We start from the raw sequence: 135,302 nt of genomic DNA, 5'->3' as shown, positions 1-135,302 counted from the left end.
GGCCTAGCCTAAGCTATTGTGGGCCTTTGGGGATTGACTCAGTTCTCTTTCTCTGCCCCTCAAATAATTTTTTTTAAAAAAAAAAGATTTTTCAGTGGAAGATGGCTCAAGTCCATGGGCCCCTGCACCTACGTGGGAGACCTGGAGGAAGCTCTTGACTCCTGGATTCAGAACGGCTCGGGCCATTGCAACCATCTGGGGAGTGAACCAGCAGATGGAAGACCTCTCTTTCTCTGCCTCTCTGTAACTCTGTCTTTCAGATAAATAAATCTTTTAAAAAGCCTTTTGATTCTGGCTTTTCTCACTTATAACAAATTTGAGATTTATTCATGTCGTTGGATGTATCAATAGCTTGTTCCTTTACTTTGCTAATTAGCATTCCTCTGCATAAATGTACATCTGTTTATCCACTCACCAGTTGAAAAACATTGAGGTTTCAATTTTTTGGCAATTATACATAAAACTACTAGAAACATTTATCATACAGGCTTTTTTATGCAGAAAAGTTATCATTCTTCTTGGATAAAAAATTCTGAGAGGACCTCAGGGCACCCTTACATTTTAGTATGCTCAAAGTTTAATATATTTATTCATCTTCTGAACAAAGACTTTAATATATTTAATCCCCAAACTCTTCCTTTCATCTCCCATAATATTAGCTTGTATATTTCAGTGCTACTCTTATTTTCACCTCTCTCTACAAAATTAGTCATTTTTAGTCAGTTTTTATTTTATAGTATGTACCTCATGAGCACATTTTTGCCATTAGTATGCAGATACTTTTTTATTTATTTATTTGACAGAGTTAGACAGTGAGAGAGATAGAAAGGTCTTCCTTCCGTTGGTTGACCCCTCCAAATGGCCACCACGGTCAGAGCTATGCTGATCTGAAGCAAGGGGCCAGGTGCTTCCTCCTGGTCTGCCATGTGGGTGCAGACACCCAAGCACTTGGGCCATCCTCCACTGTCCTCCCGGGCCACAGCAGAGAGCTGGACCAGAAGAGGAGCAACCAGGACTAGAACCCAACACCCATATGGGATGCCGGCACCGCAGGCAGAGGATTAGCCATGAGAGCCACGGTGTCAGCCCCCTTAATGTTAATGTTTATTTATATGAACATGTTTCATCAATTATTTGGCCACCATGGCTTCTTGTATCTCTTTTCTTCTAAATAGAAAATTTTAATTATCTGCTTTTGAACAACAAATTAGAAATTTAATGAACAGAATGTTCTAGTATTATAATCTGATAGACCCCAAAATATCCATTCTTGGATGTTATAGCCTATTCTGGATAGGAACTGTCAACTTTTCTAGTTGTCATCAGTTGTGAAGAAGTGACCCTTTGTTTATTCTTCTATAACAGTAGGGCAAAAAGGCTAATAAAGCCTTAAGGCTTTCATGTTTTAAAAAATGATTTATTGGCCGGCGCCATGGCTCAACAGGCTAATCCTCCACCTTGCGGCGCTGGCACACCGGGTTCTAGTTCCGGTCGGGGCGCCGGATTCTATCCCGGTTGCCCCTCTTCCAGGCCAGCTCTCTGCTATGGCCCAGGAAGGCAGTGGAGGATGGCCCAAGTCCTTGGGCCCTGCACCCGCATGGGAGACCAGGAGAAGCACCTGGCTCCTGGCTTTGGATCAGCACGATGCGCCGGCCGTGGCGGCCATTGGAGGGTGAACCAACGGCGAAAAGGAAGACCTTTCTCTCTGTCTCTCTCTCACTATCCACTCTGCCTGTCAAAAAAAATGATTTATTTATTTAAGAGAGGGAAAGATCTTCCATCTGCTGGTTCACTACCCAAATGGCCACAATGACTAGGGCTGGGGCCAGGTCAAAGCCAGGAACCAGGAGTTTCATCCAGGTCTCCTGCATGAGTTCAGGGATTCAAGTCCTTTGGCTTCTTCACTCCTTTACCAGGCACGTTAGTGGGGAGCTGGATTGGAAATGAAGCAACTGGGACACAAACTGGTACCTACATGGGATGCCAGCATCGCACATGGTTTAACCCACTGTGCTACAAATGTAGCCCCTCATGCTACTCGTCCTAAAAATATCTGACCTACTTATATAGAATTTCCTCTTAAAATCATCAAATGCAAAATCATATCAGTTATTTCTGAGATTCCTAAATATCATGAATTTTTAAGTATACTAATAATTTAATATTTTTAAAAAGGGGGGGGTGTTCACACAGTACCTTTCTACCTCATAATTTCAAGTTATTAGCTGAAAGAGGAACTATAAACCAACCTCAGAAAGATGCCAACCCACAACTTGTTTTAGGACAGAAGCCTCATTTAGGTCTGATTCTCAGAAAATTTCCCTTTGCTTCTCTCTTGTGTATTATTTAATCCAATTCTATTTGAAAGATGGACAGAGATCTTCCATCCACTGGTTCACTCCTAAAATGTCTGCAATAGCCAAGGCTGGACCAGACCAAAGCCAAGAACCTGGAATTCAACCCTGATCTCTCACATGGGTAGCAGGGACCCAAGCACTTGATACATCATTTGCTGCCACCCAAGGTGTGTATTAGCAGGAAGCTGCATTGGAAGAGCAGCAAGGACTTGAACCCGGCATTCCATATGTGGGCATCCCAAGTGGTGACAACCATTGCACCACACATTGGTTCCTGGTATTCTTTTAAAAATCAAGCCAATTTTATACTACCCTTTTAGGTATAATGCCAAGCATTATTAAGGATTTTCTGGTACTAATCATCTTTTTAAAATGCTTTTATGTGTGGAAATTTGGACTAGCAGTTAAGATGTCCATATCCCATATTGAAGTACCTGGGTCTGAGTCCTGGCTCTGCTCCTGATTGCAACTTCCTGCCAATGTGCACCATGGGAGGCAGTAAGTGATGGTTCAGGCTCATTTGGTTCACACTGGTTCCTACCACTTACATGGGAGACCTGGATTGAGTTCCAAGATCCTTGTTTTACCCACCCCTCCAACCCAACCATGCAGGGAGTGAATGAGCATATGGGAAGTCTCTGTCTCTAAACATATACACACATAAATATGCTTTCACAGATACTCATGCAGGGGCCAGCAACGCTGGCATCCCATATGCACACTGGTTCATGTCCCAGCTGCTCCACTTCAAATCCAGCTCCCTGATAATGGCCTGGGTAAAAGCTAAAGATGGCCCAAGTGTTTGGACCCCTGCCACCCATGTGGGAGATCCAGAAGTTCCTGGATCCTGGCTCCTGTCTGATCCAGCACTTGCTATTGTGGCCATCTGGGGAGTGAATCAGCAGACGGATGATCTCTCTCTCCCTCCTTTTCTGTGTAACTCTTTCAAATAAAAAATAAAATAAAAATATATTCATTCAATAGTGATTTAAATGCCAGTTTAAAAATTGAATACCATAGGAATTGATGTCTTTGTAATTAACAAATTTTTTTCTGTCAAATGTTGAAAAAAAAAATAGAACACAGAGCAATGAACAAGGAAATATATTTATGTACAGAAGGGATTTTTAATCAGCAGAGTTGAATACCTGAAAACAAATAGCCATGATATTTACATTACTTTCAACTTAAGAATGCCTAATTGGCTATTTGAGTTTGGATTATAAAGACATAAATAAGGAGGGATGGAACTGTCAGTAGCAATATTTCATAAACTATTTAAGCTAAGTTGCTATTATTTCACACTGGTTTGTTGTTAATTTGTCACTAGTAATCCCCAAGGGAACCACTAAGAAATAACTAAATGATGTATAGAAAAAAAAAAGGGAACAAAAATGGTATATACAAAAAAAAATAATTAAACACAGAAGGGGATATTTACTCATCTTTCTCTGAGTTATTGGTCAAATATACATGAGCTATACATGCTACTAAACTTACGTTTTTCTTGTTAATCTGCCTTTTGTTACAAATGGCCCACTATAAGTAACTATGAAGGAGAGCCGGCTATTTCTGTGTTATGTACAAATAAAACCTTTTCCCCTATTGAAAAAAAGAAACTATGAAGGGTAGAGAAAAAATGAGTTTTCCTCCTCTATGGTTCCTGGTGACAAGGATGGGCTCTCTGGGACATCTCATTCAATCAGGAGCATACTGGTGGGATCCTGGGAAAACCAGTGGTTGGAGGTAGGTATGAATTCTTAGCAAAGTCAGAGTTCCTGGATCTAGATGTATAGTGTCTGGTCAAGAGAGGAAAGCAAATCTGTCATGCCTTTCCTTTCCAGCTTTAGATTAGCAGGGAAAATAAATTGTAGAAATCAATTATTTGGGGGTCAGTGCTGTGGGTAGCGGGTTAAGCCGCCTCCTGCAGTGCCAACATCCAGTATGGGCACTGCTTTGAGTCCTGGCCGCTCTACTTCTGATTCAGCTCTCTGCTATGGCCTGGGAAAGCAATGGAAGATGGCCCAAGTCCTTGGGCCCCTGCACCTGAGTGGGAGACCTGAACACAGCTCCTGGCTTTGGATCGGCAGATGGAAAACCTCTCTCTCTCTGTCTCTCCTTCTCTATGTAACTCCTTCAAATAAATAAATCTTTAGAAAAAAATCAATTATTTGGATTGTGAGTCTAGTTTGGGAGTACTCACTTGGATTGAACCTTTCCCTCCCAGAAATGGATACTGCTTTCCTGTTTGTCTCATTTTGTGTCCTCAGAGCTTAGTTTGCCTTTCTGCTTGTATGGGTATGCAGGTTATCAGGCCTACATGTGTAGACAGGCAACAGTTAAGTCATAAAGTTTTGGTCCAGTCACTTAGTATAAGTTCCATACAGCCAGAAACATTGTTCTTTTTTTTATTTCCCTCTTCCCATGGGGGTGGGGGAGTGGTCTCTTTAGTTAACTTGTCTTCTCTCAAACCTCTAGACTATATGCTCTGCCAACTCTAGGCACTTCCTTGTTGTTGGCACAATTTTGTTGATTTAATAATTCAAAATTTCATTAGCTTTTTAAAAAGAAACTAGCTTCTCTAAAACCTCCTTCTTTTTTGCTATTTTCAACCTTCAAGTCAGTTCCTTTGAACCTTTGGTATGTTTCCTTATATTTTTACATCCTCCATCCCTCTGTCCATCCCTGCCACTTTTCTCTTTCCATTTCAGGCCTTCAGCTCTCTGTAGTTTAATATTATGTCTTTGCCTCTATTGGGGATCCTCAAGGAATCTAGAGTCCTTCAAAAGCAACTACTAGGCTGAAAAGAAAAGAAAGAAAAAGGATAGTTGGAGATAAACTGGGTATTTCATCCACTCATGGACTTTGGAGACATTCTGACAATGTCTAAATTCTAGTCACTCTCCTAGAATTTAGCTCACAGCCTTTTTAAGACTGACCCTTGGACAACAGGCAAATATGCCATAAAACTATCAAGAGAGAACTTTCACCATCTCTTTGTGCCTTAGAGATGTAAATTTTCTACCCTGAGGTCTATAGGGCCTGAAGTCTCTCTGTCTTTTAAAATTCAAATCACAGGGTTTAAAAGACTCACCAGAAGGGAAAAACAGAAATATTTGAAAACTGGCCAAGTGAAAAATCTTGAGTCTTCCACAAATATTGGTCAAAAGCTTTAGCCATCTGAGGGAAACTTTTATTGTATTTGCCAGAAACACAATTTAGATCTAGCTATTTTCTTACAAAGCAGTGAATTTTTATTATTGTATCTGACCCATGGCTAAATTCTTTTTACATATAAGCTTTAAAATCTGTTTGCATCTATATGGTTATATATGATGTGTGTGTGATATTTTTTCTACCTCTGCGTGATATGATCAAAATTAACTTGTAAACAAGCTCTATTTAATTGGCTTAATCCAAAACATATTGTCTCAGAAAACATTAAGAACTAACCCAAATGCTTTTCAAGTTCATAGGATTTTGCTAATCTTTGGAAAATAAGAGTATTGTTGGTTTAGTAATACAGAAACTTAAAGAAATTCAGTCAGAATTGTCAGTACTAAATATACAGAGTCTTACCACTTTCGTTCACTTGGGTTTACTAGCCAAATAAGCTTATGTCATTATGATTCGACCTAAGAACAAATGTAAAAGTAAAAATGCAGTACTTCATGTGTATCAAACACAGCAGTATAAACAAAAAACTCATATTTTAAAACATACAAAAGGCAATGGTAAAGTTACTGAAGAACACAAAGATACGCACTGGGAACAAATAGCAAAATGGCAGAAATCCTTCCTTTTCAGTAAGAGGATTAAACGGTCCAGTTTCAAAAGATAGACTGGCAGAATGGATTAAAACATGATCTAACCATAGAGTGTCCACAAGAGATTCACTTTACATCCTAAGACACAAATAGGTTGAAAGACTAAGGATGGGGGCTGGCACTGTGGCATAGCAGGTAAAGCCACCGCCTGCAGTGCTGGCATCCCGTATGGGCGCCGGTTTGAGTCCTAGCTGCTCCACTTCCTATCCAGCTCTCTGCTGTGGCCTGGGAAAGCAGCAGAAGATGGCCCAAGTCCTTGGGCCCCTGCACCTGAGTGGGAGATCTGGATGAAGCCCCTGACTCCTGAGTGGTGCAGCTTCAGCCCTTGTGGCCTGTTGGGGAGTCAACCAGTGGACAGAAAATCCCTTTCTCTCTGCCTCTCCTTCTCTCACTGTGTATCTCTGATTTTAAAATAAATAAATCTTTTTTTTTTTTAAAAGAAAGACTAACTAAGGATGGAAAAAAACTGCACAAAAATAGTATCCAAAATACACCTGGGGTGGCTCTACTAATATCAAATAAAAGGCTTTTAAGGGGGCAGGAGTCTGGTAGAGAGGTTAAGAAGCTACTTGGGATGCCCCATCCCATACTGGAGTACCTTGGGTTCAAGTCCCAGCTCTATTTGACTCCTGTTTCCTGCTAATGTGGACCCTGGAAGGCAGCTAATGATGGCTCAAGTAGTTTGATCCATCACCCACATAGGAGACCTGGATTGGGTTCTCAGCTGTTGGCTTCAGCTTGGCTCTAGCTGTTGTGGGTACTTGGGGAGTGAACCAGCAGATGACAGATTTTTGTCTTTCAAACTAATAATTATTTATAATATGAACTTCTAAAAAATAGACTTCTAAGTGGAAAAAAAACTATTACAAGAGACAATAATATACTGATATAAAGATCAGTTCACTGAGAAGGTACAATAATCATAAACATACACATAATAAGAGTCCCAAAATGCATGAAGCAAAAATTGATAGAATTAAAGGGAGAAATGTGAGGGTGTTTCCAAAAGTTGGCAGAAAATTAACAGTATGGAATGTTTAACATTATGTTAAATTTTTGTTTAAAATAATGGCCGCTACAGCCGGCGCTGTGCTGATCTGAAGCCAGGAGCTAGGTGCTTCCTCCTGGTCTCCCACACAGGTGCAGGGGCCCAAGCACCCGGGCCATCCTCCACTGACCTCCCGGGCCACAGCAGAGAGCTGGACTTGAAGAGGAGCAACCGGGACTAGAACCTGGTGCCCATATGGGATGCCAGCGCCGCAGGCAGAGGATTAACCAAGTGAGCCATGGCGCCGGCCCCCACAATATTTTTAAAAAAGAAAATATCAGGCTGGCGCTGTGGCATGGCTGGTAAAGCTGCCGCCTTCAGTGCCGGCATTCCATGTGGGCGCTGGTTCAAGTCCCGGCTGCTTCACTTCCAGTCCGATTTTCTGCTATGGCCTGGGAAAGCAGAAGATGGTCCAAGTCCTTGAACCCCTGCACCTGTGTAGGAGACTAGGAGGAAGCTCCTGGCTCCTGTCTTCGGACTGGCACAGCTCAGTCCGTTGCAGTCAATTGGGGTGTGGACCAGCAATGGAAAACCTCTCTCTCTCTCTCTGCCTCTACTTCTCTCTGTGTAACTCTGACTTTCAAGTAAATAAATAAATCTTTAAAAAAAAAAGGAGGGGGGGAGGGGTGGCACTGTGGCACAGCAGGTTAACGGCCTGGCCTGAAGTGCCAGCATCCAATATGGGTACTGGTTCAAGACCCAGCTGCTCCGCTTCTAATCCAGCTCTCTGCTATGGCCTGGCAAAGCAATAGAAGATGGCCCAAGTCCTTGGGCCCCTGCACCCATATGGGAGACCTGGAAGAAGCTCCTGGCTCCTGGCTTTGGATCAGCACAGCTCCTGCCATTGCAGCCAACTGCAGAGTGAACCAGTGGATGGAAGATCTTTCTCTCTCTGCCTCTCCTTCTCTCTGTATTAACTCTGTCAAATAAAAATAAATCTTTAAAATACTATATGCTGGAACACCCAAGTCCTAATACATTTAAAAAGAATGAAATCATATACAGTAGCTTCTCTGACTACAATGGAACTAAATTAGAAATCAGTAAAAAGTCAGAAAATGTGGAAATTAAACACATTCTTAACGAAAAGGAAAGAAAAATTACAATGGAAATTAGAAAATATTTTGAAATGAATGAAAACCACATGCCAAAACTTAGGAGAAAAAGGAAAAATAGTGGTCAGAGTGATATTAATAGCTATGAATGCTTATACTAAAAATAATATAAGAATAAAAACAAAAAGAACAAACTAAATCCAAAACTAGAAGGAAATAAAAAATAAACATTACAGCAGAAACAAATGAAATAGAAAAAAGAGAAAATCAGCAAACATCAGTTCTTTGAAAAAAATAAAAATTGATAAACTTTTAGCTAGACTAAGAAAAGAGAATACACTCAAATTACTAAAATCTGAAAGTGGGAATTTATTAATGATCTTACAGAAGTGAAAAGGATTATAAAAGATTGCTACGAACAACTATGTACCAACAAATTAGATAGCCAAGATGAAATAAGAAATTCCTAAAAAACGCACAAACTACCAAAACTGACAAGAAGAAATCTGGGGTCCAATATTATGGCTCAGTGAGTTAAGCTGCTGCCTTTGATGCTGGCATACCATTTCAGAGTGCTTTGAGTTCCAGTTCTTCCACTTCTGATCCAGCTCCTTTTATATATATATGTATATATATTTATTTGAAAGGCAGAGTTACAGAGAGGCCAGAGGCAGAGAGAGAGAGAGGTCTTCCATCTGCTTGTTTACTCCCCGCATGGCCACAATGGCCGGAGCTGCTTCTGGGTCTCCCACATGGGTGCAGGGGCCAAGGACTTGGGCCATCTTTTACTGTTTTCCCAGGTCATAGCAGACAGTTGGATCAGAAGTGGAGCAGCCAGGACTTGAACCGGTGCCCACATGGGATACCAGCACTGCAGGCAGCAGCTTTACCTGCTATGCCTCAGTGCCTGCCCAGATCCAGCTCCCTTCTAATGTGCTTGGGAAAGCAGGAGATGGCCCGTGTACTTGGGTCCCTTCCATTCATGTGGGACACCAGAATGGAGTTCCAGGTTCCTGGCTTCTACCTGGCCCAACCCTAGCCTTTGTGGCTATTTGGGGAGTGAACCAGAGGTTTCTCTGTTTTACCCTTTCTGTCACCTTTTCAAATAAATAAAACAAATCTTTAAAAATAAATAGAAATCTGAACAGATCTATAAGAGATTGAATCAATAATAAAAAACCTCCCTCAAAAGAAATGCACGCACTTGATGGCTTCACTGGTGCATTCTATTAATATTTAAAGCCTCATTTTATGAGGCTACCATCACACTGATATCAAAGCTGAATAGAGAGAGTAAGAATGCTAAAGACCAGTATTCCTTATGATTTTATACACACACACACACACACACATATATATTAATGTTAAAATGTATTTGAGAGGCAGAGAAACAAAGAACGTGCTTCCATCTACTGGCTCATTCCCCACCAGCCTACAATGGCTGGTGCTGAACTGTTAACTGACCTGGGGCTGGAGCCAGGAGCCAGGAGCCAGGAACATAATCCAGGTCTCCCATGTGGATGGCAGAAACCCGATTACTTGAGTCATCACTGCTGCCTCCCAGAGTCCACATTAACAGGAAGCTGGAGTCAGGTATTCAATCCAGGCACTACGATTATGAGATGCAGGCATCTCAATTGGTCACTTAACCTTTAGGCCAAACACCTCCTCTTTTTTTTTTTTCTTTTGACAGACAGAGAGAGAGAGAGAGGAAGAGAAAAAAGTCTTCCTTCCGTTGGTTCATCCCCAAAATGGTCGCTACGGCCAGCGCGCTGCACCAATCTGAAGCCAGGAGCCAGGTGCTTCCTCCTGGTCTCATGCGGGTGCAGGGCCCAAGCACTTGGGCCATCCTCCACTGCACTCCCAGACCACATTAGAGAGCTGGACTGAAGAGGAGCAACCGGGACAGAATCCGGGACCCCCGAATGGGACTAGAACCCGGGATGCCGGCGCCACAGGTGGAGGATCAGCCTAGTGAGCCGCGGCGGTAGCCAAACACCTCCTCTTAAGATTATAGATGAAAAAATTTTCAACAAAATACCAGCCAATCATAGCCACACTATGAGCAACGGGACTTATGCCAAGAATGGAAGAGTATTCAACATATAAAAACAAATCAATGCAATGTACTACAATAATAGAATGAGAAAACTGCATGATTATCTCAATTGACACGGAAAAAGCATATGACAATTGTTAAATCAACAACAGGAGTCACTGTGTACTTGTTCCCCATGTAGGACCTCTGTCCTTAATGTGTTGTACTATGAGAATTAATGGTAAAACTAGCTTTCAACAGTACTTTATACTTTGTGTGTCTGTGTAGGTGCAAACTGTTGAAATCTTTACTTAGTATAGAGTTGATCTTCTGTATATAAATATAATTAAAAATGAAGCTTAATAAGAATGGGATGGGAGAGGGAGTAGGAGGTGAGATGGTTTGGGGGCAGGAGGGCAGGTATGGGGGAAAGAACCGCTATAATCCAAAAGTTGTACTTATGAAATTCATATTTATTAAATAAAAACTTTCTATTTAAAAAGCATATGACAAAAATTAACACACTCTAATGATGAAACACTCTGAAAACTAGGAATAAAAGGAAACTTCCTTAACACAGAAAGGATCATATATGAAACAGCCACAATTAACATATTCAGTGGTAAAAATCCGAAAGCTTTCCCCTATAGATCAAGAACATTACAAGACGACCTACTTCAGCTACTTCTATAACACTGCATTAGAAGCTCTAGCCAGAGAAATTAGGGAAGAAAAATAGAAGGCACACAAATTGCAAAGGAAGGAGTAAATTGCCTCTGTTCATAGATGGCAAAGATGCTATACCCAAGTACAAAAAAATCCTTAAAAATCCATAAAAGTATACTAGAGTTCAAAACCAAATTAGCAAAAATTCAGGATACCATAGAAAAGCGCAAAAATCTATTGTTTACATTGGCAATGAACAACAAAAGCAACTTTAGAAAACAATTTCATTTATAATAGCATCGAAGAGAAAAATATTTAATATAGTTAACCAGGGACATAAAGACTTGTAGACTGAAAAGTATAAAACTTTACTGACAGGCATTTTAGAAGACCTAAAAATAGGGGTTGGCACTATGGTGAAGCGGGTTAAGCCACTGTCTGCAGTGCTGGCATCTCTTATGGGTACTGCTTCAAGTCTCAGCTGCTCCATTTCCAATCCAGCTCCCAGCTAATGTACCTGGGAAAGCAGCGGAAGACAGCCTAAGTTCTTGGGCCCATGCACCCACATAGGAGACAGAGATGACTCTGCTGGCTCCTTGCTTCATCCTGGCCTAGCCCTGGCTGTTACACTCATTTGGGGATTGAACCAGTAGAAGACTTCTTTCTCTGTCTCTGCCTCTCTATAACTTCACCTTTCAAATAAATAAATAAAATCTTAAAATTAAACCTAAAAATATAGGCATTTTGTGTTCATGGATTAGAAGACTTAATATAGTTAATATGACAATATTCTTCAGTGATCTATAGGTTTCAATGCAATGTCTATAAAATCCCACTGGCCTTTTTTTTTTTCAGAAATGGAAAAGCTGATCCTAAAATTCATATGGAATTGTTAAGGACTCAAATAGTTAAAACAATATTGACAAAGAACAAAGTTGAAAGATTCACACTTTTGATTTTTAACTTATTAATCAACCAAAATAATGGAGTGTTAGCATAACAATCAACATACAGGTGCATGGAATAGAACTGAGTCCAGAAATAAACTCACATACCTACAGTCAATTGATTTTCAACAAGGGTGATATTCAATGGAGGAAATAGTCTCTTCCACGAATGGTGCCAGGACAACTGGTTATCCACGTACAAGAGAATGAAGTCTGATCCTTACCTTCTATCATACACAAAAACTGATTCAAATGAGATTAAAGATCCAAATGTAAGGAATAAAATTATAAAATTCTTGTAAGACATAGGGTAGATCTAATTAGCTTAGATTTGACAATAGTTTCTTAAATATGCCACCAAAAGTATAAGCACATAGACACACAGATTAGCTTAACTTCATTAAGATAGAAAACTTTTGTGCAAAGGACAGCATCAAGGGACAGACAATTCACAGAAATCAGAGATGTCATCAACAAATCATTACATCTGATAAAGGTGACGTATCCCATATAAAGACAGAATTCTTGTAACTCAATAAAAAGACCAAAAAACCTCCACTATTTAAAAAATGGCCAATGGATGTGAACAGACATTTCTCTAAAGAAAATGTACAAATGGCCAATAAGTACATGGAAAAGATGTTCAATATCAGTCATTAAGGAAACGAAATTCAAAACCACAAGCATTCACTGGGTTAGTCCATCACCTGGGATGCCAGTTTGAGGCTGGGCTGTTCCACTTCAGATCCAGCTGATAATGCATTAGGAAAAGCAGTGGATGATGGCTCAAGTGCATGGGCCCCTGTACCCATGTGGGAGACCTGGATGAAACTCTCCTGGCTCCTTTCAGCCTGGCCCAGTCCCGGCTTTTGCAGCATTTGGGGAGTGAAACAATGGATGGAAGAACTTTCTTTCTGTCTCTCTCTCTCTTGCTGTAACTCTGCCTTTCAAATAAAATAAATCTTACAAAAAATCACAATGAACTATCATTTCTCATATACTAGGATGTCTATAATAAAAAAAAACTAGAAAATATCAAGTGTTGATGAGGGTGTGGGAAAACCAGAATTTTTGTATATGAAGGTACTTCAAAATGTTTGTGGAAAACCAAATTAAAGGTAAGTTTAATTTGGTGCAAAAAACTTTTTGTGAATTTTGAAATCTATGTCTATGAAGGACTTTCAAAAAGTTTGTGGAACATGCATATTATAACACTGCAAATCTGATTTTCCATAATTTTTGTGTTAAAATAAACTTACATTTTAATTTAATTTCCATGAACTTTTTAGAAGGATCCTTGTATTAATAGTGGACATGTAAAATGGTGCAGCTGCTATGAAAAAGTTTGGTTATTCCTTGTTAAGCACAGAATTACTGTTTCCGAGCATTCTCAAAAGGTTTAAAAACAGGGACCTGAACAGATATTTATACACAAATCTTTACAGCATTATTCAGAAAGGCCAAAAGATGGGAATAACCCAAATGTCCAACAAGTAATTAACAGGTAAGCAAAATATGGTATATATGCCCATAAAAAGGAATGAAATACTCATACGTACTACAACATGGATGAACTCTGACAAAATCATGATAGATGTTAAGAAACCAGACACAAAAAAGTCACAATGAGTCCACGGATAAGAAATGTACATTATGGGGAAATCCATACAGACAGAAAGCAGATTAGTGGTTTCCAGAGGGTAAGTGAAGAAGGAATGACGACAGACTGCTAAATGAGTAATTGCTTTCCTTTTGGGTTGATGAAAATGTTCTGTAACTACATAATGATGATGGTTGTACAATACTGTAAATGTACTGAGTTATATACTGTAAAATGGTAAGTTTTAAAAAAATTAATACCTAAGAATGGTAAATTTTGTATTTTATCACAATAAATTTTTTAATCAAAGATTTTTAAAGATTTTATTAAAAGAATTAGAGAATGAGAAAGATCTCGTTTATGTAGCTTGCAGAACTATTAAGTTCTTTAAAAAGATTTATTTGAAAGTTAGAGTTACAGAAACAGGAGAGGTAGAGGTAGAGGTAGAGGTAGAGGTAGAGAGAGAGAGAGAGAGAGAGAGAGAGAGAGGTCTTCCATCCACTGGTTCACTCCCCAACAGGCCACAATGGCCAGAGCTGTGCTAATCCGAAGCCAGGAGCCAGGAGCTTCTCCCAGGTTTCCCATGTGGGTGCAGGGGCCCAAGGACTTGGGCCATCTTCCACTGCTTTCTCAAGTCATAGCAGAGAGCTGGATCGGAAGTGAAGCAGCCAGGACTTGAACATGCACCCATATGGGATGCTGCCGGCACTGCAGGCAGTGGCTTTACCCACTACGCCACAGCACCGGCCCCACTAAGTTCTAATGTGCCAATGTAGTACATTCTTATATTCTACATCAAATATAAGACTCTAGAAAAGAGTTTTTGGAGAGCCAGCATTGTGAACAGCAGGTTAAGTTGCCACTATCTAAATTGCTGGCTTGAGTCCCAGCTACTCCGCTTCCAATCCGGCTCCTTAATTTACCTCAGAAAGCAGTGGAAGATGGCCAAGTGCTTGGGCTCCTGCCACCTATGTGGGACACCAGAATGGAGTTTCTGGCAGCTGGTTTCAGCCTGGCCTACACCTCACTGTTGTAGCCAAGCAGCAGATGGAAGATCTCTATTTCCCCCTCTAAGTCACTTTGCCTTTCGAATACATTTTTTTTTTAAAGACAAGTTTTTTTCTAAGCTAGACATAATTCCTAAGGATTGTTAAATATAAGCATATTTATTGTGTCCGTTCAAAAGAATACTCTTTTTTCTAACAGCAAAGGAAAAAGGGAAAATAACTGAACAATGTGTTAGATTTGAACCATGTGTTTCCAGGTGAACAGATCTATTCACTATTCAAATGTAAAGCAGGTGAGTTTTTTGGTAGGGAACTGTAAAGTATTCATTAACAACACATTAATAGGGATACCATTTTATGAAGGATAATTATGCAACTTACCATTAGCACTGATGTTTTCCTCTTTAATAAACAATTTGTTTTGGCAATTTATGTAAATTAAAGACAACAGAATAATACTCTTGCAATTCAAAGCATTAAACAGTGGTTGTTAAACCAAAGGAAAAAAGCAAATTTAAAAAGAATTACAGACACTAAAGTCAACAACTTCTCAAACCTTTAGACACAGATGCCAAAACAAACTGATTTCTGGAACTGTATACCGATGTACAAGGTTAAGAATTTTCAAGTATGTTTAGACATCATGTTAAGGCCATTCAGGTGATGCAAGAATTGGGTTAAAAAAACTTTGAGGAGTATTATGCTGTGAAGAGTATCTGGACCAGAACACAAATTATTAACAGAAAAAGCAGATTAAGTGCTTTAACTAAAGAAAGAGCAGCTACACTTTATTCCCCCCTCAACTCAAATATAAAACAGTTTCATGCCTACTTTATGAAACTATTTGACTTTCAGGATTTAAATAAAATGCTTAGGAGCCAATGTTATGGCACACTGGGTTAAGTTACTGCTTGCAATGCCAGCATCCTATACCAGAGTGCCAGTTCAAGTGCCAGCTGTTCCATTTCTGATCCAGCTCCCTATTAATGCACCTGGGAAAGCAGCAGCAGATGGCCCAAGCATTTGGGCTCCTGCCACCCATGTGGGAACCCAAAATGGATTTCCTAGTTGTTGGCTTTGGCCTGGCCCAGACCTGGCTGTTTGAACTATTTGGGGGAATGAAGCAGCAGATGGAAGATCTCACTGTCTCTCCCTCTCTCTCTATTGTCCTTTCAAATAAATAATCTTTTTTAAAAAGAGAAAAAAAATTGTATATGTATGTTTTCTAAAATGACATTTAAGAATAAATGAGAATTTCTGGAACTTTACTTACCCTTTTTACCAAACCTTCCCCCATACTTCTTCTACAGCATCATTATCATGAAAGCATCACAAAAATAAAAATCAAATTTAAAAAACAACAAAATTAGATAAATGTGAATATGTCAAAGGAAATCATTTGGAAGATTTTAAGTCTTGATCATTTCCTTACAATTCTTGAATTTTAAAGATCTTCTCCACAAACTTTTTTTAAATAAAAGTTTTATTGGAGAAAAATAGAACCACCACGTACACAGGGAAAAGAGCACAAAAATTCAACTCATACAAAACTGAAAGTCACAATTATCCAATGTAGTTTGCAACTGCTTTTCAGTTTCTTAAACAGCTCCCCTCAACTTGTTTAATAGTCTTGCTAATTTTTCAGCTAAAACAGCATCAAGTTTTCAAAAAATTAAGAACATCAGGGAAGGGACCTGCTTTCAAGGTAACAAAGGTGACATCAACAATCTCCTCCTAACAGGACCAACTCTACCTAAAAATTGCATAAGAGTACCTATTGAGTCTGGTTATTAGTCTACATATTTGAGAGACCACCTGGGATGAGTCAGAACACTGATGTAGATGGTCCAGTATGAAGAGAGGGCAAACAAATTGGCCACACTTCGTTGTCAGATGCACTATTGTAAGAAGATCAGGGAGGGGTAGAGAAAATACAGGTGATGGCTGCTCAGAAAGAATTTAGGAAGGAATTCTAAACACTATAGTTAGACAACAGTGTGCAATCTGATGCAGTCAAAGAGAAAACAGGCAATTTTTTTAAATATATAGCTGGCCACAGGTCTTTGAGAATTCAAGAAAACAATTAATAGTAGACATAAGATCCAAAGGTCTCCTCAGTTGAAGTTTAGGACCTAGGCATTCTTCCTAACGGCTCTGAATAGGCAAGGAAATATGCTGTTGCAATAAGTATTAAAGTAGTTCTGATTTTTAAAAAAAGAATAAGATTTTTTTGCTTCTCCATATCCATTACTTTCAAAGCTTCAATGAAAAATAAAGAAGCAAAACAAAAATAAACGGATGTTAAAGAGAAGCCTTTTACTCACATTATGAATTTGAAAAACAATACTTTTGTCATTTTTCCTTGTATAAACAATCTTGGGACATTCCTCTGAGAAGCAGGGGTCCAGTGGCTATGAGAACTCTTAACTTCAAGCAATGTTCAAAGGGGAACTACAGAATTTGAAATTCCCAAATAGGGAGTATGTGAGGAAAATGAGGGAGGACTTTTATACCTAGGGTTTTAGGAAGTTAGAACATGGATGATAGTAAAGGCTCATTTATCAACAAAGAGTTGGGATGCTTCCAAAAAAAAAAAAAAAAACCACGCTGGTACAGAAAGCAGGAATGGTAAATCCTAGGAAGCCTGTAATAATTGATAATTGGTCCAAGTTAAAAACAAAACTGTCTAAACAACATTTAAAGCCTATAAGTATGTTGAAAATCAGTTGATGCATTTTTTGCTCCTGTAAAATTTTATGAAATGTTGATTTTGGTCACTTTTGTAATTTTCATATTGTATTCATTTTTAACATGAAGAAAGTATTGGAGTTTTCTCTCCAATGATGTTCTTCTAGTACAACAGATCAGCAGTGTTCTATTTTAGCTATTTTTAGAAGTACCTGTTAATCAGCATGGTAAACCTGGGGCTAAGCCACATACATACATCCCATACTCATAAATGGAAAATTTTAGGATGTGAATATATGATACTATATAAGCAACTGTTCCCCTACCTGAAAACTTGTTTCCAAGTAAGTTCTTTTTCAAATATTCCTTTCAGTGTAACAGAACATTACCTAGTAAAATATCAATAGTTATGACAACTTATTTTTCTTTTCAAGGAAAATCACAAAACAGGTGAATAACCAAGTCCAGGGTGGTTTTTCTATTTGATAAATACATCCAGACCTCTGTACAGTAAATAAATTTTGCATGCAGCTTAATTATCTTTAAATGACATTTTAAGCAAATAAACCTTTTGCCTCATCATTAATGGTGTATAAGAACCCCCCTCCCTTTTTTTTAATAGTCATAGGGACCTCTTCCCTTGTTCTAAAGAGGATTCATGAAGACCAGGTACTTTCTTAAAAGTTTTCTGCACATCATACTGAATAACATGCAAAAGAGTTCAACAGCATTCTTCTTAAAGTAAGTATTACTCTTAAAAATGGGCATGTTAACCACTGAAAAAAATGTTCACTCGACTATTTCCATTACACCGCTTCGTTTGGTCATTGGTAATAAAAAACAGAGTCAGATAATATAGGATCAACAGGTTAGTTTATCACTGGCTACTGCATAGGACCCCAAGTGTGCCAAGGTCAACATCTATGCAATATAGTTGTACTGGTTTGGATTTTCTTTATCTCTTTCCATGTAGTCCCGGTCAATTAAGGATTCTATTCTCTTCTTAAGATCAGCAGGCTGTTAAGAGAAGGCAAATTTTCAATGCAAAGTTTATGATCATTGGCTCAAACTCACCAACATGCCCCACCAAAAAAAGAAAATTTTGGTTTATTGACTTAATATATGTAATCTTACCTGTTCGTATTATTTAAATCTCTATTTTAGAGAAAAATATAATAAAAATCAGGTTAAGTATTTTATGTGATAGATTATACATATACTACAATGCTATACTTTTGCAATATTTTCTATTTTATTTTAGAGAAATCTTCCCAGAACCAGATACTCCCTGCACAGTTAAATACAAAAGACTAAACATAACAGAATTTCACATGAGGAATACATTATAGCTTGAGAAATCAGAAATTTAGTTTTGCTGAGACAGTTTGAGAGGACAATACACTTTTTTTTTTTTTTTTGACAGGCAGAGTGGACAGTGAGAGAGAGAGACAGAGAGAAAGGTCTTCCTTTTGCCGTTGGTTCACCCTCCAATGGCCGCCGCGGTAGCGCGCTGCGGCCGGCGCACCGCGCTGTTCCGATGGCAGGAGCCAGGTGCTTCTCCTGGTCTCCCATGGGGTGCAGGACCCAAGGACTTGGGCCATCCTCCACTGCACTCCCTAGCCACAGCAGAGAGCTGGCCTGGAAGAGGGGCAACCGGGACAGGATCGGTGCCCCGACCGGGACTAGAACCCAGTGTGCCGGCGCTGCAAGGCGGAGGATTAGCCTAGTGAGCCGCGGCACCGGCCGACAATACACTTTTACTTTGGGCAAAAGCTAATTTTGCAAGTTAGGTTTAATTTTTATAAATTAACTTAAAATATGGGGGCCAGTGTTATGGTATGAGTTAAGCCACCATCAGCATCATATATGAGCACCAGTTTGAGGCAGCTGCAGCCATTTAGGGAGTGACTCAATGGATGGAGGATCTCTAAATCTCTCTAACTCTTTCAAATAAATAAAAATAAATCTTGATAGCTTGCCTTCATGACTGTATTCTTAGCTCTCAGATGACAAAATTCAACTATACACTTGAGTGTATGTCTAGACTATAAAAAGTACAGGCATCCCTTGGTATCTGCAGACGTTGCTTCTAGGATCCTCCCTTGCCCTCATGCCAAAATCCAAGGATGCTCAAGCCCCTTATACAAAATGGTGTAATATATGCAAATAACCCATGTACATCCTTCCACATACTTTAAAATCAACTCTAAATTAATTATTATACCTATTACAGTATAAATCCTAAGTAAATAACTGCTATTTTGCATTTTTTAGGGAATAATGACAAGAAATAAAGTCTGTACGTGTTCAGTACAGCCCCACTGCTTTCAAATTTTTTTTTATTTATAGTTGGTTGAATCTGCACGTGTGAAATCCATAGATATGGAGGGGCCAACTGTATCATCTTGCCTACTAAATTTTTCATAATATGTAAAATGAAAGGGAAAGGAATCTGATGGGGCAGTCAAAACTTTAGTCATAATTTTTATCCAGTAATCTTAAAGTTCAATAAAATGATTTTCTCTTCATTATAATAAAAGACCTAGAATACCAGAACAATCTTTATGAAAGCAATCCCTTAACTTCCCTAGCATCAGTGATCTCTATGGCTAGAGGTGCAGTAATTGTTAGGCAGAGCATGAAGGTGACAGGGCTGTAATGAGGTGGCAGTATCAGGCTTGGAAGAGAGAAAAAACCTCTTAATTAAAATAGCTACTGAGGGCTGATTATATGCTAGGTCCAGTTCTGAAATTTTCACATTCAAGATCTCATGAAAACCTCATAATTATATAGAGTAAGTACTACTATTAGCAACATTTTACAAAAGAGGAAAGAAGCTCAGGTGAAGTGATATATCAAAGTCCAAAGCTTATAGAAATCCTAATAGCCAGGAGTCTATCAAAACTCTTATTAAGAGTTTATCAACACAAGGGTTTGGGAATATTCTGGAACTTACACAATATTCCAGTACAATATCACCCTATGTGTCTTCATTACTGGGCATTTACCTCGGAATATGTCCATTAACCAACCAATTTCAGTTGACCAGAACTGAAATTAAAATTTTCAAAACGATACCAGTCTGTACACAGTTCAGACACTTAATGTAACCTAACCAACAGATTTGACTCTATCTAAAATAATGACATCTGGCAAATATCAAGGTATTTCAAGGAGAAAATAAGAAAGAAGTTCAAATGAAAATAGTGAATGAAAAAAGTTTAAACTTACAAGTTTGAGAGTTTTACTAAATTGTTATCCCCTTTTTTCACAGTTGCCCCTATGCCAACAAATTTTTTCCTGAATCATATGCATCAGCATGGGAAATATTTTTGTTTCGCCAAATGCTCTTGAGGCTTTCATCTATGTTTACAGGATTTGTGCCTGAAAATTTAATGTATCCTTTTATAAGAAGCTCAATATGAAAACACAGAATACCTACCTTTACTGGGAATTTCAATTGGTTGTACACTTCTGAAACAAGCAAATTGTGACTAAGTGTCTTTCTCATCTTCATAATTCGAACAATTGCAGCATCAATTTGATATTGTCTGTCTTGAAATACTCTTTCTGTAGTACTTGCCTGTTCCTCAACCTAACAAGAGGGGTTTAAACTTAAGAATTATACCTGAAGTGAAACATGATTACTTACACAAATTTGTACATTTTACTGACATACCACTCACTGCTTTAAATATACTGAACTATCTAAATGGGACCTTACAGATGATGACAGAAAAAACCCTGTAAACATAGCTCCTTTCTAATTATATTGCCCTGTATCAATGAAGTAATGCCAACATTACTTAGTAGAAAATACTATCTTTGAACTGCTTTTCTGGAAGTAAGGATGTTTGAGACAGAATTTACCATTTTCTTTTGACTCTTCTAAATATATCAGTTACAAGGGGTTGCTGACCAGATTTCTGTGTAACAATATCTCATCTATAAACTGACTGACTTCTGTCTCAAATCATGGTATTGAGTAGCTAAGCAAACTGGTTGGCGTCAAGTTCTTTGACAATTACTTTTATTTTGTAATATATAAACCAGAAATGCATGCCATTAATGCTTACATTCCTTTAAGACTAATAGAGATTTAAGTGTTTAGCAGTTTATCACACTTGATGCAAAATTTAAAATGACAACCTTTAGTAACTGAACCAAAAGTTTAGATTTTGTTGCAGCAGTTTCTTTCTGATACAGCTTAATTTTTTTCATTCAAATTCAATCTAGGTCTCCTACATGGGTGGCAGGGACCTAACTCCCTGAACCATCACCTGCTGCCTTCCACAGTGTGCATTAATAGGACACTGGAATCAGGAGCCAGGACCCAAACCCAGACACTCCCATATGGACTGTAGGTGTTCAAAGAAATGTTAACCACTGCACCAAATGCCAACTCCATAGCATAAATGTCTTAAAAGTAAGGTTATGATAATCCTTTAAGGGAGTATCATTCCTCTGATGCCTATGTAAACATAACAGGAACTTTTTTGAAGATACCTATCCTTGTCCCACATTAAAATTGTTTCTCAAATATTGCATTACACATTGTTGGAACTGAATAACTGGTTTCAGAATGCTACACTTGGTTTCCTTAATAAAAATCTCATGCAAATTCAAATGCCCAAAACAAAATATTCACCTCTACTGTCAATAAAAGAAATACTAACTAAATCATTCAGATTTACCAAGCAAATTGACAAATCTAAAGAAGAAAATTTAATCTTTAGTGTTGGGGAGGGCATAACAAGATAGACACTCATATGTTGCTGGTCCAAGTATAAATTGGTTTGGCCTTTCTGGAACACAATATGACCTTATGCACTAAGACTCTTAAAATATTCACACCCTTTGATCCAAAGAAATTGACTTCCATGGATTTATCATAAGGAAAGGATCAGAGAGATTAAGATTTAGGTACAAAGATGTTTCTTACAGTATTATTCATTCGTACTGCTAAAAAGTGATGAATATAAATGCCAAATAGTGAGCAGTGGCCAGCCATGTCAAAGAGTATTTATTATAAAGCCAGTTGTGATTTCTTAAGGAATTTAATGGCACAGAAAAATTCTAAACAGGATATAAAACTGTGCTGAAAATCTGAACCAATCATGTGTAGCCTCCAACAACAAAAAACCCAAAATTAAATACTGAAACATATTCAGCTAGATACAGGCACAGAAATTGTTAATGGTACTGCTAGTTTTACTGGTATAAAATACTTTTTAGAGGTGGGCATTTATGCAGCAGTTAAGTCAGTCACTACTTGGAACACCTGCACCCCATATAGGAGTGTCTGATTTGAGTACCGATTCCTCCACTTTTGGATCCAGCCTCCTGCTATGTACCCTGAGAGGCAGCAGATGATGGCTCAAGTACTTGGGTACCTGCCAACCATATGGGAGATCCAGATTGGGTCCAGGCACTTGGCTTTGGCTTGGGATTACCCTGGCTGTTGCAGGCATTTTAAGAGTGAACCAGCATTCCTCTGTCTCTCTACCTTTCAAATAAAATGAAAAAAAAAATAAGTACAAGAAAAATTACATTTTAAAAAGAAAATATTCTTTATACATTTCCATCATGAACATGTGTAATTCCACTGAGTTTAGACTAAAAGAAAGTGAAAAATACCGTCTCTTTCATCTGGATTTGATTGATCTTTATCCTGAAAAGTTTGTGTTTGAAATCATCATTACAAATGAACTTGTCACCATCTTCTATATCTTTGCCCTTTGGATTTTTCGCCAGAACTCTAGCTTTTCCACAGGCTAATGACTGCAATGTTCTCCTTAACTCTCCATCCTCTGAAGAAGAAACAGCAGCTTAGTTATTTGTTACTACCTCATCAGCACGAACAGCTACATTCAACCTCAATCTAGCTTCTATTCCCATCCCTCTATTAAAACTTCCACCCACCACTTTACACCATGCTCATCTCCAATGACTTCCTCTATGTCCTATCTGATGGCTTATTTTCTTAGTCTTCTTTTAAGGGTATTAATAACGATTCCATGTGGGTAACTACCAAGTTTGAAATGACATTTCACTTCTGTCCAGTCCCACATTTAATGGGCACATCCACCCAGCTGTACTAGCATCAACTGCAGTACGTCCAAATTTTCATTTATCATCTTTTCTATAAAATGGCACCCTCTTTCTAACTGTTAATGATGATACTATGCATCTACTCTGGTGAGAAACCTTAGAAACATTTTTTAACTCTTCCTTCTTCTTTATGCTCCACATATCTAGTGGTTGTTTTCTTAACGATGTCTCTTCTCAATTGTATTGGCTTCACTCTATTCTAAGCCCCTTACACTTTATGCCTGAATTACTCCAAAAGCTTCTAGATTGGAATCTGCTCATTCTCTAAGATGTTCTGTATACTGATTCCAGCCAAGTTGTTTAAGTAAGTTATTTCCATTATGTCACACATTTGAGAGCTTACAATGTATATTTTATTTGCCAGATTTATCAAGCTCTCCATAATCAGGCCCTATCCAGTTTAATTATTTAATTCTGTACCTCATTTTTCTGTGCTACAACTAAGCTCTTCTGCCCAAGTTGTGCCCATTCCTACCTCAAAGCCTTTTCCACAAATATTTTCCTTGCTGCATATGCCTTCTCCCTGACCAAAACCTGAAAATTGGGCTCAATTCCCACTTCTGTCATGAGGGTTTTCTCAATCGTGTTTCATTAAACTTCTAACATACTTCTAGTCAGCAACAGACCAATACTTACTTGGTTTTGAGATTATTTCAAGTGCCATTTCCCCTTTCCTCATGGTTATATTAAGAATACTGAGGAGTAGGATTATTCCTTTGTTATCCCCCAGAGCTCTTAACATAGTGGTATACACATAGCAGATACTTAATAATGCTTGCTAATCAACTGATTCAACACAAACCGATTCCAGTAGCCTGTTTGATCTCTTCTAAACTGAACTCCTCTCCCTCATTAAACATTAGCAGCACCAGTGTTTGAAAAAGAGAGACCTGGAGTTCTTTTTTGCCCTGTTGAAGAAATAGCAGTGTTTAGCCATTTTTTAAAAAAAAAACACATGAAAAATTCATCAAATAAGTAATCTCTTATAGAAAAAGCATTTTTCAATTAGTGGATTTAGAAACATGGATTAACATTACCCAGAAAAGCCACTTGAGGTGGTAACACAGTATATTCAATGTACGGTTTAGGTATGATCCTACCTAAAATAGTGGGAAGGATTAGTTGACCTTTTAACAGGTCTTAAAGCTTTTTAATTAAAACAGAACAAAGTAATTAAAATTAATAACTCAGCCCTATGTGTCATTACAGATTTTCATCACGAGTGGCAACAAATCAGTATTTCAAATGCATTTTCAACTTGTTGGATTCAGATTAGTCATGAAAAGCTAAAAGGGTTTTTTGAAATTAGATATGGGCACTGTTCCCCATAACTCCCACTCTGTTCTGCAGCTCCCAGCAACAAGATTTCTGTGAAAAAGTGGCAGCATGGATTGTGCATCCACAGGTGGGGAAAGGATGAGTGGGAGAGGCTTAGTTTTTGTTTTTTGTGGAAGGGCCAAATCACTTGTGGAAAAGATCACATCCTTAAAAATATACACAAATCTGTGCAAACTATCATTGTCTTCATTTAGCTATCTAGAATACATTTATTAGACAGCAGCTTAAACCATCCAGTTAAGAGAGATGACCTTAATATTAAAGACGAAGAAGAGGAAAACTAAGTTCTGGGAACACCCACTTACCTCTTTAAACTCTGCTTTTAGCACACAGTGTCCTAGGGTTGACTGCCACTGAAGTTTCCTGCCACTGTGTTTACCTAGGTAAAATGTCTTAAAAATCTCCTGAAGCTTTACCATCTAAAATAAATAAAATAAGGCTTTATTTAAACTCCACATCCAGTACCACATTCACCACTCTTTATACCTACCTCATGTGTAATAACTTCTGGAAATCTCAAAGACTATACTCTTACTATGTAATACTACTATTACCACTTATTTTATATGGATTTATCAACATCTCTCTATACCATTTAATCATCCCTTCTTTAGAAACACTACACCATGCACTATACTGGTTCCTTTACCTCACTGCTGCTTCTTGGTTTTCTTCACAGGTTCCTCTTCCTACCACCAGCTGAATGTGAGCCTTTTCCAAAGTTTTGCCTCTGCCACGTTTTCCATATTCTCCCCCATACTGAGAGAGATCTACTTCCTGGACTTCCATGATCATCTCCAAAGAGAATTTTCATTATCTTTTTCTCTAGCATTTACCTCTTTTCTAGGCTTAAGTCCTGAGCAAGATATTTTCCCAGGAGTTTGGATGCAATCAGTAAGCACTCATCATTTAACAGTCCTGCCAACAGATGAAATATGGGCAAAAAATATTTGCTAGCTAGGCAGAATGAGGGATATAATCTGCAGAGATGTAAGAGTTGGGGAAACTGGCTCTGAACCCAGAAACTTGGCATCATTAGCTGTGTGCTAAACTGGACCTGGGAATATAAATATAAGAGTAAAATATTACAGGAAACACATGAAACTTGTATAACAAATAAAATTTTAAAGAGCAAAATACTAAAACAGCTGAAATTTGGTATTACTACCTTCACCGAAATTAGCTTGATATAAGGTTTTGAATTATGATTTCTATGCCTGTAACTGAGGTCCTAAATAGTAACTCTTACCTCTGGTGGTAAATGGACTTCCATAGGTACATATGTTGGCCAATAACCCATTGTCAGGATATTCACAGTTAATTCAATATTTCCAGGTACATTCTGGTTCTGCATATACTATAAGAAGATCAACATGTACACTGAGATCTTAAACGTATGTACATTTCATGTCCTACTACCGATCCATTTATGAGAAGTTCCCCACTATAAAATTATAAGGATACTGACCATCTTTAAAATAAAAGTCAATTATTAAAAGGACTTTAAATAAAGCCTTCAAGCCTTCACAAAATGTACTACATAAAGACATCAGGCACCATTTTGATACAATGGCATACAAGGATCACATGACTTCATGATAAGCATTATCAGCTTAAATACTTTCTCACATACAGCTGGGCTATTATAGTATCTCTTCTCCATTATTTTCCCCAGTACCACCTGCAGTCCCCACTTTTGCAGGGAACTTGGAGCACCAGAACCAAACCCTACTCTTCCTCACCCCACCAGCTAGCCCAAGTCTCCAGTTTTTCATTTGCTCCAATGCCTGCTTTGCAAGGGGTAACCTAAAATGGGGGGAGGAAGAACAGGGAGAAAGGGCAAAGCAAATAAATACTATATCTACTACTGCATGATCCATGATCCTACTGACCCTGATCTTTCTCTTGAGTCTTTCATTTTCCTCTTTAGAAATCTAATGGTAACCAACAACAGATGCTGGAGAGGATGTGGGGAAAAAGGGACACTAACCCACTGTTGGCGGGAATGCAAACTGGTTAAGCCACTATGGAAGTCAGTCTGGAGATTCCTCAGAGACCTGAATATAACCCTACCATACAACCCAGCCATCCCACTCCTTGGAATTTACCCAAAGGATATTAAATTGGCAAACAAAAAAGCCGTCTGCACTTCAATGTTTATTGCAGCTCAATTCACAATAGTTAAGACCTGGAACCAACCCAAATGCCCATCAACAGTAGACTGGATAAAGAAATTATGGGACATGTACTCTATAGAATACTATACAGCAGTCAAAAACAATGAAACCCGGTCATCTGCAACAAGATGGAGGAATCTGGAAAACATCATGCTGAGTGAATTAAACCAGTCCCAAAGGGACAAATATCATATGTTCTCCCTGAGAGGTGACAACTAACCAACCACAAAAAGAAACCTGTTGAAGTGAAATGGACACTATGAGAAACAGTGACTTGATCAGCCCTTGTCCTGACTGTTGATGTACAATGTAATACTTTATCCCTTTTAGTATTTTTTTTGTTCTAGTTAATACTGTTGGTTGAACTCTGTAATCAACACACATTTATTCTTAGGTGTTGAAATTTAACTGAAAAGTGATCCCTGTTAAATATAAGAGTGGGAATAAGAGAGGGAGGAGATGTACAATTTGGGACATGCTCAATCGGACTTGCCCCAAATGGTGGAGTTAGAAATATGCCAGGGGATTCCAATACAATTCTATCAAGATTGCATGTACCAATGCCATCTCACTAGTCCAAGTGATCAATTTCAATTCACAGATGTGGGAGACCCAGGTACATTATGGTTCTGCATATACTATCAGAAGATCAACACGTACACTGAGATGTATTGGGTTAAACCACCATCTGCAGCGCCAGCATGCCACGTGGGTGCTGGTTCGAATCCTGACTGCTCACTTCTGATCCAGCTCCCTGATAAAGCAGCAGAAGATGGCCCAAGACCCGGTTGTTGTAACTACTTTGGGGAGTGAATCAACAGATGGGAGATCGCTCTCTTTCTCCCTCTCTCTCTGTAATTCTTTCAAATAAATAAATAATTTTTAAAGAGTTATTTTATTTATTTGAAAGACAGAGTTACAGAGAGAGGTAGAGACAGAGAGAGAGGTCTTCCATTCGCTGGTTCACTCCCCAGATGGCCACAATGGCTGGAGCTGCGGCGATCTGAAGCCAGGAGCCAGGAGCTTCCTCTGGGTCTCCCATGCGTGTGCAGGGGCCCAAGGACTTGGGCCATCTTCTACTGCTTTCCCAGGCCATAGCAGAGAGCTGGATGGGAAGAGGAGCAGCCCATAGGGGATGCCGGCGTTTCACGCCAGGGCTTTAACCTGCTGTGCCACAGCGCTGGCCCCAAATAAATTTTTAAAAAAGAATAAACTCTAAACTAGGTCAAATATATTTCACTGGTCATTTTTTTAACTGTTGCATCTAAGTTGTTATGGCATATTTACAACAAATATGTTCTATTTTTCTCTTCAATATAAATCACCTCAAGGACACAACTAAATATATTTAAGTTCAAAGAATTAAGTAAGAGTTTAATTCACTTTTACCTGTTTGAACTGAATCATGATGTCTTTAGAAAGCTCCATGTCTTTAAACATCCCTTCAAGCTTGCTGGTGAAAGCAGCTCCACATTCTATAAAAGATATTTGTATATTTATAATATTTTAAAGGGGTAACAACAAAGAACTTAAGAAGCATGAAATGTAAAATTTACTTTAGCGTGAAATATGATCCATAACTGTTCATAAGAATAAAAAGAAATCCTTAACCCAAAGTGTATGCACCCTAATTCAGAGTCAAACCCTTTAATCCTACAATAATCTTATCTAAATTTAGGTATAAGAGAAATGTGAAATTTTTATACAAATAATGAAAATAAGAATGCCTTATTTTAAATAACCAAATAGCTCTAGATATGTGTAATAGGTTAGAAACCTCATGGGCTTGCACAATTTATGTTTTCATCACATATACATACAGTGACTGACCAAAGAGGTAATCAATTGAAAGAATAAAAATTAAACTAACATTTTCCCTCAGAAATCAAAAGAAACAAAGAATGGCAAACATACCATGTTTGAGTTTGGACAGCATTGATTTTTCAGCATCTACAGATGCACTCTTCCCAACTAACAGACGCTTGGCTAAATCTTTCTTATAGAAGGCCTCAAAAACATCCTTGCCTGTGTTAAAAACAAATACAAGACTCCTAATATTCCAACAAAAAGTTCTGACAAAACTGCTTTAAAGTTCTTAATCAATCACATCATTACTCTAAATTATTTTACTACATACAGTTTATTCACGTTTGTTAAATGCAAGATACATTAAAGATCCATTTTTGTCCCAGACATTTCAAAAGTTCTTTATTGTAAAGAATTAAGACTGTATTAGCTTTTCTTCAGAAATGCTATTAGTTTACTGGTAGCTTTAGTACCAATATCTGAGAGATTAAAAAACAGCAAAAATCCAGGCTCTCAAGAATAGAAAAGTCAAAGCACAAGGCAATTAAGAAACATTCCTGAAATATCCCCAAAGAATTAAATGCAAGAAATAAAATACAATTTTAAATTTCTAATTCTCAAATAAATATTCCCTCCAAAATGATTACACTTTGTAGTTTCTGTTCAGTGCTTTAAAAGAAAAATATTAAAATAGTATTAAAAACTTACCATAGATAAATCTAAATATGATCATAATTTTATCCAACATTTTCTCAAGTTCTTCATCTGTAGCTTCTTTGTTGCCTGCACGAAGCTTTGAATCTACATACTTGGCTGAAATGTGGGAAAAGTTTGTTATTTAATGATCATGAGTATCCAAAAGGTACTAGGCACTATTACATACCTAAACAGAGTACAATATACTTAGTTTTTTCAATGCTTCAGAGTTACAAGTGGGTACCGCAAAAAGTTCATGTGAAAACAAAATTAAAACAAATTTTTTTGGGTGCAAAGAATCTTTGAAATGCAGTTTTGTAATACACACTTTCCATGAATGTTTTGAAGTAATTGCGTACACCAGCAGAAACGCATTTTTTAAAAGTATCCAAAGTTGGGGAGACCAAGTGACTTGCTCAATGTCACAGAGCTAATACACACCAGATTGTGAACTTAAACCCAATTCTTCTGAATCCAAATGCGAGGTATTGCCCCACTATACCATGAGTGTATCCATGTTTATTAAAATGGGGTACAGATAATCTGTGGGAGAGGCTGCATTGTAGCCCTGTGTGGGGGTAATCAAAGACAACTGAAAAACATGGGACATCTTCTGGAGTGTCATTGTGACACTGAACATAAGCAAGTCTAAACAATACTTTCCTATTAAAATAAACCATACACATTAAAGAGCAGAAGGCAAACTTCCTAAAACTTCTAAGGATAAATTGTGGACAGAGAACCCCAGATCTCAAGGTACTCCTTCTCAGACATTATGGTGTATTTCAGTGGAAAAACTCAAGAAACATTGCAGTATATACCACAACCTTAACCAAAAGGGCCCAGATTATTAGGTTTATTTTCATTCTGGACTTTCTCCTTTACCCACTGGCAACTGTAATTTCACACTGCCATTTTTTGGAGCCCTAACGGTGAGCTTCTAGAAATAGCAACCTGCTCGATTTCTAAATCACTGTAGGCTTGGAAAATAATTAAGCTAATTATTAATAATAATAGGTTCAATATACTGTCATAAAGAAAGCACATCATGTTTGACATGTAAGCTTTCAGACATTTTTTGGCTTAAAGGACATAGTCCTTGTATCTGTGCTCTGAGAAACACTTTTCAGATTTGATATTTACAGCTAAGCAATCCCAAATAAATAAGGTGCTAGTATACTACAACTCTATCAAAATTTCAGATGGAGTTTTTATGAAATAAAAGAAACATAATTGGAAAAATACCTATAAGTTCAGCAGGTTTATTTGGTCTCTTGTTTATGAATGTTTCAAATGCTTCTTTCATGGCATTGATAAACTTTTCATTCTTCAGAAAGCAGATATCGATTATATGATCAACCTTATCTTTAAAATCTAGCAATTCTTGAACCATGGTTTTATCTTTTTCAGGATTAATTACAATAGTGCTGCCAAATGCCTAAAAACAAAAATTAACACTTTTTAACTGGAATTACCTACAATGAAAACAATCTCTAAATTATATTCTAAATCAGCATGTGTATATACAGGTCAAAAATCTAAAAATGTTCTTTTTGAAAACGAGGAAAAGAAAACATTAAAGTGATAAAATATCCAGACCAACACATTAATCTATAAACAAAAAAATAACAAAGAATGACCACTGACTCTATAATATTATAACATGATATTATTAGAAGCCTCTGGGATCTCTTCCGTATTTTTAAAGAGGTCAACTGAATTTTTTAAAAATAATGATGTGTGTGTGTGTGTGGGGGGTGGCACTGTGGTGCAGCAGGTTAAAGCTCTGGTCTCCTGTGCCGCCATCCCATATGGGTGCTGGTTCGTGTCCTGGCTGCTCCACTTCTGATCCAGCTCTCTGCTATGGCCTGGGAAAGCAGTGGGAGATGGTTTAAGTCCTTGGGCCCCTGCACCTGCATGCGAGACCAGGAAGAAGCTCCTAGCTTCTGGCTTTGGATTGGCACAGCTCTGACCATTACAGCCATCTGGAGAGTGAACCAGTGGATGGCAGACTTTCTTTCTCTGTCTCTGCTTCTCTGTAACTCTGCCTTTCAAATAAATAAATAAATCTTAAAAAAAAATGATGTGGGGCCAGTGTTGTGGCACAGCAGGTAACTTAAGACACCACCTTCCCATGTAGGTATTGGTTCAAATCCCGGCTGCTCACTTCCTATCCAGCTCCCTGATAATGCACCTGGGGAAGCAGCAACAGATGGCCCAAATGCTTTGACCCGTGCACCCACATGGGAAACTGGGAAGGCGCTCTGGGCTCCTGGCTTCAGTCTGGCCCAGCCCTGGCCATTGCAGCCATTTAGGGAGTTAACCATTAGACTGAATATCTCTCTCTCTCCTTCTCTCTTTCCCACCCTGTAGCTCTGCTTTTCAAATAAATATTTAACAAAATAAAAAAATAATGATCAGGCTTCAGTGTGAGATTAAAGGAGAGAAATTTGGGGGTTGAAACAAAGTCCTTTCTTTTTCCACAATCATTGTGGAATTAAGTGTTGATGCTAGAAATCACATCAGACTTCAATCAGGTTTTATTGCTGATTGGCCACACTATCATTTTCAGGCTGACAGTTCTCAACATTTCCATGACTTTTTAATTAAAAATCAAAACTCCATTACTTAAAATAGTTGCAGCTAATACTTGCTAACACATGCCCTGGGGGTATATAGATTATAAGCCATTAGAAAGGAAAACCACAGGTAGATTGTTAATACCTTGATGTACTCAATCCACTGTTGCAAGAGAACCTGAACGCCACCTCGAACTCTACTGAAGAGCTGATACAGCAGAGACAAATCTTGAATTCGGTTTTCATCAAGGAGGTTATTTAAACCTGAATGTTTACACAGATTTTGGCATTAAAATATAGCAAACAAGGATGTGAACAAAATTGTCAGATATCTTATTGCCATTTAAGTTAAAATTACTGTGATAGTGGTCTTAACTATGACTAGTCTGTATGTGAGTTGCAGAGATTTTCTTTGAATTAAACCCAAATAGACAATCATCTTTCTAGGTGAAATGTAAATACAGCTACTTTAGTCACTATAAAAATAAAAATAGTTGATTTCATAATGGTTTGGGCCATTTAGCATGACAGATCAAATGTATAAACAAATTTATTTAAAGTGCTTCCATAAATTATAAATACCTCATATATGGTGTTACATATTACCTCTGACATTACTCTAAATAATATATTTGAGTACTGAGTATGGCCTTTGATATATCAAAAGATATATCATATACATATCATGCATAGAGAGTTTAAATGATGCTTCATATTTGATTTTTAGAATGCACTAATAGTGGGACTGCATTAAATTTCTAAATATACCCATTTTATACAAAAAGTAAGATCAAGAAAAAGGTACACTTTTTCTATTTGTTAGACTGGCAAAATAAACTCAAAGTATACTCTAAGATCACTCAAGGTTAAAAGTGCTTAGTTTTATTGCCATGAACAAAAAAATTCAGTGCAAAAAGGAATGTCTTTACTGTAGTCTTACATATTAAGTCAAGTTCTTAAATTCTCAGTGTTTTTTTTTTTTCAAATCAATTATTTTTTTGAAGGGCAGAGAAACAGAGAGGAGAAAGAGAGACTCCTCTCCATCTCTCTCTCATATCTTCCTATTTGCGGGTTCCCCAAATGGCAGCAATGGCTGGATCTCCCACATGGGTGGCAGGAACCCAATTACTTGAGTCATCACCACTGCCTTCACTCCCAGGGTATGTATTAATAGGAAACTGGAATCAGAATCAATTCCAGGTACTCTGACATGGGAGGTGCACACTTGGCCAAAAACTTGCTCCCCATGTTGTTTCTTTTGTGTTAGTGGACACGCTCTTCTCAGTCCCTGTAGTTTTCAAATACAGAAATTGACACTTCAGAAAGTTGACTGCAATGAATAGGGAGAAAGGGTTATGTCTATCCTCACAAATACTGACACCTGCCATTAAATGGGAAATAGGTGGGCATTGTGGTACAGAGGGTTAAACCATGGCTTGGGAATCCTACATTCCACATAAGAATGTCTGGTTAGTCACGGCTACTCCACACTTCAGATCCAGCTTCCTGCTATTGTGCCTGGTAGGCAGCAGGTGATGGCCCAAGCACTTGGGCTCCTGTCACCCATGTAAGAGATCTGGATAGAGTTTCTGGCACCCGGCTTCATCCTGGCCAGACCTGGCTGTTGTGGCTATTTGGGGAGTGAACCAGTGGATAGAAGATCTATCAATATGTGTGTACATGCACATTCTCTCTTCATCACTATCTTTCAAATAAATCTTTTTTTTTAATTAAAAGGACATTTTTTAATTCCCTACTTGTTTGTCACTAGTATTTAAAAAGTAACCTCTTATTTACAAATTGTCAATTACCTTTCTGAAGAATTGCTGTTAAGTGTTCCCCTAGAAGTTGTTTCTCTACAGTAGCAATTAATGATTTCCTAAAAGGAAAAAAAAGTTTAGAATTATTGACAGTTGACTTTCTTGAAAATGTAAAGCTTTTCCTGGTGAAGTTATTTGACCTGGTGGGTCAAATAACTCATTTTATGTTAATTTCAACATTCCTATCCTAGGTATAAATTAATAAGCACTCAGAGTTACTCTACTGCATGCCTAGAAGGAAAACTGCATTATTTCAGAATTTCGTTTACATAATGAAATAAATATCTCCATGGGATTGCCATGGCTGGCTTTTTCCAAGTTTCTCTGCTTTTGGTAGGAAGCAAAGTTATCTATGCTGTTTACAGGAATTCCTTGGTTGTTAACAGTTAAGAAAGCACAGAGGGGTTGGCATTGTAGCACAGTGGGTTAAGCTGCAGCCTGTAATACCAGCATTCCCATTCGGGCACTGGTTCATGTCCCAGCTGCTCCACTTCCAATACAGCTCTCTGCTGGTGGCCTGGGAAAAGCAGTGGAAGATGGCCCAAGCGTTTGGGTCTCTGCCACCCAACTGGAAGACCCGGAGGAAGCTCCATGCTCTTGGCTTTGGCCTGGCTCAGCCCCAGCTGTTGCAGCCATCTGGGGCGAGAACCAGCAGATGGAAGGTCTCTTTCTCTGACTCTTCTTCTAACTCTGCCTTTTAAATAAATAAATCTTTAAAAAGAGCAAGCACAGAAATAGCCTATTCTATGAACACCCATTGAATTTTATTTGGCCTAAAGATTTTAAAGATCACATTAGTTTCTAATAATATTTTTAAGTTACATTTTAAAAACACAGACAATAATGAAACCCTTGATTAAATCTAATTAGCTACAGAAAATCTAGCCTTAAGTTTGCATTATGAAAACAATAGTTAAAAAATCTTAAAATAGTTACTAACGTGTCTAAGGTTTCTAAAATGCCTCAAGTAACTGAAGAACAGTTTAAAACTATTAAGCTGAATATGTATACTTACTGTGTAGTCTGATCTAAGTACGTAATAAGTCTGTCTGCTTCTTCTTCTAGACGTTTGTTAACATGATGAAGATATTCAGGAACCTACAAAGATAGTTTTTTATATTATTGTTCTCCTCCTCATAAATCATTCAGAAAATTTCAAGTCCAAAAGATCCTGGTAGCAGCCCTATCAAATGTGACATGGTTGAATCATATGTAAAATTATAGGTAGAGTTTATAATCCAGAATTCTGGCCTTTAAGAAAAGAAAGGAGCACCCAAGTGAGGGAAGACCAACAGAATGTTGGGAAGATAAATGCAAATAGAAGCTTATATACTACAAAACAAGGTCTACTGAAGAGATAATGGATTTATTAATCATGATTTTTAAATACCTCTCTTTCTTGCATTAATTTTTGGCCTTCAGCTGCATAGAGTCGGTTAGTTTCTTCCAAAAATCGTTGTTCAAAAGAATCTTGATAAATCTGGAAGGGGGAGAACAAAATAATATTTATTCAATAATTATTTATTGAATGCCCTATATGTGAACAACTCTACGAATTCGGTTTTTAGATATCAAACCAGGGACAGAATTCAAATGTGTAGTAAGTGAAGTGGTTAACTTACTTGTAAATCAGAGAGCATACTTAAAAGGCTTCGGAGTAAACTTCTATCAATTGCTTCACCATTCCTTTCCCTCTCAATCAAGAGAAGAATGCCATCAATTGTCTTATTCTGGACTTTCTGATCACTTATAATATGTGCCCTAAATAACTCCAGTCCCATGTCCCTAAAACAAAAACCAAATATAATTTAAATTAATTTACAACACCACCACTCCTAAAGAATCTTGCTGAAGTTCTTACAACATGTTAATTATGGTTCCAGGATTTATAGCAACAATTGAAAAAGGATAAAATCTATACATTTAATTTTGAATAACATTATGAGATTAAACCATATAGGAAGCTCATTTTGCCTTTAATGAGAACCGAAATTAAATTCCTGTCTTCATCTATAACTAAGTTTTGTTATATTATTTCCTCTGGTAGATTTCTTCCTCGGTAAAATAAAAGAATAATTTTCACTGTATTAGTACTGAAAGGTTATTTGGTCATTTATTAACTGGCTTCCAAACTCAAAAGTATCAATGAACTCTGATCACTGCTGTAGGTCTATATTAGGCATGTGGTAAGGGAAGAGTTCATTATACTACTCTTACTTTCGTGTATACATGGACTTTTCCATAATAATGTTAAAAGAAAATGAGTAAACTCCTGCCAACCAACAGCAAAATGATTCATATTCACAGATATTCCAGAGGAAACTTGAATCCTCTTGGTTAACAAAAATTCCATAAATGTTAGGAAATGTTAGCTATCTTCAATATCAGAACAGGCAAATAGCATTAAGAAAATAAAACTATAAATAAAAGGCTAGAAACCAAATATGAATTTTCAAGAGAATATTCACAGCACCGGTTTGTTCACTCTCTTTGTGTAATTAAGATTTGACCATTATTTGTGACACATCTTTTCATAACATTTTTCTGGCATCCTTACCAAATGGAGGGCAGCATTGAATTCTGAAGAACGTAAGTTCTATCCAGAAACAAAAAGATGCTCCTGATCATGATCTGTCAATGGGAAAAAAAATCAAGTTTTATGTACTTTTTTCAATTTAAAATATTTAAATAATAAACTGAAGCATTCATTCATATATAACTGAACTACTAAGATGAACCATAAAGACAAATACATCTACCTGAGAATATGCCCATACCATTTTCTTTAAACTGTTGTCTTTTTAAAAAAGATAGATTCATTCAACAGGCAGAGTGACAGCAAGAGAGGGAGTGAGGCAGTAAATGAGGGAGAGACTCTTTCAGAGAGATCTTCCATCTGCTGGTTTACTCCCCAAGTGGCTGCAAAGGATGGGGTTGGACCATGCTGAAGTCAAGAGGCTAGAAGTTCATCTGAGTGTCCCACGTGGGTGCAGTAGCCCAAGGGCGCCATCTTCTGCTGCTTTCCCAAGTGTATTAGCAGGGAGATGGATGGGAAATGGAGCAGCCAGGGCTCGAACTCCAATACAAGAAGCTGGCATCATCACAGACACTCAGTCCACACTGCCACAATGCCAGCACCTGCCCTGTTTTAATCCTTGTTGGGGTTTCTAAAATAGAAACACTTAAAAAATGGCCCTCTGGCCTTTTTGCTACTTGTGAAATAATCGAAAATAAAAATGTAATCAAGGGGAGATTCATACAATTCTTCCTTCACAATAGTAACAAAGGTGACACTGATTTAAATTGCACATCTGGTATTTTGGGGGGGAGGGAATAGGTGACTTTAAGATTTTAATTTGCAGAATATAAGGTATAAACTACTATCAGACTAGGGAGAAGCGAAAACATTGTGACCTGAATAAACCAAAACACCATCCGGCACTTTCCCAGGTAATCAAATAGCAGACAGGATACTTGGCAATAGTCACAAACAAAATGTAATCTTTTAATGAAATAAATACTTTTTTGTTCAAGTGTGTCACAAATGAAAATGATCCTAAGGTACAAGTCATTCTGAAGTGCTACTATACCTGTTAACTTGTAGTTTTAAAATACAAAAACACAACAAAATTGGTTTCCAATTCAGAAAAAGAGCAGGTATTAAGGCAGTCTCTCTACTGCAAGCTTTTAAAATTAATATTCCTGTATCTGAAGAAGTTTGGGTGTTTTTTAACTGCAGTGTTTGACTTCAATGTAACTTTTCCAGCTTACCATTTGTCTGCAATGGTTCTGCCAGCATCTATCAATCTTCTTTAGGAAAAGAACACTATCCAATGAATCCATGAGATATATGTTAAGGATACTTTAAAGTGCTTAGTACAAGTAATCTACACAATGTAAAAGCACAAAGCTAAACATCAATTACAGAACAAAATGCTGTTTTTCTTATACTGTAAAAAAAAATTTAGATTCCACTAAAAGAGCACCTTAAACATAAGTCTCAAGTGTAACTAAGCATTATGTTCTTACTTTACAATTTCCCTTTGAAATGGATATCTGTTAGGGCAAAACAGTAAAGACATATGGACATCTTATTAACACAAATACCACATGTAGATTTGGATTCTAAAACTGAGAAAGTCAAAAACTGTTTTTTTTTTTCTGAGAAACACAAAGAACAAAAATATACAAAGTGCAGAAAATCTACTTCAAGCTGGGTTAAGTAGTGAAGGACAGGGAGGAAGAAGATAATAGAAGATTTTATTGTTTTTAAAAGGATATTCTCTGAACTGATGAATTTGTGCTTTGATGTGATCTTCACAAATCTGTCTCAGCTGTTTGTACAAGTTTGCAGAAATCTTGTAAGAACAGAGATTTTCTACAGCCTGCAATATTAAACAGACATTTTCTCAAGGAAAGAACAGTGAACAGGACTCAATTATTTACATTAAGTTCCTAATTGCTTTGATATTTCTATCACATCTGCTTGTTAAAAGGGGTTATTCACCCATTTAAGACACAGGGTAAAAGCAACAAAATATATCCATGTTGGTGGGCAACTTCTTCGTCACCAATAACATACTACAGCTGTATAGGTTAAAGATGGATGGAATCAAGCCAAGTTCTCCCCTGTGAAGACATTCAATTACAGCAATTGCTACCTATGAAAGTTATCTTGTTATTAAAAATGTTAATTATTTTCACAATTAACTTGAATCTCCAATTTTATTTTTAAAATAATGCCACCAATTGTTATATTTTACTATAATTGTAATTTTTTAAGATTTACTTTATTTATTTGAAAGACAGAGTTAGAGAGGTGAGACAGAGAGAGAGGTCTTCTATCAGCTGGTTCACTCCCCAGATGGCCGCCAACGACCAGAGCTGTGCCGATCCGAAACCAGGAGCCAGGAGCTTCTTCCGGGTCTCCAATGTGGGTTCAGGGGCCCAAGGATTTGGGCCATCTTCTACTGCTTTCCCACGCCATAGCAGAGCTGGATGGGAAGTGGAGCTGCCGGGTCTCGAACTGGTGCCCATATGGGGTGCCGGCACCGCAGGCCAGGGCTTTAACCCGCTGCGCCACAGCACTGGCCCCTATAATTGTATTAAAGATTATACTTTCTTGGGTTTTCCTGAATAGAACAAAGCAGACATTATTGCTAGCAGTATTATGAGTATGAAACAATGAAATACTAAGGAATTTTCTCCAACTTTTCAGTCTAAAGACAGATAAATAAATACAGAAGTATACAACTAACTAAACATTAATTATGAAAGAAATGACTATTTTTCACTTCTTTTGAATTGGTCTTCTTTTATACTCAGATCACAAAAGGACAAGCTTCAGATTTCACTGAGTTTTCTGTTATGTGTTATCAAAAGATTTTCAAATTTAAAACAATAGGCTTGGTAAAACTCTCTGGGTGAACTCTGATATAATCTATATTTCCAACTGGTAATAATTTTGTATAACACTAGGATTCCTTTCTCACCATAACAGAAGGCACAAATTCCATTAAAATGGACTCGGGGGGGGGGGGTATCCAAGTTCTGTTGGTTAGAGTGGAATTTTGTAAATATGTAGTTGGAAGTTGAATTCCAGTATGCAGGTCCAATAAATAAATTAGCTCATGAAAAGAAAGCTTGAAAGAAATGGCTCACACCATTGGAGGGAAGAAGCCACACCTCAACAGGAAACAGTAAGCCAATTAGATTCAGCAGCTGACTGTAGGCTGAGTCTCCTCCAGTCACTTTCCACAGGACTTGGATCTGGGCCACAAATGCCTAAGGGTGTATTTATTTCATGTGCCTCTACGTTCACACTGGTCTTCTATGAAATGCCCTCCTTCCTCTCACTGTATCTAGGTGTTTCTTTTGAATGATCTATTTTTCTCAGCATTTTTCACTTCCTTGCTTAGAATGTCATGTGACTTAGTGCATACTTCATCTTCTCCACATTTCCTATTTCCAGTATTTCTTAAAGTTCTATTTATCCCATTTCCTTCTGCTGTGTTCCCCTTTCAACCATGAAACAGTTCTCAAAATATTTATCTTGTCACACAAGATACCATATTCTCTTACTATTCAACTAGGTCTCACATCTTCCAATAAGTTGTTCTTAACTACTTCAGCAATCAGTGACTCACATGGTATGCACAGCAATCATTATCACACACTGGTTTGTAACTAAGTCAATACTATTTATCTTTTTACATGTATATCCTGTCTCCCTGACTTCTCTTATGATAGAAAGAGATCTGGCTATCTATAAGTTCTCTAGTAGTTTTTGGGCTCTCAACCAGGAGAACATATTAAATATTCAAAAAGTGAATGTATCTACCACAATCAGCAATGTGGGCTTACAGTGTGGCCAGAAAACAGGTAATTACAATAGTGTGTGCTAAGTGCTAAGATGGGAATAAGCAGACAGATAAAGCCCCTAATCAGCCCTTAGGGAAGGAGAAGTCAGGAAAACCTTTCAGGGCAAAGGTAAAGAGGTGATCTCAAAGATCCACAGGGAAATGGATAAAGCGCTAAGGGTAATCATGAGAAACAGAGGAGTAAGCTGGGCTTTATTTGCATACAGCTTCACCTGTATTTAGTTGGAGGATGATTTATGAAGCTCAAGACAAGAAAGGCAGGGACATCTAAGGTGAGTTTTGAAGATCAGTTTGGAAGGGAGCACGCTTCTTCATCTGAGCCTCAATTGCTTTTTTAACATGTGGACCAGAGCTAATAATTTTCCTTCCTCAGCAGCCTTTCTTCAAACTCTCGTGTAGTACTGTAAAGAAATTCCCTAACAGGTATAAAAAAAGGCAAAGGATAGAAGTGTTTGGCGCATGGTCTGTGATCATTTATTTTAAAGGGGGAAATGAATGAAAACATACGGCATTGTTTTTACATACATAAAATATCTCTGGAAAGCAATCCAAAAAAATAATAATATCTGATAAAAGGGGAACTAGCTGGGGTGTTAGAAGATGAGATGGAAGTAGTTTTCATTTCATGCTCAGTAACACACAAATACAGACACAGTACATTTTGGGCTTTGAAACAAATACATTAAGTATTTTAAAAGCTTAAATACTTGCCTCCCCTAATAAAACTCTATCTTCCCCACCACACTTCTTTGCATGGTATTCAAGGCTCAGTCTTATAATTTTAGTGTTTACATCTAATTATAATCTTCCACATAACGTAGAGCTGAAGCACTCTGCATCTCTCACTTTTGAGCAAGGATTGTTTGGAGTAGTCATGTGTACTTAAAATAGTTGACTTCCAAAACTTTTTCACCCAAGCTACAGTAAAGAATACATTTTACGTCACAATCCATTGTACACAAAATGCATATAACTGGAACAGTATCTTCATGAACTAAAAAGCAGTACTATGTGTCATATACTCTGATAGCTTCTATTTTTGAAAAGTATTGGTTACAAATGACCATCAGGAAACCACTAATGTATTTTCTGTATTATTTTCCTAGAATCATTTACTTTTATTTAAGTCATTTAAATTCCAGCAAAAAGCACATTGCAAAAATTACCATGCTGACCAAGTGCCTAGGTCATGCTGAGTGAAATAAGCCAGTCCCAAAGGGACAAATATCATATGTTCTCCCCGATAGGTGACAACTAACCAATCACAAAAAAGGAAACCTGTTGAAGTGAAATGGACACTATGAGAAACAGTGACTTGATCAGCCTTTGTCATCACTGTTGATGATCAACTTAATGCCTTACCCCTTTTAGTATTTTTTTGTTCTAGTTAATACTATTGGTTGAACTTTTTAACACACAATTATTCTTAGGTGTTTAAATTTAACTAAAAGTGATCCCTGTTAAATATAAGAGTGGGAATAAGAGAGGGAGGAGATGTACAGTTTGGGACATGCTCAATCAGACTTGCCCCAAATGGTAGTTAGAAATGTGCCTGGGAATTCCAATTCAATCCCATCAAGGTGGCATGTACCAATGCCATCTCACTAGTCAAAGTGATCAGTTTCAGTTCATAACTGATCATAATGATAGGATTAAGTGTCAAAGGGATCACATAAACAAGACTAGTGTCTGTTAATACTAACTGATGGAATGAAAAAGTAGAGAATGATCCAACATGGGAAGCAAGATATGCAGCAGACTCATAGAATGGCAGATGTCCTAAACAGCACCTTGGCCTCAGAATCAGCCCTTAAGGCATTTGGATCTGGCTGAAAAGCCCATGAGAGTATTTCAGGCATGGAAAGCCAAGACACTCTGGCCAAAAAGAAAAAAAAAATGACCTAAATGAAAGATCTCCATGAGTGAGATCCCAGTGGAAAGAACAGGTCATCAAAGAAGGAGGTACCTTTCTCTGAAGGGAGGAGAGAACTTCCACTTTGACTAGGACCTTCTCTAAATATGATCAGAGTTGGTGAACTCAAAAGGCTTCCATAGCCTTGGCAACTCATGATAAGAGCCTAGGGTGATTACTGATGCCATAAACAAGAGTGTCAATTTGTTAAGTCAACAACAGGAGTCACTGTGCACTTACTCCTCATGTAGGATCTCTGTCCTTAATGTGCTGTACATTGTGATTTAATGCTATAACTAATACTCAAACAGTATTTTTCACTTTGTTTCCTATGTGGGTGCAAACTGTTGAAATCTTTACTTAATATATGCTAAACTGATCTTCTGTATATAAAGAGAATTGAAAATGAATCTTGATGTGAATGGAAGGGGAGAGGGAGTGGGAGAGGGGAGGGTTGTGGGTGGGAGGGAAGTTATGGGGGGAAGCCATTGTAATCCATAAGCTGTACTTTGGAAATTTATATTCATTAAATAAAAGTTTTTAAAAAAGTTTAAAAAAAAGAAATGTATTGGTCACAAATAACCAACTGTATGAAACTACTAAAATATAAACACCTTAGGAGCTAGGACTAAGTGTATCTATGCAAGGTGCCTATCTAGCTCTGCGCATAGCAAACAACTGATTCAACAAATAGTAAGTATTTGTTATGTACTCTGCATCTTGTTAGGTACTGGGATAGAAAAACTAATAGGAAGTGTTAAATCACCACTTAGGAGTGTGAGATAAGCTCTATTTTACTCTAGATCTTTGAATTGTCCTTTTAAAAATATACTATATTACATTTCGCTAAATAAACACTTTGGAAATCTATGGAGTTTGGTCTAGTGTAATTATTACTAAAATAACCTCCTGACTCACAGGCACCTATTTGTATTACATACATTCTAGATAGTTTTCAAAGTCCTTCAAATAAAACTATCTTTTTAAAGATCCTCCAAATCCCAATTCTTCTCCTCCAATAAGACTGAAAATTATCAAGAACTAAGAATCTGGGGCTGGCGCTGTGGCACAGCAAGTTAACGCCCTGGCTTGAAGCACCGGCATCCCATATGGGCGCTGGTTTGAGACCTGGCTGCTCCACTTCCAATCCAGCTCGCTGCTATGGCCTGGGAAAGCAGTAGAAGATGGCTCAAGTATTTGGGCCCCTGAACCCATGTGGGAGACCTGGAGGAGGCTCCTGGCTCCTGGCTCCTGGTTTAGGATCAGTGCAGCTGGGGAGTGAACCAGAAGATGGAGGACCTCCCCACTCTACCACTCCTCTCTCTGTGTAACTCTTTCAAATAAATAAATAAATCTTTAAAAAAAAAAGAACTAAGAATCTGTAATTGTATATTTTTAAAATAGCAGTGATAGTACTGATTAACAATTCAGTAAAAAGAGCAGAAATAAATAACATGTACCAGACTAAGCTTGATACATCAACAGGGTGACAACAGGCAAACTTACAGAGAACCCAATAGCTAGTCTTCAACAGTACTAAGATTTTTAACTGCTGTCCTATATCCACCAACTGCTTAAACAACCAGATTTTTAGTCTTCCATTGCTGGTTCACTCTCCAAATGGCTGTAACGACTGGGGCTGGGCCGGTCTGAAGCCAGGAGCCAGGAGCTTCTTCTGGGTCTCCCACATGGGTGTAGAGGGTCCAAGGACCTGGGCCATCCTCTACTGCTTTCCTAAGCCATAGCAGAGAGGTGGATCAGAAGTGGAACAGCTGGGACTCGAACCGGTGCCCATATGGGATGTCAGCACCGCAGAGGGGGTGGGCTTTGCCCACTACACCACAGCACTGACCCCTACACTTTCTAACTGACATGTCTAAAGCTGTGGTAGAAGCCTTCTCAAGGTCAGAAAAAGAAAAACGGAGTCATCTGTCCTGGGAATGAAATGTAGTTGTTATCTGCTTGACTATGAATGCTTCAACTGTACTTACTATCTGCTTATAAAAATAAATAAATAAATAAATCTCGGGACTGGTGCTGTGGTGCAGTGGGTAAAGCCAGGAAGAAGCTCCTGGCTCCTGGCTTCAGATCGGCACAGCTCTGGCCGTTGCGGCCATCTGGAGAGTGAACCAGCGGATGGAAGACCTCTCTCTCTGCCACTACTTCTCTGTAACTCAAATAAATAAAATAAATCTTAAAAAAACCCATATTTTTACAATGGGCAGATGCACTAGTGGCTTCATCTTGTGGTCATTTATAAATGAATTATTAATAGAAAAGATTATTTAAGGTTTATTTCACAAAAAGCCTATCAGAATTCCCATTATTGATAAACTCACCAACACCAAAATTCCAAACGTAAGACACCGTATGTAAAAACAGGACACATTTTGAAAAAGAACTGCAGAGGAACACTGTTCCTAGAGAGTTCTATTTTTTTTTTCCAATTCCACTAATGGTGTCTACTGAAGCATATTTGCAATGTAATCTGTTCATCAGCAAGCTGTTCTGGTCTAGTGTGAACTTAGAATTTGAAAATATGGGGGAGTGGGCATTTGCTGCAACAGTTAGGACCCTGCTTAGGACACCTGTCTCCTATCAGAGCACCCAGCTCCACTCTCAATTTTAGCTTTTTGCTAATGCACACCCTGTGAGGGACAGTGTTGATGGCTCAAACAGTTGCATCCCTGTCATCCACATGGGAAATCCATGTTGAGTTCCAGACTCCTAGCTTTGGCCTGGTCCAGCCCTGGCTGTTGCAGGCATGTGCGGGGTAAATTAATGGAAGATACACCTACCTACCCTCCCCCTCATAATAAATTAAAAATCTAAGAATTTAAAAGCATGCGGTATTTGGGTTCTAAAATAATACATAATTTTAAAATATAAAGATTTCTTTCTTCAAAATTTTATTTATTTACTTGAGAAATAGAGTTACAGAGGGAGAGACAGACAGAAAGGTCTTCCATCTGCTGGTTCACTCCCCAAACGGCCAGAGATGGGCCAATCTGAAGCCAGGAGCCAGGAGCTTCCTCTGGGTCTCCCATGTGGGTACAGGGGCTCAAGCACTTAGGCCATCCTCTACTGTTTTTCCCAGGCCATAGCAGAGAGCTGGATCAGAAGAGGAGCAGCCGGGATTAGAACTGGTGCCCATATGGGTTACCAGCTCCACATGTGGAGGCTTAACCTACTATGCCACAGCTCCAAGATTTCTCTTTTTAAAAATATTTTTTATTTGAAAGTCAGAGTGACAGAGAGGAGAGACAGTGAGAATTCTCCATCTGCTGGTTTACTTCCCAAATAGCAGCAACAGCCCGGTCTGGGCCAGGCCAAAGCCAGGAGCCAAGAACTCCATCCAGGTCTCCCACACAGGTGGCAGTGGCCCAAGTACTTGAGCCATTATCTGCTGCCTTCCCAGGTGAACTAGCAGGAAGCCTGATCAAAAGCAGAGCAGCTGGAAATGAAACCAGTACCCCAATATGGGATGCTGGTGTTGCAGGCAGTGGCTTAAATTGGCTGTGTCACAATGCTGGCCCCAGGATTTCTTTTTTTAAAGCCCATATATATTTATTAGCATTGATAACACCAGTTTTTAAAAGGGGCTATAAGTACTTTTTTTTTTTCAAAATTTATTTACAATGAAACAACCCTGAGATATAGTTCTATTAGTGTACCCATTTTGCAAATGAGGAAACTAAGTTTAGAGAATTAACTTTCCCCAAGTTATCTGAGTGGCAAATCTCCATTCTAAGCAGGACGATCAACTCAAAAGTCAGTGCATTTAACCACAGTCCTATCATAGTGGTCAATCATAAATAAACAAAAATCCCAAACCATTATCAACCACTGTCTCACTCATAAGACTTCAAAGTTGCAACCCCATACTTGGGACTACCATACCTAAGCTTTACTTTTTTAAGATATATTTATTTATTTGAAAGGCAGAGTTAAGAGAAAGAGAAGGAGAGACAGAGAGAGATAATGGCTATAACGGCCAGGGCTGGGCCAGGCACCTCCTCTGTGTCTTCCATGTGGGTGGCAGAAGCCCAAAAGCTCGGGCCATCTTCCGCTCTTTTCCCAGGCCACCAGCAGGCAGCTGGAACAGAAGTGGAGCAGTTGGGACAGGAGGTGCTCATACGAGATGCCAGTGTCCCAGGTGGCGGCTTAACCTGCTACACCACAAAGATGGCTCCCCCATACTTAAGATATAAAGGAAGATGATTATTCATACTGAAGAATGTTCTGGATAGAGATATGCCAACAAGTTTTACATCTGGGAAAGAGGGTTGGGTAGGTGTTTGGAGAACTTTGTTTTATATACGTACCTATTACTATATTATTTCAATTTCAGGAGAGTACTTTTTAATTGTGTTTCAGTAAGTTGAAATCAAACAACTGAAGTTTAGATAGTATAAAATAACTTTACCTCCTTTTGGAACTTCAACATCTCAAAATTATATTTCTGAGACTAATCCAATCCAATCCATCCAAAGGAGCATTTATAAAATTAAGATCAAAAACCATAAAAGAGCTAGAAACAAGTGTTTTTGAATTTATTATAGCAAAAGGAGTAAAGTCCTATGAAAAATGCAGACAGTCAAGTTTTTTAACACTCATGATTTTAAGCTAAAGAAATGCAACTGAACCACAGCAGTAAAACTTCTGACATAAAAGAAAGCAAAATCACAAAAATGTAAGCTATAATCTCTTGAAACCCAAAAAATTTCATCAGTATATCATGGAAAGTATTTTCAATCAAAACTTCTTGAAAAACACTCAAGGAAAAATAAATAAAGTTAATACCTACGATCAAGATGTTATAAACATGAAATATGAGTATATAAAGTTACACATCATTGAAATTATATACTATATACCAGCAGATCCAAGTAAGTATCACATACATGAACATGTAAAAAATGTACTATTTTGATAATAGCTTTTTCCTAAAGTAAGGTAATTTAATTGCTTCAAACATTGTTCTACAATATAGTCAAAGTGATGTGGCATAGTAGTGAGGCAGTGGGGTAGAGAAGGTATACTGGAATAGGAACAGAGCATCACAGTTTGAATCTTTTTTTCTACCAATATATGACTCTGGACAGGATACTCAACTTCTCTGAGATTACTATTCTTACCAATAACATGGGCATAATATCTACTACCTTATCTATTTTAGAAAGAGATTCTGTAATGCTTAAATGAAATAATATAAGATGAACATGTCACACACACACTACACAAAGACACAGGATGATATGATCTCTGAAGAACTTTCCAACTAACTCTGATTCTATAAATTATACTTTTACTATTATGTGACACCAAAACACACATATGTAATACACCACAAGAGCCAAATGAGGTGGGCTTATCCCTAAGTAATACCTTAGTACTACTACTACTACCAGCTGACATTTACTTAGCATCACAATACCTACAACATTACATCATTACTGTGGTTGAGCATTATTCTGGGTGTTTTGTATATATCGACTCACTTAATTTTAACATCAACAGAACCTCAATTTGACATATTACAAGTGAAAAAGCCATATTGTAGCTTATGAGAAAGTCTGACTAGTGATAACAACATCTTATACAACAGTGCTTCAAAAAGTTCATAGAAAATAGATTAAAGGGAACAAGTATTGTGGTGCAGCTCAGCCTCCAATGTGGGATGCATGCATCCCATTGAGGAGTGCCTGGTTTGAGTCCTGGCTACTTGGCTTCCCATCCAGCTTCTTGATGATGCCTCTGGGAGGAAATTAGATGATGGCTCAAGTACTTGAGTCTCTGCTACCCATGTGGCAGACCTGGATTGAGTTCCAGAATCCTGGCTTCAGTTTATGGCAAAATGTGTATTATAAGAAAACTATGTGTGGATTTCAATTTTTTTGCACCAAAATAAACTCTTATTTCCATTTTCCATGAACTTTTTGAAGTACCTTCATATTTATATATCATAGTGTTCTTCAAGGTGTTTTTTACAAATGTCTTACTTGGTTATTATAAGCAACTCTGAGATGTAGAAAAGGCAGGTAGGTATTCTTTCTCCTGTGAGGAGTTTATTACCTTGCCCAAGATCACAAGGGCAACAGCAGAGAAAACCAGATCCCAAAACTTTTTTGACTTCTCATCCAGGATTCAACTATCACCCTTTTACCCCTCCAACTAAAATGTGAATATTACAAATACTGATAAATTGTACCAATATAATTTTTACATGATACTCATTAACTTAAGCAATTGAACTGAGAAGTATTTTTTAATATCAAACTGCTGACACTATAAATGGAAAATTCTTGAATTGGTTGTATGTGTCAAAACACAGTAGGCAAAAAATCTCTGTGTAGCAAGAAGTCTAAATCAAGAGCTGCCCTTGGTATTACATTTAAACATTTCAAATTTAAAGACTTATTTGTAAGCAAAAAAATCTCCAAATCTGAGCCTCAGACTATATTGCTAGGCTACAACCTGCTGCTCCTATCTGGGCACAGGAGATAAGACAAACATGCAGAGCAAAAAAAAAAAAAAAAAAAAAAAAGTGGCAAAATGCTACAAATAAAGAGGTAGACTAAAGGATGTGAAGGACATCTGCATGTCTTGAGGCTTTTCCTAAAAACAACTAAGCAAGAATTATCATAACAGAAGAGTGACATGTCACCATAAATCACTTTGGGATCTACCCTACAAAATTCCATTATGGGTAAAAATCTCAATTATATCAACGTGTACCAAACTGAAACTTATTTAGGAGAGTCCAGGTCATACTGGTATAAGTTCAATTTATACCACTGATACTATAGGGTGGGCTTATAACCAATATGACTGTACTCAGTTTATGAGTATAAGGTCTGATTGTAAAAAGGAGTGCATCAAGAAATTGTAATTAGGAAAGAGGCAAAAGTGTATTTGAGGCACTATTTCAGAAAGTAAATCCAAATTATCTCACCTCAATTTATGTTAATGAAACCTAGTTATCACATTAATGCATACCTGGTAGAGTTCTTCTAAATTGTACTTAATTGAAGTACTATTCTGAATAGCTTCCACTGCTTCTTTCAGTTTCTGCCAAGTTTCATCTGTGTAGTTTTCTGGTAATTTAGGCTTATCTAGATGATATATAAAAGGCTGGCATTAAAACAACATATAGGATATAGCAACTGAAGGTCCATAAAATACAATTACATTACTGTTTTTAAAGTAAACTGTGATCTTTATAACTATTACACTTAAATGTTAAAGCAACCACTGCATTAAAGCTCAGTATAAAGAAACAGTATTCTGATATTTCAAATTTTATTAGTCACTTTAACTCACCTATTAAAACTGAAGGTGAGGGTTTTTTCTCCTACTGAACGTATTGCTTCAAAAAATAAAAATTCAAGAATGACAGATAAAAACTAACAATCCTGACCTTATTTCATCATGTGTAAAACCTAAGTCAACATGAATTTTGTACCTGAGATTTAAAATATTGTATGTCTACTATGTGCAAGGAATTTTATAAACCTCTTTACCGTCCTAACAATGCCCTAGGCTAAGTATCAAAACTGAGGAATCCGAGGATGGAAAGCATTTGCTAAGTTTGCCCAAGGTCACTGTAACTAGTCAACAGCAAGTCTGGCATTCTAATCCTGGTCTTTTTGATCCCCAAATTTATGCAGAAACTACAGAAACGGAGAAAAACATTTTAACTCAGGTTTTAAACTACATTTATGAGTAGAATGAAATTTTAAAAGAAATTCAAACATCCAAATGACTCCACAAACTATGCAGCATTTTCTGAATAGAAACAAACATTGAAATGCTAGGCTTTTACACTTCTCTGGCCATCAGTGAGTGGAAAAAACTTTTATTTAAAGCATCAAAATGCCTTAATAATGTGTTTTAATTTTTTTGGAGGAAGAAAAAACCAAAATTTCTTAAATCAATTTTCAGAAGCAATTAGGATCACAGCTCACTTCTTATAAAAATCTTGGCTATTAAGTCAAATATTTAAGCTAAATAATGAACACATTAGTCAATTGCAATTCATATTCACTTCAGAAAGCAGAAAGCTCTACTCTTAAGTCAGAAAGAACACTCTTGAAGAGTCTGCAAATGGGAGAAGTGATATAAAAAGGGTTAAAAATAAACAACACCATATCTCTCTGCTTGAAATAAAAAGTATATTCTTTATTTTTAAAGTTGAAAATACAGATATTGAACACCTAATTTTTCCGATACTAGTATTAAGTTCCAAGGCACTTATGCAGTAAATATTACTTAAGTTCATTCATTTACTTCTCCATTTAAAAATCATTTTTGCACTTATTACCTGCCAGTTAAAGGTGAATATGTGAGCCAGAAAAATAGAACACATTCAACAGATACAAATTAATTCAGCTGAATACATTTTTTAAAACTTGATTTTATATTAGCATCAATGCGTTCATAATACTTTCAATCACCTATCAAATACAATATTAACAAATTTTCCTAAAAGCTTCAGGGCAATACTTTAAAACTCGTTTTAGTGATAAAAAAAATAGATGTAGTAATTGTACCTATCTTTAGACTAATGGTACACAGAGTTACAACTTCTGTGTATACCCAGTATTTTCCAATTCTAACCCCTATCTTTGGTAAGAAATGTAGAGACCATAAATATTTTCTCTGAATACTGCTTCTGCAATGAGTTTCATAAAAACAGTATTCAATAATCTAAGTCCTCTTTGAGCATGGAAAGATCACCATTGCTACCTGCATTTCTGGGGACTGGATAAGGTGGCCTACTGAAGCACAAAAATAAAAATCCCAGCAGTGCCAAGGCTCACTATGCACCTGAAATAAACAAACCTCTTTAGAACATAAATTTCTCACCCGTAAAATCCGGATCAATCATACTGTAGATACCAAATGTTATAAGGGACAACAAATTAAATATAATAGGTTGAGGAAAACCTCAAAATACTGCACAGAAACACGGAGTGTATGGCTCAGCACAAGGTTCCTAACCACCCCCTGGCAAATGAACCCTCCACCAAAAAAAGGACCTCCCCTCCACCTCATTAATTACGCATAAAACATTAGGCTACCTCTATGCTCTTTAATATATTAACATAAATAGAGCACGTGACCGCTGAAGTGTCAAATCTTTAGTAGGTGATTATGAATTTTGGCTTTGGTTACCTTTAAAGTTCTTGATCACTAACTTCTTAGCAGAGCCAGGCTTGCTGTTAGCAAAGCTAGAGACGGTGGTAGATTTGGCTAGGCCGTTTGCATGATGCACCGAAGCCACAGAAGAGATTAATATACTCTTATTTTTAAGTTGCTGCTGCTGAGATGTTGCAGCAGTTGGTGAAGATGAGGAGGAGGAGGAGGAGGATTCCTCAGCCATCTTCGCATCAAACCCTACAAACTCCAGGGTGTCTTCAAAACGCAGCTTCTTCTGTATCGGTACGTGGCTGGTAGCAGCCACCGAAACCCCCAGGCAGAAGGACGAGGTTGACGGGGATGCCGAATCCCTGGGTTGTAAAGGAGGAGTGGAAGAGGAGGAAGAGGTGGAATCAAAGTCTTCTCTCTCGTTACTACTGTTACTGCCGCTACTGCTGCTGCTGTTTAACTTTCTCTTCTTGGCAGAGGTGGGCGGAGTGGTGCTGGTATTACCATCAGTGGCAGATCTGACCTCCTGAGCAGCAGCAGCAGCTGAGGGATTGGGGGAAGAAAAACCTGTTGGAAACATGAAAATAGCGGGGTCAACAGGCAGAGGAGCATCAAAAACCTACAGTTTATATGCCTGCGTGCGTGTAGGAGAAGGTGGCAATGCTAGAGGGGGAAGGGAAGAGAGGAGAAACACAGAGGACGAGAAGGAAAGTGAAGGGGGGGACTACACCGGGGGAATGGGAGGGTTTGGGAAGGCGGATAGGCTGACACCAGGAGTGAGCAGAACGAGGGGGGAGAGAGAATGAAGCGGCAGACAGGTAAACGGCCGTGCCGTCCCCCTCCCCTGCTTTTCGAGCTCTCTCCCCCCGTTTCTGCAGGAGCGAATCTGAGTCTGAGGCCGTAGCTCCTCCTCCTTTTCTCCCTCTCTCTGGGAGGGGAGACGCTGTGGTGGGGGGGAGGGGGAGAAGAGACCCAGGGCTTGTTATTGTCAATAGCACAAGAGGCTAAAGATGGCGCCACTTCCGGTCACGCGGCGCCGAAGGAGGGGCGGCGTCTGTCCCCGGAGTGGGGGTTGGAGAAGAGCACCACAGCCGCCCGGGGGGGCAGGGGAGCTGGCGCACAGCGGGATGGCGGGACAGGGGCGGCTGAAGCGCCTCAGACGCTCGCACTACTCTGCTCCGGCTCTCGCTCCCTCTTCCCTTCCCCGGCAGTACCTCCCTCCTCCGGCCCATCGGTAACTCCCATCCGTCCGTAACGGTCCCGCAGGAAGCTTTGCGCCGCGGCGCTCTTACCGGAAGTGACTGGGCAGACACTTTTCATAGCGCCCAGCTCCCGAAGCCCCCGAGTCCGCAGGACTTGAGTGGGGGGTGGGGGAGGGATAAAAGGGGGGGGGGAGAAGAGAAGTGGAAAGGGAGGAGGGGGCGGGCCTTCGAAACACCTTCGGGGCTTCTGATTGGCGCTTTATGAACGCGAGGCAGGCGGCCACGGTGGGGGGTGACGGGAGAAGGAGCGGGAAGGATCCTGAAGGGGAGGGAAGGTGGTGACGGTGAGGGGCGGGGTAAGCTAGCTGGGAAAAAGGGGGAGGCGGAAGAGGAAGGGAAGGAGTAAAAAGTAAGGGAAGGAGAGAATGTAAACTTTGAAAGAGATAAAGGAATTAGGAGGGGTTGCCAGGCGAGGAGACTAACCCGAAATGGAAGAAAATATAATCTTGTCATTATGCCTACTGATGTTACAATATTAAGATAGAAAAAAAGGAGCTTACATAGAAAAAGAATTTGATTCAGTGTAGCTATAAATTATTTCTTTTATGTCAAGGAAACCACAGAGCCAAAATTTGAGTTTTGATACTTTTCTCAATGACGTATGTGTAAGTTCTTATTACCAGGAGCATTTTCTAAGATGGCTGGCCAGAGCCAAGGGTGTATTCTAAGGCAAAGAAATAGGAAGGTAGCTAAGACCTGACCCAGTGCAATTCTTGGAACCATATGCTATCCCGACTTCATCAGCCATGAATTCAGTAATTTATAGACCGAAGAAAAAGCTAAGACCTACTTCCTTCTTTTATGAAGTCTCAGCTTCTACAGTGTTTCAAAGGAGACATTTTAGGAGAACAATATTGGCAAAAGTCATGTTTTTCTACTAATGTATTCCAGGAGCAAAAACTTTACATTTGATCACCGATCAAACAAAACTTGATGTTTGGTTAAATTAACAATAACAAACCCTGTAAGTTCCCTAAGGTAGTTTTTAACCATAGAACACTCTCAGGGGGAGAAAAAATAATTTTTTCAACCTGTTGATCTAACTACAGAAACCTTTAATGAACATGTATCCAAAGACTTTATGTGCCAGACACTATGCCAAGTCCCTGCCATTGAGAAGCCAGTGGGGGAAGACAGAAGGGTACTTCACAAAGCTCATAAAAAAAATGGGATTAAAACACAAATTTATTTGGGCAAACAGAAAAACTTCAAAATTCATGAGTGGTTTCCGCATAGTATGCATTTTCCATAAAATTTTTAAGTACTCTTCTAGTTTCAAAATTAATGTACATAAAAGTACTTTTAACAAATGTACAAAGTGCTGTGGCAAGAGGCAAAACAAGAAATTTGAAGGAAATCTGGAAAAATCAGGGAGTTTGAGAGACACATTTGTGCTGAGTCTCAAAGTGGGAGCTGCCAATAAGACAAGGAAGAGAGTGAAAGGCATTCTGGGCAATGGAAACATGCACAAAGCAGGGAGTTGGGAAAGGGCCTGGCATGTTTATGGAAACATGACAACTGCAGTGAGACTGGAAAACAGGATGTCTGGTTGGGACTAATTAAGATGAGGCTCAAAAGTGCCTAGCAAACCAAGCCAAGAATTTTGGAATCTATCCTATAGGTTAAGATAGATAGCATGAGACAAGCAAACTGGGCTTTTATAAGCAAGGGAGTGGCAAGATTATAGGAGTAGTAAAAGCAGATTGTGTGGTATGGCCTGATTGGTGAATCAGTACCTTGCAAATAAATCAACTTTTCTAACTTTCTTTAAACAACCCCCCCCCCCCCCGCCCCTTTTTGGTCTTGAAAAGTCCTTGTAGATTCTCCTGGAAAGGGAGTTCCTTGAGCATTATCAGCCATTATCTTTCTACTGTTCCAAGATAACTTGCTGAAAACAGGCTCTAAAGGAATTTTGGCCCCAGGGCCTTGGAAGGGAGGAAAAAAAGCCTGAAAGGGAACAGATGGAAGCACTTTCAAATACACCATACTGTTTTGCTGCCCAAAATGAGAAGGTAAGCTTTAAAGGCCAGGGAAGGTGTCCTAAAACATTAAGTCTTTGCTGTGTCTCACATTTCAAACAATGCTGAATAACCTTGTAAATGAAAAATAGAAACTTACTGAATTGACTGTTTCACTGAATGAGGATAAAATAATGCTGTGTCTAAGGGACAAGGTTATTCTAATTTATGTAAATTCCTTAGGTCTAGAGAAATGCTAGGTATTTTAAAATTATGAGTATCACTGCTGAAAGGGAATGGACATAAAGATAAGAGAAAGCTGCTTTTGTCATACAAAGATAAACTTTTATACTAACTTGAGGGATATTTGAGGTCTATTTATATTCAACTACATTCTAGTAATAATGGCTCCCAATCTCACATGGTTATCTAAGCCTTCAGTCTTCTGAGTTACATCTTAGTTTTACGAGCACAAATCCTTGGCTCTTGAGCTCTGGCTCACTTGAATGGCCCAGTGGTCTAACCTACTATTTAAGTTCTCCATAAAACAGCATTGGATTTTGTGGAAAAAGTAATTTTTCTTTTTTTCCTAAATGATTAATAATAATCTCCCTTTGTCACTTTACAAACTCATTTTATTTTGAGCCAGGTCAATCCTGAGGTAATTTTAATAATACTTTTACATTTTATGACACAGACCATCTTAGATTATTTCTATGCAATTTGTGAGAACTGAAATTTTGCTTTTTCTTGGGCCCTCGGGCCAATTTCTAAAGGACAAAAAAAAAAACCTCCCATGTTACTTTGTGAATATCTTGTACATCAAGAATCAACTATTTGTAGCTAGTTATAACATAAGCTTATATTCTGTACACCCAAACATTGCCAAACAATGTTAAACACATTCTCAATATTAAAATACATTTTTCAAGGTTGAACTCACTATAATCAAGATGTATAATGTGGGACACCATACAGTTATAGCCATTATCAGACTAAATCAGATTGGGCACTTAACACATATTCCATATATAGAATCTTCCATCTTGTGAGTTCAACTCATACCTTAGAAACATTAATTAAACTTTATAATACCACCAGATGAGGTGTAGTTATTATTGGCTTCTTTTAACTTCTTTTTATGAAGGTAAATATATGCATAAAAGAAAAAAATAATGAAAACAGAGGACTAGTTTATCTAAATACTCAGTCCTGTATTCCTATAGGAATATTCCTAAAAAGGCAGTGTATATAACCTGTTTCCCACTTCTGATCACAGAGTTCTCTCAGGGTGCTTGCTTTTAGGTCCCCTCCAGACATCTCATAGCAGGGGAGTCATTGGATCTTGGAAGCCTTATCCAATGAGTGGGATTTTCCTTCAAAAGAGGTGAGACTGCTTGCTAAGGAGAATACTAAAAATGTTGGTAAAGCAAGCAATATTTAAGAATGTGTTGAGAAAAGAAAACTAATGGATAAAAGGTATCCATTTTCTCTATATAGTTTTATGAAAATTATCACTGAAACATGGAAAAACAGAGAAGCCAAACCACGCAATGTTGAGAAAGGGAAGATTATGACATAGTAAGAGCTTTGTTTTGCTGCTCTGGGATAACTGAGGAGGCTGAAGCTCAAGCAAAGATTATCCAAGTACACAATGAATTAATCCTTTTCCTATCCTAGGGTTACTTTGTAAAATCAACGAATTTAATTATAAGAAATGCTGAACTTAAGGTACTGAGTCAAATGTAGATAATATAGATCTCAGATTTTTAATAAGACCTTTTATCTTGTGTGTAAAATTACCTCATCAACCAAAGACTTGCTGACTTGGTACATCATCCATTTGAATACTTAGCCCATTAGCTCACAGATTTTATCTGCTATACCTGTGAAAACATCTGGAAAAGGGCTGGTGCCACGGCTCAATAGGCTAATCCTTCGCCTGCGGCGCCGGCACACCGGGTTCTAGTCCTGGTCGGGGTGTCAGATTCTGTCCCGGTTGCCCCTCTTCCAGGCCAGCTCTCTGTTGTGGCCAGGGAGTGCAGAGGAGAATGGCCCAAGTGCTTGGGCCCTGCACCCCATGGGAGACCAGGATAAGCACCTGGCTCCTGCCTTCGGATCAGCACGGTGCACGGGCCGCAGCGGCCATTGGAGGGTGAACCAACGGTAAAGGAAGACCTTTCTCTCTCTCTCTCTCTCTCACTCTCTCACTGTCCACTCTGCCTGTCAAAAAAATAAATAAATAAAAGGAAACATCTGGAAAAAAGCTTTAAGGGCTAAAACTTAGGGACAGTCCACCTTTTTGGGAGGAGGGGATCATACTGGGCCTTGATTACATCTTTTGGTGCTATCAGGTGCTTATTATGGAGTCCCTGGGCCTATTTTTAATGTTCTATTCACTGTATTAATGATCCTCACAATTTCTCTGTCCAACCCTGCATTAATGTTTGGTTTTCTAATGGCATTTAGCTTTTCTTTTTCTCACAAACAAGGCCATTTTAGGTTTAAGTCAGCGGTTCCCAAGTCGGACTGCACAATACAGTTGCCTAGGGAGTTTTTTAAAAGCATCTTTGTCCAGATCCAAACCTACTCCAATTCAATCAGAATCTCTACAAGGAGGGCCTCAATTATCCATATATTTTAAGAAGCTGTCCTTCTAATGTTTCCAAAGTTGAGAGACTATAGTTGTAGGTAAAGTAAGTGTGCTGTGTGATTTGAACGGGACTGATAAGTTTTTACACTCCTTTTAATGCCTAAAATTTCACAATTATTTATTCACTCCTCTGAACAAAATTTGCTCTCTTTCTCTATGCTTTTTTCAAATGCAAATTAGCCATGGAGACTTAGTTCCTAACATTTTTTTAAAAAAGATATATTTATTTGAAAAGCAGAGGGAGAGGGAGAGGGAGAGGGAGAGACAGAGATCTTCTATCCACTGGTTTACTTCCAGAGTGGACGCAATGACCCAGGACTGGGCCAGACCGAAGACAGGAGCCAGGAGCTTCTTCCAGGTCTCCCATATGGGTATAGGGGCCCAAGGAATTGGGCCATCCTCTGCTGCTTTCCCAAGCATATTAGCAGGGAACTAGATTGGAAGTATAGTAGCTGGGACTTGAACAAGCACCCATGTGGGATGCTGGCGCTGTAGGCAGTGGCTTAACTCTGTAGGCTGCAACGCCGGCCCTAATTCCTAGCCTTTTAAGGTGAATGCCTCAGGGCCACCGCTGTGGTTTAGTGGGTAAAACTGCTGCCTGCAGTGCCAGGATACCATGTAGGCGCCAGTTTGAATCTGGCTGCTCCACTCCCAATCCAGCTCTCTGCTATGGCTTGGGAAAGCAGTAGAAGATGGCCCAAGTCCTTGGGCCCCTGCACCCGTGTGGGAGACCCAGAAGAAGCTCCTGGCTTCTGTCTTCAGATTGGCCCAGTTCTGGCTGTTGCGGCCATCTGGAGAGTGATGCAGTGGATGGAAGATCTCTCTCTCTTTCTCTCTCTGCCTTTCAAATAAAATAAATAAATCTTTAAAAAAATTAGCAAACCAATTAAAAAAAAAAGATGTATGCCTCCTTGGGAAAAAAGGCTAATGCAAAAGCCTTAAGTATCAGGAGGTAAATAGAACTAGGAGAAGACACTGCAATGGAATATGGGGAGAGGTAAGGTTACCAACAAGAGAAGATATGTGATAGTTCATTTTGCTGCCCTCACAGTACTGCCTAGGTCAATCTTGCTTTGTAATAACAGCATATGTAAGATCTAGTCAAATTTTGACAGCTTATCTCTGTGGCCAAAATCATGTGAAAAGAAAATTTAATCTTTTTATAATAAGCAAAGCAAACACAGATATTCAGAGTATAGGTTTAGAGCTATCCATAAATGCCCAACTTTTGAATTATCACTCATTGTATTGAAGTTTCTATTACCAAGTCATCTATTTTTCCTGATCTCATTACATGGCCTTTATTCCTACCAACAGCCTTATTTCTTTTTCCAGGTCATTTAGTCATTCAAAAAAAAACTGTATTGAGCAACTACTCTTGGCCAGGCTTGGTGCTAGGTGCCATGAGGGAATACAGAACTAATACAAAATTCCATTTGTACTTGATTTTAGAATTTTTCAAAGAACTTTCATATACAATCTTATTTTATACTCATAACCACACTGATAGGTTAGAGAACATCCTCATTTTACAAATGGGAAACATGTTCAGCAAAGGAGGTTAAGATTACTTGCCAAAGTTTCAAAGTATAAGGACTTAAACCTAGTTCTTCGTTGATTTCAAACATGGTACCTTCCATAGTTTACAATTTTTTAAGGAGACATGCCATAAAATAATCTTTTTTAAGATTTATTTATTTTATTTGAAAGTCAGAGTTACACAGAAAAGGAGAGGCAGAGAGGGAGAGAGAAAGAGAGAGAGATAGATGGAGAGAGAGAGAGGTCCTCCATCCACTGGTTCACCCCCCAAATGGCCACAACCATCGGAGCTCTGCTGATCTGAAGCCGGAAAGCAGGAGCTTCCTCCATGTCTCCCACATGGGTGTAGGGGCCCAAGGATTTGGGCCATCTTTTACTGCTTTCCCAGGCCATAACAGAGAGCTGGATCAGAAGTGGAGCAGCCGAGACTCAAACCGATGCCCAAATGGGATCCTAGCACTGCAAGCAGTGGCTTTACCCTCTATGACACAGCACCAGTCCTCATAAAATAGTCTTAAGTAATAGAAAACACATTCAGAGCCCCACTCACTAGGAGGAAAAAAATGAGGTGTAACAAAACACCTCCTTCATTGGGATGAGCCAAATCCCAGTGCCCAAATGGATTTTCAAGTCTGGATGCAGTTCAGACCGTTATCAAGCAGATAGGACAAAGTAGCAAGCAATGCTCATTTCCAGAGACAGTGGCAATCTGGTTCTAGACAATCAGTCTATTCTCTCGATGGACCCTCAGCCAGTGCTTGATGTTCACAAAAAGTAGAAAGCAGCTCCTTCTCCTGGTCAAATCCAGGCAAACACTAAACAAACCTTGCCTGAGAACCATTATGATCTGGTCAGTGGGTATAAAGAGACAACTTTTGCCCTTAGTACTCAATTGGCCTAGTGGGTGAGGCAGATGATTACAGCACAGAGTGATAAACGCTGCTCTGGGAACACGGGAGGGACACCTGACCCAGCCTAATAGAGTGAAGAATAGAGTAAGTGTGTGTGTGTGTGGGGGGGGTGGGGGTGGTGGTGGTGGTGGTGGTGGTGGTGGAAGGAGATTAAGAATAGCTTCCACAAAAACAAATTAAATTTAAATCCCTGAGGGTGAGTGACAGCCAGGCAAGAGGGAAAATGAGTAGGGGGCACAGGAAGGACAATAAGGAGCATATTTAAATCCTGAAGGTGAAATAAGTAAAGCATATTTAAGAAATTGCAAGGAGTCTAGTTATTAGGGCATAGCTTCAGTCCTAACCAGAAACTCTGAAGAGCTAAGAAGAGAAATCAAGGCAGCATTCTAGTCTCCTATCTGATACAACAGTTCCTAGGGTACTTGCTGTTTGAGCTATGGCTACTGATAACACTTCCAGCCTTGAGCCACACCAGTTCAGGAACTGGACTTATAGGTTGGGCTCTTCCTTGGATATTTACAAGCTAAAAATCACAAAGGGATGGGGTGTGAAACATGGGAACTAAGATAAGAGCAGACTTGATAGTAAGACCACAACACTGGGCAATACTACAACAATGTAGATATGTAGAGCAGGGTTTTGGGATATTACAGCCTGTGGACCAAATCCAGCTGTTTGCCCGTTTTGGTAAATAAAAGTTAATTGGAACACTGCCATACTTATTCCTGTTTATTAATCTGCATATATTCTTCTGTAGCTGCTTTTGTGCTAAACAACAGAGTTCAGAGTTGTGACAGACTATATGGCCCACACAACCTAAATTATTTACTATCTAGTTCTTTACAGAAAAAAAAAAAATGCTGATCTTTGCACTTGAATATACTAAATCCTAAAAACAGATTTAGAGAATGTTTAGTTGTAGCACAAAGAATAAAGTGATTCAAAATATGCTAAGAATTTTCTATGCCTAGTGTGCATCACCTATGACATAAACTTGAAGATGGCAAGAGAATATTCTTTGGTAGCTGAATGGCTAAACAAATTGTGTTATATTTATAAGGGAATACCATATAGCATTGAAACATGAATGAATTGCAGTTATATAAGCCTCATAATGTTACATGAAAATAGCAAATCGCAGAAGAATACATATGATTTTATTATAACATTTTGTATAAAGCTCCAAAGTATGAAAAGCTTCTGGAAACATAACATGGTAAAATTATTTAAATATAGGAGGGAAAAATAGACAAGATCTAGATGGGAGAACACTCTAGGAAAAATGGGGGTGTGATTTAGGTAGACCCCAAAGCATTGGTAATGTTCTATTTTTTTTAAGATTTATTTATTTGAAAGTAAGAGTTACAGAGAAAGGGCGAGACAGAGTTCTTCCCTTGGCTGGTTCACTCCCCAGATGGCTGCAATGGCCAGGGCTGGGCCAGACTGAAGACAGGAGCCAGAAGCCAGGAACCAGGAGCTTCCTTCAGGCCTCTCATGAGGGCAGCAGGGGACCAAGTACTGGGGCCATCCTCTGCTGCTTTTCCCAGACCATAACCAGGAAGCTGAATTGGAAGTGAGCTGCCGGGACATAAGCTGGCACCCATATGGGATGCCTGCATCACAGGCGGCAGTTTAACAGCTATGCCACAAAGCCAGCCACAGTGTTTTAAGTCTTAACCATTATATCCCATGGTCCTGTATAAAGACTTAAAGTGAGCAGTAAGTATATACTTAATGATAATCTTGAAATAAATATTATATCACTGAATATTTGCAGAATTAAAAACTTGGGACTGAGTTAAGCCAAATTATGGGTTTATGAATATTTTATTATGCTCCATAAATTACACATTACATATATTTTTGTATGAAATTACATAACAAAAGTCTAAAAGAGTTTAAAGACAGCTAGTGGTAACCTGTTGAACGTTAGAACATATCAGTTTGGAAAAAGTAGCTGGCAGAAATGGCAAATGACAACTAGGGCTGATAATCTAAACATACAGGGACTTCATGGAAAATGAAATTAAAAGAATTCTATTTTGGTACAAAAATATGTTTATTAGAGGTCTTCAAAAAGTTTGTGAAAAATGCATATTATAAAAAACTATGTATGGAGTAACCACTAAAGGGCTTCAAACAGGAAAGGGAGGAACTTGATCATACCAACATTTAGCAATGTTCAGGTCTCAACAATGTTTTACTCCAAAGGTGCTATTTCCCCTCGCTGCCCCCCAGCTAAACTCATTTCCCAAAGGTAACCTCAGTTAATTGATGATTCTTTTTCTATACATTTACCAACATACAGAGTTTTTCCTTTTAAGAAAAAATGGAGCATACTCTATGAATTGGACTGTACTTTTTGCTTAATTTTATCCCATGGACAGCCTCCTTTTTCAGTATACACAGATCTACCTCACTAGCTTTAAAGGCAGCGCAGTTTACTGTATATGGATGTACATATTCCTAACACTTCAAAAAATGTCATCACTGTTGTTTCTTTTTGTCCTTTTCCTTACTTTTTCCAGACTGACTGAATTTGTTTTGTTCTTTTTTTCAATTATTAGTGTTTGGGAAATTTGGCACACTATTTCTATTCTATACCTTTCAGTTTTGTTTATATATACATATGATATATGAACACATTATTTTTGTAAGAAATAAATCAAGTGGTATGTAAAAATATAGGATAAAAAGTCGGCCGGCGCCGCGGCTCACTAGGCTAATCTTCCGCCTTGCGGCGCCGGCACACCGGGTTCTAGTCCCGGTCGGGGTGTCAGATTCTGTCCCGGTTACCCCTCTTCCAGGCCAGCTCTCTGCTGTGGCCAGGGAGTGCAGTGGAGGATGGCCCAAGTTCTTGGGCCCTGCACCCCATGGGAGACCAGGAGAAGCACCTGGCTCCTGCCATCGGATCAGCACAGTGCGCCGGCCGCAGCGCGCTGGCCATGGCGGCCACTGGAGGGTGAACCAACGGCAAAAGGAAGACCTTTCTCTCTGTCTCCCTCTCACTGTCCACTCTGCCTGTCAAAAATTAAAAAACAAAAAGTGTAAGTGGCTCTTCTCTGTTGAGCTTGTTACATCACTTTCCTCTGCATTTATGTACATATATACTTGCATAGGTACAAATAGGAAGCTATGGTATTTTTAAACAAAAATGGTATTATTACTGTACATATGATTCAACAATTTGCTTTTTTCACTTAATACATAGTGGAGACATTTCCATGAGGTCCATATCATTCTTTCATTCTACTATATTCTGTTTAACCATTCCCCTATTTTTTGACATTTGGCTACTTTATTTGTGACTGCAAACATGCTGCAGTGAATATCCTGAACATATATTTTTGTGTCTATATAGAAGTATTTTTAAGGATATATTTGAAGGTATAGAATTGGGTCAAGCAGAAAGCATACTTAAATTTTTGATAGATTGTCATATTACCTTTCAGAAATGTACCAATATGTGATCCACCTTTTCTGAATGACCACTGATTGCCCTACAAACTTATAAATAATAAACTTTATCAAACATTAAAGTTTTTGCTAAGATGTTACATGATTCCATTCTTCATTTCAAAAAACAACACAGAAGTGTGCTATTGACCACCATTCCCTGATCCCATTTCTATCTGGAAATTTATTTCCATCTTGCTATTAATTTTTTATTAATCACTTCATTATGTTTGATCTTTTTTGCACTTAAAAAGTTATTTATTTGAAAGATTTATTTAATTTTCAAAATCTTTTGGGAAAATATTTATTTAATTCATTTATTTGAAAGAGTGACAGAGAGGGAGAGAGATAGCGAGAGAGTGAGAGCAATCTGCCATTCACTGGTTCACTCCCCAAATGGCCACAATGGCTGGAGCTGGTCCAGGCTGAAGCTAGGTGCCCAGAGATGCATCTGGGTCTCCCACATGGGTGGCAGGGGTCCAAGCACTTTGGCCATCTTTCACTGCTTTTCCAGGCACACTAGCAGTGAGCTAGATTGGAAGCAGAGCAGCCGGGACTCCAAGCAGTGCTCTGATATGTTATGCCAGCGTTGCAAGTGATGGCAACACTCTGTGCAATAATGTCATTCTTAAGAATAATTTCTTAATAATTTACTCAAGGTTCTTATATTGTCGACCATTATTTAGACTTAATTGTTTTACTTGTTCATTTACTCACCATCATCTTCTTCTATGACCTCATCATCACTCCTTTCCCCTGATTCAGATAAGTGTGACATCCTCTATATTTTGGGGCTGTTTAAAAAACAGAGAATTTACCTTTACAATAACCTTGTCCCATATCTGTATGGTGTTATGGATTCATTTACTCTGGTTTCTCAACCAATTTTATCTTAAATTTCGTCAAGAAAATCCTCAAAATTTTGGTCTGTTAATCACACCTTTTCCCATTATCCCTATGGTGTTATTCTTATTTTTTTCTTTCATTTAAAGCTAATTTGGATAGGAAAACAGATTAGTTCAGACTAATATTTTAAAATACTGGTCTTGCATACCCTTCTAAATTACAAAGGCTTTGGTCTCCACTGATTAAATGCCAAAAAAGACTACCCTTAAAGTGTCCTCCAGCTATTTCTGTAGGTTCTCCAAAATACTATCTCACATGTGACCTGACCCTCATCGCTGACTTCCTCTATTATGGTTTCCTTAGAATAGTCTCAGCACTATAGTTGAGGATCCATCCGTGATTGTAAATTTTCTGGGTAGTTTTCTCCAGTTAACTATGACTCTAATGCTTTTCCCTAAATTCCCCACATCATTTAGGTGAGTAAAGGCTAAAACTTTTAACATATGGCTTCTGAACATCTGGAACTAATGAATCTTAGTACAATAGTGAGAATAATTGAAAACTGTCTTAAAATGTGTCTTTGTGGCCCAAAATGAGGCCTACACACCTTTGATTCCTAAAAGACACCCTCCCCACATTTTTCAATCTCAAAAGGGCAGCTTAGCTCACCTTGTCACTGAAGGATCAATAGGATTTTGTGGATTTTTAAAAAAAAATTTTTGGTTGACTGGTTGGCTTCAGTATGTCCAACCTCTCAATACCCAAGGGCTGTGGAGTTCTGAAAACACACGTCGCCTGGAGCCCTTTCATAAAGCTAGGAGGCTGGACTTCCTGTTATTTTACTGGCTTTCAAGATGATTGACAGCAGTTCTGACCAATCCCTCCAAAGAAAATCCCACTCCACTAACGGGCCTAGTTGGCGCTACAAGCAAAAACACCAAAAGCAAAAAAGGGTGTGAGAGTGATACAGTTCCCAAAGATCTAGGTTATTCTCTCTTTTATAGTATTACCTATGGTACATCCACAGATAAGCCACGGATATTCTGTGGAAGATTGACATAGTTCCTAAACCAACACCTATGAGGAGAGATGGTCGTCCTTACAAACGGGATAGTAGTGAAAGCCCTGACTCTAGTCTCTTCTGCCACCACTCCAGGGGGATTGGAGGGATGGAACACTTCCCAATTGGGGTAAATTGGTGTGTGGGCAGGGGAGAGGTAGAGGGTGAAGGAGGTAGAGGGACAGGAGGGCAGTGGGGGAGGTAGGGGGAAAGGTAGAGGATTCAAAATAGCAGGGAGTCTCATTATGGCCTTCCAAAGGTGGAAGCCTAGGCTCTCCAACTCAGCTGCTGCTAGCATGGGTGTTACCCCCGACCCACTGCAGTGGCATATGGCTACAGTAGATCGGCTATCTAAAATTTTCTGGAGCTGGCACTGTGGCTTAACAGATAAAGAGCATCCCCTATGGGCACTGATTGGACTCCTGGCTGTTCCACTTCCAATCTAGCTCCCTGCTAGTGCATCTGAGAAAGCAGCAGAAGAAGACCCAAGTGCTTGGGGCCCTGCCCCCATGTGGAAGATCCAGATGAAGCTCCTGTCTCCTTCCTGGCCTGCACCTGGCCCAACCCTGGCCATTGCAGCCATTTGGGGAATGAGCCAGGGGATGGAAGATTCATTCTCATTCTCTCTCTCTCCCTCTCTCTCCTCTCTCTCTCTCTCTCTCTCTCTCTATCTAACTCTGCATTTTAAAAAAATAAAATTTTCTGTATTACAGACCCTTGGTCTCTAGAGACCAATTTGGTTGGAGCTTTGTCTGTGCCTGTTGGTGTTTCACACAAAACTTTTTCCATTGTTGTGAAATACACACATGTTTCCATTTCTGTAATCGCTAGGATAAGACAAAACTATTGAAATGTAATAATAGAATATTAATTGTAAAATCTAGGTGGTGAGTGTTTTTGTGTTCACTGTAAAATTTTTAAAACTTTTCTGCATGTTTGAAAATTTGTTTTTTATAGAGGAGGAGGGAGAGAGAGATCTTCCATCCGCTGGTTCACTCCCCAAATGGCCACAGCATCCTAGGCTGGGCCAGACTTCAGCCAGGAGCCAAGAGCTTCTTCCAGGTCTCCCACTTGGGTGCAGACACACAAGCTCTTGGGCCATCTTCCACTGCTTTCCTCCGCACATTATCAGGAAGCTGGATTGGAAGTGGAAGAGCCAGGAATGGAACTGGTGCCCATATGGAATGCCGGCGCTGCAGGCCAAGGTTTTTCCTTCATATGCCCCCCAGCACCAGCCTATGTTTGAAAATTTCTATAATAGATGTTGGAAAATGAAATGAAAGGGAGAAATTCTATAATACTTAAAGAAAAATTCAAACTGAAAGTAGATAATTGTAAAAATTAAAAGAAAGAGGGGCTGGCACCATGGCACACTAGGTTAATCCTCCACCTGTGGCACCGGCATCCCATATGGACACCGGTTCTAGTCCCGGTTGCTCCTCTTCCAGTCCAGCTCTCTGCTGTGGCCTGGGAGGGCAGTGGAATATGGCCCACATCCTTGGGCCCCTGCAACCACATGGGAGACCGGGAGGAAGCACCTGGCTCCTGGCTTTGGATTGGCGCAGCTTTGGCCGTTGTGGCCATTTGGGGACTGAACCAACAGAGGGAAGACCTCTCTCTCTCTCTCCCTCTCTCTCTGTAACTCTGTCAAATAAATAAATAAAAATCTTAAAAAAAATTAAAAGTATAAGAAAGGAAGCACAAGGACGGGAGGGGAGAATAGGGTGGGAAGTATCACTACGTTCCTTAATCTGTATATATGAAATACATGAAATTTGTTCACCTTAAAGTTTTTTTTACAAAATAAAATATATTAAAAAAAGAAAAGAAATTTGGATCCCATCCTCATAGCATGCGATTGCTGAAGCCTGCCTTAAATTTTTAAATTTATTGCTTCTTGGTCTTTTGGCTACGATAAAATGAGGTGAAGAAAAAAAGTATGCCATGGGGTTCGGTATATTTATCTTACATCTGACTTGATTAATTAGGGCCCTTGTTTGCAAGTGACAAAAACTCAAACTTCCATAAGCTTAAGAGGAAAATGGAGATTATTAGTTTATGCAACTGAAGGGACAGTTCAGATCTCAGACCCAGCCACATCCAGGAATTCAAACACTATCTAGGTTCTCATTCCATCTCTTCATCTCTCATCTCAGCTTTTCTCTGTATTGCCTCATTCTGTAAGAATCTTTCTTCTATATGATAGAGACATAATATAGCTATCAACTGTTCTGGGGTCACACCCTTACTGTGCAAGAGCCAAAGAAAAGAAAGATCTACTAATTAACTGCTGATTTGGAAAACTCCAAGGGAGGTTTTATATCTCTGGCCTGAGTCTCATGTCTACCTCTTGGAGTTGCCAGTGGGTCCAGTGGCGTTTGATATGATAATCAATCATCCATTGGGGGTTAGCTGCCTAGCCATGGGGAGGCAGGGGAAGGTTCCTCACTAGGACTACATTTTAAGGACACTGAAGGAGTAGCAGATTTCTAAAGGAAGAGGAGTGCTGTTACTAGAAGCAGGGAGGAAAGGAACAAACCAAAACAACAGATGCCCACTGCATGAACTTTTTAATGGTTTAAAATTATATTTCTCGGATTCTCAGTGTATATTATTATATCACCTGCAAATAATTAAACTTTTTCTTTCTTTTTCAGATTTATATAACTTATTTCATTTTCTTGCCTTATTACATGTGAGAACCTTCTAAAACATTATAGTGGACATCTGTGTTTTATTCCTGAATTTCAGGGGAAGTGGCTTCAGTATGATACTTGCCGCTGGTTTCATGATAACTTGCTATGTTTGCAAATTTCTTTTCTATTCCCATTGCACTTAGAATTTTTATAAGAAATCGCTGCTGATTTTTATCCAGTGTCTTGGCTATCCACTGACAGATAAGACTACATCAAGGGGCCGGCGCTGTGGCACAGCAGGTTAACGCCCTGGCCTGAAGCGCCAGCATCCCATATGGGTGCCGGTTCGATACCCGGCTGTTCCACTTCCTATCCAGCTCTCTGCCATGGCCTGGGAAACCAGTAGAGGATGGCCCAAGTCCTTGGGCCCCTGCACCCGCATGGGAAACACAGAAGAAGCTCCTGGCTCCTGGGTTCAGATCAGCGCAGCTCCAGTCATTGAGGCCAATTGGGGAGTGGATGGAAGACTTCTCTCTTTCTCTCTCTGCCTCTCCTCTCTCTGTGTAACTCTGACATTCAAATAAATAAATAAATCTTTAAAAAAGAGACTACATCAAAATTTAAAATTCTGTAAGGAGAATATTAAAGTACAGAAATGACCCAAAAGCAATAAGGAAAAGGAAAAACTGGATGATAGATTCCACTTTCCATGAAACTAGGAGGTAACTCTCACATAAAGCACAAGAATATGAAAAGCAAATGGATATGTGACTGGCTGATACTAGCTAGCATCATCAGAAGCACTCACAATATGTAATAGGCTATTCTAAATGCTTTATATATGTTCCAGGAAAAGAGGTTTATTATTTGTAGAAACTGAACCAGAGTCAACTGGATGCTCATTATACAGCTAGTTCTGTTTGTAACAATTTATTGAACTGTACACTTCTGATTGTGTATTTGTGTATGTTATTTATCAATTTAAAAGTATTAAAAATAGACTGAAAACAAATAAATGAAAATGAACCAGAAAGACTATAGACTTGCAGAGAAATAAGGGTAATGGAGTATGGTAGACTGAAAATAAACAGAATAGATTGAAGTTTGGGAATTCTACTTTTCACATAAAGGTCCAGGACTATAAGAAGCCAGACAAATTTTTAAATATTTAAAGGGGGGCTGGCATTGTGATGTAATGGGTTAAGCCATCCCCTACAACACTGGCATCCCTTACGGGTGCTGGTTCATGTCCTGGTTGCTCTATTTCCGATCCGGCTCCCTGCTAATGCACCTGGGAAAGCAGTGTAAGATGGCCCAAGTGCTTGAGCCCTGCCACCCATATGGGATACCCAGATGAATCTCCTGGCTCCTGACTTACTGCTAGCCATCATAGCTATTTGGAGAGTGAACCAGCCAATGAAAGATTCTCTCTCGCTCTCTCTCTCTCTCTCCAGCTCTCCTTCTCTGTAACTCTTCCTTTCAAATAAATAAACAGATCATTTTTTAAAAAGGGATTCAAAGGATTTTTAATTATTTTACCATCTGATACTTTTTCATGCTAATGTGATACTAATACAAAGAACAGATTTAATGTAGTACATAGATACAGTTTTAAGATTATAATGGCATTACCCTCCCCCCTTCACTCTCTTTTTTTTTTTTTTAGTTTTTGAGATAACATTTTTAAATTTACATTACAGATGGGGCCGGCACCATGGCACACTAGGTTAATCCTCTGCCTGCAGTGCTGGCATCCCATATGGACGCTGGTTCTAGTCCCGGTTGCTCCTCTTCCAGTCCAGCTCTCTGCTGTGGCCTGGGAGGGTAGTGGAGGATGGCCCAAGTGCTTGGGCCCCTGCACCCGGCTGGGAGACCAGGACAAGGCACCTGGCTCCTGGCTTCGGATCTGCATAGCTCTGGCCGTTGCAGCCATTTGGGGAGTGGGCCAACCGAGGGAGGACCTCTCTCTCTCTCTCTCTCTCTCTCTAATTCTACCTGTCAAATAAATAAATAAATTAAAAGTCTTTAAAAAATTTACATTACAGTCAAAGGCTTTAATGCTCCATTGGGTTTAAATGGTTTAAAGACAAAGATTTAAGCTATCCTTTTCTGGAGAACTGAACCACCCTGTGAGAAGACTATTGATACCTCAACAAAAAGGATCCTTCGTCCAATTACCATACCTGCCCCTTCCACACAGAACTGCCAATAAGCTTTTTATTCCCTCACTATTAAATAAGTAGGTACTTCTAAAGGTTCATGGAAAAATAGAATAAGAGATGTTTATTTTGGAGCAAAAAATTTTGAAGTCCATGTATATTTTTTCACAATACACATTTTAAAAGAAGATTATTTTATTTGAAAGGCAGAGTTACAGAGAGAGGGAGAGACTGACAAAGAGATCTTCTATCCACTGGTCCACTCCCCAGATGGCCACAATGGCCAGGTCTGGGCCTAGCCAAAGGCAGAAGCTTCATCTGGGTCTTCCACATGAGTCCAAGTACTTGAGCCATCTTCTGCTGCTTTTCCAGGCACACTAGCAGGGAGCTACATCAGAAGTAGAGCAGCCAGGACTCAAACTGGTATTCATATGGGACTTGAATTCTAGCCCATAATACACATTTTTCATAAGCTTTTTTAATATCTTTCATGAATGATTTAAAAAAAATTTTACACCAAAATAAACTTTATTTATAATTCCATTTTTCATGGACTTTTTGAAGCGTGCACACTCTGGGAGGCAGCAAGCAATGAATGATTTGTGTAGTTGAGGCCCTGCCAACCATGTAGGAGATCTAGATGGAGTTCCTGGCTCCAGGTTTTGGCCTGAGCTAACCCTGGCTATTGTGGGCATTTGGAAGAGTGAACTAGAGGATGGAGGATCTCTCTCTCTCTGTCTCTGATTCTTTATACCTTTCATATAAACAAAAAAATTTAAATTTAAAACACAAGACTTTCCCACTAAAGAAAGTGAATTGGCTGTTCCACTTCTGATCTAGCTCCCTGCTAATGTGTCTGGGAAGGCAGTAGAAGATGGCCCTAGTACTTAGACCCCTGCCACCTACATGGCAAACCTAGATGGATTTTCAGATTCCCGTCTTTGGCCTGGCCCACTCTGGCTGTTGTGGCCATTTGGGGATTGTACCAATGGATAGAAAATCTCTCTCTCTCTAACTCCATCTTCCAAAAAAATCTTTTTTTAAAAAAAGGGGGGAGGGAGTAAAGTATTTGCTTCTAAATTTTGCTAATGTGATTTTAGGATGCTATTAAAAACAAACAGAACAAACCTCAGAATAACCTTGACATACAAAAAATATAGGGAAGGGACTGGGGCTGTGGCTCCCATCCCATTTTGGGTGCCTGTTTGTGATCCAGCTCTCTGTTGATGGCCTGGGAAAGCAGTGGAAGATGGCCCAAGTCCTTGGGCCCCTGTACCTGCATGGGAGACCTGGAGGAAACTCCTGGTTCCTGGCTTAGGATCGGCCCAGGTCCAGCTGTTGTGGTCATTTGGGGAGTGAACCAGCGGATGGAGGATCTTTCTCTGTCTCTTCCTCTATCTGCACCTCTACTTCTCAGATACAAACATGAAAACAAAAAAGAGAAGCAGCTTTGACCAGGTGAGAAATAAAGTCCTTCACTGCCAGAGTAAAAGTAGTTTGGCAATTAGAACAAACAAACAAAAAAAAGGAGGGCACTTGTCTTTCTGTTTCCTCTGCACCCACCCATCTTAAAGTGAAATCTGACAGACTAACACAATCAAGCCACTTACACTAAGCTCCTTCCCTCAGGAGGCAGGGTAGTTTGGGGAAATAGGCCAACAGAACTTCTGAGGAAACCAGGCAAACATGTTTGCCAATCAATTTGTCCCTATTCATTCATACATATAGTAAATAAAAAATGACCAGAAATATTTAGAGCAAATCTACTGGATAGGAGATAAAGACCAAAATGAATAAATACAACAACTGATCCTACATGGAAAAGGGGAGAAGGAGTAAAATAACACAAAGAACAAAAGCCCAATTTTCAGATTCCAGTTGTCAGACATTCACAACATATTCAAAACACATTCAGACATTCAGAACCTCTATAATTACTCAAATATGTCTTTCAGCAAAATCAAAAATTAATCCAAAAAAGAGGAATACGTGAAACAGAATGAATAGTAGTAAGCAAAGATACAGTAAAATTTTGAGTTGTCCAAATGCTAGCAAAGTGGAGCAATATGTGAATTACACAAAAATATAATTATGCATCAGGTTAAGCCTCTGCTTGGGATGTTGAAATCCCATATCAGACTGCTGGTTTGAGTCGCTGTTGTTCTGCTTCCAATGCAGCTTCCTACTCATGTGCCTGGGAACTCAGCATATTATGGTCCAAATAGTTGGGTGCCTGCCACTCACATGGAAGACCAGGATGAGATTCCTCATTCCTGACTTTGGCCTGATGCAGCCCCAGCTGTTGTGGTCACTAGAAGATAGAAGATTCTCTCTCTCTCTCCCTCCTTCCCTCCCTCCCTCCCTCTCTCTCCATTGTTCTGCCTTTCAAATATATGTGTGTATATATGTGTGTGTGTGGGTGTGCAGAGCCAACAATGTTAAAAGAGACAAAGGTAGGCCGGCGTCGTGGCTTAACAGGCTAATCCTCCGCCTTGCGGCGCTGGCACACCGGGTTCTAGTCCTGGTTGGGGCGCCGGATTCTATCCCGGTTGCCCCTCTTCCAGGTCAGCTCTCTGCTATGGCCCGGGAAGGCAGTGGAGGATGGCCCAAGTCCTTGGGCCCTGCACCCGCATGGGAGACCGGGAGAAGCACCTGGCTCCTGGCTTCAGATCAGCGAGATGCGCCAGCCGCAGTGGCCATTGGAGGGTGAACCAACGGCAAAAAGGAAGACCTTTCTCTCTGTCTCTCTCTCTCTCACTATCCACTCTGCCTGTCAAAAAAAAAAAAGAGACAAAGGGATATTTAATATTGTTAAAATATATATGTCACCAAGAACATGTAACAATCATGGACCTTTAACTAGAAATATGTAAAACATTAACTAGAAATATGTAAAACAAAGTATGTTAGAAATACAAGAATATAAATTTACAGTAACCAATCACAGGAGATCCCCTTCTCTTGACCTTTCTCTCCTCCATCCACCTTCTCCCTTTATTCATTTCTGCCTTCTCCAACAAATATATATTTAGCACCTAGTGTTAACCAGTCATTGTGTTACACTCTGTGGGTGCAGAAGTAAGCAAAACAACCTTTGTACCAGCCAATGAGACTTATATTCCTGGCAGGCAGACAGATATTATTCAAATATTTGTTCAAATATATGTAAAATTACAACTATATTGAGTGCTGTGTAGGAGAGATATATAGAGCTATGAGGTCATAGAAAGTTCACTGAGTGAGCTAAACTTCCTCAGAGATCTGATGAGTACACTGAAGTTAACTAGGAAATGAGCAAGAAAAAGCACTGCAAGGGGGCTGGCGCTGTGGCGCAGTAGGTTAACGCCCTGGCCTGGGGCGCCGGCATCCCATATGGGTGCCGGTTCAAGACCCATCTGCTCCACTTCTGATCCAGCTCTCTGCTATGGCCTGGGAAGGCAGTACAAGATGGCCCAAGTCCTTGGGCCCCTGCACCTGCATGGGAGACCAGGAAGAAGCTCCTGGCTCCTGGCTTTGGATTGGCGCAGCTCCAGCCATTGCAGCCAATTGGGGAGTGAACCATCGGAAGACCCTCGCCCACCTCTCTTTTCTCTTTGTAACTCTGACTTTCAAATAAATAAATCTTTAAAAAAAAAAAAAAAGAAAAAGCACTGCAAGCAGAAAAGGGAAAGCATGTGCAAAAGTCCTGTGATAGTAGGAAGCATACTGTATATAAATGACAAAAGAGCACCAGTGTGACTGGAGCTCAGAAAACAAGTGGAGAATTTTATGAAATAGATATTGGCCACACTATACAGGGCTCCAGAGTCTATCTTAATGATTTAAATCTTATCCTAAGAACAAGAGGAATCACCAGAAAGTTTGAAAGTAAAAAGGCCACACTGTAGAAAATACTGTATCATGGGCAAAAGCAAACAAGGGAAGTCAATTAGAAGGCTATTACTGTACTTGTGATGAGAAAAGAAGATATCTTAGATAGAGGTTATGGGAGTGGTGGACATTGAGAAAGAACAAGCAAGCTTTAAGAGCTAATTAGCGACATGCTCAGCCTCTGCTCTCTTTGCTGAGCTGCCTGCCTGGCTTGCCCAGGTGTATTCTTTCCATTCCACCATGCAATCACACTCTTCCCTAGTCCCAGTGACTGGGCACACTCTATCTGTCCCTTCCATTCTGACGGATGCAATATCCCTAATAAAACCTTATCACTTCACTCTCAGTCTCGTGCCTTAATTCTTTCTTGTACAAAAGACAAGAACCCCACCACTTCCACGACCTTTTCTCTGGTGACATTTCTGGCGATCCATCACAAAGGATCCATGAAGAAACCCACAAGGGAATTCACGAAGGGGTCATGAAGGGATTGAAAGAAAACTGCATCCAGAAGGGAAGTTGACTGTTCCATAGGACTCTCCACTGTGATGTACTGTTTGATCTCCAGACCTTATAAAAGGGATGACTGACCTTTTCTGTGATAATGCCTAGCCACAGTATAGAGGACCAAGTAACATAGCCAGACAATGAGAGATTAAACTATGAAATAATGTTACAGCTAGATTGATTTTTCTGTGTACATGGTAAATGGGCAGAACTCCCCTTTTAAACCAAACTGAGGGGAAGATAGGAAGTTGTGCTGATGACCTCAATATAAATAAACAGGTCACCACATTTGATCTTACCTGAAAGGCCATACTTCTCCTCATGGGCATGACTTTAACTCACAGGGAAATACTAAGTGTCAGAATTAGCCCATGACCATAGCTTTATAGCTCACCCTGATGATATCGAAAGAAATTTTCAAAAATCAGGGTTTGGTTGAGCACCTCATTGACTGACATCATAGAGGCTACCTCCATGGTCTATTTTATTAGAGACCAGGAGAACGAGGAGCAAGCTAGACAGAAAGAGCAATGTAAGGATAGGCAACAAGCCTACTAATGGCTGCTTTACATGGTGATCTGCCATCAAGGAGACCCAACAAGGCTAGTCCACCCCAAATGTCACCTTTTTCTGATATGAGGAGCCAGGGCATTGAGCAAACAGCTGTCGTGACAGAAACTGGCTACTGTCAGCTCTGCCAAGAGCAAGGCCAATGGAAACAGAACTGCCCTGGGTGCCAAAGGATTACTAGTTCAGAACCACAGACCCCGTGGCTAAAAAGCCTTTGGTTCTGCCCAGCCTCTGCCCTGCTTTCAACTCTAATCACTGCTGTTGAGGGGACGGCCTAAGCTCAGTGAAACACAAGTTGCCTATTTGTACTAGCCTTCTATTCAGCTCTCCTCCTAGTCAAGCCATGTAATGGGAGTCAACAGGGTATCTTCCTTAAGGAGGTGCACATCTCTCTTGCAATTCTCTTCCAGTACCCCATGGATAGGTCTGGACTTCACACACATCTGGTCAGGCCTTAAAGCCTATCCAAATATTATTAACCTTCAAAAAGCCCTTCCTGTCAGTTCCTAAAAACAGGGCTTAGAGCAACAGCTAACTTGATAGTCCTATACCTATTTGGACAGGTCTTCACGGAGGACTTACAGGGCCTATCTCTTGAGGGAGGTGCACAATAATCCAAAATGTAGGTGGTTAAATGTAAATGGTTTACTAGCCCATTTCCTTTTCCAGCCTGAGACTTTGGTCTTTATATTAGCTTAACTTCCTAGCAAAATGTAGCTACTAGGCATCCAGAGGGGGAAAAAAGCATAGCCAGTCTACTAGAGAGTCAACTATTGAACCTTTATCCTCAACCCTGATGAGAGAAAACCAGCCCCAGAGGATATGGGCTATGCAGCAAATTTCTACTTCTGCAAACTTCAGGCAGTCCCAGCATTTCCCTAACAGGTTATTGATTCCTAATACAGGGAAATATCACAGTTCCTGGATCAGGCTCTAAATAGAAAGCCAAAGCAGAGGCCCCTCCTTTGGGAAAAACAAACAAGCTTCCATGACTAGGGCTCTCACAAAGTGATTGCTAATTAAGTCCTTCAAACAGGGAGGCCCTAGACCTGCTACCGGCTGCCCAAGAAAGTGCCCTGAACTAGGGTCAAACTAGATGGGTACAAAATCATGTTCATGGTTTCCTGGAAAAGGCCAGACAACTCCAGGACCAGGTCAGACAAGGCTAAAATACCTGGCCTAACATCACATCTGGTCATGGAAATCCTGGTTATTGCCTCTCCTCAGCAACAGCATCCACATTCTTTCTGCTTCTCTGTAGACTACTGTGCTTTAACATCCTTGTTTGTTCTGTCTCTAACAGAAGACAAGCCATCCAGCTCCAGGTGCTTCTAAGACAGGGCTTCCAGCCTACCTCATCAGACAAGGTGACCTGCCCTCTGGACCAAACAGGACAATGCTTCTCAAGGCTACTCTCAAATACCATGGGACAGATAGCAAAAGAAAAATATTGATATCCATCTCTATGCCCATTTGTCAGGCTACCAAAGTAGCTACAGAAGATGGACCTCTGGCCATTTATCCCCATAATATTATGGGTATTTCTCTCTTGAGGGGGGAAATGTTAGGTAGGAAGTCAGAAATTTAGCCTATGTATGTGTGAGACGGGCCTGAAGCCCAGAACCTACTGTGGAAGCTCCAGAAGCCCAGCATTGTGCACTTCAAAGTCCTGCTCAGACCCTGATAACTTTCCAGGTGGTCCCAGCCCTTCCACCAAGGAAAGCTCCCAGGAGAATTCTCTCTCAGGAGCAAATGGGTTACCTGACCTGATAACATGGGGCAATAAAACCTTCACAGATGCGCTAAGGGAAGCCCCTCTACTCTGCCCCAGTGCCAACAAATCTGGAGAAGAATTTGCTAATTTTCACCCAAGAAACCCTTCTGCCAGGGCTCCCCATCCTTTGTCCTGGAGGAGAGGGGAAGGTGGGTAAACAGATTCCCTAAAACACCTAGGGAGTCCAAACAGACTGCATGCTCAGCCCTCTGCTCTCTTTGCTAAGCTGCCCGCTTGGCCTGCCCGGGTGTATTCTCTCCATTCAACCATGTAACCACGCTCTCCCCCAGTCCCAGTAACTGGGCACTCTCTATCTGTCCCTTCCATTCTGACAGATGCCCTATCCCTAATTAAACCTTATCACTTCACACATAAAAAAAGAGATACTTAGTGGGAAAAATTGGTTGGGCTTTATGATGGACTGCACATAAAGATGAAGAAGAAGATATAACAACGCTGGCTCCCTAGTTTCTAACTGGTACAAATGGATGGATGGTGGTGCCATTTACTGGGTTAAGAAACACTGTACAAGGACCAGATTATTGGCTTTGGTTTGGGGGAAAGGAGGAAGAAAAGGGTTTGGTTTTAAACATGTTGAATTTGAGTTTTTTTTTGAAATATCTATGAGGCACTGCATAGTAAGCATTTGAACAGAAATCTTGTATATTCAGAGAAAAACTGGAGATATAAATTTGTGTGGTATATGAACAGCTGGTAACTGAGGCCCGAGCTATAGGTAGGATCACCTAAAGAGAGATTGTAAAGTGAGAAGAGACTCTATAACTAAATTGAAGGTTGACATTTAGTAGTTGAGGGGCAGCATTGTGGCATAGCACATAATGCCACCATCTGCAATGCCAGCATCCCATATGGGTGCCAGCTTGTATCCTCGCTATTCCACTTCTTCTTTTTTTTTGCCAGGCAGAGTTAGACAGTGAGAGAGAGACAGAGTTATAGACAGTGAGAGAGAGACAGAGAGAAAGGTCTTCCTTCCATTGGTTCACTCCCCTAATGGCCAATACAGCTGGCGTGCTGCACCTATCCAAAGCCAGGAGCCGGGTACTTCCTCCCAGTCTGCCATGCGGGTGCAGGAACTCAAGTACTTGGGTCATCTTCCGCTGCCCTCCTGGGCCACAGTAGAGAGCTGGACTGGAAGAGGAGCAACTGGGACTAGTACCCAGTGCCCCAACCGGGACTAGAACCTGGGGTGCTGGCGCTGCAGGCGGAGGATTAACCGAGTGAGCCATGGCACCGGCCTACTCGACTTCTAATCCACCTCCCTGCTAATGGCCTAGGAAAAGCAGCAAAATATTGCCCAAGTACTTTGGTCCCTGTCACCCATATGGGAGACTTGGATGAAGCTCCTGTCTTCTGGCTTTGGCCCAGCACAGACCTGGCCATTGTGGCCATTTGTGGAGTGAACCAGCAGACAGAAGATCTCTGTTCCTCCCTTTCTCCCTGTGACTCTGACTTTCAAATAAATAACTCTTTTTTAAAAAAAATTAATGGTAGGGGCTGGTGCTGTGGAGCAGCAGGTTAAAGTCCCATACTGCAGCACTGGCATTCCTTATGGGCACTAGTTTGAGTCCCAGCTGCTCCCCTTCCAATCCAGCTCCCTGATAATACACCTGGGAAATCAGCAGAGGATGGTCCAAGTCCTTGGGCCCCTGCACCCATGTGGGAGACCTGGACAAAGCTCCTGGCTTCAGATAAGCTCAGCTCTAGCCATTGAGGCCATTTAGGGAGTAGACTAGTAGATGGAAGACCTCTCTCTCTCTCTGTCTCTACCTCCCTCTGTAACTCTTTCAAATAAATTTAAAAAATTTATTTGAAAATTAGTGGTTGAGTAAAGGAAGATAAGGAGTAACCAGAGAAGGATGAGAAAAAGTAGAATAGTGTGTCAGATAAACCAAGGGACAAGAATGTTCCAAAAACAGGGAATGGCTATCCATGACTAGAGTTGCAGACAAGTAAAAAAAAATGAAAACATGTCTATTAGATTTGGCAAAATGATGGTCACTTCTGACCATTCCCATTATCGGGCTTTGCATAATACACAATCCTAAAACTTAGTGGCTTAAAACAATAATTTATTATTATTATAATCTCATGATTATTTGGGTCAAGGTTTCAGAGAGGGCACATCAGGGATGGCTCATGTCTGTTTCATTGTATCTGGGACCTCAGCTTGGATAACTTGAGTGGCTAGGGATTAGACTAATGGGAAATAGGTTATCGTCCTTCTGTCTAGACAGCCTCTCCATGTGGCTAGCAAGAATCTCTTCACAGAACCACAGGCTCAGTGTAGACAAATTTTTACAGTGTCTCAAGGGGATTATTCCAAGCAGCCCAGGTCAAAACTCCAAGGCTTCTTTTGATCCAGCCTTGTAAATACCAGAACATTATTCTGCTGCATTCTTTTGATTTGATTAAGAGCATCCATAAAACCAGTCCAGATTCAAGGAAAGGGGAATTAGACTCCAGGGAGACAATAATTGATAAGTCAAGGTTCCTGAGAAAATAGGAAGGTGTGGAATTCAAAGAATGAAACTGAGGTGGAGAGACTGGTCTCAGATGGAGTGAAGGTTTAAAACAGTTCAGAATGATTGACAAGAAATATGTAATACAACTTCTGGGTAGACTTTTGGGTACCTGTGAGGTACAATATTTCTCTAGAAGTCAACAGATCATCTGAATAAGTCAGGAATTAGAGAAGACCATAACACTACTTAACATTTTCAAAATAAATTGTTTTTACATTTTTACATTTTACATAAAAATGTAAAAATACAAGTAACATTCCTGATCACAATGAAATAACATTAGAAACTCACCACTGAAAAAGAGCCTTAAAATATCAGCACATTTAGAAAGGGGCTTTTTAAAAAATAAAACAGCTGTCTTTTAAAAAATATTTATTTTCATTTTTTCTTGAAAGGCCCGGAGACAGAGATCCTCCATCCACTGATTTAATCCCCAAATGCCTGTAACAACCAATATTAGGACATGCAAAAGCCAGGATCCCAGAAGTCCATCTAGTTTTCTCACATGGGTGGCAGGGACCCAATTACTTGAGCCATTCTCTACTGCCTCCCAGGATGCATATTAGTAGGAAGCTGGATCAGAAGCAGAGCTGGGACTTGAACCAGGCACTCTGATATGGGCAAGTGACAATGTAACTGAAGAGCCAAAGAACCTCCCTTAAAATAGCTTTCTTCAGATTTAATTTCAATATTATATAATAACTGTTTTTAAACCACACAATTCAATGGTTTTAGTGTATTCACAGAGTTGTGCATCCATTTCTACATTCTAATTTTAGGACATGTGTCTCAAATAATAAACCAATAAGCCCATATTTTGTTCAAATTTCCTTTTTTTTTTTTTAACCTATTTTTCGTTTTTTCTGTTCCAGGATCCCATCCAAGATACTACATGATAATTGTTGTGTCTGCTCAGGCACCTTTTACATGTGACAATTTCTCAAACTTTCCTTATTTTTATTGACCTTGTAATCTTAATGGATCTGTTGAGATATTTTGTAGAATTTTGGTTTGTATCATTTGTTTTCATAATTAGACAGGGATTATGGATTTTGGGGAGAAGATCAGAAGGATACAGCACCATTATTATTAATCTTATCAAAGGGACATGTTATCAACATGATCTATCACTGATGATGTTAACCTTGACTGTGAATATAGACAACTATTTCTAGGATTGCTTCTATAACAGGGAATGGGAAACGTTGGTGGTATTTGAAGTAGTATTCCTTTTATTCATCCACAAATATGTATTGAATGACTATCATGTGATGGGAACTTGGATACAACAATAAACAAAGCCTGGCAAATTTCTGTCTTCATGGGAATTACAATCTAGTTGAGAAAAGATATAATAAATAATAATATAATAAACTAATAGGTTTTATAATATGTTAGAAGGTAATGCATGCTATGTGGAACTTAAACTAAGTAAAAGAGATAGGAGGGGAGGTGGTATTTTAAATAAAAAAAAGCAAACATTTATTTGGGGGCCAGCGCTGTGGTGTAGTAGTGAAAGCCGCTGCCTGCAGTGCTGGCACCCCATATAGGCACCGGTTCGAGTCCAGATGCTCTACTTCTAATCCTGCTCTCTGCTATAGCCAGGGAAAGCAGTGGAAGATGGCCCAAGTCCTTGGGCCCCTGCATCCACATGGGAGACCCGGGAGAAGCTCCTGGCTCCTGGCTTCGGATGGGCACAGCTCCGGCCTTTGCAGCCATCTGGGGAGTGAACCAGTGGATGGAAGACCTCTCTCTCTCTGCCTCTCTGTAATTCTGCCTTTCAAATAAATAAATAAATCTTTTTTGAAAAACATTTATTTGAAAGACACACACACACAGAGAGAGAGAGAGAAAGAGAGAGAGATCTTCCATCCACTGGTTCACTTTTCAAATGCCCACAACAGCCAGGGCTGGGCCAGTCCGAAGCCAGGAGCCAGGAACTCCATCTGGGTCTCCCACATGGGCAGAAAGAACCCAAGTACTGGATCTTCATCTGCTGCCTCCCAGGTGCATTAGCAAGAAGCTGTATTGGGAGCAAAGTAGTTAGGACTCAAACTAGGTACTGCACTATAGGATGCAGCTGTCCCAAGCAGAAACTTAATTCAGTGTACCACAATGTCTATTCAAAATAAACTTTAATTATATTTTCCATTTTTTTTATTTGACAGGTAGAGTTATAGACAGTAAGAGAGAGAGACAGAGAGAAATGTCTTCCTTCTGTTGGTTCACTCCCCAAATGGCTGCTATGGCTGGCGCTGTGCTGATCCAAAGCCAGGAGCCAGGTGCTTCTTCCTGGTCTCCCATGTGGGTGCAGGAGCCCAAACACTTGGGCCTTCTTCCACTGCCCTCCCGGGCCACAGCAGAGAGCTGGACTGGAAGAGGAGCAACCGGGACTAGAACTCGGTGTTCATATGGGATGCCGGCGCCGCGAGGTGGAGGATTAACCATGTGAGCCACGGCACCGTCCCCATTCATGAACATTTTAAAGTATCTTCATGTAATCTGTTGATATGAAATTCAAAACAGGGAACTTTTAAGGAGATGAATGATCTGGAAATGTCAGAAAGGAACAAGGAAGAAACCTATCCTTCCCTTTGGGAAAATAAACAGCTATCATCTGAGGGCTACATACAGGGGAAGTAATGACTGTAGGAAAGACCCAAGTTTGTTTTCATATAAGAAGTTGAAAGAGGCACACAGAAAGGCTGAAAATACAGGTTTAACTAATAATTAATATGAGTTCTGGAAGGTATAGTGTAAAGATTTAAGTACTTAAGTAAACATGAGAGATGGCAACAGAATGGGGAATATACAAAGCCTGAAGAAGATGATGAAAATAGGAGCAGGTATTGTGGCACAGCATGTTAAACCGCTGCTTGGGATATCCACAGTCCCATTCCAGAGTGCCTTTTCTAGTCTCAGTTTCTCTGCTTCCAATCCAGCATCCTGCTAATGCATCCTAGGAAGCAGCAGATGATAGCTTAAGTGTTTAAGCCCCTGCCATGGAGCCCCTGCCACCCATGGGTCACCTGGATGGAGTTTCTGGTTCCTGGCTTAGGCCTAGCCCAGCCCTGGCTATTTCAGCCATTTTGGGAGTGAATCAGTAGATGGAAGATATCTCTTTCTCTTCTCCCCGCTTTCTCTCTCTCTCTTTGTAACTGTCTTTCAAATAAATAAATAAATAAATAAATCTTTTTAAATTTTTTTTTTATTTTTTGACAGGCAGAGTGGACAGTGAGAGAGAGAGACAGAGAAAGGTCTTCCTTTGCTGTTGGTTCACCCTCCAATGGCCGCCGTGGCTGGCGTGCTGTGGCCGGCGCACCGTGCTGGTCCGATGGCAGGAGCCAGGTGCTTCTCCTGGTCTCCCATGGGGTGCAGGGCCCAAGCACTTGAGCCATCCTCCACTGCACTCCCAGGCCACAGCAGAGAGCTGGCCTGGAAGAGGGGCAACCGGGACAGAATCCGGAGCCCCGACCGGGACTAGAACCCCGTGTGCCGGTGCCGCAAGGCGGAGGATTAGCCTAGTGAGCCGTGGCGCCGGCCCTAAATAAATCTTTTTAAAAAAGAAAAAAGAGGGCCGGCGCTGTGGCTTAACAGGCTAATCCTCCGCCTTGCGGCGCCGGCACACTGGGTTCTAGTCCCGGTCGGGGCACCGGATTCTATCCCGGTTGCCTCTCTTCCAGGCCAGCTCTCTGCTATGGCCCGGGAAGGCAGTGGAGGATGGCCCAAGTCCTTGGGCCCTGCACCCCATGGGAGACCAGGAGAAGCACCTGGCTCCTGGCTTTGGATCAGCGAGATGCGCCGGCCGCAGCGGCCATTGGAGGGTGAACCAACGGCAAAAAGGAAGAACTTTCTCTCTGTCTCTCTGTCTCTCACTATCCACTCTGCCTGTCAAAAAAATAATAAAAAATTTAAAAAAAAGAAAAAAGAGAACAGTCCCTTGTAGACTCAAATTACATAATGATGGTAAATCTACAGGGAGAGGTGGGTGTCTGGGACTGTCCTTTAACTTATGTTGATAGAAGCAAGAAAGTTTGGGGAAGCCTGATATTTGCTCCAATCTAATCCTTTCCTTGGAGGGTTTTACTGATAAAAGCTGAGAACCTCAAGGTGTTATGGTTTTGGTCCTAGTGTATGATTTTGCTCTTGACTATTGGTAGGAATGGGGCTGTATTTGGGGTATCCGCTGACTTCCTGTTGATATTGTTGAGAACTTCTGAAGTGAAATGAATAAATGCCAGAACACAGAATCATAACTTCTGATGATTGGAGGCTTGCAGAAGGTCTAAGAAACCTGGAATTGTGTGGCTCCATCTTACCCTTCAATCCTCTTGTGGGTGTCTAAATGATGATCACAAGGGGACTGGTTAAACAAATTGTGGTACACATATACTGTGGAATGCCCTATAGACCACAAAAGCAATAACATATCTTTCACTTTCTTTTTGTATCTCCATCTTTATCATCTGACATGGAAAAACCTTCAAGATGAAATTCTCTCATGAAATGAATAGAAAAAAAGCAAAATAGTGTATATAGTGTGACCCCATTTATGCTGTGGGGCAGCAGGTTAAGCTGTTGTCTGCAATGTCAGCATCCCTTATGGATGCCTTTTTGTGTCCTGTCTGCCCTACTTCCGAAGCAGCTCCCTGCTAATATGCTGGGATGGTCCAAGTACTTGCGCACCTCATGTGAGAGACTCCAATGAAGCTCATGGCTCCTGGCTTCAGCTTGGCCCAGCCTCAGCCATTGTAGCCATTTAGGGAGTGAAACAGTAGATGGAAGATCTCTCTATCTATCTATCTCTTTCTGTAACTGTGATTTTCAAATAAATTTTAAAAATAAAATAAAAAACTTTTTAAAATGCATGTGTGTGCAATATATATGTAAATGTACCAACAATTTTCTGGAAAGATACACATAAAACTACCACCAGTTCTTATGTTTGTGGATGGAAGGGAAGAGCTGAGGAGAAGAGGGGGGTAGGGCAGGGCAGGATGTCTTTAAGTGTTGCAATTTAGAGAGCACAAGTTGTAACTACTTGGGCTCCAAATCCAGATTCCAGTATTCATAGCTGGATAGATAATCTTGGGCAAAGTAATCTTTTTTTTTTTTTTTAGACAGGCAGAGTGGACAGTGAGAGAGAGAGAGACAGAGAGAAAGGTCTTCCTTTTGCCATTGGTTCACCCTCCAATGGCCGCCGTGGCTGGCGCACTGCGGCCAGCGCATCACGCTGATCTGATGGCAGGAGCCAGGTGCTTCTCCTGGTCTCCCATGGGGTGCAGGGCCCAAGGACTTGGGCCATCCTCCACTGCACTCCCTGGCCACAGCAGAGAGCTGGCCTGGAAGAGGGGCAACTGGGACAGAATCCGGAGCCCCGACCGGGACTAGAACCCGGTGTGCCGGCACCGCAGGCGGAGGATTAGCCTGTTGAGCCACGGCGCCGGCCGGTCAAACTAATCTTTTTCCTCAGTTTCTTCATCCATAAAATGGAAATACTAATAATATAATTTATAAATCACTCCAAGAATTAAATGAATTAATACATGGAAGTACTTGCAACAGTGTCAGACTAAGGCACAAGTACTTAATATTATTATTGTCATTTTACTTCTATGTTGTTTGAATGTTATATAATTTGGGAAAATATATACATTTCTCTTGAAAAAGCTGACAAGAAGCCAGGAGAGAGAGACAGGTTGAAATATAAGAAACAGGTAACAATAGATTAAGTAACATGACTGGGATCTGGAATGCAGATGTAAGAATTAGACCTAGATTAGAAAAAGAATGTCTTTCATCTTAACAGTAGGAAAAGATGTTTATTTCTAGTTTGCTTGTCTTCCCATCTGAAGACTTCTACTTTATCTCTAGGAAATGAGTTATTTGTTGAGGGGTTGGAGTATCATTGGAGAGAATGAGAGTGAGCTGAAAACATGACAGGAATATGCTAGGAAAAGCAGCAGAGGATGGCCCAAATACTTGGGCCCCTCATGTGAGAGACCCGAATGAAGCTCATTGCTCCTGGCTTCAGCCTGGCCAGCCTCAGCCAATGCAGCCATCAGGGGAGTGAAACAGCAGATGGAAGACATCTCTCTCTCTCTCTCTCTCTCTCTCTCTCTCTCTGTCACTATGAAGAAACCTTTCTTTCCTAAATACTCTGAAGGGTTTGGGTGCCATGTTTTAATATTCAGGGACATTTATGAAAAAGAAAAGCCTAACTACAAACTTCCTTGGGCAGCATTTCAGAGCCTTGCATCAAGATGGCTCTTTAAAATCTCATCAAAATGCTAAGCAGGCAAACACTATTGTGAAGTGTTTAATGCTATTTATAACTAGATTACTTCTTTTAGTAAAAATGTATGAAAAACTCAGATTTTCTGTGTCCTCAGCTATGTGTACAGTGAATACCTTTGTAAAATAAACTGAACAGAATATTTAAACAAAAATTATAGGACACAGAAAAGACTCCCAATTATAACACTGTTAAAACAGAATCTACTTTATGATGAGACTGTCTACAACACAATATCCAGAAATGTACTGCAGTGAAAAGTGAGGTTCTGATTTTGTATTTGTGTTGGTATGTTCTGAGTGAAGGTACTTATGCATAATCCAGATCTGAATATCTTATTAATACTAATGATATAACTTAGCAGTTGTCATAATTCAGATGCAGTTTCTGTAATTATCAGAGTATACAAAAGTAGATTAAAATATGTGCACATGTCAATATATGTAAATTTACATACAAGTGGAAAGTTATAATTTAGATAGAGTACCTATAATTTTTTTTTAATTAAAACTTGGCTATTATTTCTAGACTAATTTCCAGGTATACTACTTTCGTGTCTAAAATTAGTAGGTTTCTCAACAAAAAGTCAAAGAAATTAGGAAGTTTATCCAGGTGTTAATAATTTCTGGATCTATTCTGTATACAAAGAGAATTGAAAATGAATCTTTACATGAATGGAAGGGGAAAGGGAGCGGGAAAGGGGAGGGTTGCGGGCGGGAGGGAAGTTATGGGAGGGGGGAAGCCATTGTAACCCATAAGCTATACTTTGGAAATTTATATTCATTAAATAAAAGTTTAATTAAAAAAAAAGAAAAAAAATAATTTCTGGATCTACTAAGTTAATGTTTATTTGCTAGTGGAATATATACTTATTACATACAGCCTTGTCATACATAGACAGTACACTACTTAGAAAGGTGTGAAAGTGATACACATTCAGTAGAAAAGACCCTTTGAATTTTGATCTTTTCCTGGGTCAGGGATATGCAGTGTAACACTCTCTTGATGCTGAGCAGCAGCAGCTTCCAGATAACCACAGGATTACAGGATACTTTACAGTGCACTGTGTTCCTAAGCTATAACGTTCGGAAGGTTGGGCACATTAAATGTCTCTCTCCCATTCTCTCTCTGTAACTCTGCCTTCCAAATAAATAAAATAAAAATCTTACAAAGAAAAAATGGGGGGCCAGCATTGTTGGGCCCCTGCACTCACATGGGGGACCTGGAGGAAGCTCCTGGCTTCAGGTCAGCTCAACTCTTGCCATTTCGGCCATTTGGGGAGTGGACCAGTGGATGGAAGACCTCTTTCTCTCTCTGCCTCTACCTCTCTGTAATTCTGCCTGTTAAAAATGCTGTGATATAGCAGGTTAAGCCACTGCCTATAGTGCTGGCATCCTATATAGGAGCTCGTTCCTGTCCCTGCTGCTCCACTTCTGATCCAGCTCCCTGCTAATGCACCTGGGAAAGCAGTGGAGGATGGCCCAAGTCCTTGGGTCCCTGTGCCCACATGGGAGATCTGCAAGAAGCTTCCTGGCTTCAGCCTGGCCCAGCCCTGGCCTTTGTGGCAACTTGGGCAGTGAACCAGCTGATTGAAGATCTTTCTCTCTCTCTTTCCTTCTCTCTCTGTAACTGCCTTTCAAATAAATATAATAGAAGTCTTTAAAAGGAGTTACAGAAAGCCAGATGCAGAAGCAGAGAGAGAGAGAGAGAGAGAGAGAGAGAGAGAGAGAGAGAGAAAGGGCTTCCATCTGCTGGTTCAATCCTGAGATGGCTGCAATGGCTGGAGCTGGGTCGATCTGAAGCCAGGAGCTTCTTCCGGGTCTCCCACGTGGGTGTGGGGGCCTAAGTACTTGGGCCAGCTTCCACTGCTTTCCCAGGCCATAGCAGATACCTGGATGGGGAGTGGAACAGCCAGGTCTCGAACCGGTGCCCATTTGGGATGCCGGCACTGCAGGCAGCGGCTTTACCCACTAAGCCACAATGCTGGCCCCAAATCATCTATTTTTTACTTATTTCTAACTGCTTAACAATAGCTGTTGATTACTGTTTACAATTATTTGTAGTTAACTGGTAGGCTTGCAGGATGATGTTAAAGTTACCAGGAGAGGAATGATGCTTGGCAAGAAGCCTGATTGTAGTCGAAACCGTAGTTTGAGATCTGGTCTTCGGTTTTGCAGGTTCATAAACTCAATATTCTTTTTTTTTTTTTTTTTTTTTTTTTTTTTTTTTTATAGATTCAGGAGGGTGGTGCTTTTGGGCCCTGCAGGGAGAGTCAATGAATATGGGCAGCTACCTTCTGCAAACCTGTTTTCTAAACAAAGGGCTGGAGATATTACGTTTAAGATCAAAAACAAATACCCTGAGACAGGGATGGCACAGGGGGACCAGGCATATACAGTGGTCTCCACATTAACAACAGAGAAATGTTGTAGAAACATGGGCCATTAGCTGCCAAAGATCAATTTTCACTTAGTAATTATACTCAAGTATGAAAATGTATTCCAAAATTATGTGTGTAGGGAATATACTCTTCCTAAGGAACTCAGAATTTAAGTCATCAGATTTAATTGTTTCAAGAGATTTCTTTTAATGGCATTACTAAGAATAATTATGAAACCTGAGTAGGAAATGTTAAGTAAGTGTGGAGAGCGCATGTAGAGGACATCATATGTTCTGTTTACCCAGAGTAGCTACAATGTCTTCTGCGCATAAACTCAATATTCTAAATGTCACATAGTTGACTGACACTGGGAATGTGAATTCACACTAAAGACTTTTACAAGACACTGATGTATAAATCAAAATGCTTAATTATTAATTTTGCAAACATAATTGTTCACATAGATTTGATGCAAAAAGAGCAATTTTTTTTTTCCCTGTGGACAGATACTCAAGGGAACCCAAATTGTAGTCAGAAGATTATTGGTACCTCAGAATGAAGACAAAGTGAGTTTGTGGGACAATTCAAATGTATAGTACCATTTGTTATGATTGTTCTAATGGTCTATCCCTCCAATATGGACTGGAGTATTCGCTCCCTGGAGAGACAAGTGTATATGTTCTACTGTTAGTGCACATTCATCCTACCTCCTGAGTAGAGACTGTTCAGGTTTAAAATTTTTTTCTATGCTTTCTTTGCTGATCAAAACCCTTGATGTGTATAATTTTTTTCTTTTATCTCTTAAAAAAATACTTAAGCAAAGTGTTTTCTTTAGCTGTTGTCTTTTCAGTTTGATTAGTCTAGTATTTCTCACCAAAGTCTATTCTATCCTTCAAGGAAATTACCTTTTTATAGCTCAACTTGTAGGTACAGGGGGAGGCAAGAGACTGCAATCTACTGACTTTTATTTTATTCTATAAGGGTACCTTACTGTGGCTGGTGAACAGGGTTACTCGATTAAAAACCAGGATGCTCAATTAAATTCAGATACAAGGACTATATATTTTAGTGTATGTCCAAAATATTGATGAGGTATACTTACATTTAGAACCGTATTCATGGGGTGGGACGCTCTGCAGTCCACGTTGCAGTGCTTGTTTCTCGTCCTAGCTACTCCATTTTTGATCCAACTTATTGTTAATACGCACAGTGGGAAGACAGCAGGTGATGGCTCAACTACTTGCGTCTGTGTCAGACACGTGGGAGATCCGGATTGAGTTGTGGACACTTGGCTTCAGCCTTGCCGAGCCCTGGCTGTTGCCGGCATTTGGGGAGTGAAACCAGAGGACAAGAGATCTCTGTGTTTAAAATAAAATAGGGGGAAAATGTCCCTGTCTTAAAAAAAAAAAAGTATTCGCTGTTTATCTGAAATTCAAATTTAACCCCCTGTACTTTTTATTTACTAAACCTGGCAACCCTGTCAGTGTAATAAAATGAAGCCACGGGGCTTGCCTGAGCTTAAGCTGGTCATTAGGCACCAGGCTATTTCATTTCTCAAACAAGGAACAAAAACTGTTCCCACTAAAAAATTGTTTACGTTAACAGCGGTTAGCAACGAAGCACCGAAGATTGTTGACCCGTTGCGGAACCCGTAACTGACGCAACTGCCATAAATGCTGCTTTGATCGATTCCCCGCCTCCTCCATTCTTCTCTTCCTGCAACGAGAAAGAATTGCTTTATCACTTCTTCCTTCTCAAGTCCCGCCCTTTCAGCTATCCTCAGTAGAGAAGAATCCGCTCCCAAAAGAAGCCGGCAAAAGCGCCGACGTGGAGCTCAAGGAGCGGAAGTAGTCAGATTTCAAGGAGCCGTAAAGCGCGACGGGCTTTCTCGTCTTCCGGGTAACGACAACAGCTCCGACTGTCAGAGCCGGCCTTCCTCGTGTAGGGGGACCTGCCGGACCATTGCTAATTCAATTTCTTTCCCAATCCGGGCCCTTCCCTATCGTCGCCCCCTTCACCTTGGATCATGTTCAAGAAGTAAGGACATGCTGTGGCCTCCATCGGTTGCTCACAAAGGCGGTGGGGGTGGAGGTGGGGAAGAGGGCGAGAGCAACAATCTTTCTCTCTCCTCCGCCCCTGCCATCCTGACTCCCTAAGGTTTTCTATAGCACTGTGCTCTCACTCCCAACTCGCAACACCTCTTTAAGCTTTTCATCCCTAGTTCTTAATCGGGGTTCGGTTTCTCCACTCCTATTTTCTTTCTCCTTATCTCTTTTTCTTTTGCCTCCCCCAGTTCTGTCTCCACTCCTAGGGTTCTACCAATCACATTCTTGCACAGTGATTTAGCGGCATATCCTCTTTAGCTGAGAGGGGAGCCTTGCGCTCACTGCCATATGTTTATTAGATATGAACTAAATAAGGAAGGCTTGACTTCCTGGGTCATGGGAGTGAAGGAGTCTGGGTGACAGGAAGCAAGTGGTCTGTCATGCTTATTGCCTAGCTTCCAGATTAACCTTGTCTTTAAAAATAACGTGCTTGCCTAATAGGCCTTTCAGTGTAAGACAAAAATTCTTTGGGAACCTACGTAGTAGGTTTGCTTTACTGATTTGGTAAACGGAAAAAAAGGAGGGGGAACATGGGCAAAGGAAGGTGGGTTTTGTGCATGAAATTTTAGGCAAAAATAAATAGGGATTTTAGGAAGTATCGTCACTTTTTAGTCAAATCTCGGCAGATTACATAGCCTAGCAGCGGCTGGTTTTCTGTGTTGTGTTTGGATTGATATTTTGTATCTCAGATTAATATTTTGCATCAACAGTTGAAAACTTTTTTTTAAATACAGGTTTTATTATTGGTTGGAGAATGTTTCTTTTTGGGTAGAATTGACTAAGATTTTTCAGGAAAAGCATTTTTGTATCTGACTACAGATTATAGTGCAAAATTTGTCTCATCTCTCCCACTACTCCGCTTCAGCTAATTGCTTTGTGCATGAAAGTTTGTTATAATACCGTGTTAAGATGTGGCTTTGTGCTGCAAAGAATAAAAGGGAAATGGCATTTATGGCATTTTTAAAAACAAGCTTATTTCTTAAATATTTTAAGATCTAAATACATGTTTGGGAATGGATGACTGATTAGAATAATACCTTTAGCTATTCTGCTTTTGCTTAGAAATACCTTTTTTTTTTTCTTGCAAAAATCATTTGGCAGATTTGATGAAAAAGAAAATGTGTCCAACTGCATCCAGTTGAAAACCTCAGTAATTAAGGGTATTAAGAACCAATTGATAGATCAATTTCCAGGTATTGAACCATGGCTTAATCAAATCATGCCTAAGAAAGATCCTGTCAAAATAGTTCGATGGTAAGTTTTTATTTTTTTGCTATGTAAAACTCATAGTAGCTGAATATTTACTGATTAGATTCCACTTGAGCTAAATGGAATTATTTTCACATTAAATCTTGATAGATTAATGATGGAAATAGATGCAGAATAACTAAAACTTATCCATATTTGTATTTTCAGATGTTTTTATGTCCATGAGAAGTGTGACTTTGTGAATTGTTTATTAAAGAGTTAAATATTTTCAGAGCTGAATTTATTTCAGTTTTGTTTTACAGAGATTTGTTTTATTGAATTACATAACATGAAATTAAAGTAATAAAATGTGAAATAAAATTGATTGTAGCAGGTCATATTTCTCTTTATTTCCCCCTCTATTGGACTAGTAGAGGAAAGACAATGTAAATCGTGTTTTTTGGCTGAGTTCTTTATTGAAAAAATTTTTAAAATTTACTGTATCTTTGCACATGCATGTTTTATGTGCATTTTAAAGGATATTTGATAATCATAAAATATCTAACTTGGTACTTTGTCATTTGTCTTACAGCCATGAACATATAGAAATCCTTACAGTAAATGGAGAATTGCTATTTTTTAGACAAAGAGAAGGGCCTTTTTATCCAACCCTAAGGTTGCTTCACAAATGTAAGTCTTATTAGAAATATGCATTTGGCATTATTGAAAATCACAAATGGAATTGCAAGTAACTTTTGATAGTTAACTCATTATTATTTTAAAGATTTATTTATTTGAAAGGCAGAATGACTGAGAGAGGGAGAGACTGAGAGAGATCTTCCATCTGCTAGTTCACTGCCCAAATGACCACAATGACCATGACTGCACCAAACTGAAGCCAGGAGCCTGCAACTCCATCCAGTTCTCCCACGTGGGTGGCAGTGGTCCAAACTTTGGACTACCTTCCATTGTTTTCCCAGCCCATTAGCAGGGAACTGAATGGGAAGTGGAGTAGCCATGGCTTGAATTGGTACCCATACGGGTTGCCAGTGTTGCAGGTGGTAGCTTAATCCTCTATGCCACAACTCCAGCTCCCGAATGTTGTTAGACTGAATATTTTACAAAAGAAAATCCAAAGAAAGATATAATTCTAGTGTACAAGAAATTTTCAGATGGGAAGTAAAATTGCTTTTCAGTCTGGCATTTTAGCTAAGAGGCAGAAGGGAAAGGAGTGACTGGCAAGGCTGTGTTAGTGGTGGTGACTTAAAGAGTTTGGCTTTTAGGTAATAGGCGATAAATGTTGAATTATCTGGAGGTCAGGAACAGTAAACCTCTTAGGCAAGTCTTGAGAGAGGTAGAATACTTTAATATTTACAAGAGAATAAGTTCAAATATTTGATTACACTGATTTCATCAAGTAAAAAGCCAATGAAAAATTGAATCCTGATGCATTGGGAACATTTGTAAGTGAAAATATTTTAGTGCCATTGAGGCATTTTGATGATATTACTGCTGTTCAACTAAGATATTGTATGACCCTAGACTGGTTCCTGGTTTGAAAAAACAAACAAAAAATTCAGGCCCTCTTTACTCCCCTGGCATCACCTCTCCACAAAAAGAAAAAAAAAAGAGACTTTCTTTTAAAAACATTTTTAAAAATGATTTGTTTATTTGAAAGCAAGAGATAAAGGATATATGGCAAGGTATTAATGAACGGTTACTGAATCTAAGTAGATAGTGTCCAGGTATTCATTAAACTATTGTAGTATTTTGTATGTTGAGCATTTTCATAATAAATGGGGGCAAGGATCATTCCTGTTTAATAATATATTAATGAATATGAACCTTTTAGGACATTTGAAAGTTATTCTTGTGCAAGAAGCGGGATAGTATGGTGGTTTAAAACTTGAGTTAGGCAGGCCTGGGTTTGATTCCCAGTGCATGTCACTTTTGGCAAGTCATTTAACTTCTTTAAGCTTTGTTTCCTTATCTTTAAAAATGCGGCCAGCGCCGTGGCTTAACAGGCTAATCCTCCACCTTGAGGCGCCGGCACACTGGGTTCTAGTCCCGGTCGGGGCGCCGGATTCTATCCCGGTTGCCCCTCTTCCAGGCCAGCTCTCTGCTATGGCCCGGGAAGGCAGTGGAGGATGGCCCAAGTCCTTGGGCCCTGCACCCCATGGGAGACCAGGAGAAGCACCTGGCTCCTGGCTTCGGATCAGCGAGATGTGCCGGCCGCAGCGGCCATTGGAGGGTGAACCAACGGCAAAAAGGAAGACCTTTCTCTCTGTCTCTCTCTCTCACTATCCACTCTGCCTGTCTAAATAAATAAATAAAAAAAATTTAAAAAAAATGGACACAATAATTTCATATATCTCCCAGGGTTGTGAGGATTAAACAAAATAGTGCATATAATATACCTAACAAAATGCCTGGAACATAGTAAGTGCTATATACATGATAGCCATTGTAATGCTATAATAATTGTCCAATAAATGCTCACTAATAATAATTATCATTATTTAGGGGCAGATATTAATGGAGATGAAGAACTAGAAAATAAGTTATAGCATGTGAATAGTAAATGCAGTCATTAACTTTCCTTTTAAATAGTAAGATATTTAATTTGGTACCATGTTTAAATTAATTTGGTGCCTTGGTAGGAAAAATACTTACCTTTTCTTTGAATAGTGAGAGGGCCAGGGATAAGGCATTAAAATGAATAAATTTTACTCATTATTGTCATTATTACTCCTTCAGAACCCTGAGAGGGTTAAAATGTTGTCCCACAGTCATTTGAAATCCTGCAGTGATCCGTTGTTAGGTTATGAATTGTTAATAAACACACTTACACATACATGTACTTAATTTCTTTTAAGAATCTAAAAGGCCAGAAAGGGGGCCACCTTCTCGCCCATCACAATGCATGTTTGTGGGGAGCTTGGCACTAAACCATTCGTAGATAACCTGTTTCTGGGTCGGGGTTTCATACTTAGCAGAGCAGCTCCCTCGCTGTGATCTATTGAAAGTCAGCCCTTGACATAAGGGTTTGTAAGAAAAGAAAAAGTAATCTAAAAGGAATTCATGCACTTTATATAAATTTGCAAAGTTTGGAAATACATAACTAATGATCCCCTGATGTTGAGATAACTGTTGTTAGTATATTGTGCTTCCATCCAGTTTCCTGTAATATATGTATTTTTTTTCTACAATGGAGTTCTCTGTAGAGGTCCCCTATTAGTAACACCTTGCATTAGTGTCATACACCTGTTACAGCTGATGAACTAATACTAATAACTTTACATTAGGGTTCACTTTGTGTTGTACAGTTCTGTGGATTATAATGTCAAGTGTCCACTGTTATAGTACACAAAACTTTACTGCCCTAGATAGCCCTTATGTCCCACCTATGTCTCTTTCCTTCTCTTCAAGCTCCTAAGTAACCACTGATCTTTTTGATAGTTGTTTTTTTAAAGATTTATTTATTTGAAAGTCAGAGTTACACAGAGAGAGAAGGAGAGGCGGGGGGGGGGGGGTCTTCCATCCTCTGGTCCACTCCCCAGTTGGCCACAACAGCCAGAGCTGCACCGACTGGAGCCAGGAGCTTCTTCCAGGTCTTCCACATGGGTGTAGGGGCCCAAGGATTTGGGCCATCTTTTTTTTTTTTTTTTTTTGACAGGCAGAGTGGATAGTGAGAGACAGAGAGACAGAGAGAAAGTTCTTCCTTTTTGCCGTTGGTTCATCATCCAATGGCCACTGCGACCAGCGCATCGTGCTGATCCGAAGCCAGGAGCCAGGCGCTTCTCCCGGTCTCCCATGCGGGTGTGGGGCCCAACGACTTGGGCCATCCTCCACTGCCTTCCCGGGCCATAGCAGAGAGCTGGCCTGGAAGAGGGGCAACTGGGATAGAATCCAGCGCCCCAACTAGGACTAGAATCCGGTGTGCCAGCGCCGCAAGGCGGAGGATTAGCCTGTTTAGCCACGGCGCCGGCCGGGTCATCTTTTACTGCTTTCCCAGGCCATATCAGAGAGCTAGATTGGAAGTGGAGCAGCCAGGACTCAAACCGGCGCCCATATGGGATGCCGGCACTGCAGGCAGTGGCTTTACTCACTATGCCATAGCATTGGTCCCTGATGTTTTTTAATTATGCTTTTTTCCACTTTATATCATGAGCATTTCCGAGAGCATTAATTTGTTTTATATATATAAGCATATATACAAAAACATGTAACCATTTATATATATTCATATATAAAATACATGAATATTGTACATAAATTATTTACCACTTAATTTGTTGTTGGACATTTAGATTGATTCCAGTTTGTTTGAATTATGAATATTAGTGCTGCAGTGAATGTCTTTCTATTTAAATAAATTTTGCTTCCCTCATTTTCCCCTAGGATGAAATTCTAGAAGTAGAATTACTGAATATAAGAGTTTGAACAATTCCAAAGTGGTTAATACATGTTGCCAAGTAGTCCTAAAGGTTATTACCATTTACAAGCCTCCTAACAGTGTGTGGGAATACCAGTGTTCCCACTTTCTTGCTAGCACTGGTAATTACTTTTCATAAAAATATTTATAGCTTTGATAAGTAAAAAGTAATATTTTAGTTTTATTTTTCATCTGTCAGAGTATTATAATTTTGGGAAATATTTGTTTATGTCCTTTCCTTTTTTTCTTTTTGAGTAATTAGTTTTAATATTTCTAATATATTTCTTTTCTTCTAGATCCTTTTATCCTGCCACACCAGCAAGTTGATAAAGGAGCCATCAAATTTGTACTCAGTGGAGCAAATATCATGTGTCCAGGCTTAACTTCTCCAGGAGCTAAGCTTTACTCTGCAGCAGTAGATACCATTGTTGTATCCTTCCCAGGCTATAACTGCTAAAATGTATTCATTGTGTTCTTTTTTTCATTGAAAGATCTATCTTCCAAGAGAATATATTAGATATACTTTTTTAAGGTTATCTCGGGCCTTTCTGATTACAGTTGAAGTGTGAGAGTAACTTTTTATGTCTTGATACTAAATTATATCCTAGCTGGGTATTTTCTTTGACATTAAATGAGAACAAATTACAAAAGAGACTCAGATACTTTTCAGCCCTTTTAGGGCCTATTGCCTATTGTTGTTTTTATTTTATTAAAGACTTGTTTATTTATTTATTTATTTGAAAGGCAGAGTTACAAAGAGAGGGACACACACAGACTACTTCCATCCACTGGTTCACTCCCCAGATGGCCACCATGACAAGCACTGGGCCAGGCCAAAGCCAGGAGCCAGGAGCTTCATCCAGGTTTCCCACATGGATGGCAGGGGTCCAAGGACTTGAGTCATCTGCTACTGGTTTCCCAGGTCCATTAACAGGGAGCTGGATCTGAAGTGGAACAGCTGGGACTTGAACTGGCACTCATATAGGATGCTGGTGTCACAAGAAACATCTTAAACTTCTGTGACAAACGCTAGTCCCAGGCCTGTTATCAGACTTGGGATACAATATAAAACTTTGATTACAAGTAGAAAAGATTTAGATGATATTATTGGATCAGCTCTTTTGACATCAACTTGCCACTTCAATGTTTAGTTTGGCTTCCCCAGATACACTGGAGTAAGGACACTTAAAAAGGAGAAGAATTTAAGGCCAGCGCCGCGGCTCACTAGGCTAATCCTCCACCTAGCGGCGCCGGCACTCCAAGTTCTAGTCCCCGTCGGGGCACCGATCCTGTCCCGGTTGCCCCTCTTCCAGGCCAGCTCTCTGCTGTAGCCAGGGAGTGGAGGATGGCCCAGATCCTTGGGCCCTGCACCCCATGGGAGACCAGGATAGGCACCTGGCTCCTGCCATCGGATCAGCGCGGTGCGCCGGCCGCAGCACACCAGCCGCAGCGGCCATTGGAGGGTGAACCAACGGCAAAGGAAGACCTTTCTCTCTGTCTCCCTCTACTGTCCACTCTGCCTGTCAAAAATAAAAAAAAAAAAAGGAAGGAGAAGAATTTAAATACCAGGTATAATATCTCTTTTCTCAAGCAATAATTTTGTGTTAGAAGTAGGTAGTGAAAGGGGCTGGCACCATGACGCAGTAGGGTAATCCTCCGCCTGCGGTGCCAGCATTCCATATGGGTGCCACTTCTAGTCCCAGCTGCTCCACTTCCAATCCAGCTCTCTGCTTTGACCTGGGAAAGGAGTGGAAGATGGCCCAAGTCCTTGGGCTTCTGCACCCACGTGGGAGACTGGGAAGAAGCTCCTGGCTCCTGGCTTCGGATTGGCACAGCTTCACCCGTTGCAGCCATTTGGGGAGTGAACCAACAGAAGGAAGACCTTTCTGTCTCTTCTTCTCACTGTGACTCTACCTCTCAAATAAAATAAATAAATAAATAAAATCTTTAAAAAAAAGAGGTAGTGAAAGATTTTGAAAAGTTTTGACTTCTTTTTTCAAAATTCATTTTTAACTTGGTTCTTTGGGGCATAACATTTTTTCAAAGAGAAATGTCAAGTCCCAAACATTCCTTAGGGGTCTGTTCAAGCCATGACATAGCTGAATAATTCTCCATGATTTCCATTTATAAGTAGCTGTTTCAGTATATTCTGAATTTAATGTGTTATTATCTACTAGTTTGAACAGGACTGGACAGGAGGCTGTCTTTGTCATAGTGTAGTAGCTGGTTGCCTTGGGTTGAGAATGAATGAACTGCAAGCCAATGGATAAAAGTAGTCTATGAGAACAGGTTACCTTTGTATGCTCATGATTTCTCTACGTGTTAGTAAGTTTATAGTTCTGAAGTTTCCCTTAAATGGGAAACTTTATCCTAGTACCTAACATTTACTTTTTCTTAAAATTTGTATTTTGAAATCATTGCATATTTACAGAAAATTGCAAAAATATACTACAGAGAGGCCCTGTGTACCCTTTAACTTTTACTTTTTAAAATATGTACTTCAGTGTATAACATTCCAGAAACTTCAGATGATAACCAAGACCATTCTGGTTATTTTAGAAAGGTTGAAAAAATTACATAGGGTTCTTAAAGATAGAATTGGAATACGATCATTTTAATGTGCTCCTTATGTATGAATGATCAAAACACTAGAACAATTGATTTTTTTTAAAAATTTCAAAGTTTTTAGTATTTATGTGCAAGAAATCTTACCTCCTTTCTTACGTGACATTCTGGTTTTGTTAGTATGTGGCTATAGTATTAACATTTGACTTGAAACAAAAATAATAATATTCATACATTTGGAATTTAGTGAGTATTTATAGTGTGCCTTACAGACACTGATAAGGTCCTTGCTTTAAAAGAGTTAATGGCCTAGGAGAGAACATAAGATGGATGCAAAGTGACTACCTTAGTAACATGATCATTGATACCTCACCCTTTCCTCCGCAAGGAATTTTGATAAACAGTTTTCTTAGCCATGTACTTACAGGCAATTATGGCTGAAGGGAAACAGCATGCTCTGTGTGTTGGAGTCATGAAGATGTCTGCAGAAGACATGTAAGTCTCATTTAGGCCCCCTTAGCTTTTAAGATATTGGTCACCAACTCTGGAAGCATCAGAAGTACAGGTGGAATTTACTCTCATTCCTACCACATCTTAGAATTTTTAAGCACAAAAGCCTCATTTCTGATTTTTCCCAATACTTAAGAAGCCACTGAAGTCTAGTTTGTCTTCAAGATTGCATTCTTTCTTAATTATTCTGAAAAGGACCCATGTGCCAGCACAACTGTTTTATATGCATGTATATAGGTGATAATTTAGGAAGTTTTTTTGGGTGTGGTTTAAATTGGGAGGGGGAAGAGGTCTTGCTGCTAGTTTTTTATACAATGACATAGTTCAGTACCATATAATACTTATCCTGTATTCTGATCTTGTACTATAAGAAGTGTAGAATATTGAGGAACTATTAAAGATATATTGTCAAAATATAGGTAACATTAAAAACTTTGGAACCCATTTAATAACCAAATTAGTCCTATTGATTTTATTTCAAGGTTATTATAATACTTTGATATTTTCCTTATCTGGTGATGATATTACTTCTGTAGACCCACTATTTCTTTAAATTTTTATTTTATTTATTTGAAATGCAGAGAAACACACAGAGAGAAAATGCTCCAATCCTCTGGTTCACTCCCTAATTGTCCACAATGGCCAGGGCTGGGCCAGATCAAAGCCAGGAAGAGAAACTCAATCCAGGTCTGCCACATGGGTGGGCAGGGACCCAACTACTTGAGCCATCACCTGCTACCTCCTAGGATCTGCATTAGCAGGATGCTGGAATCAGTAGCTGGGATTCAACCCAGGCATTCTGGGCCGGCGCCTTGGCTTAACAGGCTTAATCCTCCGCCTTGAGGCGCCGGCACACCGGGTTCTAGTTCCGGTTGGGGCGCCGGATTCTATCCCGGTTGCCCCTCTTCCAGGCCAGCTTTCTGCTATGGCCCTGGAAGGTAGTGGAGGATGGCCCAAGTCCTTGGGCCCTGCACCCGCATGGGAGACCAGGAGAAGCACCTGGCTCCTGGCTTTGGATCAGCATGATGTGCCGGCTGCAGTGGCCATTGGAGGGTGAACCAACGGCAAAAAGGAAGACCTTTCTCTCTGTCTCTGTCTCTCTCTCTCTCTCTGTCTGTCTCTCACTATCCACTCTGCCTGTCAAAAACAAACAAACAAACAAACAAACAAACAAAAAACAGGCATTCTGGTATGGGATGTGGGCATCCCAACCAACGTCTTAACTGCTTGGCCAAGTGCCTGCCCCTAGGCTCACTATTCAGGCCGCTAAAATCATCTTAATACAAACTTCAACAGAGTAATATAATTTGATATAATATAACTGTAATAACAACTCCCTAATGTGACTCAATAGTTATAAAATAGCAATGCACTTTGGATTATATTTACCGTGAGAGAACCTATAAAAAGGAATAAAAATGTTTGTGTTTTTTCCCTCTACAGCGAGAAAGTCAACAAAGGAATTGGCATTGAAAATATCCATTATTTAAATGATGGGCTGTGGCATATGAAGACATATAAATAAGCCTCAGAAGGAATGCATTGGGATAAATATGGATATTGTGCTGTATCTGTGCTTGTATGTGTGTGTGACAGCATGAAGATAATGCCTCTGTGGTTATGTTGAATAAATTCTACAGATGCTAAAATTCTGTTAGCTTCAGAAATTTTAATTTTTCTTAAATGCAAGTAAAATTGGGTAGCAAACTTGAACATTAAAAGGTGTCTGGTAAGTAACCAGACAGATGACTTAAAGCCTTTTCTTAGGCTAATGGTGTCAGATGAAAGGCAGGACTTCAGAAGAGGACTTGTCAGTTTGTAGTGGATCCTCAATGAATCTGTCTAGTTAATGAGCTGAAAGCTAGCTAGATTGGGATTCTTAGTCCATTCCCCTCCCCTGGCAACCAGTAGTACCCATTCTCTGTGTGTGTATGTGTGTGTGTGTATGTGTGTAACTTCATTATGGAAAATTCCAAACATATTAAAAAGTATAGGGAATAATAAAATGAAACTTTCTCCATCACCCAGCTTCAATTTAAAAGTCAGCCTTGTTTCATCTGTACTTTACATATTATTTTGAAGCACCCAGTTATTTGAAGCAAATCCCAGATATCATTTTATTCCTAACTGCTTTAGTATGTATCTTTAAAAGTTAAGTGGACTTTAAAAAAGCACAATACTATTATCACACCTACAAAGTCTAACTATTTAATATGATAACTGTTTAGATTGTGTTCATATTTCTTTGATTGTTTCTTTTTTATTTGTTTTAACTGTTGGTTAGTTTGAATTAGACAAGATCTGTACATAGCATTTGGTTGTTACTTAAATCTCATTTAATTTATAGGTTTCCTTCCTTTTCCCCTTTAAGTTAATTTAAGAAATTCAGTTGTTTTGTAAAGTTTCTAGGCACATTCTGGATTTTTTGGATTATATCACTGTGAAGTCTTTTCATTTTTTTTTAAAGATTTATTTATTTGAATGAGTTACAGAGAGAGAGAGAGACAGAGAGAAAGAGAGAGAGAGAACTTCCATGTGCTGGTTCACTCCCCAGATGGCCACAACTACCAGGGCTAGGGCAGGCTGTAGCCCGGAGCCAGGAGCTTCCTCCAGGTCTCCCACTTGGGTAGCAGGGGCCCAAGTATTTGGGCCATCTTCCACTACTTTTCCCAGGCTATTAGCAGGGAGTTGGGTAAGAAGTGGAGCAACCCATATGGGATGCCAGCATCACAGGCAGTGGCTTTACCTGCTATGCCACAATACTGGCCCTTGACTTGCTTTTATGTCCCTTGCATATCCTGTAGACAAATGTGCTTTATAAGATTCAGATTTGATTTTTTTAGTGCCTTCTTCTGAGTGAAATCATACTAAACAAATACCTAGAGCTTCCAGATTTAGTTCCCTACTATATTCCCCAAAGAATGTTTATTTTTCATTATAAGTGCAGTATAAGGGCCATGGGCCTACTTAAGTAAAGAGCAGTAATCTGTTTTTGGAATTAAAAGAGTAGTTATGATTTCATTTAGTAATGAAGCCATTTATTCCTATTAACTTTGCTATTATTTTAGTGTCTCAGCCACCTTCATTTGGTTGTTTACCTATATATGACATGTGATTTTATTTTTCAGATGGATACAGACATTTACAAGATTGTGGTGACCTGTGTTACAGTTAGAAGTTGGTGAGAAAGGTGAGGGTGCATAATAAAAACACAGAGATCATTTGGCTGGCTGTTCCAGCTAGACTTCCCAGGATATTACATAGGTGAACAAAGGTACTGACCCTCAGGTTGAGAAACCATTTTCTACTGACATGCTAAGACTTGGAAATTTCCCATTAGAATACAAATTTATTCATTTATAGTGATAAGTAAGCAGGAAGTTCTTGGTAAACATGGAGGAGATCAAAGGAAGGTTGATAACTTGGGGTAATAACTTTATCCTGGCTTGAATTAAGCTTAGAGATTTCTTTTCTGTCTCATCATTAATTAGTATGCTTATTTCTGCCAAAATCTTGTCTTTTTCCTAGCCTATAGAAGTGCCCTGATATTTTACCTCCTATATCCTTTTCAAGTTCCTTATAGAAAAGTATCCTTTTATTGTGACAGTTATATTCTACAACCTACCACATTGTTATATTATTTTAATATGCAGATAGAAGTACAGTCTCATCAGCAATATATTATCTCGGAAGGAGATTTTTCTTCTTCTTCTTCTTTTTTTTTTTGACAGGCAGAGTGGATAGAGAGAGACAGAGAGAAAGGTCTTCCTTTTTGCCGTTGGTTCACCCTCCATTGGCCGCTGTGTCTGGCGCATCTCGCTGATCCGAAGCCAGGAGCCAGGTGCTTCTCCCGGTCTCCCATGCGGGTGTGGGGCCCAACGACTTGGGCCATCCTCCACTGCCTTCCCGGGCCATAGCAGAGAGCTGGCCTGGAAGAGGGGCAACCGGGATAGAATTCGGCACCCCAACTAGGACTAGAACCCAGTGTGCCGGCGCAAGGCAGAGGATTAGCCTGTTGAGCCACGGCGCCGGCTAAAGGAAGGAGATTTTTCAACAGTTTCATTTTATGCTAACTTACTGGCTTCAGATTCATATGTGAGAGAATATATGTGTCATTGATGTCAAAACCAAACTTTGAACCTTTATTTTTGGTGTTAAGGTAATGTTAATTGGCCCAGATTGTTTATGGAGTATTAGCAATTAGGAAACACACATTAGAAAAGTTAAGAATTTTTATTGCCTAGTTTCTGAAATTATTTATTCTTGTCTCTAACCAATGTTACAGTGGGTATAGGGAATACTTTTTAAATATTCATCATCAACATCTGTGCTTGTTTTTCTACCATGCTGAGGTACACTGACTATGTCGCCTTGGTGATGTATACTAACTATGTATGTTCCTGGCTTTCCCTGGATCTGAGACCTCAGCTCCTCAGTGTGAATCAGGAGTGTCCCTCTGCATCTGTGAGCCTTATCAGCTTCTGAATATTAGATCATACATGGAAGTAAGTTCAAAGAGATTGTAGTAGCATATTTATCAGCCTCTACTTTCTATGACTAAAGGAAACTTTTTGTTAACTCATATTCTTAAGAGTAGGAGTACTGGGAGAGCCTATTTTCTCTTAACTAATGTGTCTATAGTTCATTTTAGTTTAACATAAGTTTTGTGTCAAACTAGCTTACAATCTAGCCATTTCTATGTGCTTTATTCAGTTTTACTCAGCCAAGATCAATACAGCTCAGAGGTATTTATTGAGTATCTACCAGGTTCTAGATGATGTGACACAAAGATGAATAATACACAAATAGCCCTTTCCCTTAAGGACCTTCTTGTCTAGTGAATAAAGAAAACTTACATTTAAAAAAATCTGGTGACAGCCCAGTACTAATTTATAATCAGTAGAGATTTACTAATACTTTTCTGATTTTAATCATCAAAATTTGCAAATCACACATGAACCAAATATAAAGTTCCTTGGATTGCATCCCATATGAGGTATAAAAAAATCCAAACTTCTTGGAGTTGTAATGATTCAGTGTTCTAACTGAGATGGTTCCCCATTGTCCATTGGTATAAAAGACATCAATCCTCTTCCAGTAGATTGTTAGAGTGGTTTGGTGGTGGTCTGTTGTTGGCTATATTTTTCCTCTTTCTTTTTTTAAAGATTTATTTATTTATTTGAAAGTCAGATTACACATAGAGAAGATAGGCAGAGAGATAGAGAGAAAGAGGTCTTCCATCCGCTGGTTCACTCCCCAGTTGGCTGCAATAGCCGGAGCTGCGCCAATCTGAAGTCAGGAGCCAGGAGCTTCCTCCGGGTCTCCCACACGGGTGCAGGGGCCCAAGGACTTGGGCCATCTTCTACTGCTTTCCCAGGCCATAGCAGAGAGCTGGATTGGAAGCAGAGCAGCCAGGTCTCGAACTGGTGCCCATATGGGATGCTGGTGCTTTAGGCCAGGGCGTTAACCCACTGCGCCACAGTGCCGGCCCCTGTATTTTTCCTCTTTCTTTCACATGTTTTCTTTCTCCTGTTCTGAACTCCAAACAAAAGTGGCTGGATTCATCCCAGAGTTAGTCATGAGCATTTCTAATTTTTTTTTTTTTTTGACAGGCAGAGTGGATAGTGAGAGAGAGAGAGACAGAGAGAAAGGTCTTCCTTTTTGCCGTTGGTTCACCCTCCAATGGCCGCTGCGGCCAGCACATCTCGCTGATCCGAGGCCAGGAGCCAGGTGCTTCTCCTGGTCTCCCTTGCAGGTGCAGGGCCCAAGCACTTGGGCCATCCTCCACTGCCTTCCCGGGCCATAGCAGAGAGCTGGCCTGGAAGAGGGGCAACCGGGATAGAGTCCGGCGCCCCAACCGGGACTAGAACCCAGTGTGCCGGCGCCGCAAGGTGGAGGATTAGCCTGTTAAGCCACGGTGCCGGCCGAGCATTTCTAATTTGAGAGATTTGATATTCTCCAAACAGAAGGTCATTTGAAATTTGTCAAATAATGATCATATCCAGCCAATACTCCCTCCATATGCAAATCAGCAACCAAGGATACAGAATTTCTTAATACTTCAGAACATAAAAATGGCAGAAACATAAGAATGTCAGTTCCCTAAATTTGCATAGGTATTTCATTATTATAAATATTTTACTTTTTGTTATTAATGGAAATATGAAATTAATGTATGACCAAACAAAATGTAAATATTTTAACTTCATTTATCTAGGTTCCTTAATTTTGAGAATATATCTCAAGGCTTTTCAGGAAACTAGAAATGATTCCAATTTCTAAAGAAGTATCCACTAAAACACATTTATAATGAAAGAAAAACAGTGAAAAATGTCAATGTAACCTTCACTTCTGAGATCTCAAGTAACCGAAACTTACTCCTTACTTAATAACCTATAAAAATTAGAGCATTAAAATATTTTGGGAGCCCTGTTGAATGTCATGTTTAATATGTCATTAATCATATTAAGGCAGTAAAAATTAGACTAAATATAATTTTACTCTTCATATCATAGTCTTTGAACAGCAGTTCCTAAAGAAATGACACTTGTCAACATGAAGAGTGCTGCATGTGAATGTTATATTTTAAAAAATACCTTGTATGTATTTTTATATTTTGTGTACTTTTAAAAATAGGTAAAAGAGTGAGTAGATATTACCAACTATAATATCAATCTGTTTAATATTGTATTAAAGCCAATCAAATATGGGTGAAAAACCATAATTCCCTCAGATCAGGTCAGGAATGAATAAACAAAATTGACGGCCAGTTTTGAAATCAATGTTGAGATAATTAGGCAGGTTTGTCTGCTTAAGAAGCTAGCCTTTTAGAGGATATAATTTATACAAGGAAAGAAATGTGGGAGGTGCTTCAGTGGAATTTCTCCTAATAATATGTTCATTAAGAATAGGTCAGGGAAAGGAAATGACATCCAAACTTATTAGTACAGTTAATATTTTTCCCTTAGAGTAAAAACTTCAAGTTTTAGTGAAATCATTTCTGCTTAAAATCCTAGTTGTAACGGAATGACATGCCTTACCACTAATGTCCAATTCTCATTAAATGGATTATTTTGGAAATTAGTGTGTTTGTGAAATATAGCAATCATAGATACTAATAGTAACAATTGAAAACTGATGTTTCAAATAATGAAAAATACTTAGAGGAAGGAAGGAAAAGGTATGTAACCATTCAAGGTAATTAACCAAAAATTGAGCCACAGGTGTTGATATTATGTGGAAGACTAATTCAACAAGCTAGAATGTTCTAAATATAGCAGACTTTCTTTTTCATTTATTAAACTTTTATTTAATGAATATAAATTTCCAAAGTACAGCTTATGGGTTACAATGGCTTCCCCTCTCCCATAACTTCCCTCCCACCCGCAACCCTCCCCTTTCCCGCTCCCTCTCCCCTTCCATTCACATCAAGATTCATTTTCAATTCTCTTTATATACAAAAGATCAGTTTAGTATATATTAGGTAAAGATTTCAACAGTTTGCCCCCCCATAGCAACACAAAGTGAAAAAAATACTGTTGGAGTGCTAGTTATAGCATTAAATAACAGTGTACAGCACATTAAAGACAGATATCCTACATAATGTTTTTTTAAAAAATTAATTAATTTTCTATGCCATTTCCAATTTAACACCAGGTTTTTTTTTTCATTTCCAATTCTCTTTATATACAGAAGATTGATTCAGTATATAATTAGTAAAGATCTCATCAGTTTGTACCCACACAGAAACACAAAGTGTAAAAATACTGTTTCAGTACTAGTTATCGCATCACTTCACATTAGACAACACATTAAGGACAGATCCCACATGTGATGTAAGTACACAGTGACTCCTGTTGCTGACTTAACAATTTGACACTCCTGTTCATGGCGTCCGTAATCTCCCTAGGCTCTAGTCATGAGTTGCCAGGGCTATGGAAGCCTTTAGAGTTAGATTTACTTATTTATTTGAAGGACATTGTTAGAGACACACAGTGAGAGCGAGTGAGATCTTCTATTTGCTGGTTCACTGCACAAAGAGCTCTAATGGCCAGGAGCCAGGAGCCTCTTGTGGGTCTCCCATATGGGTACAGGGGCCCAAGCACTTTGGCCATCCTCCGCTGCTTTCCCAGGCCATGAGCAGGGAGCTGGATTGGAAGTGGAGCAGCTAGGACTTGAATTGTCATCCATATGGGATGGCAACGCTGCAGGCGGCAACATTACTTGCTATGCTGTGGCGCCGGTCTCTATAGCATACATCTTAATATCAATGTATGCTAAATTGGTCTTTCAGGCAAAAACAGCAAAAAATCAAATTCATCAAACCACTCAAAGATTTTAAAAGTCCCATTTTAACAATAGAACAAAGCATAATTTTGTATATTGTAATTTTATTGCTCTTGTTTTATCCTCACTTTTGAAATACTTTATTTCAGCCAATATGTGAATATAGGGGACTTCAAAGGTATAACCAATTTCTTCACTCCCTTTACGTTCATTTTAAGTGTTCTTAGAATTCTACCACAGTGCGGGGAAAATGCCCGGATTCTCATTTTTTTCTCACAAGACTTGATTGTCCAATAATAAGTCACAGATTTCATTTAATCTCCCATGGTGAAAGAAATAATTTCTTATGATTTTCACAAGCATCTGGGCTTTAGGCAATAAATCACTTACTCTAATTAACCACTTGATTGGAAAGAGTGCCATTTCTCCAATAATATGCCTTTGAAAAATAAATGAAATTCTATTCCCTTTTTGCCTCAAAGGGAACCATGTTGGGAAAACTTCTGAGAACTGGCAACCTATTTTTATTCTCACCAGCTTCTGTTTTGAAAGGGATTGCTTTCTGTCTTTGTCCCCACAGTCTGAGCCTGTCCTGTGCTGATGCATGATGAAGCCCTGAGGCTTGGAAACTTGAAAACCAGAAAAATCATGATTTTCTGATGAAACTGCATGTTAGTTTGACACTGTCAATAATAGTCCTGAGTAAGCTCATATTTGAGACAACTTTTATTTATTATTATTTTTTGACAATGAGAAACAGACCATTTATTATCATAAATACATCTTTGTGAAGGCTGGAAAGTATTAGCTTTTTCATATTTAAAATTTTTAGGTATTTATTTATTTGAGAGGTAGAGTTATAGACAAAGGGAGGGAGAGACAGAGAGAAAGGTCTTCCATCTGCTGGTTCACTCCCCAGATGGCCACAATGGCTGGAGCTGGCCAATCCAAAGCCAGGAGCCAGGAGCTTCTTCCAGGTCTCCCACGTGGGTGCAGGGGCCAAGGACTTGGGCCATCTTCTACTGCTTTCCCAGGCCATAGCAGAGAGCTGGATTGGAAGAGGAGCAGCCAGGACACGAACTGGCATCCATATGGGATTCCAGCGCCACAAGAGGAGGCTTAGCCCACTATGTCACAGTGCTGACCCCCATATTTGACATTTAAAAAAATTTTAAATTACTTTTTATTTTTTTTAAAGAATTGATTTTTTTTTTGGACAGGCAGAGTGGGTAGTGAGAGAGAGAGAGACAGAGAGAAAGGTCTTCCTTTTTGCCGTTGGTTCACCCTCCAATGGCCGCTGCGGCCGGCGCATCTCGCTGATCCGAGGCCAGGAGCCAGGTGCCTCCCCTGGTCTCCCATGCGGGTACAGGGCCCAAGCACTTGGGCCATCCTCCACTGCCTTCCTGGGCCATAGCAGAGAGCTGGCCTGGAAGAGGGGCAACTGGGATAGAATCCAGTGCCCCAACCGGGACTAGAACCCGGTGTGCCGGCGCCGCAAGGTGGAGGATTAGCCTGTTAAGCCACGGCACTGGCAAAAAAATTTTAAATTACTTTTTAACAGATTTAGTGTGCTTTGTAGATATAATTCTTTTTTAAAATATTTATTTTATTTATTTGAAAGAGTTACAGAGAGAGGTAGAGACAGAGAGAGAGGTCTTCCATCCACTGGTTCATTCCTTAGATGGCTGCAACGGCCTGAGCTGAGCCGATCTGAAACCAGGAGCCAGGGGCAGCTTCTGCGTCTCCCACGTGGGTGCAGGGGCCCAACTGCTTGGGCCATCTACTGCTTTCCCAGGCCATTGCAGAAAGTTGGATTGGAAGAGGAGCAGCAGGACTAGAACCTGTGCCCATATGGGATGCCGGCACTTCAGGCCAGGGCTTTAACCCACTGCGCCATAGCACCAGCACCGGTAGATAAAATTTTAAGAACATAATATTCCCTTCCTCCCTCTCCCTACCATCCTCCTTCCTTGATACAACTTTTTTTTTTTTTTTTTAACAGGTAGAGTGGACAGTGAGAGCCTTGATACAACTTTTAAAAGCAATACATACTTCTAGTTTTGCTATCAGTGGGTCTTGAAATGTCTCTGCATACTATTTTTTAAAAGATTTATTTGAAAGATAAAGGTACATATATATAGAGAGATATAGAAAGATGTTCCACCCAGTGGTTCACTCCTCAAATGGCCACAAGACCCAGGGCTGGGCCAGGCCGAAGCCAGGAGCCAGTAGCTTCATCCAGGTCTCCTATGCTGGTGCAGGGGCTCAAACAGTTGGGTTCTCTTCCACTGATTTCCTAGGCCATTAGCCAGTTAGCAGGATTAGAAGTGGAGCAGCTGGGGCTTGAACTTGCACCCATATATGGGATGCTGGTGTCATAGGCGGCAGCTTAACCCATTATACCACAACACTAGTGCCCCTACATTTTGTGTTTTAAACTCAGTTTCTCATGATCTGAAAGATTTTGTATGCACTTCTTGGTCTAGATAACTGTTTTCATCAGTTTTAGTATTGCTGTATTTGAGTTTTGAAGCCAAAACTTACTCTTCCCTTAAACCTCTAGACTTAGTTTGTCTGGGTGAGGAGGTTGGATGCTGTGTGTGTGTGTGTGTGTGTGTTTAAGATTTATATATTTATTTGAAAGAGTTACACAGAGAGAAGGAAAGGTAGAGAGAGAGAGAGAGAGAGGTATTCCATTCACTGGTTCACTCTCCCAACTGGCCGCAATGGCCAGAGCTGTGCCAATCCAAAGCCAGGAGTCAGGAACTTCTTCTGGGTCTCCCATGTGCTTGCAGGGACCCAAGCATTTGGGCGATCTTGTACTGCTTTCCCGGGTCATATCAGAGAGCTGGATCAGAAGTGGAGCAGCCAGGACTCAAACCGGCACCTATATGGGATGCGGACACTGCAGGCATTGGCTTTAGCTGCTACACCACAGTGCCAGCCCCCAGATGGTGTGTTTTGTAGTCTCCGGAAGGTTTCTTGGAGAACTGACTTATCTAGGATTAGGAAGAAGTATACTTTGCATGACTGAATTCTTTCTGAAGTTTGCTTGTGTAAGCATTTTAGACTTAGGAAAGTTCAAATTGAGATGTATTTGAATACAGAGTAGAAACTGCTTCATTAAAGGGGCTAATAGCTATCTAACCAGTGAAATTAGTATCCCTCTCCTAAGTAGCTTTCAACAAGCACATGACTGGAAAATATTTTTCAGTGGCATTGCTTTATTCTGTTTTAAATATAGTAAGGGTTAGGTGTTATTAAAAACTTAGATGCTTATATTATACTTACATTGTTTTACAAGATTAAATTTTTATATTTTGTAAAATGTCTCAAAAGGAGTCCACACAGTAATTCTTCTTTCTTGCTCCCAAATGCAGAGGTCTAAGAGAAGGCACATGGCCTCAATAACTTCTGGGTGTTGTCAAACCGTACCCAATACCCAGGTGCATTTAATAGGGTGCAGGATTCTTACTTAAGTGGCGGTGTTTTGCTAAAGAAGTGTCTTAATTAAAATGTGAGGATATAGAAACCATACCAATTTGGGAAATTTGGGCTCAAATAATGTCTAATTTGCTGTGAAAGGGGAACATACTCTAAGCTGACATTCTTAAAACAATTTATGAATTTCTTCCTTAAAATGTATATTCAAAAGGAGTTTCAGGGAAAGTTGTTTAGTATGTCACAGATTACATGTACAGATATTATCTTAGAACTATCCATATTAAGGAGTTGCCCTGTGAATTTGGATATTCAATATCAGCTTTTATTCACATCGATGTTCTAATATTTTACCAAAGTGTTTAATACAAAGGATTGACACATATTTAGGTGCTTAGAGTGCTAGCTAAACTTGTTCATATGAGTAAGAGGGAAAGGAAAATAGCTTTCTCTGAGTGGCTACTGGGTGAATAAACTGTACTTGCACATCTGGCTTAATTTTTACAATGATTCCTTGAGGTAGGTTTTTATTCTCATTTTGCAGACAGGGAAACAAGGCTCGGAGAGTTTAGGCAAGTTTCTTGAAGATACATAGCTAATAAATGGCAGAACAGAATTTGAACCTAGCTCTGCCTGAGTGTAAAGATCTCTCCCCGTATATTTCATAAAGTGTTAATCCCAACCCACAATGTAATCACCAGCTTTATGAGTTATTGGAGAGAAGTATAAGCTGGTATGCCTCTTTCCACAGTGAGAAAATAGGTGTAGGATTTGAACAAGAGTGAGGTGCTTGCATAATCTTATTTGTGCTGCTCAGGGAATGTTTCTTTGTTTCCCTCTTAATCATCAGGGTGTACTAGGAGAATCTTTTGAAATTGAATTCAGTCCTGAAGTCTGAACTTTTCTTTTTATTTATCATCTGCAAGCCAGATGATTTGTGACCATTTAAGGGTTATGCCATCTATATCTTTAGAAACGGATGGAGAAAGGAGGCTAGTTAAGATTGGGGGGGGGGGGGGCAATGAGAGTGTAGAGTGTAATATACAAAGGTAGGACAAGCTAATGCTTTATTTTATTTTTAAAATATTCATTTATGGATTTGAAAGGCCAGAGTGATGAGAGATAGAGATCTTGTATCCTCTGGATCACTCCCCAAATGGCTGCAGCAGCTGGGGCTGGTCCAAGCCAAAGTCAGGAGCCAGGAGCCAGGAGCCAGGAGCCAGGAACTCTATCTGGGTCTCCCATGTGGATGGAAGGGGACCAAGCACTTGGGCCATCTTCTGCTGCCTTCCCAGGTGCATTAGCGGGGAGCTGGATCACAAGCAGAGCAGCTGGGACTAAAACTGGCACTCTAATATGGTATGCCAGCATAGTGGGTAGTGGCTTAGCCTTCTGGTCCCCAAATTTGAAATTTTTAAGATAGTCATCTCTCTTATTAGCAAATCAGTCTCATATTTGCTTTCTAATTGATTATCTTATAGGTAGATTTTATAAAAGTGTTGTTACATGAAGCCTTGCCCTTTGAGAAGTCTAAAAGGAAGATACATGTAAGGAAAGATTTATGCCATCTTCAGGAGTTAGGCATAAGTAAAGATTCTGATTATCTGATCTCTTTGTGTTTATCATATGGGTCTATTTTATAGAAAACTCTAGAGGTGACCATTTAAAAGCTGATGCTTTGAAGATAGTTGGAGGAAAAGGGTACTCAATGTTAACAGTAATGACAGAAGTTTTGCTTCAGTTTTAATTCAAGGGAAAAAGTCAAGGGGTCTAGTCTAATCTATATTTTGCTATGGATCTAATGATTTAATTTTAAGAAAAATGATCCAGTGGTTGACCCCTTACAAGGAGGTGGCCAGGCTTGCTAAATTCAGGTTGTAGTTTCTGTTGCATTCAAGAAAACCAGAAAAATAAATACAACTTTTAGAAGAAACTAAGTTTTTAGCCTTACGTCTTTAAACCTAGAGTCCCACACTTCTGGAATTGGTTAGATCCATGCTGTTCAGTATAACAGCCACTAGCTATATGTGGCTACTGAGAACCAGAAATATGACTATTCTGAATTGAGATATTCTATAACTGTAAAACACACTGGATTTCAAAGGCTTAATAAAAAAAAAATGTAAGCTAATTTCTTCCTGTTGATTACTGTTGGTATTTTTTGATAATATTGAATTAAGTAAAATATATTGCTAAAAGTAACCTCACTCATGTCTTTTTTTTTAAATGGGGCTACCAGAAAATTTGAAAATTACACATTTGGATCATATATTTCTACTGGATTGCACTGGTATGGGGAGTAGGCAGTATTCCCTGAAGCTTCCTTCTATAGGCAAGTACTTTAGGATGGTAAGTATGGGAAAAATTCTCAGTGCCAAGGTCTTCCATGAAGCCAGGAACAATTTTTGTCTTTGCCTTAGATGCTACTGAACTGCTTTTGACTATTCAAACATTCCCATTTATTCAACACTTTGGATACTTTGGTGCATGCCTCTATCAGTCACTCATTAGATGGAAGCACCTTTTTTTTTTTTAAAAAGATTTTTATTTATTTATTTATTTAATTTGAGAGGTAGAGTCACAGACAGTGAGAGGGAGAGACAGAGAGAAAGGTCTTTTGTCTGCTGGTTCACTCCCCAAATGGCTGCAACGGCTGGAGCTGTGCCGATCTGAAGCCAGGAGCTTCTTCCGGGTCTCCCATGAAGGTGCAGGATCCCAAGGACTCGGACCATCTTCTACTGCTTTCCCAGGCCATAGCAGAGAGCTGGATCAGAAGAGGAGCAGCCGGGACTAGAACCAGCACCCACATGGGATGCCAGCGCTGCAGGCGGAGGATTAACTTACTATGCCACAGCGACGATCCAAGCACCTTCTTTTTTTTAAATTTTATTTTATTTATTTTTATTTGACAGGTAGTTATAGACAGAGAGAGAGAGAGAGAGAGAGAGAGAGAAAGGAGCACCTTCTCTTAATATTAGGGGCAATTATCCTTCTCTCTGTCTCTAAAATCTGAATCTTTAAAAAAAAATTATCTGAGAGGCAGAGTTCCCATCTGCTAATTTGCTCCCCAAATGTCTGAAAACATCCAGGCTTGGTCCAGGTCAAAGCAGGAGCCAGGAACTCAATCCAGGTCTCCCACGTATTTGCAAAGGACCCAACTACTTGGGCCATTACCTGCTGCCTCCCAGGGTCTGCAATGGCAGGCAGCTGGAATCAGGAGGCAGAGCCAGAACTCAAGCCTAGATAATCAGATATGGAATTTGGCATTTCAACTAGCATCTTAACTGCTAGGCCAAATACCTCTCCCTGTGTCTTGTTTTTAAGTCCTGCTCTTTCTGCCAGAGCTTTCGCCATATTTCCAAAGCAACGAAATAACTAATGGTGGCTATTCTTATGTGGGATTGGTGAAAACTACCAAATAGATCAGAATTATATGTGTTAAAAGGATTTATCAAATCAATAAATTTTAAGATAAAAGGACTACCATATTAGCAAACTGTGGTTTGTCTTACTGCTTATGCAAGGCTTACATGAAATGATTATTTGACTTCCTGTAATGAATCATGAGTTTGGGCTCCTTTTGCTTCCACAAAGCACCAAGTCTGGTGTTTAGCCAATAGATATGTATTATATACAAGGCAGGTTATATAGACTCCACATGAATAAAGATGGATTTTTTCTTTTTTTTTTATTGTGGCAGAAACTCCAAGTACCCATCATTTCATACTTTCCAAAAAAGTGATTTTCCCATTATCCTTTAAATGCTTACTAAAATGAATAAGTTAATGGCACATCATTATTAGATAGTACTTTCAGTAACTTTCCTAATGTAGGTATGCACTGCTTTGAAGAAACCCAATAGATGGGTTTAAATGCATTATAGAAAAACCAGGGCATTGTAAATCAGATTTGATACACAAGCGAACTTTTTGATACATTTTTAAAAAGCCAAGGAGTCTGTCTAATCTATATTTTGCTCCAGAGTCAATATTTAAATTTTTGAGAAGGACGATCCAGTGATTGAATTCCTGCAAAGAGATAGCCTGGGATCTATTAAAAGGTTGCAGTTTCCACTGCCTTGGGATAACCAGAAAAATAACTTTTAGAAGAAACTTCACGTCTTCTAAGAGAACATTTATTGGAGCCAGCACCATGGTGTAGCAGGTTAAGCCACTGTCTATAGTGCTGCCATCCCATTTGGGTGCCGGTTTGAGTCCTCGCTGCTCCACTTCCAATTCAGCTCTCTGCTAATGTGCCTGAGAAAGCAGTGGAGGATGGCCCAAGTGCTTGGGCCCCTCCATCCATGTGGGAGACCTGGATGAAGCTCCTGGCTTCAGCCTGGCCCAACCCTGGCCATTGCCACCATTTGGGGAGTGAACCAGCAGATGGAAGACCTCTTTGTTTCTCCCTCTCTAATTATTTCACATAAATAAATAAATCTTAAAACATTACTTATTTGAAAGCAGAGTGACAGGGATAGAAAGAGGAGGAGGAGAATCTTTCATTCACTGAGGTCTGGTCCAGACTGAAGGCAGGACCCAGGGACTCTATCCTGGTCTCTCAGATGGCTGGCAAGGACCCAAATATTTGGGCAATTTTCTGCTAACTTCCTAGGCACCTTAGCAGAAAGCTGGATCAAATGCCTGGGTTCCAACTGGCATTCCAGTATGGGATGCTGGTGTCACAGGAGTGATTTAACCCACTGTGGCACAATGCTGTTCCCAGAAACTTCTTCCATTCATGTCTCAACCTGGATGGGTGAGTGAGTGTGAGTCTTAAATTTCTGGAATTGCTTAGACTTGTGTTATCCAGTATGGTAGCTACTAGCCTACGTAAAGTATATTCACAAGCATGATTAATTTCTGTTAGATTTCAATTATTTTCAACTCTTCCCAACAGTAGAGTGGGATTAGGGTTATAGCTTTTGTCTGTTGAATATCATTTTTCTGGGTAAAGCTGAAAAACAGTATGATCAAGAATTTGTAACCATGACCTCAGTAGCACTATTTTGTTAGATTCAGATTTTAGCTAGAAGAATGAGTACAAACAAAAGAGATAGTATATTAATTTATACAAGTAACATCCTTTTTAAAAAAAACACATTTATTTGAAAGAGTTACAGAGAGAGGGGCGGAGAGGAAGAGCAATCTTCCATCTGCTGGTTCACTCCCCAGATGGCTTCAATGGCTGGGGCTGGGCAAAGCCAAAGCTAGGAGCTTCTTCTCAGCCTCCCACATGGGTGTTAGGGGCCCAAACACTTGGGCAATCTTCTGTTTCTTTTCCCAGGCCATTAGCAGGGAGCTGTATCAGAAGTGGAGCAGCTGGGGCTCTTGGCTCCCATATAGAATGCTGTGGCTTTACCCACTTTGCCACAAGAACATCTCATAAAGGAACATTTACATATAAAAATATGATCAAGGAGTGGGTGTTGTGGCACTGTAGGTTAAGCTGCCGCTTAGGATGCCTGCATACCATATTGGAGTGCCTGCTTATGGCTAAAGCATCCTGGGAGGCAGCATATGCTGGCTCAAGTATTTGCTCCCTGCCATGGGAGACCAGGATGGAATTCCTGGCTCTCAGCTTCAGCCTGACCCAGACCTGGCTGTTGCAAACATTTTGGGAGTCAACTAGCAGATGGGAGACCTATTTCTGTCACTCTGCCCTTCAAGTAGATGAAAATAAACATTTAAAAAAATCAAGAAGGGTGGGTGTTTGGCCTAGCAGTTGACACAGGTTGGCATCCCATACAGAGAACCTGGGTTTAATACCTGACTCCAGCCCCTTACCCCAGCTTCCTGCTAATGCAGATCCTGGTAGACAGCAGATGATGGCTCAAGTATTTGGGTCCTTATCACCCATGTGGCAGACCTGCATTGAATTCCCAACTCCTAACTTCAGTCCCAGCCTGGTTCTACCTGTTGCAGGCATTTGAGGAGTGAACCATTAGATGGGAGCCCTCTCCTTGTCTCTCTGCCTCTCAAAAAATTTAAAAATCTTCAGTTTGGTTTAAAAAGCAAATCAAACAATGGAATGCATTCTCTGAAGTTTATTTATTAAGGATTTATTTGTTTATTTGAAAGGCAGAATTACAGAGAGAGGGAGAAAAAGAGAGGGCAAGAGATCTATCTTCTATCCACTGGCCCACTCTCCAAATGGCTGCAACACCTGGAGCTGCACCAATCTGAAGCCAGGAGCCTGGAGCTTCCTCTGGGTCCTCCATGCCAGTGCAGGAGCCCAAGGAGTTGGGCCATCTTCCACTGCTTTCCCATGCTATAGTAGAGAGCTGGATCGAAAGTGGAACAGCTGGGACTCAAACTGGCACCTTTATGGGGTGCTGGCACTGCAGGTGGCTTATCCGCTAAGCCACAGTACCAGCCCCTCTGATATACTTTTTTAAAAAAGATTATTTATTATTTATTTGAAAGTTGGAGTTAGAGGAGAAGCAGAGAGGGAGGGAGAGCTCTTCCATCTGATGGTTCACTCCCCAATGGGCTGCAATGGCTGGAGCTGCGCCGATCTGAAGCCAGGAGCCAGAAGCCTCTTCTGGGTTCCCCACGCCATCCTCCACTGCTTTCCCAGGCCATCGCGGAGAGCTGGATCGGAAGTGGAGCAGCCAGGTCTCGAACCAGTGTCCATATGGGATGTGGGCGCTTCAGGCCAGGGCATTAACCCACGGCACCACAGTGCTGGCCCCTCTGATAATACTTATTATAATAATTTGATACACTGATGCAATTGAAGATGAAAATTTTAAATATGTTGGTGTTGAGGGCAAGGTAACACATTATCAACAAGTGTCACACTGAGGTAGTTTTATCATTACACTCACACTGAACATGATTTGATCTTTAGGTAACTAGTGAACAACAAAGGGGTTTTCTTATTCTTCAAAATTAATAACTCATCTTAGTCAAAAGCTTCAATGAGGAAAATCAGCGTTCTTAAAAAAGGATTTCACACATTATGAAGATCAGTAATATGAAGTGAAAGACATCTTGAGACAATTCTATTCTTGTTTTCTGTTTTAAAGGTTTACTTATTTGAAAGGCAGAGCAACAGCTTGGTGGGGGAGAGACAGATACTGGTTTTCCAGCCATTAGTTCACTCTCAAAATGGCTGCAAACGCCAGGGTTAGGCAGGCTGAAACTAGTAGCCTGGAGTGCCATCCTGGTCTGCCCCATAGGTGGCAAGGGCCCAAGAACTTGGGCCATTTTCTGCTACCTTTCCAGGTGAATTAGCAAAAATCTGGATTGGAAGTGGAGCAGCAGGGTCTTAACCTGGCACTCTGACATGGAATGCTGGCATCCCAAGCAGCAGTTAACTCACCATGCCACATCACTAATCCCTCTATTTCTGTTAAAGTTGTAAGACACCAGTTACCAAAAACAGCTGATCTCTAAACTGACATAGTCTCACATCCCACAGATCACTTAATACACCACATGCTGCCCAGATTACAGGAAAAACAAGCTCCAAGTATTTACACATCTACAAACACATGAGCTGTTACATCTACCACTGGGTAAAGTTTCTGGGTAGCAACTGAAATTAGGCAGATGTGATGGTAATCCAAGGTGGGACAGTGAATTTAGGGCTTCTATATAGAAAATAGTTGGACATAGTGCAACTATGAACATGGGAGAAATCTCAGAATTTGAAGAAAAGCCAGGCTCAACTCAGGTAAGTGAAACTACCAGATGGCCAACATTTCTTCAAGAGATTTCCATAGAACTCATTTAACCAGCAGGAGTAAATAAATCTCAACTGTTCATTATTATCTAAGTTGCAGCTGGGAGCTTGATTCACTGGGGTACAATTTAATGAAAGCTTTCATGGTCATAATTCACTTAACCTGTTAAAATTGTAGGTTTTACTTTTTCTCTCAGGCAATTTCCACTCTTTTTTTAAAAAAAGATTTATTTATTTATTTTGAAAGTCAGAGTTACAGAGACAGAGGCAGAATCAGGGGGAACTTCCATCCACTGGTTCACTCCCCAGGTGGCTTCAATGGCCAGCACTCAGCCAGGTGGACGCCATGAGCTTCATCTGGGTCTCCCATGTACACAGCAGGGGCCCACACACTTGGGCAATCTTCCACTTTTTTCCCAAGCCATTAGCAGGGAGCAGGATTAGAAATGGAGCAGCCAGACCTCGAACCTGGTGCTTATATGGGATGCTGGCATTGCAGATGGCATCTTAACCTATTGTGTTGCAGTGTCGACCCCATTTCTAACATTTTAAAAAAGATTTATTTGAAAGGCAGAGTTAGAGAGAGGTGGTGGTGGGGGAAGAGAGATAGAGACAGAATCTTCCATTCACTTTTTCACTCCCCAAATGGCTGCAACGGCTGGTGCTGGGCCAATCCGAAGCCAGGAGCCTGGAGCTTCTTCCAGGTCTCTCACATGGGTGCAGGGGCCCAAGGACTTGTACCAACTTCCATTGCTTTCCCAGGCCACAGCAGAGAGTTGAATCAGAAGTGGAGCAGCAGGGACTCAAACTGGCACCCATATGGGATGCCAGCAGAGCAGGCGGTGGCTTTACCTGCTACACCACAGTGCCGCCCCCACTTTTTTTTTTTTTAAAGATTCATTTTATTTTCTTGAAAGGCTGAGTTATAGAGACAGGGAGAGAGAGGCCAAAGGGTTCATTGCCCAAACGGCTGCAAATGGGGCTGGGTCAGGTTGAAGCCAGGAGGTTCATCTAGGTCTCCCAACATGGGTGCAGGGGCTCAAGGACTTGGGTGATCTGCTGCTGCTTTCCCAGGTACATTAGCAGGGAGCTGGAATGGAAGTGGAGCAGCTGGGACTTGAACGCTGGCATATGGGATGCCAGCGTTGCAGGTGGCAGCTTAACCCATTATGTTAGAACACCAGCACCTCTCTTTAAAAACTATTTATTTGAAAGGCAGAATGACAAAGGAAGAAACACACACATACAGGGAGGGGGAGAGGGAGAGATCATCCATCTGCTGGTTCACTACTCAATTGCCCCCATCAGCCAGGGCTGAGGCACACAGAACCCAAGAGCCAGGGAATCCATTTGGATCTCCCACACAGGTGGCAGGGACCCAAGTTCTTGAGCCATCATCCCATCACCTTCCCAGGTGCGTTGGCAGGAAGCTGGATTGGAAGTAGAGTAGCCGGGCTACAAATAAAACTTCTATACAAGTTTTAAGGAAAAAAATACCACTGATTTAAAAATATACTACTAAACTTTAATTTGTGTTAAACCAGTGCCACCAAATTAATAAAAGGAAAATAAACACACTGTTGTGTTGGATATGTAGTCATTACTACAAACATTAACAATACATGTCCTATGTGGTAATTATACACATGCTGTTGTTCATTTCTCAGTCATTGTCAGAACCATTTGGAGGTAAGAAAACCAAGGCATCACTGAAAATATGACCAAATGCCCTAAGACGGTATACACCATACATCATCACATGCATCTGATTAGGAGTCAGTCCATTAAAAGTAACAGCTGTATCTGAACAGCATCCCTCTACTACCTGGTTAGGGTGATTAGTCATTGCCTCCTTAATAAAAACCCCAACAGATTTGGTATTAAATACATCTTTTCCATCAGCATCTTCTGCATTTTCTGCAAATACTCCAGCATATTTTAGGCATATTGCTAACTGCTTATCTTCTGATATCTTCCAAATCATCCCTCCCTGTTCAGGACACTTCTCAGGAATTCCTAGAAGGCTGTTAAGTCTTTTCATTGATTCTATACTCAAGACAATTCCTCCTTCCACACTCACATACTCAAAGTCTCCAGATTTTATAGTATGGCCTAGATAAAAAGGCTGTGATGGATCCTTTTTTAACAAAAAATACTTAAGGTTTTCAATAATAGCAAATGTAGTGGGGCGTGCAAGGAAAAACCAGTTGTATTGGTTGCTGTATTTATCAAAGGCATATTTATAAGCTTTTCTCATCATTAACCACAAGTCATTTGTTTCCATATTAATTGACTCAAACACTTTAACATTTTCAGAACTGAAGAACTCTGCTTTGTCACAGTGTTTGGTCCAAGTCTCTTTTACTGCAGCCCAAAGACTCACATCTTTAGGTTTTACAAGGATGATACAGTACACCCGAAAGCTCTTACTGAGTTCCATACGTTCATTCTCTGAAATTTTCAAGATATCTTCTTTGTTAGGAGCTTGTAGATGATGATGCTCATGGTGGTGCATTCTATTTCCAAGACCAATTCCAACATGTCCTAGCATAGTGGTAAAAGCACAGAAAATGCTTCCAAGCATCACTCCTTTCAAAAATGAGCTGCTTTCAGAAAGCATTTTTTCCTATAAAGAAGAAAAAGAACCTTAATATATGTAACAGAAAAAGATTAGTCTAGTAATTTGATTTAGTATGTCTTATATATATGTACATCTTGTTCTTAGCAACAAAAAAGGGTTCCCAAGCATGAAATCAAGTTAGTTCCAAACAGTACAAGAGACTCTCAGGATCTTTAGCTTCCAATTGTAAATGTTCAATATAAACTGAAACCTTGTAACAACTCCTTTGTGGAGAATTTGCTGTGAGGAGGCTATTACTGCTCTTAATTTATGAGGATTTAATTAACAAAGTACTAAATCAAAGCATTAACTCTAGAAGCCAGTGTTACATAGACTGTTGATCCCTAACTCATTAAATAATTTTAAAACACAAACTCACATATTTTAAAACATCTGCAGGTATAAATGAACTTTTACAGCAAAACCTCAAATTGAACAGATAAAATAACCTAAAATTGGCAAATCACCAAGGGGATCTATGCCTACATTTCTGTTTTCAATGTATTTTATTTGACAGCTGCTGTCCTTAGGTGTTTGAGGTATATCTGAAGAAAATTTCTTGAGATTAACACCATGGATGTTGGTATTTACCCTTTTGATTGATACCATATTTATTAACATTTAGCATTTTGTTCCTAAATTGTTTCCTATATAGTATCCTAATTATTGATATAATAAAAGTCCCATTTAAAGTAGTTAAATTATTTGGATGAAAAGTGAGTCAATAAAGGCATACCGAGGACCATTAATAAATGTATTTCCTCAAAAGACATTTCCTTCTTCTTTAGGGAAGTGAAAAGGGGAATGTCTACAATTTTTATTTCAATTATAAATTTAAAAAAAAGCCAACATTAAATTCAACTGTTGAAAAAATTGTATGCTATCCATTTATGCTGGTAAAGGCTGAAATTTCCCCAAACTCCCATATGCACAAAGAATGTTCTACTGAGCCACTTAGGTTTCCCTTTGTTTCTTTAATATTGAAAGGGGCTTTAAAATCTACCTAATGCCATTTCTCTCACTTTACAAATTCAGGAAATGGAACTAGTTAGCCGTAGAAGTGGTCCAGAAACCAGATCTCATGACACCAGTTTAATGCTTTTTCCATAAAAGAATAATAACCTCCATAGTGCCACTACCATATTATGGAGAGTTTAATAAATGAAGTTCACGGAATAATCCCAATTTCCTACAAACCAAAAATCAAGTGAGATCTGTTGACTGAAGTTGACATTTTGTACCCAACATCAACTTATGTTCTAGAGGAAACGGATATTGACTTCTACCAGAATGACAAGGTGTGAAATAACCTGGCTGATGTTAATTCCTGAGGGGGGTGTGGATAAAGAGGCAGGATGTTTTTCCGGTGTCATTCACAGAACTTGGTCAATAAATGCATCCCCAAGAAGGAAAACAGAGGTGACAGGAAACAATTCCTGTTTAATATTACACTGTAAAATTAATTTATATAGGATTTTGACATTTCATATCACAATTTTCATTATTTCTGGCCAATATATAATTCACGTCTATGTCTCTGCTTGATTACAAGATATGTACATGTCAGAATTCCTCCTGATGGCAATATTATTCCTGCCTGCAAAAACGTTGATCAAAACTCAATGGGTTTACAAATTTTAAATAAAATATCTTTCACAAATTATTCCAGGGAGTAGATCTCTTCTCCTCCCAATTGGGGCTGCATATATTTTGTGCAGAGGAGAGGGAAACTTAAAACTGCACATGGAAGGGGAAAAAATTGTACAGAGGCACAAAAAAGGCAGAAATTATCCAGGTGTCTTTTGAAATACACATTTTTGAATGTGATGTCGGTTAGGGTGAAATATGGAAAACGGAGGCAGACAAAATGGAGAAGACAAGTGAGAGGGAGAACATGGTCACCTCAGTATCCCACTGAAAGGCCCAAGGGAGCGCCTCCTCGGGTCACTAATCCTCACCCTGCACCTTCCATGGGCATCCAGAGCGGAGCATGCAGGGACTGGGCTAGGGCCCAAGCCTTCTCCAGCATAGAAGTGGGGTCGGATCGCCAACGGGCTAAGGTCCCAACACTCACCCGCATCTAGAATGGCTCCAGAGCACAAAAGCGCAGCCGCACACAGTTTCCTTCCACGTTGTCAAGCCACTCGGTTTCGTTCTGGGTCGAGCTACTTTAGGCGCAAGCAGCGTCCTCTGTTAGCCTCGCTCAAGCTGGGGAGGGCCAGAAGGCGGAGGCCAAGAAGGTGGGCGTAACGGGGGCGGAGCTAGGGGCGCTGGCCCGACGTCAGCCACGGACATGCGTAGACGCCGGAAGGGCGCGCGCGCGCACGCAGCGCGCCTTTTCTCCCCGCCCCTCGCCGCGTTAGGAGAAACGCGACTCGCTGCTATGACCCGCAGGCTGGCCTGCGCTCGATGGAACACCCACAGAAGTAGGCGTGCCTATACCTCGCTGACGCCTCCCAACTCCCCTCCTTCCCAGCAGGAAGGCTGCGAGTGCAAAAAAGGTTTTACTCCCCGTAGTGCTTGTGTCAGAGCTCTTCTTGCCCTTACATCTTTACACCCGAATGTTGACAAGAGGGTGCTCCACCCAGTACTTGTGAGTACAAGCCACTGAAAAAGTATTTGAATTATGAAATGACGGATTCGCCATGGCTACTGGAATGGGATCTAAAGTCCCACTGTTTGTAATCCAACCTTGTCTTCACTATGTATTTTGAGATCTCGGGAAAGTTATTTCACCTTTCTATGTGTCAGTTCTCTTCTTTGTAAGGTATAAAAAACACCGCAGGAGTGCCTATCTCATAGGCAATTGAAATCGTGCGCATGACTCCCATAGCAAAAACTCAAGCACAGAGTAGGCATTTATTAAATGTTGGCTGTTATTATTCACCCTTGTAACTCTGACTCAACACAGAACCAGAACCAGCTACCGTAGGCAATGAATATTTATCAAATTAGTTAATGTTAGAGCTACAGGTGAGGAACTAGACCCAGAAAAGACAAAGAACTTTGAAAGGCCACAAAATAAATTAAAAGCAGAGGTATAACTAGAATCCACATGTTTCCTAATAGTGAGTGCAGAGGTCTTTTTCCATTAAATAATCATTATTTAAAATTCGTTTTGTGGCAGATGGGTTTTTGCTAAAAAAAACACAAATTCTTAAAAGTATTTAGAATGTACTATCATTAGGTTCCATTAAAATAATATTGAGTGGTGACTTACAAAGGCTTGAATTCCTGAAGACACATTTTAGTATTTGCAGTGACCCTGTTTTAAGAAGGTGGAAGGTTTCTAGGAGCACTGAAACCATGAACAAACAGATTTCAGGCAATTGCTGTCCCTGAAGCACTATCCCAAATTCTGGGAGGCTATAATGATAAAGAAATTAAGTCCCATGGCTTCATACAGCTGTCAGGCTAACAAGGGAAGAAGATATTAAGCAATTCATTACAAATCATTATAATGGTGACATGTTCCCTAAAGGAATACAAAACAAACTTTAAAACTGGAAAGGAATTTAAGACTGCAGACTATCTCCATTATGCTTTAAAAAGAGAGAGAGAGAGAGAGATGTATTTATTTGACAGGTAGAATGACAGAGTGTGGGGAGTGAGAGAGGAAAAGAGATAGAGAGAGAGAGAGAGAGATCAAATGGCCACAACATCCAAAGCATGGCCAGTCGAAGCTAGAACCCTGGAACTCTGTGTGGGTCTCCCACATGGATATCAGATGCCCAGGCACTTGGGCCATCTTTCACTGCTTTCCCAGACACATTAGCAAGGAACTGGATCAGAAACGGTACAGCTGGGATTCACTGGAACCAATACTCTGATATGGATATTGGCATTGCAAGTGGACTTAATCCACTGCACTACAATGATCAGCCCCTCTTGCTATGTTTTGTTTAGTAATGTACTAAATGCTGTTTATCGTCACATAAATATATATGTATATATGTACATATATAAATAAAGGAAACAAATTATAGAATAATGCATATGATTATGTTTTGGTGAAAATTAATATATATTTGCACATGTATTTGGTCTTTGTATGAGCAAAGGAAAATTATGGAAATTTATTCAACAGGCTGTTAATATTGATTATATCAGCAGGTCAAGGTAATCAGCTTTGTCTTAATACATCCTTGTATTGCATTGTCTCACAGGTTTAAAAAGCATTTATTACTTTTGAGTTGGAAGAACAGCAAATAACAGGATCTTCAAAATTAGAGGAACAAAAAGTTGAAAAGATACAAATAAAATACATTTTATAGAATGCAGAGGACCAGTCTTTTCTTGCAAAAAGGGACCAAGGAAGGACAGGTAGACAGTAACAAGGAGATGGGTAGTTGGGGTGGGCATTTATTGCAATGGCTAAGATGCTACTTGGAGGCTGGCGCTGTGGCTTAACAGGCTAATCCTCCACCTAGCGGCGCCGGCACACCGGGTTCTAGTCCCGGTTGGGGCGCCGGATTCTATCCCGGTTGCCCCTCTTCCAGGCCAGCTCTCTGCTATGGCCCGGGAAGGCAGTGGAGGATGGCCCAAGTCCTTGGGCCCTGCACCCGCATGGGAGACCGGGGGAGGCACCTAGCTCCTGGCTTCGGATCAGCGCGATGCGCCGGCTGCAGCAGCCATTGGAGGGTGAACCAACGGCAAAAGGAACACCTTTCTTTCTCTCTCTCTCTCTCTCTCTCACTATCCACTCTGCCTGTCAAAAAAAAAAAAAAAAAAGATGCTACTTGGGACAGTCCTGTCTTGGCTCAACTTCCTATTCCAGCATCCTGCTAATGCACTTTGGGAGGCAGGGGGTGATGGTTTGGGTACTTGGGTGCCTGCCATTACATGGGAGACTTGGATTGAATTCCCAGATCCTGACCCAGCCCCAGCTGATGCAGGCATTTAGGGAGTGAACCAATGAAAGACGTCTCTCTCTCTAAGGTAATGGATACGATAATACCACGATTGTGATAATCATTTCACAGTGTACCTATACTCATATAGTAAATCATGTCATATTGCATGTCATATGCAGTTTTTTTATTTTTCTTTTTTTTAAGGTTTATTTATTTATTTGAAAGTCAGAGTTACACAAAGAGAGGAGAGGCAGAGAGAGAGGTCCTCCACTCGCTGGTTCACTCTCCAGATGGCTGCAACAGCCGGAGCTGCGCCGATCTGAAGCCAGGAGCTTCTTCCGGAACTCCCACACGGGTGCAGGGGCCCAAGAACTTGGGCCATCTTCTACCACTATCCCAGGCCATAGAAGAGAGCTGGATCAGAATAGGAGCAGCTGGGTCTTGAACCGGCGCACATATGGAATGCCAGTGCTTTAGGCCAGGGCATTAACCCGCTGCACCACAGCGTCGGCCCCGCAGTTTTTTATTTTTCAAACAAACCTCACTAAAGCTACAAAATATATAAACTGATTTTTCCTTAAGTTTAAGAAGGTATACTAGAAGTATATCTGGAAGTAATGATACAAGATGCTCTGAAGCAGAATAAAACATGGGATTTTTAACAACAAAAATACTTTTCTTTTTTTAAAAAAGGATTTATTTACTTTAAAGCTTGTTAGAGAGAGAAGGAGGGAGACATAGAGTGAGAGAGAAAGAGAGAATAATTTTCTATCTGCTAGTTCACACCCCAGATGGCCGTAGAGCTGAGACTGGGCCAGGCAGAAGCCAGAAGCCTGGTACTCTGTCTGGGTCTCCCACATGGGTAGCAGGAACCCAAGTACTTGGGCCATCTTCCGCTGCTTTTCTAGGTGCATTAACAGGGAGCTGGAAGTCAAGCATCTAGGACTTAAACTGGAGCTTATATTGTTGTGCCTGAGCAGGTCCAAACAGAGGAGCACCACACAATGATAACATTTGACAGTCCTTTATTGCTGTGGTTGAGAGCAGACTCATGCCCTAAAGAACTCTCAACCCCGAAGCTCAAAACAACAGGGTTTATGAAGGCAAAAACCACAAGGAGGGGAGGGGGAACACATGGTTACTAGGGTCAAGCTGACCTAAACCATATGTGAAACTAATATCAATTACAATCTTAACAGTATCAATTACAATCTTGACATTAGTCCAGGTACTGATCTAAATCATATGCAGGACATAGACAAATTACAATCTTAATATTAATCCAGGTTCAACCTGTCTGTTTTAAGTTTCAGCAATCATACTAAGGGATTTTCTATATTTTACCAAACGAGATGTAGTGTACTGTTATGGTCTTAGTTTTAAATCATAATTAGTTTCTGACCATAGTTTCACAGTAAGGGGAGGGCTTTCTCAAGATGGAATCTTGGGTACTCTAAAATGGAGTCCCTACTATCAGGGTGTCACTTCAATGTGGAATGCTGGGGTTGCAGGTGGTATCTTAATTTGCTATGCCTCAATGCGGGCCTAGCAAAAGCATTGTTAATGAGAGACTGGCTAAGAACTCAGTTCTCTAGTTAAAGAAGGGTTTAAATATACTTAACATTTGAAATGAAGTTTATGAAATGTTTGATTTATAGTTAGGTGATTGCACTTTTATTTTTTTTAAATTTTAATTTATATAAAGTGAACAAATTTCATGTATTTCATATATACAGATTTAAGAGCACAATGATAACTTCCCACCCTACCCTCCCTTCTGCCCACACTCACTCCCTTCCTCCTCTTTGGATGATTGCATTTTTAAAATAACATTCCACGTGCCGGCGCTGTGGTGCAGTGGGTTAAAGCCCTGGCCTGAAGTGCTGGCATCCCATATGGGCGCTGGTTCTAGTCCCAGCCATTCCTCTTCTGATCTAGCTCTCTACTATGGCTTGGGAAAGCAGTTGAAGATGGCCCAAGTCCTTGGGCCCCTGCACCCATGTGGGAGACCCAGAAGAAGCTCCTGGCTCCTGGCTTTGGATTGGCACATCTCCAGCCATTGTGGCCATCTGGGGAGTGAACCAGCGGATAGAAGACCTCTCTTTCTCTGTCTCTACCTCTCTCTGTAACTCTGTCTTTCAAATAAATAAAAAATAAATCTTTAAAAAAATACATATTTTTAAAAATCCATAGCACCTGGCTCCTGCCTTCGGATCAGCGCGATGCGCTGGCTGCAGCGCGCTGACTGCGGCGGCCACTGGAGGGTGAACCAATGGCAAAGGAAGACCTTTCTGTCTCTCTCTCGATCACTGTCCACTCTGCCTGTCAAAAATAAAAAAAAATAAAAAAATCCATTAAAATAACATTCCTTATTGCAATCCTAATTTTAAAATCACATGCATTTAGTATTCATTGAAATTGAGCTGAATGTTCACACTCTTTGGCCCACCAAATCCAGTACTAGTAATCTCTCCTATAGACATTAATGCGCCAAAATGCAAGGCTAAATGTGTACGGACGAATGAATATTGTTGGCAGTTGCAGGATGGGTGCTTTGGAGCGGGTACCTGGTGGTGTCTGCTGGTCCCCACATCAGACATGCTGGTTCATGGAGTACAAGGACAATGCTGAAAGAAATAACAAAGCTTGTCTCCAGGGTCTGTAAGGTAGGACCTGGATGTATTTTGCACATGGCGACCTAGGCACTGCAAAGCACCTAAATGACCAGGTTCCAGTCAAAAGTTCTAGAGCTATTTCCTGCACCAACAAGAGTGATCGGCCAAGCATGGGGAGCAGCAGTATGAGCATCAGCACTACCGCATTCCTCTTCAGGATATGGAAACTGTTTCCCCATGGCCTGCCACCTCATATTGTGATGCAGGTGAAAACATTTAGTGAAGCTTGCTTGATGGTAAGGAAACCAGCTCTAGAGCTTCTGCATTACCTGAAAAACAGCATTTTTGCTCACCCAGCTGTGCATTATCTTCTCTATGGAGAGAAAGGAACAGGAAAACCCTCAGTCCTTGCCATGTTATTCATTTCTGTGCAAAGCAAGACTGGCTGATACTGCATATTCCAGGTGCTCATCTTTGGGTGAAAAATTGCCCAGATCTTTTTTTAAAGGTTTATTTATTTGAAAGGCAGAGTTACAGAGAGAGAGAGAGGGAGATCTTCCATTCACTGGTTCACTCCCTAACTGGCCACAATAGCTGGAGCTGGGCTGATCTGAAGCCAGGAGCCCGGAGCTTTTTCCAGGTCTCCCACGTGGGTGCAGGAGCCCAAGGACTTGGGCCATCTTCTACTGCTTTCCCAGGCCATCAGCGGGGAGCTGGATCAGAGTGGCCAGTGCACATATGGGATGCCAGTGCCACAGTGGGAAGCTTAACCTACTATGCCACAGTGCCAGCCCAGCCCTGCATTTTTACTTCCTAAATCTGGTAACCCTATATTAAATCCAAGAGATCCACCAGTCTACTCCCTAAATACCTAAAATGTCCTGAATTGAGCCAAGCTGAAGTCTGAAGTTGGGAACTCAATCCAGGCTTTCCACATGGGTGACAGGGATCCAACTACTTGAAACATCAACTGCTGCCTTCCAGGATGGGCACTCTTTTTTATATATATATAAAGATTTATTTATTTATTTGAAAGAGTTAGAGAGAGAGAGAGAGAGAGAGACAGAGACAGAGTCAGAGACATCTTTCATCCACTAGTTCACTCTCCTAAATGGCCGCAATGGCTGGAGCTGGGCCCATCTGAAATCAGGAGCTTCATCCAGGTCTCCCACGTGGGTGTAGGGCCCCAAGGACTTGGGCCATCTTGCACTTACTGGTCACATTGTGAAAAGGCAAAGCTCTGTTGAGTTCCTCCTTTCCCTGACCTCTGCATCCAGTCAGTTCTCACTGAGCCTTGAGCTCAAGGCTCCCTTCACAGTGAATCCTGCACGCATCCTTTTTTTTTTTTTTTCTACTTAAACTGCCAACACTAATTTAAGTCCCTCATGACACTTCTTGCCTGAACTAGTATAACAGTATACATAAAATCTCCCCCATTTCCAGTCCCTCCTCACTTTGTGTATGTAAAGCCTCCAGGAAGTGCTTGGTACTTGGTTCCTTTTCTCCTTTTTCTGAAACATGATTTCATCTTCTCATTGCTGCCTTCTGAACCCTCCAATGACATTTTCTCCCTTTCCCAAGAGACTGTTCTTCATTTCTTTGCAACATCACTTTTCTCCCTATTCTTCTTGGATTCTACAATTTCACTGCTGCCTCCACTCACCTCAGCAGCCATGCTTTGTGGAGGAAGCATGTGTGTTTGGATAGATTGATTTCTTAGTTCCAAAGTTAGATGTAAGAGCAGAATTTTTCCTATCTCTAGATAAGTAGACTTTTATACACAGACTAAATAGACATAGCAAACAAGTTTTAATGCTACCTCCTGCCCCTTAATTCTTTGATCCAGAGAACTAAGCTTCTAAATCTAGGCATGGTAGGGTATATATGCTGATGCTGAAGAAGGATATGGGTGGACATTATTCCTGCAAGCTAGGGCTTCCTGAAAAAATACTTCTTGCATAGTTTAGCCAAAGGAGGAACATCAAGAACTGCTACCAGTTGGTCTCATAGGAGCAATATTAATAATGAAGACTGGTGAAGCTCCTGTAGCCTGGGGCTATCCTAGAAAAAATTCATATAGTACTCTTGTATTTTTGGTGGCCTGGCTGAATGTAGTTCTGTCTGTTATGGAAAGCAGCCAGGCATATAGGTGTTGGGCTGACCAAGCACAAATAACTTACAGAAATACTGTAAGTCAATCACATTTTTTAAATGTTTAGCATAACACAATAATCCAAATTGCTGTATTATAATAAAAATATATCTGCCTGTTTTATATTTAAGTCTCAAAGGCTTGAACTAATTTAGTGGACCATCTGGTGAGAAAGAGTCTCATTACAAAGTACCATTCATTTGCAGGCTTAGCCCTCAAAAGGAGTTATCCTGGGGACTCCCATCAATCTCCTATGCCAGTACCCAGAGCACCTGCTGCTACCTCTTAAACAAGGGGTCAGGCAGATAAAAGTCAATTCTTTCTTTCAGCTCTTATGAGATGAGTGTATAGAGCCACAGGACTTCTAAGGTTTGAATTTCCTAATATATCAAATGGGTATTATGTTATCCCTGTGGCTGTCAGGAATATAAAAGGATATGTAGTCTCCCAAAGGGAGCCTAGAACTATAGCATCCCTTCCCATTATCCATAACTTAATCCTCCTTTATTTTATTCCCCCTGATCCTTGCTTTTCTTTCATTATCTGTTGAAAATCAACTTTCATATGTATGAATACTAGGTATGGATTTTTTTAGGTGGGGAGGGGCTTCCATGCACACAAAGACCATGGCTGGGCTGAGGCTGACACTGGAAACTATGAACTCAATGCAAGTCTCCCACATTGTTGGCAGGAATCTGATTATTTTTGCCATCACTGACTGCTTCCCAGGATCTGCATTGTCAGGAAGCTGGAGTCAGGAGCTAGAGGTAGGTATTGAGGTAGGGATGTGGTAATATTATGTGCTAGGCGAAACACCTGCTAATGGATAGCAATTTTGACTTTTCAGCAATATTCTTTTTTTTAATGCTCAATTTATTTACCTTCTTTACATGATAGAATATTTCTTTTATTTTTTAGAAACCTTTTATTTAATGAGTATAACTTTGATAAGTACATCTTTAGGAATATAGTGTTTCTTCCCACCATACCAACCTCCCACCCCTACTCATTCCCCACTTACACCTTCCTTTCCCCTTCCCAGTCCCATTTTCCATTAAGATTAATTTTCAATTAACTTTGTACACAGAAGACCAACTCTATACTAAGTAAAGATTTCAACTTATTTTTAGCAATATTCTTAGAAAATCTAATCCTAAAGTCCTGCTGTCTTATGTTTATGCAGTTGAGATGATTAGATCAGTTAGCTGGGACAAATGGTTAAAGCTCAGGAGTGGGAAGGAGAGGAAATAGAGGGCAGGTTGGTTAGAGATGGGAAATTTGAGAATGGGAATGCTTTCAGATTCTAACTAGATAACTGCTACCTAGGAGACAACTTTATTTCAACTGAGAATATGAATTTGGCTGTATTACTAGTTAGAACTTAATGCTCAAAATTTTCTCTAAATGAGGAAACAATTAAAAATTGATAATTAGGTTTGAATGAATGTAATTGCTGAATATGAGTAATGGATACCTGGAACTTGGTTGCACAATTCTCTATACTTTTGTGTGTGTTTGAAAATATTCATGATTAAAATTAGGTTTTGCTTTATGTGACAATGTAGATCACTCAAGAACTGGAGAGTCTGTTATGTCAGAAAAGCTGGTAGAGGACATTGGAACAAAAAAAATCTGTTGCAGGAAATATGGTGATTTCTGAAAATACTTACTTAGTTAACTGGATTTATATGAAGAATTACTTAGAAATCTGATAGAACATTTAGTAGACACAATATAAACTGACCTCAGAAAGCTTTTGACAAGATGTAATAAACCCCCTTTTTAAAAACTTTTATTTAGTAAATATAAATTTCCAAAGAACAGTTTATGGATTACAATGGCTCCCCCCCCATAATTTCCCTCCCACTTGCAGCCCTCCCATCTCCCACTCCCTCTCCCATTCCATTCACATCAAGATTCATTTTCAATTCTCTTTATATACAGAAGATCGATTTAGTATATATTAAGTAAAGATTTCATCAGTTTGCACCCACACAGAAACACAAAGTGTAAAATACTGTTTCAGTACTAGTTATAGCATTACTTCACATTGGACAACACATTAAGGACAGATCCCACATGAAAAGTAAGTACACAGTGACTCCTGATGTTGATTTAACAATTTGACACTCTTGCTTATGGCGTCAGTAATCTCCCTAGGCTCTAGTCATGAGTTGCCAAGGCTATGGAAGCCTTTTGAGTTCACCAACTTTGATCTTATTCGGATAGGGTCATAGTCAAAGAGGAAGTTCTCTCCTCCCTTCAGAGAAAGGTACCTCCTTCTTTGATGGCCCTGTTCTTTCGAAAAACTGGGATCTCACTTGCAGAAATCTTTCATTTAGGTCGTCTTCTTTTTTTTCTTTTTGGCCAGAGTGTCTTGGCTTTCCATGCCTAAAATACTCTCATGGGCTCTTCAGTCATATCCAAATGCCTTAAGGGCTGATTCAGAGGCCAGAGTGCTCTTTAGGACATCTGCCATTCTATGAGTCTGCTGTGTATCCTGCTTCCCATGATGGATTGTTCTCTCCCTTTTTGATTCTATCAGTTAGTATTAGCAGACACTAGTCTTGTTTGTGTGATCCCTTTAACTCTTTTTTTTTTAACTTTTATTTAATGAATATAAATTTCCAATGTGCAGCTTATGGATTACAATGGCTTCCCCCTCCCATAACTTCCCTCCCACCTGCAACCCTCCCCTCTCCCGCTCCCTCTCCCCTTCCATTTGCATCAAGATTCATTTTCAATTCTCTTTATATACAGAAGATCAATTTAGTATAAAGATTTCAACAGTTTGCACCCACATAGAAACACAAAGTGAAACATACTGTTTCAGTACTAGTTATAGCATTAAATCAAAATGTACAGCAAATTAAGGACAGAGATCCCACATGAGGAGCAAGTGCACAGTGGCTCCTGTTGTTGACCCAACAAATTGACACTCTAGTTTATGGCGCCAGTAACCATCCTAGGCTGTCGTCATGAGTTGCCAAGGCTATGGAAGCCTTCCAAGTTGGCCGACTCTGATCATATTTAGACAAGGTCATAAAAGACAGAGTGAGGATAGTAACCAATGATCCTAAGAGTGGCATTAACGAGGTCTGAACAATTATACAGCATTAAGTGGGGAAGAGGATCATCAGTACACACAGGTTGGGAGTAGAGCCATTGGTGGTAGAGTAGAGGTTATGATTACAAAGGAATGAGGCCCAAGTGCGCTAGACAGGGTCTAGAACAAAGGACAGAGTCATTATTAGAGGAGCTAAGAAAGGAGCTGTCTAAGCTACAATTAAGTTTTCTGATTGAGAGGCAAATAGAACCTGATAGAAGGGGCTTGATAATAATCTGGTGGGCTTTAGGCCTTGTAAGTTAAGAGGCCCAGACCTATCTATCTCTTCACATGGGGTATATCCTAAGGGAGGTGTGAACCTCCTAGGGGAAGGCACTCTGTTGACTTTCATTACTTGGCTGGCCTGGGAGGAGAGCTGGCCAGGTAAAGGCAGGGGGCATCTCTAACAAGAAATTTACAGTTCTGCCTTCAATTTTGCTGACCCTACTTGGCCGTCCCCTAAGCTGCAGTGGTCACTTTGGAAGTTGGGCTGAGTGAAGGGCTTTTCAGCTTAGAGCCAATAAGATCTGTGGCTCTGACCTGGGCATCCTAAACAAACTACACCATGTTCGATATTTAAGAGGTGTTTTCAAATACATGATTCTTAAAATTTATAGAAGGCATTGGACCTTCTGGTAAATGTTTTCTTACTAATGGTTGAAACTGTTTGCTAAGTATTCATGTAATATTGCTATTGTCAGCAAGCGATCTAGGACTTGCTCCCTCATTTCTCTATTCTAAGCCCAACTTGTTCTTTCATTTCTCTATTCTCTTCAAGGTAGGAAACTAATTCTATTATGAAGGAATCTGTAGGACACACAATTTAATCTTTAGACCTTATAAAAGAGATGGCTAACATTTTTCTGTAATAACATAGCCAAAATAAGAGCTTAAATTATAATCTCATAGCTAGATTCACTTCGCCATCAGCGAAGTATACAGTAAGTAGAAAACACCTCCCTTTCAGACCAAAGGGAAAGAAAGTTTTAAAGGGAGAATATAATTTTCCTCATGGGCATTTTCTACCTTAGAAAAACTACTACAGAACATGCCTGTGACTATAGACTTGTAGTTCAGGCCACCGAAGATTAGAGATGGGACTTGGGCACTCCCTTGACTTGCATCCTCTGGTCTGCTTTAACACAAACCAGGAGGAAAAGAAAGCTAGGCATCAGAAGCAATGGGTGGCAGGCCTATTAATGGCTGATCTGTACAGTGATCTGCTCTCACGGAGACCCAACAGGCCAGTCCACTGCAGTGGCTTTCAATGTGGTAAGCCTGGGTTTCAGCAGAAGTCAGCTTGTGAAGAGCCCTGGCAGCTCTGCCAAGAGTGATCCCTTTAACTCTTAGACCTATCAGTGTGATCAATTGTGAACTGAAATTGATCACTTGGACTAGTGAGATGGCATTGGTACATGCCACCTTGATGGGATTGTATTGGAATCCCCTGGCAAGTTTCTAACTCCACCATTTGGGGCAAGTCCGATTGAGCATGTCTCAAATTGTACATCTCCTCCCTCTCTTATTCCCACTCTTATATTTAACAGGGATCACTTTTAAGGTAAATTTAAATACCTAAGAATAATTGTGTGTTAATTATAGAGTTCAACCAATAGTATTAAGTAGAACAAAAAAAATAGTAAAAGGGATAAAGTATTAAATTGTACATCAACAATCAGGACAAGAGCTGATCAAGTCACTGTTTCTCATAGTGTCCATTTCACTTCAACAGGTTTCCCCTTTGATGCTCAGTTAGTTGTTGCCAATCAGGGAGAACATATGATATTTGTCTCTCTGGGACTGTCTTAATTCACTCAATAATTTTTCCAGATTGCTCCATCTTGTTGCAAATGACTGGGTTTCATTGTTTTTGACTGCTGTATAGTATTCCATAGAGTACATGTCCCATAGTTTCTTTATCCAGTCTACTGTTGATGGGCATTTGGGTTGGTTCCAGGTCTTAGCTATTGTGAATTGAGCTGCAATAAACATTAATGTGCAGACAGCTTCTTTGTTTCCCAATTTAATTTCCTTTGGGCAAATTCCAAGGAGGGGGATGGCTGGGTTGAATGGTAGGGTTATATTCAGGTTTCTGAGGAATCTCCAGATTGAGTTC

The 135,302-nt window shown here is 39.9% G+C and overlaps 3 protein-coding genes across 9 annotated transcripts; 1 reads left to right on the top strand and 2 right to left on the bottom strand.

The window, feature by feature from the left end:
- Window positions 1-16,015: 16,015 nt before the first annotated feature.
- CUL4B (cullin 4B) lies at window positions 16,016-89,279 on the bottom strand. Of its 3 annotated transcripts, XM_062182887.1 has the most exons (22): window positions 88,724-89,279; window positions 63,699-63,775; window positions 51,230-51,769; window positions 49,052-49,167; window positions 38,042-38,145; window positions 37,532-37,601; window positions 36,318-36,391; window positions 35,383-35,545; window positions 35,151-35,240; window positions 34,776-34,858; window positions 33,752-33,819; window positions 32,086-32,204; window positions 30,607-30,799; window positions 29,374-29,478; window positions 28,774-28,884; window positions 28,249-28,334; window positions 25,932-26,039; window positions 24,988-25,101; window positions 24,147-24,252; window positions 22,871-23,043; window positions 20,676-20,828; window positions 16,016-18,250 (listed from the first exon to the last, which is right to left on the bottom strand). In XM_062182887.1, the coding sequence occupies exons 2-22, from the start codon at window positions 63,757-63,759 to the stop codon at window positions 18,155-18,157; spliced, it is 2,733 nt and encodes a 910-aa protein (XP_062038871.1). In that variant the 5' UTR covers window positions 63,760-63,775; window positions 88,724-89,279; the 3' UTR covers window positions 16,016-18,154. The 3 variants fall into 3 exon arrangements, with proteins under 3 accessions (XP_062038871.1, XP_062038873.1, XP_062038872.1); XM_062182889.1 differs by lacking the exons at window positions 63,699-63,775; window positions 88,724-89,279 and adding an exon at window positions 52,495-52,601; XM_062182888.1 differs by lacking the exons at window positions 63,699-63,775; window positions 88,724-89,279 and adding an exon at window positions 52,417-52,498.
- Window positions 89,280-89,444: 165 nt separating this feature from the next.
- On the top strand, window positions 89,445-112,290 carry MCTS1 (MCTS1 re-initiation and release factor). Of its 5 annotated transcripts, XR_009864935.1 has the most exons (7): window positions 90,077-90,270; window positions 90,828-90,980; window positions 91,507-91,604; window positions 95,646-95,779; window positions 98,342-98,409; window positions 101,553-102,929; window positions 107,291-112,290. XR_009864935.1 is itself a non-coding variant. In XM_062182891.1 (6 exons), exons 1-6 carry the CDS (start codon window positions 89,648-89,650, stop codon window positions 99,947-99,949), a joined length of 546 nt encoding a protein of 181 aa, XP_062038875.1. In that variant the 5' UTR covers window positions 89,445-89,647; the 3' UTR covers window positions 99,950-100,554. The 5 variants fall into 5 exon arrangements, 4 of the variants coding, with proteins under 4 accessions (XP_062038875.1, XP_062038876.1, XP_062038874.1 ...); XM_062182891.1 differs by lacking the exons at window positions 90,077-90,270; window positions 101,553-102,929; window positions 107,291-112,290 and adding exons at window positions 89,445-89,658; window positions 99,868-100,554; XM_062182892.1 differs by lacking the exon at window positions 107,291-112,290 and having other exon boundaries at window positions 101,553-104,128.
- Window positions 112,291-117,457: 5,167 nt separating this feature from the next.
- Window positions 117,458-122,699, bottom strand: C1GALT1C1 (C1GALT1 specific chaperone 1). The gene is made up of 2 exons (XM_062183936.1): window positions 122,535-122,699; window positions 117,458-120,466 (listed from the first exon to the last, which is right to left on the bottom strand). The coding sequence occupies exons 1-2, from the start codon at window positions 122,538-122,540 to the stop codon at window positions 119,504-119,506; spliced, it is 969 nt and encodes a 322-aa protein (XP_062039920.1). The 5' UTR covers window positions 122,541-122,699; the 3' UTR covers window positions 117,458-119,503.
- Window positions 122,700-135,302: the final 12,603 nt, after the last annotated feature.

This window comes from Lepus europaeus, chromosome X (assembly GCF_033115175.1).
Source record: "Lepus europaeus isolate LE1 chromosome X, mLepTim1.pri, whole genome shotgun sequence".
Classification (NCBI taxonomy): Eukaryota; Metazoa; Chordata; class Mammalia; order Lagomorpha; family Leporidae; genus Lepus; species Lepus europaeus.
This window is presented reverse-complemented; position numbering and strand designations above follow the sequence as displayed.

What these genes read in the sequence shown, in the direction of transcription:
- CUL4B (XM_062182887.1), bottom strand. Translation starts at nt 63,759, where the DNA reads ATGTCACACTTATCTGAATCAGGGGAAAGGAGTGATGATGAGGTCATA. An exon ending in AGTGGATTGAGTACATCAAG is followed by an intron (nt 30,800 to 32,085) that starts GTATTAACAATC and finishes TTTTGTTTTTAG; the next exon opens with GCATTTGGCAGCACTATTGT. An exon ending in AAGTCCATTTACCACCAGAG is followed by an intron (nt 25,102 to 25,931) that starts GTAAGAGTTACT and finishes TATTTATTTTAG; the next exon opens with ATGGTAAAGCTTCAGGAGAT.
- MCTS1 (XM_062182890.1), top strand. An exon ending in CCTGTCAAAATAGTTCGATG is followed by an intron (nt 90,981 to 91,506) that starts GTAAGTTTTTAT and finishes TTTGTCTTACAG; the next exon opens with CCATGAACATATAGAAATCC. An exon ending in CCTAAGGTTGCTTCACAAAT is followed by an intron (nt 91,605 to 95,645) that starts GTAAGTCTTATT and finishes CTTTTCTTCTAG; the next exon opens with ATCCTTTTATCCTGCCACAC.